The sequence below is a fragment of the Podarcis raffonei genome, chromosome 9, assembly GCF_027172205.1.
Source record: "Podarcis raffonei isolate rPodRaf1 chromosome 9, rPodRaf1.pri, whole genome shotgun sequence".
In the NCBI taxonomy this organism is placed as follows: Eukaryota; Metazoa; Chordata; class Lepidosauria; order Squamata; family Lacertidae; genus Podarcis; species Podarcis raffonei.
The window spans coordinates 35017075-35161253 of record NC_070610.1 but is presented as its reverse complement, the minus strand read 5'-3'; positions in this window follow the sequence as shown (position 1 = coordinate 35161253).

Below are 144179 nucleotides of genomic sequence, written 5' to 3'. Positions count from 1 at the left end.
TAAATTTAATATCTTGTCTCTCTCCTCCTGAGATCTCAAAGTTATCAAGCAATCTCTTGGGCTCTTTCTGTTTTGTCTCCTACCCAGTCTGAAAGCAGTTATTATCTTAAATTCCTCTTCTTTCAAATCGTCCTGCCAAAATTCCAGAAATTCTTTTGTAAGAAAGTCTATCAAATTGTCCTTTTCATTTTCTGGGATCGATCTTAATCTCAAGTTTCTACTTTTCCTCTGTAGTTCCAATAAAGACAGGGCCGCATCATGTTCTTCCAGCTTTTTACTGACTGGCACCAATTTTTCCTGTGCAGTTTCTGCAGAATTTTTTGCCTCTTCTGCAGAAATTTTGGCCTCCTCCGCAATCTTTCTAGTTATTTCGTTTTCTTGAACTAATTTATTTATTGTCTCTGTATTTAAATCCAATTTTGTTGACAACTCAGACAGCTGTTTGGAGTTTTCAGTGCTCTGCTTTGTGAGCACTTCCAAAGATTCATTTATTTTGACTAATGCCCGTGTCACTGTCACTGTATCCATAGAAAAAGTTGTAGCAGCTGCAGCTGGGTTTGTAATTGACCCCCTTCTTTTAAGTTCAACTTTACTCTTAGCTCTTGTTGTTATTCTCTCTTCTGTTGGGCCACTCATCCCAAGGTCGTTCCCACGGGAATTACTTTCAGTTGGAAAATTCCACAAGCCTGTTCCTTACAGTAAAGATAATAACAATTTCCCTGCAGCCTCTAGAGTTCCTAATGCAAAACAACAAGGGTTCCCTTCAAAGGTAACAAAAGTAACAACCAACTGTTGATTATGTCCAAGTAATAGCAAATTGTAACTTTCCAGAGTACCAGACTTGAAGCAAGTAGAGTCTTTACTTGTTATAAAAGGGCAAAACGCCAACTTTGTAGCAAGCCTCTAGTGACAGCTCTCAGTCCCGGTGGCTCACTTTCCAGGCAGCCCTCCCCAAGGGTTCAAAACGGCAGAAATTTCCCCTTCTATGCTTCCTCCATGCAGGAAAGACAAATCAAAAATCTTCCCCCCCTGCCCCTGCCTGCTAGAGGGGGAATTAAGTCCAATGTCTGAGTCCGTCAATTCTTAAAGCTGCTTCCTGTCAAATTGCCGCCTCCTATTTCGTTGCTTTGGTTACATGCAGTCCGAGGAAGGCAGACTTCCTTATTTTTTGCCTTCTCCGTTTTCAGCCAATTTCTAAATGTTTCCTTTTAAAGCTGTTGTTCCTTCTTACGGATAATCCAATTACGTTCCAAATGTCAGGAAGGAATCGACGCTCTCCGTCAAATGGCAGCACGGCTTCACTTCGCGGGCTGGGTAGCGGCTCTCAGCACCGCGCTCCCCGATGCCGCTCCGGAGCCTTTAAAAAGACTCCTTTGCAGTGAGGGGGGGCGCTTAAGGTACCCACCGAGCCTCCTTGCTCTCAGGCTTCTGCGCCTGAGATTTTAGGGGTCCCCGCTTCGCCGTAGCGGTCAGACCCGAACTCGCGAAGCAGCCTCCCAGAGCGGAGCTCAGCAGGAGGCAGCCATTAGACGCTGGCGCCGACCGGAAGTCCAATACATCTTAGACTTCCTCACCACCTGCGTTTCATATTTGCTTCTGAGTCTCTGAAGAAGAACTCCCCGGCCTTTGGCAAGACAACAGGCTACTCATACTGTGGGAATAATCTGAAAGTCCTGCCCTGTAGTGAAATTCAACATGATTAACTCTGTACCCTTTCATGCATGTAAAACACCCGTCCCCTGCATGGCTATCATCAGGCTCAAACTTGTGCAGAAATCAGCAAATAGGAAGGTACACAACTACAGTTGGCAGGGATTTCTACAGTAGTGACAACCATTTTAATGACCTCTGCAGTCATGGAAACCACTGTCAGTCAGAGCCATGTACCATCCAGGTCATGCAATTAAGGTTGGCTGAAGGATGGACAAATATCCCAGTATCTCATTTTTCGAGCCATTTATGCTCAGTTTGCCCAATTTCTGCAACAGTTTTTGTGTGTTTTTTTAAAACAGTTAATATGAAATTTCTATATATTTTTGTGTTTCTCTCAATATATACATCTTTTTCCAAGCAATTTCCCTTAATATACTGCATTTTTGTACATTATTTTCAAAAGATAGCTGGGTTTTAGATAATGCATTGTACAAACTAAGTAGGTTCTTATTAAAATGTATGCTGAATGAATTTCCTCTCTAGCCTTAGCTTGATCCAAAATGACAACGGTCATTGTACTGTTGTTTCTCTCAAAGCAAAATGAGTTGTTTTGATTTGCCAGAATTTGGCAAAGTGGCAAAATAACTGATGATTTATTGCAAACACCCCTCCCCAAGATGCTGTGTAATACAGCCTGTATTTGAAACCAAAGCCCAAGGTTTAATCCTATGCATTATTCTTTTTGTGAGGTGGAGGGTGCAAATAAGAGATTAACAGTGAATCCTACTTTCTAATCTGAACTAATCTCCGTTCAATTTGGTAGCACCTACTACCCAGTAAATGAGTTTGAAGACTCAATGCAACAAATTTAGAGTATTTCACACACAAAAAATCATAAATGTTATTGTCAGTTTTACAATTTTCTGATCAAATCATTGTTTTTTCCATGACACAGAGTCCCTTCCATCAGCTTTGTCTGGTGGCACAACTGCATCCCTATCTGGACAGGGATAGCCTAACTAATGTTTTCTGTTCTCTGGTAACTTCTAGGATCTATCACTGCTTTGCTTTATATGTAGGGCTGCCTCTGAAGATGGTTTGAAAACTTCAGCTGGTGTAGAATTTGGCAGCCAGATTGATCCCGGGGCACGATGGTTTGAGCATATTACAGCCACACTTTGGTTTTCAAACATTTTGGAAGTCGAACGGACCTCCGGAGCTGAATTTGTTCAACTTCCAAGGTACGACTATACACCAATTGTGACCCAACTGCACTGATTACCTTTAGTTTCCAGGCCCAATTCAAAGTGCTGGTTTGGACCTAAAACCCTAAAATGGTTCAGAACCGCAATACCTCAAGGACCGCTTCTCTTCATATGAACCTACCCAGACCCTGCAGTCATCATCTGAGTCCCTTTCTCATGTGCCTTTCCGGAGGCCCGGAGGGTGGCAACATGAGAAAGGGGCCTTTTCTTTAGTAGCTCCCCTTTTGTGGAATGCTCTCCCCAGGGGGTTTTGGCTGGCACCTTCATTATATTCCTATAGGCACCAGACAAAAATGTTCCTTTTCAACTGTGCATTTGGCTGATTAACATCCTATGCCCTTTTAAATGTGTTTGTGGAAGGGGGCACTATTGGTTTGTGAGGGTTTTCTCTTCTTGTTTTAATATGTATTTTGTGTTTTTATCTTGTATTTTTATGTTTTGAACCATCCGAGATCTATGGATGAAGGGCAGTATACAAATTTAATAAAAATAAATAAAATAAAACTAGGTTATTACCTGGTTTAAGAACAAGTACATCAATTAAAATGGCCCCTGACTACTGTTACTGTCTGAAATAGGAGAGGGCATAAAAGGATTATAGGCAAATAGTTATTATTTTAGTCCACAGAAAGACAGAGATTGGGGAAAGGCACTAAAATATGCAGAGATTTTCGCAGCTCTTTATTTAGTGTATATTTAGCTTTTTATAAGATAATTTTTTCAGCTCAAATTAATTTCATTACTTCCCATTTTCATGAAAAGTTGTTGTTAAACTGCACTTCTTTCTTCAATTGCTCTTCACCAAGACAATGGAAAGCAAACTTATCAAGTCTGCAATGTTCTGTAATATTAGAATATACATGTAATTGAGATTGTCATTTCATATTCCATTCCATTATATTTTCAAGTGTGCAATTAATTTTTTTTATTATGTGGTTCGATAACATATTTTTCCCCATTCTGCCTATTATATTACTCATTTCGCTCAGAACATAAATGTGTGTGTATGCGGGGGACGGGGAGGAATCTATTCCCTTCCCACAAGTTTGTGCTATGAAAGTACAAAAAGAGTTTTATTAAGGAGATCTACCCATCCACATTTTTGCCAAAACTTAAAGGGTTAGATCCATTTAGACAAGGGGCTGAGATCAAATAGAGACTTCCACTGGAGTAGGAGTGATTTAGATCCCCTCAGTTGACTAAAAGCAAAACGCTTTGTTCCTCCTTCCTCCAGGTCCTTTCCCCTAGCATGGAAGACGAAGAGCAGACTCCATTTGAGGATCTCTCCCTCATTACAGTCGATCAGGTATATGAAGACGAGCAGCAAAGGCAGTCTTCAGGGAATGTGCAGGCGACCTTGGAACGGACAGCTCACGGAAGAACCCCGACCAGACCTAAGAGGAGGCGTGTAGTGGTGATAGGGGATTCCCTACTGAGGGGAACAGAAGCAGTGATCTGTGGGCCTGACAAGATGTCTCGGGAAGTGTGCTGTCTCCCCGGGGCTAAGATCCAAGATGTAACTGAACGACTGCAAGGAATCATAAAACCCACTGACAAATACCCCTTCCTCTTGGTTCATGTGGGAACCAATGACACTGCAAGCAATAGCCTCCAGAAGATCAAAAGAGATTACGAGGCTCTGGGCAGGAAATTGAAGCAATTAAATGCACAAATTGTCATCTCATCTGTCCTCCCAGTTGAACGACGTGGCCCAGGGAGAGAGGGAAAAATAGTGGAAGTGAACAACTGGCTTCGCAAATGGTGTAAACAGGAACGGTTTGGATTCTTAGATCACGGAATGCAGTTTCTTGAAGATGGACTTCTGGCAAGCGATGGGCTGCACCTCACAACGGTTGGTAGGAATGTTTTTGCAAAAAATCTCAGAAACCTCATCAGGAGGGCTTTAAACTGACTAATGTGGGGGAGGGAGACAGTGCTCCTGAAGGTAGGAGTCTATCAATTGATGAAGATGATCATCCAAATGTCATAGACCGAATGGAGCAAACAGCACGCAGACCTAGTGGTGGGAGGAAAAAATCCTTAAATAAGAGACACGGGGGAATGATTAATGGACTTCAATGTCTGTACACTAATGCGCAAAGTATGGGAAATAAACAAGATGAGCTTGAGCTCTTGGTACAGCAAACTAAATATGACATAATAGGCATCACTGAAACCTGGTGGGATAAGTCCCACGATTGGAATGTAATAATGGAGGGATACAATCTATTTCAGAGAAACAGACCAGACAAGAAAGGAGGAGGAGTGGCGTTATATGTCAGGGATGTGTATACCTGTGAAGAGATCCAAGATTTAGAACCTCAAAGCCAAAGTGAGAGCATTTGGGTCAAAATTAAGGGAGAGAAGAATAACAGTGACCTCATTGTGGGAGTTTACTATAGATCCCCAAGCCAAACGGAGGACATAGATGATGCCTTCCTGGAACAGATGGCCAAGCATGCAAAAGGAAGGGAGATAGTAGTAATGGGGGACTTCAATTACCCGGATATTTGTTGGATGTCAAACTCAGCCAAGAGCATAAGGTCAAACAGATTCCTCACTGGCCTTGCAGACAACTTCATTGTCCAGAAAGTGGGAGAAGCTACAAGAGGAACAGCCATTTTAGATCTGGTCCTAACCAATGTTGATGACCTGGTTAGTGGGGTAGAAGTGGAAGGATCATTAGGCGCGAGTGATCATGCTCTTCTGAAGTTTACTATACAGCGGAAAGGAGCAGCCAAGCATACTAGGACTCAATTTCTCGACTTTAAGAAAGCCGACTTCATAAAACTTAGGGAAGTGCTGGGTGAGATCCCATGGACAGTAATACTAAAAGGAAAGGGAGTTCATGATGGCTGGGAGTTTGTTAAGAGGGAGATAGTAAAAGCACAACTTCAGGCAATACCAATGAACGGAAACATGGAAGGTGCCTAAAGAAGCCAGGGTGGCTATCTAAAGAACTTTTAACTGAGTTAAGATTAAAAAAGGATGTGTACAAAAAATGGAAAAGGGGGGAAACCACCAAAGAGGAATTCAAACAAATAGCCAGCACGTGTAGACACAAAGTCAGAAAAGCTAAAGCACAGAATGAACTCAGGCTTGCTAGAGAGGTTAAAAGCAACAAAAAAGGCTTTTATGGGTATGTTCGTAGCAAAAGGAAGAACAAAGAAACAGTGGGGTCACTCAGAGGAGAAGATGGTGAAATGCAAACAGGGGACACAGAAAGGGCTGAACTCCTCAATGCCTTCTTTGCCTCAGTCTTCTCCGATAAAGAAAACAATGCCCGACCTGAAGAATTTGGAGCAAATGATTCAGCAGAGGAAACACAGCCCAGAATAACTAAGGAGATAGTACAAGAATACTTGGCTAGTCTAGATGTATTCAAGTCTCCAGGGCCAGATGAACTGCATCCAAGAGTATTAAAAGAACTGGCAGATGTGATTTCAGAACCACTGGCAGTCATCTTTGAGAATTCCTGGAGAACAGGCGAAGTCCCGGCAGACTGGAGGAGGGCAAATGTTGTCCCTATTTTCAAAAAGGGGAAAAGAGAGGACCCAAATAATTACCGCCCAGTCAGTCTGACATCAATACCAGGGAAGATTCTGGAGCAGATCATTAAGCAAACAGTCTGTGAGCACCTGGAAAGGAATGCTGTGATCACCAATAGTCAGCATGGATTTCTGAAAAATAAGTCATGTCAGACTAACCTGATCTCGTTTTTTGACAGAATTACAAGCCTGGTAGATGAAGGGAACACAGTGGATGTAGCCTACCTTGATTTCAGCAAGGCATTTGACAAGGTGCCCCATGATATTCTTGTAAAGAAGCTGGTAAAATGCGGTCTTGACTATGCTACCACTCAGTGGATTTGTAACTGGCTGACTGACCGAACCCAAAGGGTGCTCATCAATGGTTCCTCTTCATCCTGGAGAAGAGTGACTAGTGGGGTGCCACAGGGTTCTGTCTTGGGCCCGGTCTTATTCAACATCTTTATCAACGACTTGGATGATGGACTCAAGGGCATCCTGATCAAATTTGCAGATGACACCAAACTGGGAGGGGTGGCTAACACCCCAGAGGACAGGAACACACTTCAAAACGACCTTGACAGATTAGAGAACTGGGCCAAAACAAACAAGATGAATTTTAACAGGGAGAAATGTAAAGTATTGCACTTGGGCAAAAAAAATGAGAGGCACAAATACAAGATGGGTGACACCTGGCTTGAGAGCACTACATGTGAAAAGGATCTAGGAGTCTTGGTTGACCACAAACTTGACATGAGCCAACAGTGTGACGCGGCAGCTAAAAAAGCCAATGCAATTCTGGGCTGCATCAATAGGAGTATAGCATCTAGATCAAGGGAAGTAATAGTGCCACTGTATTCTGCTCTGGTCAGACCTCACCTGGAGTACTGTGTCCAGTTCTGGGCACCACAGTTCAAGAAGGACATTGACAAACTGGAACGTGTCCAGAGGAGGGCAACCAAAATGGTCAAAGGCCTGGAAACGATGCCTTATGAGGAACGGCTAAGGGAGCTGGGCATGTTTAGCCTGGAGAAGAGGAGGTTAAGGGGTGATATGATAGCCATGTTCAAATATATAAAAGGATGTCACATAGAGGAGGGAGAAAGGTTGTTTTCTGCTGCTCCAGAGAAGCGGACACGGAGCAATGGATCCAAACTACAAGAAAGAAGATTCCACCTAAACATTAGGAAGAACTTCCTGACAGTAAGAGCTGTTCGACAGTGGAATTTGCTGCCAAGGAGTGTGGTGGAGTCTCCTTCTTTGGAGGTCTTTAAGCAGAGGCTTGACAACCATATGTCAGGAGTGCTCTGATGGTGTTTCCTGCTTGGCAGGGGGTTGGACTCGATGGCCCTTGTGGTCTCTTCCAACTCTATGATTCTATGATTCTATGATTCTATGATTCTAGGTGAGTTTCTCATGAGCAGGGCTATTTTTCAGCCAGAACTTGCAGGAACTCAGTTCTGGCATGTCTCAGATGAGCACCATCACCATTTTAAGAGAACAATGAAGGTTTCTCTAGAAAAATAGCAATGCTCATGAAAGAAGCTCTACACTGAGGATCTAATCCAGTGTTTCCCAACCAGGGGCCATATGGTCCCCTGGGAGCCCCCAGGATATTCAAGTGGGCCCCAGGTGAAATTCGTGTGAATGGGGGGTGGGCAATGGATAGGGCTGGGCAAGCTGGAGCTGCTTGTTGCTGCCACCAGTGTTGGGCCCGGCGGCAACCTGGGCCTGATTCTGCAAGGTGCAGGGTGCAATCCATCCCAGCATCTAGTGGATCAGGGCCTTTGGATGTTGCCGAGGGGCATAGGACCTGTTGACAACAGCAGCCCAGCTCTTCGAAGTGTGGGGTGAAATCCACCCTAGCGCCTAGTCGAGCTGCGTCGTCTGGTGCTGCTGACTTGCATCTAGTAAATAACTAAGTGTCTACTCAGAAGAAAGCTACACTGAGTTCAGTGGGTCTTACTCCCAGGTAAGGGTGTGGGGGGCTATCGTGTTTTATCTAGGCAGCCAGGGCTCCTCCAGATGACAAGATCTTTTTGCACCAGGTCTGTTGAGGACCAGTTGCTTTTTAAAATTATCCCATATATACAGAACTCCCTGTGCACCTTTTGGACTGTATCTGTAGGTTTCCTCCTCTGGAGTCAAATAAGTGTTGTTTACTTTTTATAATACATGGAAGATGGATCTCCTTTGGGAGGTTTTGGACTCTCCTTCCATGAAGGTTTCTAAGCAGAGATTGGGGGGTCATCTGTCATGCATGCTTTAGCTGAATTTCCTACATTGCAGGGGGTTGCACTAGATAGATGAGTTTCCTACATTGCAGGGGGTTGCACTAGATAGATGAGTTTCCTACATTGCAGGGGGTTGCACTACATAGATGAGTTTCCTACATTGCAGGGGGTTGCACTACATAGATGAGTTTCCTACATTGCAGGGGGTTGCACTAGATAGATGAGTTTCCTACATTGCAGGGGGTTGCACTACATAGATGAGTTTCCTACATTGCAGGGGGTTGCACTACATAGATGAGTTTCCTACATTGCAGGGGGTTGCACTACATAGATGAGTTTCCTACATTGCAGGGGGTTGCACTAGATAGATGAGTTTCCTACATTGCAGGGGGTTGCACTACATAGATGAGTTTCCTACATTGCAGGGGGTTGCACTACATAGATGAGTTTCCTACATTGCAGGGGGTTGCACTACATAGATGACCCTCGGGGTCCCTTCCAGCTCCATGATTCTATGTTTTTTCTGCTTCAACAATATTTCATTAAGTTCTTGTAATTTTATACAATTGTATTTTGTATACATTATATTTTTCTTTTAAAAAATTAATATTTTTTTTGTAATTTTGTTTGTAAATGGAGCATGTTCAATTTACCAACAAAACATTTAAATAGCTATATTTCTACCAGTAGGATGGGGAGGGGGGCATGGGCATAGCCAGGATTTTTGTTAGGGGGCATGCTTTTGTTAGTCGGGCAGAACCTCAAATATGTATTGATTTGTATTGATTTTTACTTACGGGCGGCAGCTGCCTCCCCGCCCCACCTTGACTATGCCCTTGGGGGGGGGGGGGCGAAGCACAGGAAGGAAACAAGGTCAGAAGGGGACCATGGTCTGTAAAAGGTTGGGAAACACTGATCTAACCCACCCCTTTTTCTGGACTCAAGTTCTTTCTTTTAATGAGAGAGAGAAACAGTAATGGGGGGATCTTTGTACTTAGGTCTCACTGAAACCAGTATAAGCAGTTAGTCATAAACAACTTAAGTTCACTTTACTTTTATGAGAACTAAATGTAACTACCATATGTACTCAAATCTAATGCTCACCTTTTTTGGCCAAACTAGGTTGCGAAAATTAAGGTGCACATTAGATTTGATGGCATATTTGCATTCACCAGCAAATACTTTTTTTGTTTGTTTCAAGATTCTGAAAATTGAGGTGTGCATTAGATTCGATGGCACATTAGACTCGATTAAATACGGCAATTTGGTCTGCATCCAATCAAGCTGGACAATCAATTCCCAAACTGAACCATCAGTTGTCAGTTATTTGACAATATTTGACTGTAGTCAAATGTTCCATGAAGTTTAGAATTCTCGGTGCAGAGATGGTAGTCTAACATTTTAACTGATTTATGTTGTCATCTGATAGCAAAGGTCCGATAGGCATCTGACTCCTCAGCCCAATGTGGATCTTGGGAACACATATAAGCACACTTTTTCCCATGGGCAAACAATGCCTGTCCTGGACTTTGATTGAGCCCTGATTTTGAAACTGATTTTTGTTCCTATGCAGGTTGCATTTCTTTGATTTGATTTTTAAGAGAACTCGTATCTACCTGGGATTGTCTCTGGGTTTCTGAGAGAAGAGGAAATAATTGTCCAGTCTCTTAAATATGTTACATATATGTATTATTGTAACATTGTTTCACAGGGTTTCATAATTTGTTTCAGTTCTGCATAAATCAATGCTTTGGATACTTAATCATTTGAAACCAGTTGAAACATCTGGCTGATCAAATGAACCCTTGTGGTGCCACTAAATTGTTCTTATGGCATCTTAGTAACTTACCGTACATTCATAAACTTTATTGCGCTAGCCAAAGACCAAGGCATCGTTCACAGGGGAAACAAAAGGGAAAACAGCAATAACCATAAAAACATTTTAAAAAACATTTAGCACTACCGGTGCAATAAACCACGGTCAAGTGGTCAAGAGATTATTTGTTGCATAAACTGGAACAGCTGGGAAATCTCAGGTAAAATATGCCAGTTTAAATGTCCGAAGCCCCTTTGCTGTTGACCACTGTTTTACCTAGCTCTTTTCTCCTGATCTTCTTAGCTGTCAATGCATATAATGCTACTTTATAAGTTAGTAACTTACATAATAACTTGCATGTTAAATACATATTCTCTGCTTAGATGTGAAATCTTGTCATTTATGTGACAATTGCATTATTATCTCTCCTTTCTCATAGAAGTATTTCTCTTATAGGAGATTTCCAGGAAATCAAGCACAGAGATGAAGGTGAGAGGAGATCCCTCCCTGACAACTATCAACTTTCTCTAGCATCATTTGGTGTGTTCAGTCCTGTGCCAGAAACTACTTAAAAGATAGAGCTCTATTGTGTATCTCGTCGTTTCTCACATTTTATTCTTGTTCAGAAGAAAATTACTTTTCTATCTTTATTTCTGCAAGCCCTTAGGAACATAAAAAGTAGTTCCATTGGTATAACTTTATTGCTAACTATGTTGTTGTTTTATTATCTTTTAATATTTATTATATTTAATATTCTTTTTAAAAAAATATTGTGGTGTAGTGATTATCTTGGACCCCCAAGTGAGGGAATGGTGGAGCACACAAAATATTAATTTTTTTTACATCATCATCTACCTTTCAGTAAGTAAAGAATGTCCCAGATACATATGTGGAATAAAAGTAACAGTGATTTGTTTTAATTTCCATTAATAAATGTGTCAGCTGCAAGAAAAATAATCCTTGTTTCATTCATATAAAAGGAATCAGATAATCACAGGAAACATATACCCTTGAGAGACCAAAATTAACAAATAATTATAATGGAATTAGAGTCCAGAGAGGCCACTTTGAGTGTGGGGAAAGGACTGCTTAATTCATTTGCCTTTTGAGTGACAGATGCCAGCATGGCAGCGTTCTATGAATCGTCATAAATTCAGAGCATTACAGATGTACCACCAAAGGTTATGACTGAATAATTGATGGCCTTAATGATACTGGGGAGCGATTAAGAGTTGCTCCTTTGGAATAATTTGAATAGAGATGATTAAATGCCACCTATTGCTTGGCATTTGCCGGCATTCAAAAGGACTTAAAAGAGCAAAGCTGCTTGGCAAAGGCACAGCTTCTGCTTAATAAGCACATATGAAATTACAAACAGTTGTTGTCATCACTGCCCATGTACCATCTTGCATTAGCCTAATACATTCCTAATACTGAATTGTACCATATGGCAATCCTTCAGACATATTTTAATTATGCCACTCACCCAACCATAGAATCCCAACTAAAATTCTCTCTCTCTCAATAGTTGTGGCCCGACCTGTTTAACATAACCCACTGTGGCGATCACACAGGGCCCCCAGACATTTGACGGTCTATTGACCCTGTGCCACCACTGTAATTGCTTTCTTTGCTGCCACCAACCCATTTCTCCTCACGGGTAATCACGGAGTCCAGACAGTTGTTAACATTAACAAATAATCAAGTTTATTTTACAGGCATGAACAAGCTTATGGTTACAGTTAATTTTTCTTGGCAGTTTCTTAATCTTAGTTCCTTAACTGTCCTATTCATTCCTAACAACTTCAAACTGATTATCCCGATTAACAATCTGACTCCACCTAATAACTCCTCTAACTCTCTCACCACACAACTCGACCAACCCACAGACTTATATCCTCCCTCTTCCTTCATCAACTCCCAACTCTCAACTGACTTTCACACCACTCCCCCTCTAACCCTAACTCCTCCTATCAGTTTCCACTGGCCAATCACATCACACTCATTTTAACCCTTTCCTTATGACCCACCAAGGAGGCAAACACCACACCCACTCTCCCCAGGGATGCAGTTCTCAGAGAGACTGCATCTCTCCTTCCACCTGGCAGGTCGAGAGAGGAGAATTGGGCCCCAGTCTTTGAGTGATGCATGCTTGCATTGCATTGCATAATCATTTGGCAGTATATCTGGAGAAAGCTGCACCTTTCCCTATTTGATATCTCCTGCTCTTCTTGGGAGAGGGGGGTCCTTTGTAGGTATTTTTTTAAAAAGACAAAAAATATATAAAATTGGAAAAAATAATAATCTGTACTAATGTCCAGGTTCTCTCAGACCTCCCCATGCCACCCTTTGATTTCAACATACGATTTTGCTAGCAAAATAAATATTAATTCCACACCACCAGAAAAAAAACACGAAAGCAATTTTGTTGGTTTGTTAGCTCGTTTATCTGCAGCAGAAATACTTGTCTTCCAAGCTGTTCAAAGATATCTCTAAACAGCAGCTATTTCATTACAACCATATGTAGCTCCATAAGCTCAGCTTGCTCTACTTTGCTACCTACTAAAAGTAGCTTTCTTGTTGCAGAACAGATGGCCCATAAAACACACATCAGATATGTTTACATTTAATTCTCATGGCTGAATCTTACATTACTGGGCAAGGGACGTAGGTGGAGAGGGAGAAGAGGGATCAAGATATTTTGAAATAGCTTGAAAAGCTGACAGGAAGCCAATAGGTATTGTAAACAAGACTTTTTTTATAAATATATGATGATGCCAGTTAAATATACATAGGGAGTGAGTTTCATGAGTTGGTCGCGACCGCAGAAAAGGCCTTTTCTGTAGCAACCACCAACCTAAAATCTGAATAGAGAGATCAAGATTTCAGCTTACAGACTTGTTTGTATGGAAATTCACAACAGAAAGGGCTGCCTTTATGGTGGCAGCCCTGAATTATTTGTAACATATAGTTTAACTAGTCAAACGCGACTGCCTCTTCAATGCAAGTCCTTACCCATTTAATGCATCTTAAGCGAATGCATTCATGAAGTGAGCTAGGGCTAAATTATATTCACGTTTGATGAAGCTCTAGGAGTTTTCTCCATGAAGCAATTCAAAAGGGGAACAAATAATTAATATTTTCATACATTCTTAATGTTCCCCTCACATATTATCTGCTGTACGTCCTCATTATCAATGGACCAGTACATTGTAAAATATAACGTTTAGTTGTGAGGGCTTTCTTCCTCTTAGAAACCAGTGATATATAGGACCATTTGTTTTTACTGGCTCCTCAAGTCATTGGCTAGCCTTACATATATTATTATCACTTGAATCTCTGTTGCTCATCAATTACGTCAGGCGTAATGATAAAGTCCATTGTGGGATAGATTTCCTTGATTGAAATCTCAGCCTTGCCATTCTACGTGCTCCTTTTGTATATAATCATCTAAAACAGAATCTTAATTATAGAGTTACCACAGTTCAAATATGGTAGTGTTATTGTTATCCAAAGTAATGGGTAGCTTAATTGCAATGAATATGAAAAAAGATCATACATATTAATGAAACATTTAACACTGTTTTCTCGCACAGTGGGGTTTCATTGACATAAGAATATTAAATTTGAAACAGTGTATCTGAAAAATGCAAAGGTTCTGCTACAAACCACAAATGCCTGTAATTTAAAAGAAAGACACATTAGAAATCATTAATTTATGCTGTTGAACAGTAGGATACATGGACCTGAAAAGGGAATAGGTATCATCCCTTGGAATGTAAAAGCCTCTCTCTTCCTCATTGACACAACAAACTATTTGGGGAAGAAGCAAAAGAATATTAAAAGTTTCAGCGACTTGCTAATTTATTTTTCAGTAATAATCTTTTTATGAAAACACAAAGTTTAACAATTATTTGACACCCTGGGGATGGAGAAGCAGATTTCTTTTTTTTTCATTTAATAATGCACATGAATGTGAACAGGTATTGGAATAACAGCTACAGATTTGTTTTCAGTCCAGTTCACTGATCCAGTTATTGAGCTTATTATTCAACAGTTAGTCATGAATACTCCATGACATCATAACATCTCTGCCAATCATGCTGGTAGATAGGATGGGTAGCTGTGATGTACTAGCCTCAGATGACTTACAGGGAGAATTATTATTATGATGTATATATATGATCTATTAAATTGTTTCCAGCAACTGTCTCTAACAGCAGAGACAGAGCTTAACCATCATGGTTAGTAGCCATTGATAGCCTCATCCTCCATTAATCCAAGTTGGCGGCCATTCACTGCCATCATTGTCTTTACCATCGCACAAAACTGCAGAAAGCATGTATTTGACAATGTTTTTGACAATAATTTTATTTGTAAGACAAAGGGAAGAATACAGACTGACAAAATATTTTCTTTTTATGCCAGTTGCCACTCAGCTGGCATCTTTCAAACTTCCTATCCTAATCCTGATGAGACTCAATAGAAACAAGTGTCCTTTGACTGACTGACTGACTGACTGACTGATTGATTAACTGAATGAAAATAAAGAGGAAATACAGTTTTACTGAACAATGTAAAATTGTTTATAGATAGAGGGAGGATCAAATTATGCATATTTAAATATTCAGAATAAGTGTGGTCCATGTATGAGTATATTTATATTGCCACAACAATAAGACGATGCACATGATTTTACTTAGAAAGATTATTATGCATTATAAAAAGTTCAATTACATGGAGGAAGGTTGTATACTAGTAATAATCAGTGAATTGGATTCCAGGACATTTGGCTCTTTACTAGTCTGTCCATTCATACTTAACCAAAAAATAAAAAGAAAAAACTAACTATTATATTTCATTATTATTTTTAATGTTTAAAACCAGTGAATAAACTAATTCAAATTTTGTATAGGGAAACCAGAGGATATGCCCAATCAGAGAAATTGTGGGTAGTTTTCTGGGGAACTCGCTTCCAACAAGAAGAAGGTAGACAGAGCGGCGTGAAACCTCACCCCTAACACATGGTGTAACACCTCTCTATCATGGTAGTTAGCGACATGCTTATTAAGACAGCAGCACCAACAAATATGTAAATCAGACCCCATGTCAGTTTACAATAAAGGGATTTCTGCAATGGAAGCTCAGTTTTCAGATGCTAAGCAGCAGCATTTTAAATATAAGGTCAAATGGCTTCCATTACAGCCACATATAATCTGGCAGCAACAAAGCAGCTTTTATTCTACTCTGTCTTCGAAAATAGAATCAGCTCTGCAGCTTTGTTGAGGAAGCATTGGATAATGTAATATTACAACAGAATGGAACAAGTGCTGAACAATGAGTTCTATAGAAATGGCTGCACACAAAAATTGGGAAGACAAGCAAACCAACAGGGAGATGTAAAGATTGGCAAACACTGTATGGCGATGGTTTCATTGTTTCTCAAGTAACGGAGGAGTTTGGATTAATTCTGTAGGTGATAATAGTTTTTGGTGTTTATGAACAAACCATTCCACAATTCTAACCAGTAGCAAGAATAATAATTTCAGACAGATCCCTCTCAAATTTTGAATGGGACCTGGAGACAACTAGTTAGGGAAATGTAGTACCCTGTTGCTTTTCAGAGAGTGCCATTCTACAGTCCCACAGCCATACACCACCTCAGGCCTATACACTTCCCTGGAAATACTGATTCTAAAAGAGTGAAGGACTACTTGCACACAGATCCTGGTGAAGCAGTGTAGAACATAAAATATATAAATATTTAATGTATTTCAAAATCTGAAATACATTGTTCACTGTTGCAAGTCTTAAGATTAACAATGTTTTCTAGGAGAACTGCTTCAGCACTGAGCTACCAGGCATAAAAAGAATATTGACCTCCATGACCAACACTACATACCTGAATAATAATAAAAATGAAACTATTGAGAGTTCCTTCTATCTCTAATAGACAGAAAATCCAATATTCTGTACGACAAGAATGATGATGCCTATACTCTCCACTGGGAGTCAATGGAAATTTGAAAATTGGTATAATATTCATATACAGTACCTTTGACATTGAGAGAGAAGAGGAGCAGCTAAATTTTTGACCATCTGGGAATAAGGCAGTGAAGTGAAGCAGGTCACCTTGAATTAAATCTGATATATTAGACTCTGAGCTCCTGTGGCTGAGCAGAACGACATGTAAGCCATACCTTTTACTGGCAGTCCCAGGGTTCTCTTAATGAATGGGATGCTCTAGTAAAATAGTGTTTTATTTTCACTGATATAAAATATTCAGGAAGATAATAATCTATTCAGTGATTGAACAAAGCTAAATCTGCTTAGTCTCTCATGAACGTTTTCACACATTACAAACAATGTCTCCCTTTCCCACGATTTTTAAGCATGCTTTGTGAAAATATTCACTCATTAATTCATATATTCCTCACTCTCAGTTGCCCTCAGTGACATCATTGCAGAGCCAAATATGACAGAAAATGCAATATTGTTACATGAACCCATTTGCTTCATGGTCTGTGGCTAGATGGAATCATTCAAGCTTTTGTTCCAGGTTCAAGGAAGAAATAGTCACCTAGGAAAAATAAGATGACAAAGAAGAAGCCAGAGAAAACAATGGTTTTATTAGCGTTCTTAATTCTTTTATTAAGAAAATAATCCCAAAAATAATTACAAAAGATAGCAAAGAAACTAGAAGAGAACTGTAACAACATAAACAAATAATACACATTATGAATATCTAAAAATGATACTAGCATGAAACAAAACAAAAAAATCACCCCCCAAAAAGAACTTACAGTCACCATCCAACAGTATATATAATGGGACTGACACACTATCAAATGCCTGGGAACAGGAGGAGGGCTTAAACTGGCAGCATAATTTTCTGACAATATGCACTAAATCAAAATTGCTGTTTTCAACTTGGCATGGGTGACTATTCAGTACAGTGTTACATGATAAGGGTAAGAGGAATCTACCCTCCCCATGTTACTTGTTTGTGAGAAAGAGTTGAACTTCATAAAAGACTAGAGATTGGTGAGCTCCCCAAAGCTCTCCTCAGATTGGTTCAGATTTCTTTTGTCTCAGTCTCAGTCTCAGTCAGTTTTATTTCACATAGCCAAAGGCTGCCGCAATGTACACAGAATTATTTGACAATTAAAAGAAAATATACTGAATTGGTAAAAAAAAAGACTTAAAACATTTGTATTATTAAAACATTACATACTCTAAACGAAGCTATAAAAGTACCCCAATGTACAAATAAAAACATTAAACAATAAAATTTATAAGCTAAAATCATCACATGGTCACTAATGTTAAAAACAGTATCAATTAATACAGTGTGCAATTTATACTCAGAGTTTGGTGACAAAGATAGAGCATAGCCTGAGGTAGATAGATGGGATCAAATAAATTCATCTCCTTTACAGTTAAGGGCTACCTTGGCTATATAATTTGCTCTAATTTTCCTAGCAGCAGTTGCAAAAAGTGCTACCCGCCAGGTCACATACTTATCTGTGTCTGCAAGGAGATATAACATCATGTCAAGGGGGTTCTGGTGATTTCTTTTGTGAGTGTATGTGTGAGGACCAGGAAACCTTAGTGGGAAATCCCAAGCCAATCCTAGGCTTCTGAAGAATGACACCCACCCTGGTAGTCTAGTGCTCCTAAATGTATTTTCCCTTTTCCACTCCTTAAATTAGACCGGGGGCGGGGCAAGGAGGGGAGATTTTTCAGCCTGAAGTCTGCATTCTTTCCTGCATAACCTTTGGAGGAACACATGCTGGTGGTAGTTTGGGCCAGAGACAAAAATGGGTGAAGCAATTAATATATATTATACTTACATGAGTAGGCTAGTTTGTACACAGACACAAGCGCTCCTTTCTCTACTCCAGCCAGACAAGCAAAAGTCAATACCTGAGTTCAAGGACATATCCCAACCAGGCAAAACAACAACAAGCCCAAACCCTTTAGGTCGCAGGATGAGACAGAGAGGCCTTGGAAGGTCCGAGGTTCCTTAAACTTGCCTTAAAAGATGGAAGGGTGGTAGCTATGTGAGATTGTAGGATTATATCTCCCTTTATCTCCTCCACCACAGCATCTTGCTCAGCTGGTGCAATAAGACAACAGAAAAGAGAAAGAAGAGAAATCTTCCTTCTAGCTGCATGGTTTTACTGTGCCACTATTCATCTTTGAAACGAACTGTATTGAGGCCCTGAAGGTCTGTTTTGAGAGCCTGCTCCAGGGGGCTCTGCAAGCATTTCTGTTGCAGACCATGAAAACAAAGAGAGGTTATCCTGGGATGAGACTGCAGCTCAGTGCTAGTTTGCAAAAGGTCCTGGGTCCATTCCTTAGCATCTTAAGGGAGGGCTGAGAAAGTTTCTTGTCTGGAGCTCCAGAGTGCTTCTGCCAGATCGTGTAACCAATACTGTATTAAATGGACCATTGGTCTGAATTGTTATGAGGTAGCTTCTCAGGAGCCCGTCATGTAACTTTGAGCAACGCCTACTGTGTTACTTTCTTTGGCAAGCCAATCTACAACACAGTCAAAAATATCACATAGTGCGGTCCTCTTGGACTGTTTCATTTCAGATGGGAAATTGTATGACTGAAGTTCCGTGACACTAACATACAAGCAACCCTGTACATAGTGTGGTGCTTAATTTATGTTTTACCTGCAGAAATTAATAGAGCATTACTAAGTTAAGGCCATTGAGAGCAACAGGTCTACTTTGAGTTGAACTTGAGTTGAATATTACCCACAGAAAATTACCCACATTACAATATTCTTCCTCAGTGGCTAGCTTTCTATAAAGTAAAAATATTATTAAGATGGGTGAGCATTCAGTCATGCAGATTGCACCGGAATATTAATCTCTATCTCTCAGTCTTCTTGCTCTACTAATAATTTTATTATTGAAAACTTGAATATTAAGGCAGCAATCTATACAAGTTACAAGAAAGGAGATTCCGACTAAACATTCAGAAAAAAAACTTTCTGACAGTAAGAGCTGTTTGGCAGCAGAACAGGCTCCCACGAGATGTGGTGGACTCTACTTTCTTAGAGGTTGGATGGTCATCTGTCATGGATGCTTTAGCTGAGATTCCTGCATTGTGGGGGGTTGGACTAGATGACCCTTGGATCCCTTCCAACTCTATGATTCTATACTGACTTGAGATTCTATACTGACTCAATGGGGTTACCTATGAGTAGACATGCACAGGATTACACCACATGTCTCTCATTAAATTTTAGGGAAATAGATAGATTTCAGTAGGGCAACTTTCATTCTTAAATATTTTGTTAAAATCACTGAATAGTTTCCGGTGTCATCTGCATGTTCTTATTGCTCAGTGACTCACTATCAAAGCACAGTCTGCTTTCATTTTAGAAAAACAGTTGCTTTTGATCTCACCTCTGAAAACAGAATTGATTCTCTCATTGACAAATTAATGATGTCTTGAAACTTTATTCTTACTGAACTTTACAAAAAAGTCATCCAAGAAACAACTTAAAGCCCAGGATTTCAAAAGCTACTTTAAGGCATGCCCAAGAGTTTGGTGCAATTTCTAACACACACACACACCTTGGCCTTCACATCATACCATAAACTTTTAGAAATTCCATTTAGTTTCAAAGACAGCATGCCATGTATAACTAGAAATGTGTGGGGAAAGACTCCTCCTTGCTTTGAAATCTACCTGGGTTTTGTGAGCATGCCCTGTGAATACACTCCTGACAAATACCTCCCCCAGCAACAAAACAAAACCTTAGGAAGATTGCAAGTACTTATAAGGAACGCTCAGGTGAATACTGCCAGAGAAGGCCAAATTATAGACATAGGAATTTGTATTTTACCAAGGTCTACATAGCTCAGGGCAGCCAACATGGTTCCAACTAGGTATTGATGGACTCCCATCAGCCCCAGCCAATACAGTATGATCAAAGGTTAGGAATGATGGAAGTTATATAGTCCAACAACATCTGTAGGGCATTGCATTAGCTATCTTTGATCTAGCTCATTATTGCCTATTGAATGGCAGTGGCTCTTCAGAGTTTGAGGCAGAAGTCTTCCCAGGTATATCTGGAGACTGTGACTGAACCTGGAATCTTCTGTAAAGCATGAGCTCTGCTACTGAACTACATACAGGTCTTGCATGCTAGGATGCTCACAAGCAGTCTGGCCATTCACTTGAAAATTGCACATCCTTTGAAATTTGCACTTCTCTGAATTTTGCAATGCAATTCTATGAATTTTGCAAGTAATGTGTTCAAAAATAAATTTCCTTCAGGCTACCCACAACTCTGTTTCCACCAGAGCTCTCAAAACACAGCATTCCCATTTGGGTGAGGATTAAAACTGATCTAGCTGAATGCATGAAGATTCACCCTTTAGAATTTCTGGCTCAGTTCATGAAGTTTAGACATGGAACTGATAGGGATGTCACACTATCATGCATGGGCCCTTCCTACTCCCCCCCCCCACATTCTTAGGTGACCATCCAAAACACAGAAACCCTAGATCTCAAAAGTCTTCCAAAAGTCTGCAAAGAATATGCACTGCAAATTGTTCCTTTCAATAGAGCATTCTGCAGGGAGGAGGGATCTTGGAGGGCTCAGAAAGCAACAAGACATGAAATCTGTCCAATCTGCAGCACAAAGCAATGGGAACTTTAGAGGATGTCATTCACCGTGGTTAAATTGCATCTAAAATTGGACCTTTTTGTCAATCTGTCTAAAACTTGTCAGGTCAGATGCTTTTTGGTTAGCAGTCGAACGCCTGTAAATTGTATGTCATTTGGATGGAAACTGTCAAGGTTATAAAGCAGGAGAATACAGAAAGGGTCTCCATTGAAAGCAATGGGAAGCATATAGGATTTTATCCCTTGGGAATTACGCAGATAAGACAGACCCTTTGTTCTTCTGCTTGAAACAGCACCCATTACTTTCATGCCATTTTGATGCAAAATCCAGAATTTTATAGGCAGCAGAAGGCCTGGGGTGTGTGTGTGTCCTCCACTGTAATCAGTAGGACTCAGAGGAAATAATAAACTTGAAAAAGAAAGTCAACAAAAAAAAAATAAAGAAACTATGAGCCTATAATGAAAATGAAATTCATGGGTCTGCTAGAAATAATAAAACATAAAATACCTATTTTCTTTAAAGGAAAAAAATATCTTTGTGGTGGGCAGGGAGGGTGCTTTCTATTTACATCTATTGATGCTTAAGGAAGTATTTAGATGGAGACCCCTGAACAGAAGGAATGAAGTGCACATATGTGACTGCACAAGAAATAAAGGTTGTGCATGTGTCTGAGTGTTCTCTAGTTTCCAGTTCCCTTGTTCTTTTTCACAGCGCACCTTTCTGTCACCCTGACCATCTTTTTTCTCCCCTACAACTTAAGATAGTTTTCATTTCCATGTCATCCTACTGTTCTTCCTGCAAACCCATTCTCTGTCTATCTTCCGCCAACATTTTTTTTTTTGCCCTGTTATTATTTGATTCTTACAGTAGGCCATTCCCATATCTCCTGCATATAGCCTGTTTCCACGTGATCATCCCCACATGTGTACAAGAGACACCCGGAATGTGCTCATTTTCTCTCTCTCCCACCTTTTTTATTTGTCCTGTGATTTTTTTATATTGCAAATGTTCCAGGCACCTCGAGATGACAATAATGTGGTATTACTGGGGAAGCATCTCAGAATGGTGGAATGCTCCATAGACGGTCCAGGATAAATCCACCACTAATCCACTATTATTGCAGCATAGAGTCCCCAAAACACAACAGTCTGAAGGAGCCCTGCAGCAAAGAAATGGAAGTCTTTCTCATGGGAGAAGACGAGTTTTCAGAAATTGGAGGATAGATTTTGGCACAACACTGTTGCACTTTTATAATTGCCATTAAGTTTCTTCTGCGGTCATTGGACAGTTGCTTGTATCACTGATGTAACTTGAGTACAAAAACTAAAAAGTAATATTGACTTGCATTGATAGATGAGCAACCAGCATTTCATCTGAGCCTTTAATGTTTAGTCAATAGTCTCCCATCAGCTGCACTTTTATCTTGTTTATTAATCTCCCTTTCTTTCACTTTCCTCTTATGCAAAGTGTGCCATATTTACTTCTAATGCTTTATTATCGGCCACAGGGTCAAAAGTGAGATAAACAAGCACTCCTAAGCAGTTTTCTGCATGAATGATTTTTCCCTCTTACCTTCATCTTACAATAAGCTATGGATCCCCAAGAGAGCTTTCAATAAATAGTGTATTTAGAGGCAGTACAGCTGGAAGCCACAGTTCTCAGTGCAGAATGTCAGATTATTTGCTTGTGGGTGTTTGCCCCTCCAAAAATAACCACAACTGGTGACAAATAAAACATAGTATAATTTGTACATTGTTAGACTTTCATGAACAAAGGACCGTATAGTTAAAGCTATGGTTTTCCCAGTAGTGATGTATGGAAGTGAGAGCTGGACCATAAAGAAGGCTGATCACCGAAGAATTGATGCTTTTGAATTATGGTGCTGGAGGAGACTTTTGAGAGTCCCATGGACTGCAAGAAGATCAAACGTATCCATTCTTAAGGAAATCAGCCCTGAGTGCTCACTGGAAGGACAGATCCTGAAGCTGAGGCTCCAGTACTTTGGCCACATCTTGAGAAGAGAAGACTCCCTGGAAAAGACCCTGATGTTGGGAAAGATGGAGGGCACAAGGAGAAGGGGACGACAGAGGACGAGATGGATGGATAGTGTTCTCGGAGCTACCAGCATGAGCTTGACCAAACTGCGGGAGGCAGTGGAAGACAGGAGTGCCTGGCGTGCTCTGGTCCATGGGGTCACGAAGCGTCGGACACGACTAAATGACTAAACGACAACAAGACTTTCATCATTTCCCACTGATTTACAAAGAATTTACCCACTTTGTATAAATCAAATCAAAACTATCTACTATTGCATTTCTATTCCACCTTTCTTCCAAGGAACTCAAGGCAGCCTATGTATTGGCCTCCCTCTACCCCTTATCCTCAGAACAATACTGTGAGGTAGGTTAGGGCCGAGAGTTGGTGACTACCAAAGGTTAGCAGCCAGTGATCTTCATGGTCATGGAAGGATTTGAATCCTAATCTCCCAGGTCCTAGACCGCCACTCAAACTAGTACACTACACTGCACTAGTGCCGGCTGTCTTCTGAAAAGCATTCCATTGAATGGTCTGCGGGCCAAATTAGATGTCAAGTGGGAATTCCAAATTATAATTCCACACAGCTTTCTTTCCTAAAAAGCAGCCGGGGGAGGTGCCTAGGACTCAGTTTCCCAATGCGCACACACATTCCACATGCAGAAAGAAGCCGTGTGGACTGGCAGCCCAGTCTTACCTCAACACAGGCAATGAGATAGCCTCCACCAAGCCTGTCAGTATCTACCAAACCTGACAGCAACAGAATCGCTTAGGTCTTGATGGGAACACTATGTGCTACATACAGCTTTGTCCTCCAACACCACACTATTGCTCCCTCTCCCCTGGGATCATTTGTCCTCTGCTCCTAGCCCAACTGCCTATTGGTAGGGCTGGCCCTGCCCACCCATTTGGATGGGGTCTGTGGAGCAATTGTGGAGCATCTAACTCTTTGCGTCTGCACTGACCCATTGACTTAAATCAAACCAATCTTCTTCATAAGTATGTTGGAGGCGGGGAAGAGGGTAGTGCCCTAAACTTTGTGTTTGGGATGCTAAGCTTATTCTTGTAATGCCAAACTATGGTTGAGTGTTACAGCTGAATCAGCCCACCATCTCTAACGGCTCTCATTTTGTAGAATCAATGTAGCTACTACACCACATTGATTCTGAAGGGTCCATCCCATTGATTTTGTGGGATCAATGGAGCTGTTCTACTATTGGAGTAGGTCATTTTACAAAATGTTTCTCTATATATTCCATACTAATGTGATTGTTATTTAATCCATGATGCGTGCTCCAAAAATTTTCACTGCATAATTTATATTTCTTCTAATTTTAATATCAATTTAATATCAAACTAAATGTAAAGGCTGGGGAAGCTGTACGTGACAGGCTTGTTAACACGCTACGCTTCTTTCCCATAAACGAGTGTGCTCCTTTAATAGTACCGCAAAACACAGAGAGGGATCTTCTAATTATTTACCTGCCTATTTTAAGAGAGAGCAAACAACGCTCCACTGGGCATGTCAACTTCCCATGGATTTCAAGTGATTTAAAATACTCTCTTATGTAAATTGGAACATACTGTACTATAATTCAAATGCACCTCTTCTGTAAGGTTACCCAAAAAGCTGTTAATAAAAAAAGTAATTTCACCACCACCTGGGGGTAAATCCAGAATAGTGGTCATTCATATTAAATTTATATCAACTTTATGAGATTTTTGTCATCATGACACTTTTATGGAGCTGTTAAATTTTTGCTGCCTGGGGGATATAATGTACTTGACGTGACCCCAACAAACGAAGTCACGACCAAATGAGTTATACTTATTGAATGACATTCAGAATAAAGCAAGAGCCGATGTTGTTGGCTTTGGGTAATTTACATGGGTGCAGTTCAGAAAGGTATCAGCAACTGCACTGAATAGGCTGTCATTAAAAAACACACAAAAAAACCACTTGTACTTAACTAACCTGTTGCCTTTTTCCATCTGTGATATTGCTCGTGGGGGAAGAGTCACATTCAGCACGTCTTGCAGTGACCCAAATATGCTATATTAGATGCAGTTATGAATTAGAGAGCATGATCATATTTGCCTCTTAATTTTAACAATGAGTGCCAGTGCAGATAATTCACATTTGTAACATAGTTGGAGAGTGCCATGTTACAAGTCACCTTCGAGCCCACCATTTCTTCAGATCCCTTGATACAAAACTGGGCAAGATGAAAATATGCCCCTGGAAGCACTGCTGAGTTGAAAACTATCCCATCCCATCCCTTGCAATTTCCATGTTGCTCCTGCAGTCCTACTTACTGCTTCAAGTCAAAGGCCTTTGCAAACTGTACACTGCAAATAGTTTGATACCTATCTGTGCATAACCGTTTGGGGGTTGCACCAAGGAGGCCTCCACCTTTTGTGGTTATTTTCATCTTTATAGGTACTGTGTGGGAGGGAGAGATGGCTGTGGGTGCTTTCTGGTGAGGGAAGGAAGCTGCGGAGTTGGGGAGTGTGCTGGTTTTCCCCACCTTTGGGTGTGAGTTTAAGTTGGGGAAATAAAAGCGGGAGAGAGACCGCTATTGTCTCTGCTTTATTTTGGATCTGCTACTAGTTATCATGGTCCCTACATACTAGCTGCTCAAGCTAGAGGGGATACTTTTTCAGATGTCTTGTGCTGCTTAAAATTATGAAATTCTTGGGTTTTTTAATTTGCATTTTTTTAAAAGCTGTTGTAAATCACTACTAGAATTATTTAAAATATGAAAGTGGTATATAAATTGCTTGAACTAAGTAATGAATGGCATGTTCCCTTTGGCTGAAAGTCTCTTAGTTCCATAAAAATCATAAAATGCAGATTGAAAAATGGCCTCACTACTTCTGGTTATCAACAGTACTAGTCAGTACTGTAAAAAAAAGTTAGCAGCTACCACTGCTTTTCTTAATTTTACACTCTTCCTTTCCCTTTTTTAAAAGTTGCAATAGCAAAGGGCTGCAAAGAGGCAGCCAAACACAGGTGAAAACGAAACTGCAGACTCTTGCTTCAGAAGCCAACAACCTGTTTTGTTACCCTGCAAATGAAGTTAGTTGCAGTTTGATTTATATGTAAAAAGGGGTTCATGCAAAACCTAGCATTGCTGAGACCCAACAGCGCCTGATGTGGACAAAGTATGTGCCCTAGAAGTTCAGTTTCAAATTTTCTCTAGCAGATATTTTATGCAGCAGAAAGAGTTCCCTGAAGCTATCAAGTTTGAAAACCACTTGATTAACCATTTTTCCATAATAGCATTTTTGTTCCCTTTGGCTGAAAGTCTCTTTTAGCCCTATGTAATGTTTTGTTTTGGGTTTTGTTTTGGGTTTTGTTTGCATGCACATTTGAACACATCTGAAGTTCAAATCCCTGTAACTGTTCAGTGAACTCACCGCATTTCTGATGCCTGTTTTTTTTTAAAAAAATAAAAAAGTATGCATGTTTGTTCAAGCGAGGCTTTTTAATTAATCATTTTAAACAGAGAAATACAGCTTTCATTTTAGCATTGGTTACTGTCTAAAGAGGAGAAAACTGGCACCATTTGCATATTATTTATGTGTAAAATATAACCCATACCAACTAATATAATTATTAATTAATCTGAAGCCTGTTTCTGTTTCAGATGGCAAATTAGAGGGTTATCATCTTCTCTTATGGCACTTAAATCTAAGAACAGAGATTATGGGATGCAGAAGATGGGCTCCTAATGAAACATCTCCTTTTGTTATTTCCCCTTTCTTCTCAGCCTACGATCACATCACCATTCATCAGCAAACTACTTGGACAAGATGAAAATTTTGAGACGAGTAGATAAACTTTTTCATTACATCTTTTATTACAGAGGTGGAAAAATGTTTTTCTCCCAAAATTAAAACTGTCATAGAATCATAGAATCATAGAATCATAGAATCATAGAATCATAGAGTTGGAAGAGACCACAAGGGCCATCGAGTCCAACCCCCTGCCAAGCAGGAAACACCATCAGAGCACTCCTGACATATGGTTGTCAAGCCTCTGCTTAAAGACCTCCAAAGAAGGAGACTCCACCACACTCCTTGGCAGCAAATTCCACTGTCGAACAGCTCTTACTGTCAGGAAGTTCTTCCTAATGTTTAGGTGGAATCTTCTTTCTTGTAGTTTGGATCCATTGCTCCGTGTCCGCTTCTCTGGAGCAGCAGAAAACAACCTTTCTCCCTCCTCTATGTGACATCCTTTTATATATTTGAACATGGCTATCATATCACCCCTTAACCTCCTCTTCTCCAGGCTAAACATGCCCAGCTCCCTTAGTCGTTCCTCATAAGGCATCGTTTCCAGGCCTTTGACCATTTTGGTTGCCCTCCTCTGGACACGTTCCAGTTTCTCAGTGTCCTTCTTGAACTGTGGTGCCCAGAACTGGACACAGTACTCCAGGTGAGGTCTGACCAGAGCAGAATACAGTGGCACTATTACTTCCCTTGATCTAGATGCTATACTCCTATTGATGCAGCCCAGAATTGCATTGGCTTTTTTAGCTGCCGCGTCACACTGTTGGCTCATGTCAAGTTTGTGGTCAACCAAGACTCCTAGATCCTTTTCACATGTAGTGCTCTCAAGCCAGGTGTCACCCATCTTGTATTTGTGCCTCTCATTTTTTTTGCCCAAGTGCAATACTTTACATTTCTCCCTGTTAAAATTCATCTTGTTTGTTTTGGCCCAGTTCTCTAATCTGTCAAGGTCGTTTTGAAGTGTGTTCCTGTCCTCTGGGGTGTTAGCCACCCCTCCCAGTTTGGTGTCATCTGCAAATTTGATCAGGATGCCCTTGAGTCCATCATCCAAGTCGTTGATAAAGATGTTGAATAAGACCGGGCCCAAGACAGAACCCTGTGGCACCCCACTAGTCACTCTTCTCCAGGATGAAGAGGAACCATTGATGAGCACCCTTTGGGTTCGGTCAGTCAGCCAGTTACAAATCCACTGAGTGGTAGCATAGTCAAGACCGCATTTTACCAGCTTCTTTACAAGAATATCATGGGGCACCTTGTCAAATGCCTTGCTGAAATCAAGGTAGGCTACATCCACTGCGTTCCCTTCATCTACCAGGCTTGTAATTCTGTCAAAAAACGAGATCAGGTTAGTCTGACATGACTTATTTTTCAGAAATCCATGCTGACTATTGGTGATCACAGCATTCCTTTCCAGGTGCTCACAGACTGTTTGCTTAATGATCTGCTCCAGAATCTTCCCTGGTATTGATGTCAGACTGACTGGGCGGTAATTATTTGGGTCCTCTCTTTTCCCCTTTTTGAAAATAGGGACAACATTTGCCCTCCTCCAGTCTGCCGGGACTTCGCCTGTTCTCCAGGAATTCTCAAAGATGACTGCCAGTGGTTCTGAAATCACATCTGCCAGTTCTTTTAATACTCTTGGATGCAGTTCATCTGGCCCTGGAGACTTGAATACATCTAGACTAGCCAAGTATTCTTGTACTATCTCCTTAGTTATTCTGGGCTGTGTTTCCTCTGCTGAATCATTTGCTCCAAATTCTTCAGGTCGGGCATTGTTTTCTTTATCGGAGAAGACTGAGGCAAAGAAGGCATTGAGGAGTTCAGCCCTTTCTGTGTCCCCTGTTTGCATTTCACCATCTTCTCCTCTGAGTGACCCCACTGTTTCTTTGTTCTTCCTTTTGCTACGAACATACCCATAAAAGCCTTTTTTGTTGCTTTTAACCTCTCTAGCAAGCCTGAGTTCATTCTGTGCTTTAGCTTTTCTGACTTTGTGTCTACACGTGCTGGCTATTTGTTTGAATTCCTCTTTGGTGGTTTCCCCCCTTTTCCATTTTTTGTACACATCCTTTTTTAATCTTAACTCAGTTAAAAGTTCTTTAGATAGCCACCCTGGCTTCTTTAGGCACCTTCCATGTTTCCGTCTCATTGGTATTGCCTGAAGTTGTGCTTTTACTATCTCCCTCTTAACAAACTCCCAGCCATCATGAACTCCCTTTCCTTTTAGTATTACTGTCCATGGGATCTCACCCAGCACTTCCCTAAGTTTTATGAAGTCGGCTTTCTTAAAGTCGAGAAATTGAGTCCTAGTATGCTTGGCTGCTCCTTTCCGCTGTATAGTAAACTTCAGAAGAGCATGATCACTCGCGCCTAATGATCCTTCCACTTCTACCCCACTAACCAGGTCATCCACATTGGTTAGGACCAGATCTAAAATGGCTGTTCCTCTTGTAGCTTCTCCCACTTTCTGGACAATGAAGTTGTCTGCAAGGCCAGTGAGGAATCTGTTTGACCTTATGCTCTTGGCTGAGTTTGACATCCAACAAATATCCGGGTAATTGAAGTCCCCCATTACTACTATCTCCCTTCCTTTTGCATGCTTGGCCATCTGTTCCAGGAAGGCATCATCTATGTCCTCCGTTTGGCTTGGGGATCTATAGTAAACTCCCACAATGAGGTCACTGTTATTCTTCTCTCCCTTAATTTTGACCCAAATGCTCTCACTTTGGCTTTGAGGTTCTAAATCTTGGATCTCTTCACAGGTATACACATCCCTGACATATAACGCCACTCCTCCTCCTTTCTTGTCTGGTCTGTTTCTCTGAAATAGATTGTATCCCTCCATTATTACATTCCAATCGTGGGACTTATCCCACCAGGTTTCAGTGATGCCTATTATGTCATATTTAGTTTGCTGTACCAAGAGCTCAAGCTCATCTTGTTTATTTCCCATACTTTGCGCATTAGTGTACAGACATTGAAGTCCATTATATTCCATTTGAAGTCCATTATATTCAAAAACAGTAAAACAAATTATTGAAGAGAGCCTGCTGTGAAAATTACATAAACCAAACTATTTAGCTCATTCATTCAGCTGGGTAAAAGTAGAAATGCTGGAGTTTGCTTTTGGATTCTAAGCATGCCCTTGTATCTGCTTCATTCATTTTGTGGAGGTTAAAATATGCATAATTTTGAATATTCCACATTCTGCCATTCATTTCCTTTGAGAAAGTCAACACCTCATGTATCAACTCAAAGTTGTTGTTTTTGAACCAGTGTCCAAATTATTTGATAGTTTGTCAAACATGTTTGTCTTCTATATATTAGAATTTTATTTGTCTTTAAAGTACACTGCATTTCTGGTTTCCAAAATGATATGCGATACAGATGCTACAAGGGATAAATCTTTTCCTCTTCAATTCTTTCCCATGCCTCTCAGTCATTCCCACAGTCATTCCCACAGTCAGCATCTACTAGCCGCTCTATGTTGCACACCAATGGAACCATTGGTGCACCAGGACTGTCAGGTAGCAGCCCGTCACTCCTATTTACCACTTCCGTCTTGAGAGAAGGCTATTCCCCTTGAAACTTCTCCTTCACATTCATATCTTGCAGCCATTCATCCTGCTTTTGTCACCTAAGCTGGCCACGTGACAAAGAGGACAGACCATGCTGCATCTTCAATAGTTTAATAGTGACTGTCATGGGCTGGCCTCTGCCCTCAGATGGGTCTCCAAGTCTTGGTCATTCTACTGAAAGTAAGCCTTCCTGAGATCAACGTCTCATATTTCAACCCAGGTGCTTAAAGCGGATAGTCGAAAAGAGCAACAGACTTCTCTGACACTCCATTTGGTTCTGCAATCCTTTTCCTACCCGAAAGGCAAGACTGCTGGGAAACAGGAAAAGTCCGGCTCACATTTGCAGCCTCTAGAATAGGGCTGAGGAATCTGTGGCCTTCCGAACTTCAACTCCCAGGAGCCCCAGTCAGCATAGCTGATGAAAATTATAGGCCAACATCTGGAAGGATCCAGATTCTTCTCCATGCTCTACAAAAAAAGAAACAAAAGGAAAAAGTTAAAAATGGCCACACATTGATTTCTTCCCACAGAATATATATAAGAAAATATTTTATCTCAAAAAGCAAACAAAAAACCACAGCAGGAAAAGAAATAAAAAATGCTGTTTTCACACTTTTTCAACAAGCAGGCCTTTGTGTAATGAGCATGCACTGCTTTGAAAATTATTTCCCTAAGTGTGTCTGTGGTTTCTGTTAGCCTAACACAAGTAAAAGATTAAACACTGCGACTCCAAGACAATAACTAGGTAGGTGGGTTGAACCCTTTATAAAAATCCCAAGTAGGCCTCCTTCTTTAAATTCCACCTCAGTTGCGTGAAAGAATAAATTTCAGTAGGTGCATCTTATCTGATGTGATGAAGAAGAGCTGTCTCTGGCTTCTCTCTGAAGAGCCAGGGGCTGCAGTGGTTCTATGAGTACCTAAGGGTATTGTTGCCTCAAGCCTTAACTACTGCAATACGCTTGACAGAATAGGAGGGCACAGGAAGGTGTCTCATACTGAACTGAACCATTGGTTCAAACTAGCTCAGTATTGTCTATGCCGACTGGCCGTAGCTCTCCAGGGTTTCAGACAGAGGTTCTTTTCCAGCCCTGCCTGGAAATGCCAGTGATTAAACATGGGGCCTTCTACATGCAAAGCAGATGCTCTGCTACTGACCTATGGCTCTTCACCTAGAAGAAGTTCTGTGGAAGCAAGAACAGGCAGTGCCATTGATCGATCATGTACAGGAGAGGCAGGCCAAGACTGAGGGAGAACAAGGTCTTCTTAGGCCTAGGAAGACCCTCATTATTTAGGAATGAAGGGGATATTCCAGCTCCCAGAGATGCAGTGTGGCTGGCAGTTGTGTGAAGCGAAGATTATAAAACACAATAATGAAAAACAAGCTTTGCATCATCTGTGTTAACGTCCTGGTTTAATATCAGCTGCCAACAAAATAATGAACGAACTATTGTGGTAGATTTTGCAGTTGCTAAGCAAGGGAATGTCTTAATCACTTTTATATGGAGCAATACAAGTTAGCACAGGAAACATGAGGAGGGGACTTTATCCTTTGAATATTACCAAATCAATAAAATAGCTAATAAAGATTAATGGAAAAGAAAAAGACCATATTCTGCTTTACTGTATAAACATCCCACAGAGCATACAGATCAAGTCTAGGAGAACTTTAAAACTTCATCTTCTGATTTAGATTTGATGCCATCAAATAAACAGTTTGGGTAATTTGGGCCGCAAACCAAGCATTGCAAGCAGCACAGTAGTTGCTTGACTTGCAGTTCTCCAGTGCAATATACTAGACTGAGCTCATAATTTTTATCAAGTTTTTCCCCCTCTTGCAAGTTTAATACTCTGAATTTATACACAGGTGCTTCAACTTCAGAGTCAGTGGCAGTTCCTTTATCTTTCTGTGGTGGGGGAGAGGAGCGTACTATGAAGCTACTAACATTATGCAAAATTTCAGAGGGCGAAGTTTCCTGTGTACAAGCCATGGGACAGAGAGAACTGGGTAACAAAGTGCAGGTGTCACTGAAATATACAGGCATGGGCATCTTCAGTTATTAGCAGGGATGGGGAAAATCTGTCAATTTCAGTTTCTCACTTTCTCACAATTCTCTACATTTTTGCATCAGTCTGTGATTATTATTTTTAAATTCCTCATCAGCATTTTAGTGCAAATTTCTCCTACTATACACAAGTTTGTATGTAGCTTTGTTTAATGTGATTTTTGCAAAGCAGTTGCCTCTCGTAGAATGCATTTGAAATGTTGTTTTCATGAATCCGCGCTTTCTTATGCACACTTTACCCTAGTATATGCATCTTTGTACACATTACTTGGCTGCAGTGCATTGCAAACTTTGGGAAAGTGTACATTTCAAAGGATGGGTGTATTTCAGTCTACGTATTGTTTCAGAAAGTGCAAATTAAGGTGGTTCACCTTTAAACATGACCATCATTTCATACTGATTATTGCATAAAAGTGTACAGCCATACCATGATGACTGTTCTATTATTTATTTATTCAATTTATATCCTACCCTTCCTCATAAGATAGAAGTTCAGTATGGGGATTCTCCTCTGAAATCTCTGTTGAATAAAGATGGATATGGGTTTATAGAAGAGGCCCTTTTTTAAAGGGTTATATCCAGAACAAACAGCTAAGGCAGAGGCACTAAGTGAGAATGCGCAGAATCAAAAGGTAGCAAACACTTGCACTCACAGTATGGAGCAGGGCCAGAGTGAGAAAGGAAGAATCACACTAAGACAGAAGAAAGGGTTAAAAATGGCCACAATATTATTGGTTACGGTGGCAACGCCAAAGCCTTGGCCAGGACCTAAATTTATAGCCCAGGATTGGACCAGAGCGCAGAGCACAGATCAATCAGCTGACTGGTCTGGCACTCATGGCAGGTGACAGCAATATATTTCTTAGCTCTCCCCTAGAAGGCAAACATCCATAGCTTACAGAAAATTCATTTGCTCTCATTGCAGATCTTGTTAAATAATAAAGTTGTTTTTCTTTTTTTCTTTTTTTCCTAGTATCTCATTTTTTCCCAGGGTGAGGGGCCAAAGGTATTTACTACTACCACTTAATCATGTATTTTAATTTTACATAAAGATATTATACATTTTTCCTAATTATAATTATGGTAATTTCAGGATTGGGGGAGAAATATGTTTTTTGTCCTTATTTGGAAACATTGAAAACAAATGTAGACATTTCTGTGTTTCTCCAGAGTGGCTAATGCAGTATATAAATAACATAAATTTTATATTAGTTTATCACTATTTAATGTATTCTATAAAGTATTAATATATTTGAAATGCAAATGTAATATATTTCTATGTTGTCTTTTTACAAGCTTCGGATGGGGTTTTCTTCTTCATGTTACTGTTCCAGACATCAGAGTAATAAAATTGCTGTGCCCTTATCTGATAAGCCCAGAATGGAAACTTAGAAACAAATAGCTCAAAGCAAAATAAAAAGGATTTGCAGAATTAGCGTCTTGGGAAATGGGTAGGGAAGTTTATTTTCCTTGTTAGATTTATAACGTATGTTTGATTTTAAACCATCATTAATGAACATATTCTCATCATACTCCTAAACTTGTTTTTCCTGATCAGCACCCCAGTAACTGTTAAAACAAAGCTTGGCTTTGAAATGCATGCAGGAATTTTGTCTTTTACTGTCCAAGTTGTCCTGTTCAGTGTCTTTCTCATGAGTTCTACACAGGCAAAAGTGTCAAGTGCAGAACTTTTATGAATTGCTTTTCTGCCCTTCAAACATTAACCTGGAGGTTTTGAGCTCCTTTCAGATTTTCTGCTGCAAAAAGCTATTTGTCATGTTTCAATAAATACTTAAGGAACAGCAGATGCCATCTCTGACACTAAACAATGAATGTTTCCTTCTGAAAGCAAGTAGGTTCTATCTGTTATTTTTATACTTTGTGGGAAAGTCACAGATTTTGGTGTTGCAACTCGCATTAAATAAATTGGAATTTAGGGATTTATCCCACAGTGTTAGTGTAATTGGCCGGCTCCCTCGGCCAATAAAGTGAGATGAGCGCCACAACCCCAGAGTCAGCCACGACTGGACCTAATGGTCAGGGGCCCCTTTACCTTTATTAGTGTAAGGACAAAGGTGGCACTGTGGTCTAAACCACTGAGCCTCTTGGGCTTGCCGATCAGAAGGTCGGCAGTTTGATTCCATGTGACGGGGTGAGCTCCCATTGCTCTGTCCCAGCTCCTGCCAACCTAGCAGTTTGAAAGCACGTCAAAGTGCAAGTAGATAAATAGGTACCACTGTGGCAGGAAGGTAAACAGCATTTCCATGCGCTCTGACTTCTGTCACGGTGTTCTGTTGTGCCAGAAGTAGTTTAGTCATGCTGGCCACATGACCCGGAAAGCTGTCTGTGGACAAACGCCGCCTCTCTTGGCCTGGAAGCAAAATGAGTGCCACACCCCATAGTCACCTTTGACTGGACTTAACCATCCAGGGGTCCTTTACCTTTATCTTACCTTTATTAGTGTAAATGATTATTTGACTTTAATCAAATGGGAAAGACATGGGCAAAATAAGACTAAGATCAGGGCATTTGCAAGAGAGGATTATAGCAGGGGTGGGGAACCTCAGGCCCAGGGGGCAAATGTGAACCTCCAAACCTCTATATCTGGCTTTCCAGACTCTCCTCATGGCATACCCCATCCACAGCCACCACCCCTTTTCAAAGGCCATGGCCCTCACCCACTCTCCTTCCTAACTTCCTTAGTGTGTCTACATGAGTGGAATGTATCCCTGAACTGTGATAAGGCCACTTGCTTAACTTGGTGGAAGATTGAGAGAGGCCTGTGAGTGTGTGTAGAAAGAAGCCTACTATACAAAGTTTATACTCATTCCTTTTTCCTCTGGCTTTTTCCTCTGGCTCCAGTCACCCATGGCATGTTGTCGCCAGGAGGGACCTCAGATGAGCAATCCAAGTGTCATGGACTAGTTGGACGCAAAGGAATGGTAGAAAGAACCAGCTGGGCAACCACCAAGGGAAGAAGGCTCAGAGACCAGGGAGTGGTGGTGGGACAATGACGAGTGGCCAGAGGGAGAAAAGGGAGAAGATTGGGAAGAGGGGGTGTTAGAAGCTGAAGGGGTAGTGGGGCTTAGTGAGTTGGGGGAGTCTGAGACAGAGAGAAGTCCAAAATCAGAGGCAGAAGCTGTAGCAGCAGGGTGGGAGGAGGAAAGCTAAGAGGCAGATATTAGTCAGGCAGGGGAAGAGCCATGGGTGCTTCCCAGAACCTCCCAGAACCAGAAGAGGCATGAAGCAAGGGGAGCAAAGACAGGCATACAGGTGCAGTCTCCGATTGCTTGAAAACAACCCTGGAAAGGAGGAAACAGAGAAGATGTGTGGAGGCGGGGACCTTTATTTTTGGCAACTGATCCATATGGCAAGAACTACCAGTTATGAGTTCCTGTGCTCATAATGCCTGATACTCCGTCAAGTCTGTGCTGACCCTGTTCTTGCTAATAAAGAGTTCGCTCCAATGAGCCACTGCTCCAAGGCTTCCCTTCCTTTCTCCGTCATCACCTGTGTCTCTGGAAGACTCCCTTGGAAGGCGGTGGACTGTTCTTAATTGGAGGTTGGATGGCCATCTGTCACGGATATTTAAGTTGAGATTCTTGCATTGTAGGGGGTTGGACTAGATGACGCTCAAGATGCTTTTTGATCCTACAATTCTATGATTCTGTAATATGCAGTGGAGCAAAGTAGCACAGTGAAAAGGCAACAGAGAGGATTCCATCCATGCTATAAGGTGCCTAAGTAGGTGTCTTTGGGTCCACTTTGGAGTCCTGCATTGGGCCAAATAAGAGAGAGAGAGAGAGAGAGAGAGAGGGAGAGAGGGAGAGAGAGAGGGAGAGAGAGAGAGGGAGAGAGAGAGGGATCCTTTTGTTTGGTCTTTTATCTAAGTCAACATGATTGTTCAATACTTTTCTTTGAATTCTTTCCGGTTTGTCCAGATCATCTTAAAATGTATTGACCACTGCAACACTCAGGCTGGAGCCACATCATTACTGTGAAGTAGCAGTAGTAAGTCATATGAAAGTAATATTACTTTCTTGCTATTTTTTGCTACATTGACTATTTTATAACCATTCAAGCCAGGATATAAAAACTGAGAGGCACTTGTCCCATGGTCTTAAGCTTTCCAAATCGTGGGAGAAATTGCAGCGTTTTGGCCAGCTTTTAATATTTCTTTTTCATTTCTTAGATGAAAGAAGATAGGGTGGTAGAGCAATTTCATCAGGTGTTCATCGCTTTCAGGCACTCATTATAGGTTGTTTAAGAAATTGTGCTATTAGTGATTACATGGAAACCCAGGGTCAGAAATCTCCTATCATATAGTGCTTAGCAGCCTTCACATGGATTACTGTAACTGAGTAAAGACTCAGAGTTCTTACATGGAAATCAGATTGGTATCCATACACATTTATTTGAGGCTGAAATTAGTCATACCATTTTATAGTAATTTCTACCTGGTGTTTAATTCCTGTTGAGAATATAAGCCCAAGTATACATTAGAAAAATGTTATTTTGCCTTTGAGCAGAAGTGGAGGCAATTTTAATCAGAACACCTAGAACTGTGACAGAACTCCCCTTTATAATTATTGCTAGCTATTACACATATTTAATTCTGGGTTAATTATTGACCCTTCTCTTTCAAAATCAGCTTTTCCTGGTGGCTGTTTCTGGGAACAAGGCCCCATACTGGCTAATTTGCCATTAACCTCATATAATCTATTATTTATTATTAAGGTTAAATATCCCACCCTTCAATCAAATTATCAACATGGTTTATAATATAATATTTTAAAACACAATAAAATAGCATGAACAGAAACGTTAGCTAAAAGCAGAAAATAAGAGCATCACTATATAATACAAGGCAGAATAAAACAGACCACCAAAAGTTAAAAAGCATAGGAAAATAAAACTTCGCACCAGAAAGACATCAAATATATCTCTGAAGAGAACCACCATTGAAAATGGCTTCTGCTGAAGGTTTTAGAAGATTATTTTGGGTTGAAACCAACGCTGCACACTTCCCCTTCCTCAACTCCAGAGGGTCCCCAAACACTCTAAAGCAGGTTTTGAAGGTGTATGGGAGTCTGTAGGAGACAGACGAGGAGGAGAAAGTTTCCTTACACCAGAAATCTGTTGCATGAGCAGAATGGCAGCACTGAACAGAACCCTAGATAACTGACTGTACACAAACACAACAAAACTTCATTTACTACTGCTTAATATTATTTGCTTACTAAAACAATCCTGCAGCCAAATTTTCCCACTACAATCTCAAAATCCAATGAAATTTAGACAAGGCCATTTGGGCCAAAGTGTAGTAAAATCCCAACTACTGTTTGGCTTAAATCATTTTGTTTTCTCTCAGCCTTACTTATCTAATTTGGAATGGTCTGCTGCCTGCTTCACACCTATTTGTAGGATTATAATAATTGTGCAATAAATTAAAGTTAATTGCCTTGTTACAGCCACCTTGAATACCTTGTTTGGTAGAAAGATGAGGGAGTTTTTTATTTTATAAAAATGAAAATTAATAAAATAAAATAAAATAAAATGAATATACAACATGGTGGAGAACCTTTTATTTAAGCACAAATATCTTTGGCAATCAGGGCAAAGTGGTAGAACCAATTAAGTAATTTATGCTAATATTACAGATAACTGGAAGCTTTTGCCAGACTCTGGAGCTCATGGGACCAGTCTAAATGGTATCTTCTAACAAAAAATGTCCCAAAGTTTGGCCTCCATGCCAGATGATTGGAAAGCAGCCAACATAACACCAAGGAGATCCAGGAAATTACAGACAGATAGCTTAGCATCTGTTCTGGGTAAATTGGTTGGAAGTACTATTAACAATAAAATTATCAAGCATAGAGAGCAAGTTTTCCTGAAGAGGAATCAATATGGGTTCAGCAAGCTTACTGCCTCCAGGACCCTGACCAAAGACAATATTCCTAACTGCAATTTCCTGGGAGTAAGCCCAATGTAATTCAGTGGAACTTACTTCTGATTAAACCTGAATAGAATTGCCACCTTAGGGGGAGAGTAAGTAGAAACTGAAGTTGCGTGTGAAGACCCCCCAAACCACCCCCAAATGAAGACACAATAGACACAGATTTTAGTTTAAGGTTTTTGGCATTAAATTTTGGTCACAACTTTATTGATTACAACATGTGAGTGGTTGCTTAGGCATCGGTTCCAGACTACCTGAACCTGCACAGTGGCAGGAACAGGACTGACACTGGGCACCACCATATGTCTGTAAGGGAAAGCATCCTGGGGGAGTGAGAAGCTGGCTTCAATCTCACAGCTCACCCCAGATGCTCCCAGGGGCTCTGGCATGGCCCTAGCCCCTTGACAGGGTTCGGACAAAAGCAAGGTGAGCCCCTGGATTCCTTTAATGGAATTCTCTAGCAGCAGCAATGGAGGGGCAGGCACAGCCAACCACTTCCCCTCCACAAAACATTGAACCAATGCCTAACCTCCAACCTTACAAAGTTGTGACAATTTGCTACACGGTAGGTAAAAACCAAGTGGAACCAGCCAATCAGCCAAATGGCAAAATTCCTACCGGGCCCCTGCTCCAAAACAGACGACCCCTAGACAGGCATATCAAGGCCATAAGAGCAACCCTAAATTTAGGGAGATGACGGTGGGTGATCTGCTGCATGTCGCAAAAAAGTGAAACTCTCCAGTGATGTGCAGCAGCTTAAGTAGCCCCTCAGCAGCCAATAGCCAACTCAATGGACCAAATTTCTGCCCCAGCAACAGAGGGGCAACCAATGGGGTGTTGTGGCCATCCAAATGGTCCCACCCCACAAGAGGGAGGCAGTTTCTGGTGATCTCAATGCAACACTCCATGATGGAGGACCCGACTAATGCAAGAATATGTTTGTGGACCAGTGCTTTTAAAATGTGTCCATCAATGATCTGGAGTTACGGGTGAGCACAACATAGCCAAGGCTGCTGGTGACACTACTTTTTTCAAGGTGGTAAGAATAAAGAGATTTTTTGAAGAGCTCTACCAGATTTGATGAATTGGTGGGGTGGAAAGGAAAAGGAAAAGGCAAATGCAGGTCAGTTAGGTAAATATAAAGTGAGGCATGCAGGGACAAAAAAATTCGTAAAACTTCACATATGATGGGGGGTATGAGATGGCAATGACTGGCCAGGAAGGAGATTTTAGGGATTGTGCTGGCAAGCTGAGTGGAAAAAAAGTAGCAGCTGCAAAAAAGGCAAATCCCATGCTAGGAAAAGAAAGAAGCACAGCTGTTGGAAAAGCCCTAGTTTTGTCGTAGAAACAGATTAATGCATCCACAGATATCATGCTCTAAGCTGCATGGAAAATATACTTAGATGAATGGATTGAAAAGGTCATTACTGGAAGGAAAATAATATTAGTATTGGTGATGTGAGATTAAACTAAAGAGGAAAAATCATGTACAATCGCTAGTTCCTGCTTCTGACAGTAAACACGAGCCTGCAGGCTTATAGGATTGTAAAAGGCAACGTGGAGCAGCTGCCTTGATTTGAATAGCCTGAAGAACACAGGAGAGCAATCAAAACACACCCCAGCAAAGAGCAATCATTTTGGTACTTTAGGTGACTTGGAATCCAATAACAAGTTAGACCCTGAAGACTGTGAGACGGGATGCTGCGACATGGAATGGTTAACTGCTTTAGAGGAAAGGCATTTAGAAAAGAAAAGGACTGAAAATGTACACAGCAGCCAGAGACAGCTGCAGGAGGTAGTTTCTACAAGAAATGCTGCAGAAATTCAAGCTCAGTGTTGCCAGTTATTTTCTGTTCCAGAGGTTTTAGCAGCAGCCCAGCATTGTGATGCCAAGAGAAAAGGACCCCCGTACATCTATTATTTTTGTAGACGTTGTGTGCTGTTTTGGTCAACACAGTTTGAAGTTGTGGATCTATTGAAGCTCCCTTTCAGAGGAAGCTTCCTTTAAAATAGGACGCATTTTCAGCTGAATTATGCCACTAAAATGATGAGCTCTTTGCCAGGTTAACATGAAATGTGATCCCAGGTATAATTTGGATGGCAGAAAAGGAAGCTGGTGAAGCTCACCTGGTAGAGTGGGGCCACCACAATAGCTTCCCAGCACCAATATTGCTTAACAGGAAGGGGTGGAGGAAGGTTGCAGTGAGGTTAGGGCTGCATGGATCAGGCATAGGCAAACTCAGCCCTCCAGATGTTTTGGGACTACAACTCCCATCATCCCTGACTACTGGTCCTGTTAGCTAGGGATGATAGGAGTTGTAGTCCCAAAACATCTGGAGGGCCGAGTTTGCCTATGCCTGGCATGGATGCATCAATGGAGCCAATCCAGTGCTTCCATTGGTGCATAAATGCATTGCTGACCTTGCCCTTTTCCTTCAACCTCCCAGCAAGCAGAAGCAACTCAGCTCCTGGGATTCTATTTCTGCAGCTCCACCCCACCAGGGAAGTTGTTCTTGGGGGTTTTTTTTACCCCTGTCTTCTATTAAAGATTCAAGAGCCCAGTCCTCTTGTCATCATCTGATATCATTTGGATGAAAAAGAGTGTTGAGGGGCTCACCAGGTGGTCTCCGAAAGTAAGCGACCACCTGGAGTTGTAAATATCCTTGGATTGGAGCACTCCTAATAGTCAATTCCTGCATTGTATATAGAAAAAAGATAGGCATAATTATTCATGATACGCATAGCCTACATGGCTGGAGAAACGATGCATTTCATGCTAGACCATTGCAGGCATCATTTCTCATGCTTCTCTGTTAGCATTAGAACAACAGTCTTCCTGCTAATTTTAGACGAAGTGTCAGCAAAAAACAAAATGAAAAATTCAAACTATTTTCCCCCAAGAAAACAAGCAAAACACCTCCAGCTCTTCCCAAAAGTACAAGCTACTGCTTCATTAATTCCAACATGCATATGCTATGAGCAAATGCCTTGAGCACTACATTGGCTTCCAATAGCAAGTAATGCAAATATATTAGTTATTATACATCATTATCTTTTCATAAGTCAGTCCAACTACCCTGGTGTTTTGAAGCGTGCTAAAGCTGTTACAATTCAATTCTGGAAACTTCAGGTGCCCATCAGTTTTGTGCTTGACAAACAGTCAGCTTTCCTGTCCATATAAGGAACAGATTCCTGTGAGTTGTTTTCTCACGGGCAAATAAATCAGTCATATTCAAGCTGAGCTGCAATTTCTCAAACTCCACCCCTTCAAAGGTGAGAATTTTGTAGAATTTGTTCCAAATATTCTCCACCATTTTTTGTGATGTCGTTCATCCTCCTCCACCTTCTCTCTCTCTCTCCTCTACCCTCTCTCTCTCCAACTCACCATGCATGAAAAAAATAGTGATCAGGCTGCCAACACAATTGCTGCTGTCATTTGCAGCAACTGGAGGAGGGAAAAGCTATATTGGGGGCTGGGAAGAAAAGAGCTGTGCAACTGGCACTGCTAATGTTGAGCCCCACACCTGAGGAAGCATTGAAAAAAAATTCTTATTTCTGGAGAAATTCTGAATCAGCCTCACCACCATACAACGCCACTGAGAAGTCAGAATGGATCTCATCACTTTTTTCAATGATCACTGGAAGTGCTGAAGGTATGGCAGAGTATTTTTCGCTACTGGCAAGAATATTGACATAAATCACACCCCTTTTAGCTATGGTGGTAGACACAATGGCTGCAGCCCTAACCTCATTTACCATTGAATTCTGTAGGACTTACTTCTCAATAGACATGGTTGGCATTGCACTAGATATTATGGGTTGTTCTAATAATGACATAAAGATAAAACCTGAGCAGAAGCATTATGGTTATATTTTCCAGTATAGCTTGGCAAATTCTGGTGAGAAATTAGTGATCACTAGCTTTACCTTTTCCCTTTACTATTTTGCTACTGGCTATCTATCTATCTATCTATCTATCTATCTATCTATCTATCTATCATCTATCTAATCTATCTATGACCTTAATAGCAATGTATGAAAAACCAAACAATGAACAAAATGGAAACAGAGGCCTTCTCCACCTGACAGCTAGCGCCCTTCTGTAAAATCAATATGAAGTCCCATTTATTTAACTTATTTTCTTAGAAAATATGTAGGCTCTGAAAACCATTATTGCCCAAAGTTTATTAGACCATGATTTATTGATTTTAAGAGGTTACTATAGATCTGAACCATGCTGATAACAAAATAGCACCAAGGTCAGCACAATACGGTAGAGGCAAATAAATCTTGATATTCACTTATATAATCTGATACAGTACATGAAGTAGGAACTGTATATAAATGCAATTTTTTTTAATCTCCCCCCCCCCTGCCTGCCCCAATCTCTTCACATTTTGTCTCTTATTGTGTTGCTTAAATCTATAGCTATTCCATTTTCAAAGCCACTGGAAATAACCATGGAGTCTTCAAGCTATAGCTATGAGAAGAGGCAACTAGATTCTAGACTGATGAATACTTAAAGCACTATTTATTTGTATCATGAATTAACTCAGGAATCTTTAAGCAAGCAAGGAAAGTATGCCTAAATCAACCAATGCAAAGTAATTTCTAATCACTTGATGATTTCAAATGCCTTTCGTAGTGGGATATTAGTATTTGCAGTAAAGAAAAGTTCTCATATATCTATTCATTGAGTGTACATGGTTAGGATCGCTCTGTACATGTCTGTTTCTTCTTTTCATCCTGAAAATCACCTTCTCCTCCTCTTTTCCTTTCTCTTCTCACCACAACCAGCGTATTGTAGTGGTTAGACTGTCAGACTAGGACCTGGGTGACCAGCATGGAAATCCTACCTGGCTATGATGCTCACTGGGTGGCCATGGACCAGTCACTGCCTCCCAGTCTAACTGCTTCACAGGGTTGTTGAGGAGCAAAGAAAGAACCATGCACACCTTGAGCTCCTTGGAGAAATACATGAAATATACAGGGAGTTCATCAATCAAACATCACCAACTTGTTTCCAACTCTACTTGACTTCCTCCTCACATTGTATGATGCTCTTTTCATTCATTCCACATAACACAGGGTGACATTCTTCAGCTACGTTTCACTCAGAATAAACCACTGACATTAATGGACCTAGCTTAGTCATGTTCATTTATTTCAGTGGGTTGAATACCACGCATACCTTACTTGAATACAAGCCATAATATTTCCTCTTGCCCCCACCCTCTCTCTCTCCCACCCCACCCCCTTACAACTCACCTGGCTCCTCATTATTTACTTAAATTTGTACTTCTCTCTTTACCACACAAGGCAGGTGTTAGTCAATATACAAAAAGTGAATATTTGTCTTTGAATGGCTTAATCCAGATTTCCAAATAAAATTAAAACAAACATTAGGGAAGGGGATTCAGCTGCCTAGCCCCTTCTTGCAGCATTGTTTGGGTTGCAGGAGTTTGCTCTTATTGCCTTCTCTATTTTCAGCCCACTACTAAAGAGCTGCGCTTAGAAGAGACTTAACAGTCCTCTACATGTAACAAAAGGGGGAGGGGAGAGACCCAATTTCAGCATCCTGCTTCCTTATCGCACTCCCTTTCAGTATGTACTATGAAAGCTCAGGAGAGCCGAAGCCACCAGACCCCCACTTAAATATGGTTTGCAACAGCATGCAAAATAGCCCACCTCTTGGGGTGACAAATGCTTTGTGTGGCCAGGTTGCTTAAAGCTGAGAGTCAGTGGGAAAGCAACATTGAAATGGCTCCTACATGCCCTATAATCATCAGTGTGTTCGTTGGACCAGAAACCCTGTACCAGCTTACAATTGCAACTGTTCTGGATCTATTTGTTCCCTAAACAGGAAAGGCATTTTCTTACATTGCAAAGCCCTTTTAAATGATCCACTCGGACGTAGTTATTGCTCCAGTGGAAAATATTCACTGACAGAGCAATTGTGTGAATGTCTACTCAGAAGTAACTTATGTTGAATTCAATAGGACTTATTCCCCAGTAAGTGTGTATGTGATTGCAGTCTGAATCAGGTTAAACTAATTTGCTGAATTTGGCTTGAATTTTTAAATTTTTAAAATTTATTTTAGGAAATTTAATACATTGATGTTGATGCTTAGACTGTATCAGACACTTTATATCAGACTTTAACTGGTAGCCTATAATTCTCATCACTCTGAGTTTTAAATCTATTTTTATCAACCTGAAGATCTCATCTGTCAATATTTGATTAGAGGTCCTTGCTGCCTGGAACAGCTTTTCTCAGTTTGATAGATAATCTCCAAGCTCCAAGATCATCGATTGAAGCTTCATCCCAGAAAAAAAGGGGGGAGATCATTTTTGATTAGACTTCAACCCATGACTTCTCCTGCCTTGAGCCTCAGTGGAAAGACTGTATCTTCCCCCCTTATCACTGCAAAGACAGACTACCCCTGTATTGATTTAGACAGAGCAGTTCAAATGCATTCCACCTTGACTATTTTTTCATACCATTTCATCTAAGGTTAAAGAAAACTATCCTGAGCGTTTTCTTTTTCATCCTCAGCTTTATTTTATATACAATTGGGGGTAGATGCCACATAAATCAGGGTGAAAACATAGCACCAAAAATTCCTTAATAGGAAATCAAAGAAAAACACTCTCATCTGAACCCTGTAGGTCCTCATCATAGGCATAGAAACGTGTGTGTATGTGTGCAGAGCTGCCCCTAAAGTAGGAACTTTCTAATTTATTTTAATGGAGGAAAACATTTTTGATGTTCCATTTGCAATTTCCCACTTCTTTGTTTACCTACCCTGGGAAGCAGTAAACTTCCTTTTCCTTCTGGTACATCCTCTTCACTTATGCCAGTCTCTTCAGCATATTCTTGGCTTTTCCCCCGGCTCTTTGAAGATGGAACTGGCAGTACTCAGTGGGAGAAAGAGGAGGTTCTGTTCCCAGTTCTGATTTCTTCTTCTGGCCTTCAGAAACACTGACCATGTTCAGACTAGGGATGCTTGAGAAATTTAGTGGAATAACCTTCCAACTTGATCCATACTTCCAGGTTTGGTGCATGGATAACAATATATTCTTCTATGGAATCCACACTCCAAAGAGGAGGTCCAAGGGCTGCCTTTAAAACATTTTTGAAACACAGAATAGCCACTTGGGTCTACAACTGCCATTGGAAGCAATGGAGTATGATGATGTGCTCAAGGACGTTGTGCAGGAAATATGTGGCTTCTCCAGAGGGAAGGGGAAGTTTGCTACTTAGATTCTCCCCGATGGCAATTCCAACAACACAGGCAAATGAGGAAGTGGGAGACTCCAAATGTGACATTGCAAAAGTCTATTTAAATAATAATAAAAGTGCCAAGGCAGATCACCTCTTAGACATGTATGTTTTTAATATATATATATATGTTTAATATAGTTTTTTAAAGTTGCACATTAATGTGCAAATGGGATAGAATGGATTTGAAAATAAGGAAGCAAAATAGGCACAAATTTAGATGAATCTATTCATTCCTAGTTCATACAAAAGGCTATCGCTCCAATGAATGAATATTCATTGGGAGAGAGCCCATGCACTCCCTACACACCTCCCCCCTCCCTACTTTCTTATAAATGCAAAAATTCCAGGGTTTATTAATTTACAGTGTGCTGTTACATACAAATCTGGAAACTCTAGTTCAGTCTCTGACCTCAAGTGGAAAGGCAAACTGCAATTTGATCCTGGTTTGCAAGCCAGAATTACAGGGGGTTTTGGGGCTTGGACATAACAGAAAATAGTGGTTTAACCTATTGTGCTAAGGTATGTTAGAGAAAAGAAAGGAGCAGAGTGAACGTGCTTCTTGATCTGATAAACCACATATTATCATTACCTCTGGGGCATAATGTTTTCCTAACTGAGCAGCAGTTTGGTGCTAGCAAGGCTAGGAAAGGCTCTGGTGTGACCACTGAGTGTTGGGTAGATATACATCTTAGCATACCCAGAATACAAAAGGCTTTCATGCAAGCAGCTGAATCTCCCCCTTGGTCATAATGTAGCAGCTCACTGTGTAGCCACATGAGAATTGTACTGGATTAATGTGGTGATGGAAAAGTAAGATCGTACGTATCACTGATTGTTCTTAGGGAAATGCCTCCTGTTACTTCCAGTTAATCCCCCCCCCAAAAAAGGGGGGAACGAGTTTCTTTTAAAAAATCAAAGTAAGAGTAATCAGCACAATTATCCATTCACAAGACAAAACAAAGCGAAAGTGAGAACGTCTGTATTACATAGAACGATAGGTCTGGCTGCAGTAGGTCTGATACATGGAATGATTTAAGTCAATAGGCACAGATAACATCCCCAATTCATAATCAATTAACCTGATTAATCCAGTGCCTCTTTGGACTGTTTTAAGTCCACTCCTAGTAGTAAAAGGATCATCAATATTCTGTTAAGGTATTTAGATAATTCATAACTATTCCTTTCCTTAAGAAACAAAGAATCATTAATGCTGCTGAGACATTATTCCTATATGCAGAGGTTATGGTCCAGACAGCCTAAGGCAGGCTTCTTCAACCACGGCCCTCCAGATGTTTTGAGACTACAATTCCCATCATCCCTGACCACTGGTCCTGCTAGCTAGGGATCATGGGAGTTGCAGGCTAAAAACATCTGGAGGGCCGAGGCTGAGGAAGCCTGGCCTAAGGGCTCCCACTTCCTATGAAAAAGGGAGGACTCCATGTCTTTCTTTGCTCCTAATCAATTGAAAATGAAATCTTGTTATAAACTGTTTGTTTTTTTGCAAAAGCTGCAGGCAATTTATAGTTTATAGACTCTACAAGGCACATATTGACAATTTTTACTAAGGAGTTGAAGGTCTATTTTTTTATCTTAACTTGATTTATAACATTTGCAACTGACAGTTCTGCCAAAGAGTTCTATGCAACACTGTCTATATGTGTTGTATTTCACTCTGTGAGGTTGGCTAGACTAGGTGACTTGCCTAAGGCAGCCCACTGAGTTTTATAGATAAAGAATTTGAATGAGGTTCTTTTAAAAAAAATAAAATAAAATAAAATAAAATAAAATAAAATAAAATAAAATAAAATAAAATAAAATAAAATAAAATAAAATAATTAAATTAAACAAACAAACAACTTTCACATGGAATGCCCTGGTAAGAGCAGGACTAGAGAAATTAGTTTCAACAAAATACAGTGGATGCAAGAGAACTGGTTTTAATCCTGTGTATCTTGCTGTTGATTCAATGCCCTTGAGAAGCCAATAAAAGTAGCCTATTCACCACACTTCATGAGTAGGTCTGGCTCTTCATGCCAAAAAAGCAAGGAAAAGCAGCAGCAATCAAATATGAGTGAAGAGGTTGTAAGGTTAAGCAAATATTCCAGATATATGGAAGACAGAGGGCCTGAGAACACAATAAGACACTTCTGATTACATTTTCTGAAAAGCAGTCTAAGGTTAAGCAATAAATCAGTTTGAGGAGAGACTTTAAAAGTACGCCATACTATTGCAAATCAATGCAAATACAATCAATTAATTACCTACAGGAAATAAAATATTTTAAACAGCAATGTGAACCTTTTGCATATTTAACCTTTAAACACCCATAATTATTTCACTGATGGAGAATGGGGATTTTGTATTTAGAATAATTAACATACCAGTGTCTTGAAAAATGACTGTTCGGCTGGTCATTAAACATCCATTTTGTGGCATCAGTAGCAAGCCATACCTTAAGGCATATTTCTGTTTTCTCTGCTTAATTGACTGTACATAATGCTGTATTAATAATCCATTTTAACATTACTTTGCATGAATTAGACTTTTAACATTTAAAATAGGTCACAATATAACTATGGAAGAAAATGTTTGATATTATTACGAGAGGGCACAAGAAATCAAAAAATGTACCACGGAAGAGAAATTATGCACACACTTAGCTCTAGTGGGACTAAGAGATCACTACTCCATACGAGTATTGCATTTTTTTGCTTCAAAGAGTCCAAGATCCACACTGCGACATCTTCCTAACCCAGTAAGAACAAAAACCACCCTTGTTTCACTTGACTTAGATCAGCAACTCAGTATTGCTAATAGTTTCATTATAAAGCGACTTGTTTGTTTGTTTCTCCTATGGTCCTCTGTGACCATCAATCAGTTCTTTAAATGAGTTCACCTAAGACGGCTGGAGCAATTATTCCAGGCAAAGGCCTCAGCAGTGACTGATCACCACCTAGGTTCATATGGACCCCATCTGGCAAATGACAAGCCCTTATTTTATTTATTTGTAACTTAGATTAGTTCAGTCAAGGTCTCTTTGTATGGCTCTGGATCAGAATATATGCCCCTCAAGCAAACATGTGCTCTTTCTGACATTTTTATTACACAGAGTTCAAGAAGACAACTGGCACCATTTAGCGGCTGGCGTTCTGCCAACCAGCCCCTGAGAAGCCATCAGCATTCCCCACATCTTCCCGTCCTGACAGCCGCAAATAGTAAGAAGAATAAAAAGAGTATTTCGTTTTGTTTGCCGGTTTTCCTTTACTGAGACCCCCTCTAGTGACTTTAGATTTTGAATGAGGAAGAGAGACCTATGTGGAGCTGGGTGATATAATAGCTAAATACTACTCTCAAAAGTGGTGGCATCAAGATGCTGCACTAGGAATGACCTTGGGACACTCATGTAGGAATGAGGCAGTCCAGGAATTTACTTTGCAATTTCTTTTAAATGCCTCACAAACATTCATAAGCATTTTAGTGTGCATTTATCCTAATAATCACAAATTTGTAGGCAATTTTCCCTAATAATAATGCATTTTGTATGTTATACTAACTAACAGATGCACTTTTATGCGCACTTCTGCCCAATATATGCTGTTTTTAAAACAACTGCTGGCTGGGCATGAGGGAAGTTCTGGAGCATAACACATGGAGGCTGCGCTAAGCGATAAAAGCCTGGATTCTGATTTTGATATCTTTTTTTACTACTACTGCAACAACAACCACAACAAATTCTGTGTATGGCTTCATTTTCCATTACTACTCACAGCTAGGAATACTTGCAGAGTTCATTCTTTGTAATTTTCTATGTGAACTGTCCAAACATGCATCTACCAGCCTTGGCTTCTATGACAGAAGAAAGCTAGGGTATAAATGGAAGGCAATAGAAAATAATGTGCAAATAAAAAAAGTTATTCTTCAGACTTTGTCCTACTGAACTTTGCAGTGCAGTTTTTGATTCAAAATGCATGTAAGAATGTATTTTTTTGGGGGTGTAAATTAGCATACTTTAAAAGAAAATACAGTTAGAAAATAGGTTTTAAAATATGTTCAAAATATGTATTTAAGTGTGCATTTTTAATAAAACAATACAGATTAATGCATAAATATTTTAGACTAGATTTATGAAATCACAGACCAATCATAGCACATAGCACATGTTTTCTATCAGACATGGCTTTTTGCTGTATATTGAAGCAGTGAATTAGCAATATATGCCATTACATATGATAATCTATGTATGGATTGCACATTGTTTTTCACCAGAGAGGTAGGCACTTTGTAACATGGAAAGTAGCCCTTAGATGTACACAGATTATTAAGCCTAATAGGGTTTTTCCAAGGGACGCGGGTGGTGCCGTGGTCTAAACCACTGAGCCTCTTGGGCTTGCCGATCAGAAGGTCGGTGATTTGAATCCCTGTGACAGGGTGAGCTCCCATTGCTCTGTCCCAGCTCCTGCTAACCTAGCAGTTCAAAAGCATACTAGTGTAAGTAGATAAATAGGTACCACTGCAGCGGGAAGGTAAACGGCGTTTCTGTGCACTGCTCTGGTTTCGGTGTTCTGTTGCACCAGAAGCGGCTTAGTCATGCTGGCCACATGACCCAGAAAAACTGTCTGCGGACAAATGCCTGCTCCCTTGGCCTGTAAAGCTAGATGAGTGCGCAACCCCAGAGTCATCCACAACTGGACCTAACAGTCAGGGGTCCTTTACCTTTAGGGTTTCTCCAAATACTGTAATAAAAATGACATTTAAACACACACACACACACACACACACACACACACTTCTGGACTGAATAATTACTGTTACAAACTAAAAGACCATCGATCAGTACATGAGTCCAGTTGTATTTGTCCATCAGATGCAAGTACTTTGTTCAATTTGTCCATGACATTAACTCCTATACCCTTGTGTACTGCTGAAAAGGCATAAGCGGATTCCTGCTTTTCCATTTCTGAACACTTTCTAAACATGCTACCAACAGGGGTGGAGGAAGGAGGTGTGGTGGGTGTGGGTCACCCCAGGTGTCACCACTGAAGGGGGTGACAAAATGCCAGGCAGCACTCACCACAGGGCCTGCAGCGTGCCCAAGCCATGCGTCTCTCCGCCGCTGGCTACCAACAAAGCAAAACAGTCAAATCCTTACAATACAATTCACTAATGAGACCACCTAAAATTCCAAGTAAGGGTAACTTAGGGTTTGGGTTTAGTTTGTTAGTTTTTTTTCCGGATTTGAGAAGCAATGCCCTTTGACCAAGAAAAGACTGGAATAAATTGTTTGTAAAGAAGGCTCAATTTTAGCTGTCACTAACAGTCCAGGTATCATTTTTAAAAGGGTGTATGGAAGGCTATCCTGTCTCTAGCTTCTGACTTTATAAATGGCAAACTGCCTTTTCATGTCTGGATGCTTGATTTATAAAGATTTACGGCACTGTATTAAATGCTAACTAGGATGTTCAGCTTGTTCATTTGTCATCCAGTCAATTTCTGGTACACGTGTTAATGTGTCCTCTACTTCAATATGTAGATATATACCAAAATGCTCCTAGTAAAAAAATCTTTTTCAGTAAATCTGCTGTTCAGCATCTTGATGATGAATTATTTTGATCTTTATTGGGAAAGTCAGAGTAGTGTATAGATTCAGCGCCAAAAAATCAAACCCTCTTCTACAGGTTTAACCAGTGATTCAGTGACAGTGATGCTGTTTATGATTCTATATAACTTTCATATATACATTTTTTATGAATGATCATCATTTTCACCCCTCTGAGAAAACAATATATGTAGCAAGGTCTATATATACAAAAAATATAAACATTAAGAACAATTTATATAGTTATTTATTTATTTATTTATTTATTCGTTCATTTATTTGCTATATTTGTATAAGCTGCCCAATAATATACGTTTTCTGGGATGGTTCAAAAAATAAAATGCAATACAAGAGGAAATAAAGACAGTCTGAGCCACAGTGAGATACAGCCATTTTAACACCACAGATATACAGTTAATTACGCATTGAGTATTCAGAGTTCAGATTCGAAGATCACTTCACTTGAGCAGGCAGAAACATCTAAAGGAAAAGTTTGGAATGGAACAGAATGCCAAGGAATGCGGTGCAAACTTAATGATCAAGGAGCAAAGCTTGTGGAGCATTAGCAGTCAGAATCTGCCTTTGGTGAAACCAGGGAATAGATGCCACTCAGTCATGTGAACTGAATATCTATGATCAAATCTGCCCTTCAAAAAATCAGAACCTAAGGGGAGTTTTGAATGACTTCTTCAGCTGATTTTTTCCTCTCTTTTTTGCTGTACAAAACTTGCCCTTGTCAGATAGGGCAAATGAACACAAATTAAAGCGATGGATGATATTTCGTAGCTGGTATAGAAAGTGAGCAAGGTTACACCAATGGAATGAGAATGGAATAAAAAAGGATTTTTTTATTGTACCCTCTGCTCCACCATGTTGAAAAGCAAACACAGCTACGTTTGTATATCTGTGGTCATCTGATTTTTATTTATTTATGCATGCATGCATGCATGCCTACATACATACATACATTAAATATATCATATATATTATATGGAATCAGACAACTCATTGGTCGAACCTAGTCATCTTTTCTCTGACAGCACGTTTCTCTGCTCTTGTGCAGAGATCTTTCCCAGCTGTGCTGTGCTGGAGCTTATTAAACTGGTCTTATTTTGCATACTGCACTGATATCTAATTCATGGATGATAGTTGATAAACAAACAAATAAATAAGTAAATGCAGACCAAGCTAAGGGGAAATCAAGAAAGTTCTGTATGAAAAGTATGAGCTCTGGGTTGTATCCAGTGCCAGATTTACGTATAAGCTAAACAAGCTACAGCTTGGGGCCCACTCTCTTGCCCCCCCCCCCAAAAAAAAAATTAAAGAAAAAAACCCCTGGATGTACATTTCCAAAATATACTAAAAAGAATATACAAAGAGCTCAGGCCACAAGTTTCAATATAAGGAATAATTCCTACTCGAGAGTTGAAAAGAAAAACGTGTATATTCCGCTAAGAATAACAGTTTGAAGCTAATAGTAAATTTAAACACAACGTGTAAGTACGATAGTTTTAAGGTAAAACGTTTAAGTACAGAAATAATGTAGTTTCAAATATGCAGTGATATAGTATAAAGGTACATAAAATACCAGTACACAACAATTATTTTGTACAAGTCTCAATGGCAGTCAAAAGGAGTCCATATTATATAGAATCAGAATAAAGAATAAAGAATCAAATAGGGCCGAAAAGGAGTATCCGGAGTGTGAATCAGATGTACGACTCAGTAGTGGTGACCAGGACAGGGCCCTGTTTCGGAGTAAATGCCTTCTTCAGCTACTAGAAGACATTAATAAAATAGAAACTGTTATTCAAACTGTTATTCTTAGCAGAATATACACGTTTTTCTTTTCAACTCTCGAGTAGGAATTATTCCTTATATTGAAACTTGTGGCCTGAGCTCTTGGTATATTCTTTTTAGTGTATTTCCAACAAGAACTCCAATTTCTTTAACATTTCCAAAATATAACATAAAAACCAAATAAAATAAAACCTACATACAGCAACAGTATTTTGTGTTGTGTAGGCTCTTATCAGTTAATGGGCCCCGCCTGCTAGTCTACTCCCTAAAAAAATCACTGGTTTGCTCATTTCTATATCAATTACTTTGATAAAATACATATTTTGTTATGTGCAAATGGCTTTAGATACTTATTAGGTCCATAAATTACCATATAGCATATATTCAACACAAAAAAGTGACAATTTGTTGTTGACAAAGGACAGGTGGACATATAAAGGGGCCCATTACCTTCAAACCTAAATCTGGTGCTGGTTGTATCCAACGAAATTCAGCTTGTGCAATAGAACTTCCCCATCCTCCTCTACCTCCGTATATCCTTAGATCTGTTCTGTTGACCTCCCAACTTTCTGGAGCAGATTTTTTTGGGGGAGGGGCAGTTCTGCTGTGCAAATGGAAGTCCTTGTGTGCATAGAACACCTTTGTTGGGTCATGCAACCCTCTGTTGCGTGTCGAGGTCCCCAAGCCACCCCCCAAATAACTCACAACACACACTTAATTTTTGTTTAAGGTTTTTGGCATAATTTTGGCCACAACTTTATTTAAATACAAAACCATGAGTGGTTGTTTAGGCATTGGTTAAGACTATCTGTCCCCCCGCCTGGGGACAGAACTGACTTCCGGGCACCACCGAAAGACAGTGTGGGGGAAGGCAAGTCGGGGAGAAATGGAGCTGAGTCACAGACCCTCAATTCTCATCCACATGCTCCCCGAAGGCTTGCCGGCCCTAGTCCCATTCCAGGGATTGGACGAAAATATGGCAAGCCCCAGGATTCCTTTAACGGAATTCCCTTTCCGCAGCAACCGTGGAGGGGCAGGCCCAGCCTATCCTAACCCCTCCTCCACCAATTTATAACCAATGCCTAACCGCAACCTTACAAGTTGTGACGATTTGCTACGCAGTAGGCAAAAACCAAATGGCCCAGCCAATCAGCCAGATGGACAAAATTCCTACCAAGCCCCTGCCCCAACGGCAGACGACCCCATGACAGGCATAGCAAGGTCAATGCAACAACCCCTTACTCAAGGGCGGGTGGGCAGGTGATCCATTGCACGCAGCAAAGAGAAAGCTCCAGGCTGCGTGCAGAGTATTTAAACATTTTACCCCTCCCACCAAAATTGCAACATAACTTTTACCCCAGCAACCCAGTGAACCAATCACTGCCCCAGGCCATCTTTAGAGACCCTGCCTGGTAACAGAGGGGTGGCTCGGCAGACCCCACCGCAACACGTGCTCTCCATGAAGGAGAACACACTTTGCTGATCATAAGCCCTTCCCTGGTCTACATACAAGAGACTATTGGATGTGTTGCCATCAGTGCATCTGGAGATGTTTATTCCACTGCTCCACATTTGCTCATTTCCCGACCTCATGTTGATGAAGGACAATGACTGGCTCTGACTGCTACAAAAATGGCTACATGCAAATCTGGAGCTATAGCATGGCTACATACCGTATCTCCTGCCCTGCTGTTCCAGTGGGGGTTTTGTCCATATTTTAAAAATCTGGAATTTAAAGAATAGGTTTAATGTTTAATGTATTTTGCTTATAAATTTTGAACAGATTCCCTTTGCACTCATGGAAGGGCTTTTAATCTTCTTTTGAGCCAACTGATGCCTCTGCTAATTTAATGTGAACAAGTGATTTGATTTTTGTTGTTGTTGTTGCAACCTCCATCATCCCTCAAAAATCATGTCCAGAAAGCTGGATGTTTTCCAGAACAGTGGGTGGTGATCTGGGGACCTGCAGGGAGAAGGACAAATCGGGGGGGGGACGTATCCCCAGCCCTTCCATTAGTAGAGATGCCCACTGTATCAAAAGCCCTTCCCAAAGGAACATAAGAAGAATCTGCCAGATTCTGCTCTCACAGTGACCAGCTAGATGTTCCAAAGCGAGACCCACAAGCAGGATCCAAGCATATGATCACTCTCCCGCAACTAGTATTTAGCATTACTCCCTCTAACCAAATAGGTAGATCCATAGCTGTCAACTTTTCCCTTTTCTTGAGAGGAATCCTATTCGGAATAAGGGAATTTCCCTTAAAAAAAGGGAACAGGTGACAGCTATGGGTCGATCATAGCCATCATGGCTGGTAGCCATCATTAGTGTCGTCTTCCATGAATTACACCTTTTGAAAGATACCAATATACATTTTTAAAGAGATAGTGAATGCATGGTTAAATAAGGAAATTTGGTAGCAGCAGTGGGCAAAACAGCCTTGTCTTGATCTGTATCATCACCATAAACTGCTGGCCCAGAGGCTTGCACTAATTTAAAGGCTTCTTGCTTTACAATTACAAGATTTCAGGATAAGCATATAAACTTAAAAAAGAATATTACCATTAAGAAGCTTAATCTCCAAAGTTATTTAAAGACTAAACCTCAAACTCTCAAAATCCACTCAAGTCTGAGGAAATTAGTGAATATTGCTAACAGCTGGATTTGTTCTTAAAGAGCTAGATAGAAACAATCAAGGAGGACATTAAAAATACATACTTAGGAATACTTAGGAAGACTAGTTAAAGATGAGCTGTGATTTGGAAAAAAAAATGAAGTGAGATTCTGCCTGCAGTCTGCACTGGGAATGACATGTAGCTCATTAATTAAAAATATGTCTGACTTATTGTATCTAATAATTTGCTGTGTTTCCTTGAATTCTTTTGCCAATTGAAATGTGAGCACACTTCTCCCAACTCTAATTATCCGCTGCAATCTAACTGTAAAGGCGGCACATGTTGTGCACTTTTATCTTACAGCCAAGAAATGCCTCCAAGGAATGTGCCATTAGATGCCAATCAAGAAACAGAGCACTGAAAAAAGCTTTCCATCCAAACACAATCCACTCTTACAGATGATGCATTGTTTGCATTAGGCAACTGCACATGGCTGAGTGCACCACCACCTGGAAGGTCATAAAACTGTAGAATGACTCTACCATGATAGCGCATGTGTACAACCTATGATGCATGCATTAAAGGTAAAGGGGCCCCTGACCATTAGGTCCAGTCGTGGCCGACTCTGGGGTTGCGGTGCTCATCTTGCTTTATTGGCCAAGGGAGCCGGCATACAGCTTCCGGGTCATGTGGCCAGCATGACTAAGCCGCTTCTGGCGAACCAGAGCAGTGCACGGAAACACTGTTTACCTTCCCGCTGGAGCGGTACCTATTTATCTACTTGCACTTTGATGTGCTTTTGAACTGCTAGGTTGGCAGGAGCAGGGACCGAGCAACGGGAGCTCACCCCGTCGTGGGGATTTGAACTGCCGACCTTCTGATCGGCAAGTCCTAGGCTCTGTGGTTTAACCCACAGTGCCACCCGTGTCCCTTCGATGCATGCATTAGGAAAAGTTAAATCATGCAGATCTAGTCAATGGGGTAGAAATCAATATGTGGAAGGAGACTTGAGATCATAGCAGCAGGCTCGTCTTCTGATGTCAATGCATAGATCTGTCTGGTGCACCCAGAGCTTCCATGTGCACAAACTGTACTCATGTGGGCTCTGTGTTTTTCAGAGTCACCAATCACACACAGAGAGCTGCCATGCATCCAGGTTGTATATGTATAGTCTGTGCACACAGATCTGATCAATACTTGCTCCCTCGATATTTTCTCAACACAGTAATTCTCCCATTTAGAACTTCCTAATAGGGCTTCTTTTCCTAATGATCTATTCTGAGACTCATGAGGGCCAAACTATATATATATAAAACAGATCTATTGTATCTGTTGTAAAAGGGAGGTGAGGGTCATTTTAACAGCAAAATTGGTGTATGGGTGTTGAGTGCAGAATCCTTTCCATCAGCTTACCTCTCTACAGGCTGCCTACCAGGTGCTTTTCTCATCAACTGATGTTCTGTGCTGGAAGCATGCTTGATTGAGACAAAAGCATTGGGGGAGAGGGGCTACTGGGACATAAGAAGTAGTCATGGAGAAAGGTCTTAATTCCTTACCCATGTGGCCCATCTGCTGTTGAAACAGATCACCACCACCCACTTCCTATGTGACTGGGTTAGGTCCATATTTGAACACATGGGTTTAAATACCCCTGTTACCATCACTGGTCCCCAAAGTGCTCTCCAATGCCCTCATGGCTCCTGCAGCCAATCGTAAGCTGTGGAAGCCCTGTTGGACGTTTGGCTTCCAAAAGAACGTTCGAAAACTGGAACACTCACTTCTGGTTTTCGATCGTTCGGGAGCCGGAACATTCGACTCCCAAGGCGATCAGGAGCCAAGGTACAACTGTAGAAGGAAACATAAATGGGAGACAGCTAGATTTGTCCCTTGGCCCAGTCAAGATGAAGGGAAATAAGGGCCACAATTTAGCTTGGGCATTTCCCTTGCAGCAGTTTGTACTTCAGTAAGGAAGCCCTCCTCACCTTTTGACATTCGTAGGCCTATGACCATTAAACTAATTTGGATCCTTTGCAGCAGTGCCTGTGGCAGGAGCTAATATCTTCTCCTGCGGGTTCAATATAATGCTAATCAAGTTCTGACCAGAATATTTCTTTGATTATTAACTCAGATGCTGATATTCATAGGAAGTTAACAAATCAGCAGCAAGAACAGCAAGAAGCTACAAACCTTAATGTGGGATGTGTTTCTTTCTATTCATTACTTTATTTACAGCTTGGCTGTTTATTTAATCAATTTGTTTGGAGGAACCAGAAGAAAATTGCTCTATACTGAAATTACATGGCATTTCACAACACAGTGGAGAAAGTGTGGGTGGAGTTTTAATTTCTTTTGTCAACAGGGAAAAAATAATGATCTTCCTAGTTAGTGTTATTAAATAAAATATTGGTTAAACAGAACCTTTATAAATAGAGCTTCTATATACCTGCATGACTTTCAGACTGCTTATCTTCCACACTGACAATGATACTTTTCCCTGTGAAGAGGGTGTGATTAGCTTAGTCACCAGATAATAAATTGATCACAATGGAGAATCATTACCACCAGCAGCATTATTTTACTGGCCTTTGGCATGAATTGTAACTTCCAAAGTCGAAACTCTTCCTAAGTATCTTCCTGGAATGCTCCCACTGTTAGTGACATTAAGCCAACTGCATGGTCCTTTTTCATGGAACCAGTCCTTGCAGAATGTCACCTGAGTGGTCAAGGAAGCAAATGATCAGCCCTCTCCTGCATCACTGGTTTGCTTGTATAATCAGGGCCTTCTTTACCCAGGGGTGCAAGGGGTGCAGGGCACCTGGTACCGAATTCTGGGGGGCACCAGGTACCCACTGCTGAAGCCACCTAAGCTCTTAACTATCTACCTGTTATGAAATAATAAATAATTTTGATCAAGCTAGAAAAACAAAATACATATATACCTAGGTATTACCAAAATGTATACCTACTGTTTCACTAAAGGATTTTCGACTTTGTGCGCTCATTTAACTAAGACGCGCTGCGCCAGCAGCGGCACTTGTCATTCACAATGGTGCCGTGCACGCGAAATTAACTCTTACATCAAAATATTATGTAACGTATTGTATTGAGCTGCTATGTGGCAGCAGGGTCAGTGTCACCTTTGACACGACTGATGTTTCTCCTAAGTAGGTGCCTAAACAATACGTATAAGTGTTGCATACTTACCGTAAATTCTGGCATATAAGACGACTTTTTAACTCTGAAAAAGAGGTTAAAAAGTCGGGGGGTCGTCTTATATGCCGGGTATCTGCCCCCCGCTGCTGCTGCGGCGGCTCCGAAGCCACCGCAGCAGTGGCGGGCTCCACTCCGCACCGGGAGAGAGCCGCCTAGCGGGGAGCCTGCCCACTGCTGCTTCGGAAGCAGCAGCAGGGGCGGCGGGCTCCGCTCCATGCCAGGCGGCTTTCTCCCGGCGTGGAGCTGCCCAGTGTATTAGGCAACTAGGCTTATAAGACGAACCCCCAAATTGCAGCTGCCAATTTGGGGGGTCGTCTAATATGCCCAGTCGCCTAATACTCCGGAATCTACGGTAAGTATAAGTGTATTGTAAATAAATGAGCAAATAAAAAAGTTTGTTTCTTTTTCCTCCCTTCTTTCGTAAACAAGAGATAAGGCGTAAGCATGGTGTCTGACATAAGCATAATAAAAGTTAATTTGGGGGCTAAACTACATTTGGGGCACTGGGTGGATCTTTGCACCCCGGCAGCGCATATGCTAAAGATAGCGCTGTGTATAATATCCCAGTGGCATGACAGCTGTTTCAGGAAACGTGGTTCCTACACAACTAGGATAATGTCTGAAAAGCCCCAGTAATTTGCCATGATGATTATAATAAACTTCCTGCGTTTTCAGTAGGTGTTTATTTCTGGGCAAGCTTGAGGCCTGGTGCTTACTGATTTTGAAAATAACAGCTGTTACACAGGCAACATATATTATAAATGTTCTGCAACCTACAAACAGTGTACATCTAGCCTATTGGATTACTATGTTTCTGGAGACTTAAACTTTGTGACCCAGGAAACCTATTTTTGCCTTTCACTTTAATAAAGTGATGTCTGTAGCAGGAAATCGTTTGCTCACCATACATGCCATACATTTACTCCTTTTGCTCTTTTGCATGCACGGGAATAGTTTCTTAGGGGTATGAAAGAGAAGAAAAGAGAGCTCTGTTAAACTAATGGGGGATACTCTCAACATCTTTCAGGGGGTCATGGACCAGACCATTCCCTTATAATCTATATAGCATTTTATGTATGTGCTCAATGCACATTTGCTCAAATTCTAAAGTGTTACTTTATTCACATAAAAGAAGTGGGGGGGGCAAATACCTACCAACTCTCTTCTCCATCTCTGATCTCCTGTGTCAACTTGCAACACCACCTCCAAGGGTACCTCAATCCAGGAGCAGATTTTCAGGGGGCAAACGGTGACGCAGAGGAAAAATGAAGGTGGGGCAAGCTTTGCTCATGGAAATAAATTTAAGATTCTTCTAATTCTCTCTGTAGTTGTAATGTGTTGTTTTAAGCTGCTTTTAATGCTGTATTGCAAGCTGCTGTAACCTCCCTTGGGGCCTTCAGGTGGAGAGGTAGCCTAATAAATCTATCCATCATCACCATCATCCTTAACTATATCATGTGTTATTTCTACTTTTCATGGATGGAGGACTGAGACTGAGAAGTAGAAAAAGAAGAGTTTGGATTTGATATCCCACTTTATCACTACCCTAAGGAGTCTCAAAGAAGCTAACATTCTCCTTTCCCTTCCTCCCCCACAACAAACACTCTGTGAGGTGAGTGGGGCTGAGAGACTTCAGAGAAGTGTGACTAGCCCAAGGTCACCCAGCAGCTGCATGTGGAGGAGCAGAGACGCGAACCCGGTTCACCAGATTACGAGTCTACTGCTCTTAACCACTACACCACACAGTGGCAGGCTGCAGAGGTGATGGAGGTAGTGGGGTAGTGAGTAAGGTAACACTTTCCGGTAAATTCAAGCTAAGCTACAGCTTGAATTGTGGGCTTCTGGCTACATCAGCCATTCTCGTGTCCACTGTGCATTGCCCCAAGTGCAGGTTCACCTTCTTTCAAGCCAAAAGAGGAAAGCAAATTCTTCATCACAAAGGGGGCCAGCCTGCCCATGAGGCACAGTGAGGAAGTCACCTCAGGTAGCAGATCTAGCCTTCGAGTATTGCGCCGCTTGCCACATTCTGCGCTTGTTGGCTCCCACTGCTTTTGCTGCCTGCCCCTCTCCAGACTCCTTTTATCCCCCTGCTGCCTTCAGTGTGCTGGTGTCAGGCACTGGCAGAACGTGGATGAGTGTGCATTGGGAGAGGAGGGCAGTGATTGTGGGGAACTGTACTGGGTAGGAGACAGGAGTTGGAGGCAAGAGAAACTTCACAGCTAGAGGGTGGAGCATGGGATGGGTCAGAAGAGGAGAAGGAAGACGCAGGTCCGGCATGTGAAGGGCTGGATGCTTTCCCACCCTCTCCTGCACCACTGTCTCCCAGAACCAGGAGGAGATTGAAGAGGGAAGAGTAAAGGCAGCTTCTATGCAGGCACACAGCCTGTTGGGAGAAGGTACATAAACTGGTGTCAGGGGAATGGCCCTCTATTGCTGCAACAGCTGCACAGAATGCAGACATGGTAATAGCTGCCTAGATGCTAGACTGGCGTGCAGGAGTATTTGGAGCCATAGAAACAACTGTGCCAGCTTTGGCCATGAATTAACTATCTGCCGTCTGCATTCCTTTGGCTAAGGAGCACCGTTAACAGTTGATTTCCCCAAGTTGCCCCATGCTACTTCAGATGGTGGCTGTGGAGGAAGAAGTGGCAGGGGCTGCAGAGGAGGCAGTGGTTGCAGCAGGGGCAGTGGCTGTGGAGAAACAGGAGGCAGTGGCAGGCTGCAGAGGTGATGGAGGGAGTGGGGAAGCTCCAGAGGAGACTGCGGTGGGAGGTGGCATTTTCTGTTTTGCCTCAGGCTCCACTATTAGGTTTGTCAAAACCAAGCATCTAGTCTGAGAGCTTCTAACGCTCAGTGCTACAAGGAAATCTCTGTTCACATTTACCCTTTCCCCCCATGCTTATTTATAATCTGTTTAAAAAGCAAGAACATTCCAGGGTGAATCATGCCTTAGTGGACAACAGACAGTGTTATCTATTAAAATGTCAATCAACATGGCTGCACTCCCCTAAAATTATAGGTTTGCTCTGAATAAGACAGTGATTCATAGTCCTGAACTGCAACAGAGCACAATCCTTATCCTAAGCCAGTGAAGGAGGAAAATGTTTGGTAATAAGAGGGGCTGTGAGCCTATTCAGATCTAATAGACTTTGTCATGTATACAGCCAAATACCCTTCTTTCAACATAGAAACAGAATCGTAAGATCACAAAATGAAAAGGATGCAGAGGGGGAGAGGCTGCTGAGCCACAGAATTTCTCAGCCAGTATCCAATTGTTGCACAAAACACAAAAGAAGCCATATTGGTATGTTTAGTGTTAGTTTCTTCTAGCAATTATCTTTCAATCACCTTCTCTGTCTATTACATTGAAAAGAAAATCTGAACAAAGCTAAAGAAAGGAAATTGTATAGGTAACTATTGCTAACTTTTCCAAAAATATCTAATTTAAAATTGTCTGTTCCTTCTTCAGGAACCCTCTGGGTGTCTGCCGTTTCTTATTTTATTTATAAAAGTAGCTATGTACCACTGTCTGTATCTATATATAATTAAAACATGTAGACATTTAAAATCAGACACCATGAACAAACAATAATGGAAATATCTAAAGATATCTGTCCAAAACCTCAAAATGCTGCCAAGACTAAAATACCTGGCAACCAAAGAACCCAAGCCTGAGGAAAGAAGGGTTACTGAGCTCCATCTCTGACTTCTAAATCCCACCCAATCTTCTCCCTGTAAGACTTCTAAAAACAAAAACAAAAATCTGTAAATCAGGGATGTGGAATCCGTGGGCCTTCAGATGTTATTTGACTCCAGCTTCCAGGCACTGTAGGGACCAGGTGGCACTGTGGGTTAAACCACAGAGCCTAGGACTTGCCGATCAGAAGGTCGGTGATTCGAATCCCCGCAACGGGGTGAGCTCCCATTGTTCGGTCCCAGCTCCTGCCAACCTAGCAGTTCGAAAGCACATCAAAGTGCAAGAAGATAAATAGGTACCGCTCCGGTGGGAAGGTAAACGGCATTTCCGTGTGCTGCTCTGGTTTGCCAGAAGCGGCTCAGTTATGCTGGCCACATGACCCGGAAGCTGTACACCGGCTCCCTCGGCCAATAAAGCGAGATGAATGCCGCAACCCCAGAGTCGGTCAAGACTGGACCTAATGGTCAGGGGTCCCTTTACCTTACCCAACCCCCATAAGCTCTGGTCAGCAGGGTCAATAATGATGATGGGAGTTGGAATCTGTTGGACTTTACACTGAAAGAGGTGGGGCAGTTACTGCTGCCCAGTGGATGGGAACATTTTGTGTATGCATATGGCTCCCTCATACTAAATATAAGTGGATAGTTAGATGGTGCAGTAAGAGAGGAGAATCAAAGATATGGCTTGTATCCAAAGTCTCTTGTTCCATTAGTGCAAGAATTTAGCCTTGTGTAATGCAGCTTGCCTTTCTCTGCACCCTGTCAAATTTGTTCTGGGGTTCTCTCAACTCTCCAGAGTACAACTGGGGAGGGTGTGTGGCACATGCAGATGGATGTGCAGAGGGCAAGTTCTGCTACACACCATAAATCCTTGCGCTAATGGAATGAGGGCACCGGATATTGCCTGAGAAGACATACTCCTTTTTGTACTAAGAATGTGAATTTATACTACAGGTGCAAAGCTGTACCCTAACTGGAGCCCCCGTGAGCCATTTTCTCTTATCATTACCTCCTAGGTCAGAAGCTTATGGCTCTCCAGATGTTATTGAACTCTCAGTTCCATCAGCCCCAGCCAGCATGACCAATAATGGAAGCTGTAGCCCAACAACATCTGGAAGAACACAGGTTTCCTATCCCTGATTTCCACAATGGTTACAAATGATCAATATCTCATTGGACCCATGTTAGGAAGGTAGAGCTGCACACCAAACCATCTGAGGCAGCACTAAGAGGTCATGAGTAACTCCCATCAATGACATGTGAGACAGTGTTAGAAACATATTCACATAAAATAACAATGAAAAGGATGGTACACCTCAAAAGGTACTATAACGTAGTTATTCTCTCAATTTGTAATGAAACAATTGTAATGCAATTTTTAAAAAGAAGAGGAAAAAGCAGAAGGCTCCTATTTTCCATATTGTAAAATTACTTCATTTAAGCTGGTGGTTAATAAATCTATACAGCACTCTTGTAAATCATATATTCTAATTTGCTCCTATAAGCACATTTCTGAGAGCTGTTATTATTTACAGTAACTTTGAATTATAGCTTTGGGTTTCTTTTTTCCTCACATTCACAATCTAGACTCTACAAAGCATTCATATTGCAGCGCTCTTTTAGTACTGAAGAAGCTTCTGGCATGAATTCAATGTTGAAAATGCATAAATCTTACTAAATGTATTACATATTCTGAATTAGATAAAAACACAGAAAAATGCAATTATCTACATCGATTGTCCATTTGCTTACAGTTTTAAACGTCTATTACATAATTTATTGCTGCAGGAAACAGCACCCTGATGTCTATCCCATCATTTTGGGAGCGAGCAGGGGGAATTCTTCCACATTCTGCCTTTGAGCTAACTAAATGTTGGCTCAGGTTTCTGCATCAAACTCAGGGCTAAGCATAATGTATGAAGAGCAGAGGGTGTGGGACTCATTTCCTTGGCAGAACAAACTACAGGACAGCGTCCCTTCAAGCCTGACCTAGTTGGAAGGTCTTACCTCAAATGTAATTATATGGCTAATGTTCGTGTACAACAGTGAGCATAAAAGCCTGAATGTGGTACTTAAATGGTCTGTTTTTAAAGTTAATTGTGGAAAATAAAAGAGAATCACTTTATTATTATTTTTTCACTCTGGGCTGCTTGCTCATAAGTCTCCCATACTGTTAGAAGGGGCAAGAAGAAGCAGAAATTAAAAACTTGAAAAAGTTCAGGTGCCAGGTCCAGATCCTGAGAAGGTTCTTGCCACAGCTCAGACCACATGGTTCCTACTGGCCACTCTTGAGTTTCTATACCAATAATTTAGGAACTTTCACCACTTTAACTAAGCCAGGTTTTACAGCCTATGCAACTTTTTCTGAATGCTGCATGGGAAAGAACATGAATCTGAACTTTGGAGAGCTTGTAAGTAAATCAATTTTAAATTACCACACATGTTGTCTTTTCCATGTTGGGGAAGAGGGAAACTTTGGAAGGAACTCACAAGGGCATATTTTAAAGGTCTAACTGCCTATATTTCCAAACTTTGTGTTTTTAAATCTCTGCTGGAGTTCTCTTGACCCAAGCCTGGATCTTGGCATCCAGGAATCCTCTATTCATACGTTCCCTACATGGCAACAACTCTTTGGAGTTTCATCACCCTCAGAGGTTCAAGAAGTGGAAGCCAATCAATCAATCAACCTTTATTACAGTCCAGAGACCCAGCAAATCATTACAAAGCAGCACACAATTCATACAGCCTACCTCCAAGTTAAACAAGAAGTGGAAGCCAAAAATAGGGCATTCTCTGTGGTAGCCTCTAAGTTGTGGGATTTCCTCCCCACAGGGGTGCCCAGAGGTACCACTCTTAAGTAGGTTCCACAATTGTTTGCTCTTTACCCTGGCTTCTGACATCTGAGACAGATATATTTTAGGACCCACTCTATTCTTTTAACTGGAATTAGTTTTAAACTGTTTTAATACTGTATTTTTAAATTGCTGCGACCTTGGGCCTTCTGGTGCAGGGCAGGTAGGAAATCAAATAAACAACAATATTAAATAATAATGATATCCACTATTAGTTATACGCAGAGAGTTCTGGATTAGGATTAAGCTACCGTAAACCATAAATCAATGTGGGATAATACCTTTGTATTAAATACTTCACTTCTATAAGCTCTAATAATGGAGAAAGATATGATTACTAGTGACACATATGAATTATTTGTTGGACTTTTCAAACAGGGGGGGGGGAATAGTCACAAAAGTGAAGGGAACCTTAATGGGCTTTCTGGTGACAAGAATATATATTTATAATGGGCCGGAAAAAGGTTTAATGCTAGAGAAGATGATTGGAGTCAGGTGTTGCTAAGAAATGCTTTATTATTTTATGCATGCATTATGACAACCACCAGAGATAACAAATGTTCAACGTTAAACTGGAACCATTTAAGACTTTTATTTGCACACACTGCCAGGGGAATCCTAACTCTACTCTCTGCTGGAGGTATATGGCACACAGGTGGTATGTGGTGTTTTTTTTTAAGAATAATAGAAAGAGAAAAGAACAGCAGGAACATTCAATTAAAATTCAGGGGGGGGCCTCCTTCATCAGCTGAAGGATCCTTAATTGTTATGGGACTCCCTGGAAAGAGGGCGGACTGTATACTATTAAGCTTTTATCAATCACTCAGGGGAAATATTTGTTGTGTCGTTTCTTCAGAACGGACCGAGTAGCTACAAACAAAAAAATCCAATTACAATGAAGTGAAAAATGAAGCTGGGTGGGCTTTTTGTTTTGTATCTCCTGGCGCCAATGCAACCCACAAGGAAAACTGCTAGGAAGTAGTGAAAAGTTATTTGTGGGCTGCAAAGGGACTCTCACCCATCCTTGCTCAAGTGGGGCAACAAATGAAGAATTTTATAGGGCACAGATTCATCTCCCCGCCCCCTCCCCAGAAGTATATAATATAATAAGGATGAAATAAAATTATATTCTAGGGATAGACCTATTTTTGGTTTTAATGGCAGAAATAATAATACATTTCATGGAGTTCCCATCTAGATAGTTTTTCTGTTTTGTTTTACAATCATGCATTCTATAAATATAAGAAATCAATCAATAAAACTAGGTCGCAGACTGTGGTGCATATATATTGGTAATGGACCGGATGAGAGTCAATGAACTGAAGCTCAATCCAGAAAAGACTTGGACAATGTTAGTGAATGGTTCCCTAGCTTGGATGAATGGGAGGTTGCCTGTTCTTGATGGGGTTACTCTTCCTCTGAAGGAGTGGGCATGCAGCTTGGGGTTCCTCTGGATCCATTGCTGTTGCTTGAGGCTCAGGTGGCCTTGATGGCGTAGTGCCATCACCTTTAGCTTCACCCCTATCTGGACAGGGATAGCCTAAGTTCTGTCATCTATGCTCTGGTAACCTTTAGGTTAGATTACTGCAACACATTACATATGGAGCCGCCTCCATATGTATAAGACAGTTCGGAAACTTCAGCTGGTGCAGAATTCAGCAGCCAGGTTGTTCACCAGGGCAAGACAGTTTGAGCATATTAAACCAATCCTGGGCTGACTGCACTGAGGGCCAATTAGTTTCCAGGCCCAATTCAAAGTGCTGGCTTTGACCTATAAAGCCTTAAATGGCTTAGGACTGCAATACCTCAAGCAATTCCTCCCCCCAAAAGAACTGACCCAGACCCTGCAATCATCATCTGAGGCCGTTCTTTGTGTGTCTCCTCCATGAGAGTTCTAGAGGGCGGCAACATGGGAATGGGCCTTTTCTGCAGTGGCTCTCCATTTGTGGAATGCTCTCCCCAGAGAAACTTGCCTGTCTCCTTTGTTACATATATTTAAGTGGCAGGTGAAAACATTCCTCTTGTCCCAAGTCTTTGACTAATTATACAATCTATCGCCTTTTAAATTGTGGAGGGAGGGGTACTGTTTTTGTTTGCTACTGCAGCACGTGTTTTTGTGTTTTATATTTTAAACCACCCTCTGATTCTTGGATGAAGGGCAGTATGGAAATATAGGAAATAATAAATGATTGATAGATGATAGATAGATAGATAGATGATAGATAGATGATAGATAGATAGATAGATAGATAGATGATAGATATAGATAGATGTAGATGTACACACATACACCATAGCTGTCAACGTTTCCCTTTTTTAAAGGGAAATTCCCTTATTCTGAATAGGATTCATCGCAAAAAAAGGGAAAAGCTGACAGCTATGACATACACTGACAACAATCCCACTGGACAGAAATAGTCTAGCCACAGTTATCCATGGCTTTGTAGAGTCTAGATTGGATTATTGCAAGGTGTTTTACATGGAAGCGCCATTAAAGACACTTCAGAAACTACAGCTAAACTCCTTCTAACCCAGAACTATTGACACTGGCTGGAAGTGAGTATTCAAAGGATTCAGACTGAAGTCTTCCTAAGTCGTACCTAGTGATACTCATTGGTACGAAGTGCCATCACTTCTTTTGGCAGCCATTTTGTGCTAGCACCTGTTGCACTTTTATATAAGAACCAGCACATAACCTTTTACCCTCCAAATAAGTGCTGGCTACATCTCTTTCTTTAAATACAATTTCATTTTTGGAGATTTCAGCAGAAGTGTAGTCTTTCTTACCCCTTCTATCTGGAATAGAAAACTGGTAATAAATGAACCAGTGGATGGATGATGGTATTCCAACTGAACTATTTAAAATTTTAAAAGATGATGCTGTTAAGGTGCTACACTCAATATGCCAGCAAGTTTGGAAAACTCAGCAGTGGCCAGAAGATTGGAGAAGATCCGTCTACATCCCAATCCCAAAGAAGGGCAGTGCCAAAGAATGCTCCAACTACCGCACAATTGCACTCATTTCACACGCTAGCAAGGTTATGCTTAAAATTCTACAAGGAAGGCTCAAGCAGTATGTGGATCGAGAACTCCCAGAAGTGCAAGCTGGATTTAGAAGAGGCAGAGGAACCAGAGACCAAATTGCAAACACGCGCTGGATTATGGAGAAAGCTAGAGAGTTCCAGAAAGACATCTACTTCTGCTTCATTGACTATGCAAAAGCCTTTGACTGTGTCGACCACAGCAAACTATGGCAAGTTCTTAAAGAAATGGGAGTGCCTGATCACCTCATCTGTCTCCTGAGAAATCTCTATGTGGGACAAGAAGCTACAGTTAGAACTGGATATGGAAGAACTGATTGGTTCAAAATTGGAAAAGGAGTACGACAAGGCTGTATATTGTCTCCCTGCTTATTTAACTTATATGCAGAATTCATCGTGCGAAATGCTGGGCTGGATGAATCCCTAGCCGGAATTAAGATTGCCGGAAGAAATATCAACAACCTCAGATATGCAGATGACACAACCTTGATGGCAGAAAGTAAGGAGGAATTAAAGAACCTTTTATTGAGGGTGAAAGAGGAGAGTGCAAATTATGGTCTGAGGCTCAACATCAAAAAAACGAAGATCATGGCCACTGGTCCCATCACCTCGTGGCAAATAGAAGGGGAAGAAATGGAGGCAGTGAGAGATTTTACTTTCTTGGGCTCCATGATCACTGCAGATGGTGACAGCAACCACGAAATTAAAAGACGCCTTCTTCTTGGGAGAAAAGCAATGACAAACCTAGACAGCATCTTAAAAAGTAGAGACATCACCTTGCCAACAAAGGTCCGTATAGTAAAAGCTATGGTTTTCCCAGTAGTGATGGATGGAAGTGAGAGCTGGACCATAAAGAAGGCTGATCGCCGAAGAATTGATGCTTTTGAATTATGGTCTGGAGGAGACTCTTGAGAGTCCCATGGACTGCAAGAAGATCAAACGCATCCATTCTTAAGGAAATCAGCCCTGAGTGCTCACTGGAAGGACAGATCGTGAAGCTGAGGCTCCAATACTTTGGCCACCTCATGAGAAGAGAAGACTCCCTGGAAAAGACCCTGATGTTGGGAAAGATGGAGGGCACAAGGAGAAGGGGACGACAGAGGATGAGATGGTTGGACAGTGTTCTCGAAGCTACAAACATGAGTCTGACCAAACTGCAGGAGGCAGGGGAAGACAGGCGTGCCTGGCGTGCTCTGGTCCATGGGGTCACGAAGAGTCGGACACAACTAAATGACTAAACAACAACAACAATTAATGAACAAAGACTGAAATTTGAAACATTTCAGATTACAGATATCAGAGTTGACAGCATTAGTGAAATATGCTGTCTGGCTCCAACCTACACCTAATCATAAAGCAATTCATTAAATGAATGTAAACAAAACAAGTTCTTTATAACTCAAAGTAATCAATGCACTAAATAGAGCATTGCATTTAATGAGCATACACCCACAGGAATGCTTAAGTTCAGAACCAATTTAGGAAGCTTCCAAAGGAAAATTAAACTAAATTGGGGTCATTCTACAAAGAAGGATGTAAACACTAAATAAGAGATATTTCTGAGTGTGCTCAATCAAACAGGTAAAAATGAAAGCTAACTGAACCCCAGGGATGACTATGTAGCATTCAGACTTACAGGTTAACTCATAGCCAGTCTCTTCCCAGTTTAGCTCAATGTGTGAAGCAATTGGGCCAAATCACTTGACTTATGTGGAAATGAAATAAAAGAATAGCATCCAACAAAACGTTGCTGTAATTTTGTGCAACCAGTACATAAGGTTTGGTTGTGTGATGATGTCATGAAGTCAAGTCGGAGTGTGGGCAGTACCTTTACACCTCACTCTGAATGGACAAACAATTGATTTCTGTTTCACAAACACACCTCATCACAGAAACAGTACATATTGCAGGGGATGAAATTTTCCACAAACACCCCAAGTTATGCTTGAGCCTTAGGAGCACCTCATGCTAAAGATGCAGACATCTGAACCAACATTGTTACTCATTCAAAATGATGAAGAATACATACTGTATGCATTTCCCCCCTTCAAATTTAGTAGTATAAACACTGTTCTCAGGAAAGAGCATCAGCACTAGTTTTACCTAAATAAACATGGCTCTTCAATAAGATAATAAGCAATAGTTTGACCTGAAAAATGAAGGATTACATTCATCTGAATTAGCAAGAGGAGCTTGTGCAAAACATAGTTGATGTTGACAAGTGAACCATGGAGTCTGTCTTTTATTGAGTTTTGTTCAGTTCAATAATGTATGAAAATGACAGCAGGAAATGTATTATACTTATACATATGGATGGAATAGTCATGCATGAACATCCTGGACATGAAAAACTACTTAATCATTGACTCAGACAATGCTATCTTACATTGTTCTCAAAATAGTTTTAAACACCAACAGTCAATGTGACCGTCGCACTGGGATCCAGTTCCAGAGGTATCCTTTAAAAGCATCATGAATATGCATTCCAGTACCTCCTGCCACTGGACTAATTATCAATGATTGTCAAAGATCATGTAGCGTGACCACAGCGCTTGGTAATCAATTCAGAAACCTATTACGCATAACAACTTGTGGCAGGGTAGGAGGGAGAGCAAAGAACTATATTGCTCAATGTTTATTGTTACAAGAAAATGTAATTTCATTTAGTCATAATGGGTGCCATTGGGTAGCAATTATATTTTTGCAACTATAATCATAGCAAATGTATTTATAAAAACCACCCTTTCTTTCTATGTGATTCTTTTTTTAAAAAAATGGGTACATTGGATTTCACTTTTATGGGCTCTGTTATATCACCCTTTTAAATAAATGGCTTCAGATGACCAGTGTACCTGAACGTATTTGTCCCTGAACAATACGTTTGGATCTTTAATGAAAAGCCACAGTGCCCCAGAGCAAAAACCGAGCTGTCTCTAATGGGGAAATTACCAAGATAACAAAGCAAACTTTAGAGCAATTGGATATGACTTGGGAAGAAGGGCAGAGTGAAAATTGTTAGAAATACATGTGGTTTCGTACAGAAATTGATAGTTTAATGACAAGAGTCAAGAATCAGTTTGGATTCTTTAGTTGGTTAAAGAAGGAGGTAAAAAAATGGGGTAAGATAGAACAGCATATGTGATGCTGTCATGAACCCAACACTGGGACCACACAGGGCATGGAGAAAGATTCAGAAGAAGGGAAGCTTCATGGTGCCATCCCAAAGTAGGACCTTTTTGAATGTTCCTTTGACTCCTCCAAGCAGGAAGATGTAGACTTCCCTTCAACTTCAGGCTCAGAGGACAAGCTGTCAGTCAACTCCTTAGCTTCACAGAAGCTTAAGAATACCAAGTCAAGTCTCTTTTGAGTACAGCCAGCAATTTCCAGAGGGCAGATCCTATGGCAGAAAATGTATTGTCTGCTTTTTAAGGCCTTAGATTTCTCCAGCTCCCTGCTGTCTGTGGAAGTTCTTGCAAACTGTTAAGACTTTTTGAATGACTGTAATACCAATGCAGCCAGTTTCTCCTGACTGCTGAAAGTAGTGCAACCGACAACCTGTTCCCTTGATCTCTATTCATCTTGGCTTCCTATAACTAGCTAGGAATGGCTGGGTGGGTTCAGGGAGTGAGCAATGACTTAGTGGAGGATGGGAGGTAGCACCCACCTTGAAGGAACTTATTTGAAAGGGCCTCCCTGGACCCAGAAGTGTTAACTATCCCCCAGTGGGAAATACCTTCTTTGGGGGCAAGGTGCTTAAGAGGATGGTGGCTCAGTTTCAAGCAAGTCTGGAGGAAACTGGTGATCTGGATCCAGGCCCAGTCATGGCACTGAAACCACATCAATTGCCATGGTACTGCTGCATCCAACACTGTCACTGGTGGCATCAGGTGGCATCAGTGGTTTGGAGTGCCAATTTCCAGCTCCACTGAGTTCACCAGCTGTAGCCCCATTTGTACAAATTCACTCTACATGCAGCTCCCCTTGAAGAACATTTGGAATCTTAAACTGCTCCAAAATCCAACAGCCAGATTACTGGCTGGGGTTCTGTTTAGAACTCTCATAACTCCAGTATTTTTTAATTAATAAAAACAACTGTGCTGCATTTCCAGGCCCAATTTAAGACACTCACACGAGTATTTAAAGCAACATAGGCCCCTGTGTAGGTCTCTGAAATACTACATCCTTTCCTACAAACCTCCTTGGCTTCTAAGATCAGCAGAGGGTAGTTCCATTGTCCTCAGAAGTAGGAATGTGGCAGCCTGGGAAAAGGCATTGTTTGTGGAGGTCTCTAAGCTCTGGAATTCCCTACACAGAGAGGTGTGTCGCCTTGCAACTTCATTGTTTAGTTTTTATCATATGCTATTTTTTTGTAACTACTCTGGGACAAGAAGAAGTAGAAGAAGCTCCACCAAGACCACATTTTCTAAGGTTTTTTTCTTCTTTCCCTAATTAAACATTAGCTCCACCTTCAAACTAATGCAGTACTGGATATAAAAGGGGGCTAGGTTAATAATAATAATAATAATAATAATAATAATAATAATAATAATAATACCCTGCCCATCTGGCTGGGTTTCCCCAGCCACTCTAGGCGGCTTCCAACAGAATATTAAAAATACGATAAAACATCAACCATTAAAAACTTCCCTAATTAGGTCTGCCTTCAGATGTCTTCTAAAAGTCAGATAATTGTTTATTTCCTTAGCATATGATGGGAGGGTGTTTCACAAGGTGGGTGCCACTACTGAGAAGGCCCTCTGCCTGGTTGGCTCATGGCAGGTCAGCCTGACTGAGAGTCAAAGGGAACAGGCCTGTGCACAGTTTGTCCAAGGCCCAGGGCAGGAATGTTGTTAGAATAAAGTTATAAACAACAACTTCTTCTTCTTCTTCTTCTTCTTCTTCTTCTTCTTCTTCTTCTTCTTCTTCTTCTTCTTCTTCCTCCTCCTCTCTGTTGCTAAATCCCATGTTGTTGTTGTTGTTTAGTCGTTTAGTCGTGTCCGACTCTTCGTGACCCCATGGACCAGAGCACGCCAGGCACCTCTGTCCTCCACTACCTCCCGCAGTTTGGTCAAACTCATGCTGGTAACCTCGAAAACACTATCCAACCATCTCATCCTCTGTCGCCCCCTTCTCCTTGTGCCCTCCATCTTTCCCAGCATCAGTGTCTTCTCCAGGGAGTCTTCTCTTCTCATGAGGTGGCCAAAGTACTGGAGCCTCAGCTTCACGATCTGTCCTTCCAGTGAGCACTCAGGGCTGATTTCCTTAAGAATGGATGTGTTTGATCTTCTTGCAGTCCATGGGACTCTCAAGAGTCTTCTCCAGCACCATAATTCAAAAGCATCAATTCTTCGGCAATCAGCCTTCTTTATGGTCCAGCTCTCACTTCCATACATCACTACTGGGAAAACCATGGCTTTAACTATACGGACCTTTGTTGGCAAGGTGATGTCTCTACTTCTCAAGATGCTGTCTAGGCCTGTCATTGCCCTTCTCCCAAGAAGCAGGCGTCTTTTAATTTCATGGCTGCTGTCACCATCTGCAGTGATCATGGAGCCCAAGAAAGTAAAATCTCTCACTGCCTCCATTTCTTCCCCTTCTATTTGCCAGGAGGTGATGGGACCAGTGGCCATGATCTTCGTTTTTTTGATGCTGAGCTTCAGACCATATTTTGCGCTCTCCTCTTTCACCCTCATTAAAAGGTTCTTTAATTCCTCCTCACTTTCTGCCATCAAGGTTGTGTCATCTGCATATCTGAGGTTGTTGATATTTCTTCCGGCAATCTTAATTCCAGTTTGGGATTCATCCAGCCCAGCCTTTCGCATGATGTATTCTGCATATAAATTAAATAAGCAGGAAGACAAAATACAGCCTTGTCGTACTCCTTTTCCAATTTTGAACCAATCAGTTGTTCCATATCCAGTTCTAACTGTAGCTTCTTGTCCCACATAGAGATTTCTCAGGAGACAGATGAGGTGATCAGGCACTCCCATTTCTTTAAGAACTTGCCATAGTTTGCTGTGGTCGACACAGTCAAAGGCTTTTGCATAGTCAATGAAGCAGAAGTAGATGTCTTTCTGGAACTCTCTAGCTTTCTCCATAATCCAGCGCATGTTTGCAATTTGGTCTCTGGTTCCTCTGCCTCTTCTAAATCCAGCTTGCACTTCTGGGAGTTCTCGATCCACATACTGCTTGAGCCTTCCTTGTAGAATTTTAAGCATAACCTTGCTAGCGTGTGAAATGAGTGCAATTGTGCGGTAGTTGGAGCATTCTTTGCCACTGCCCTTCTTTGGGATTGGGATGTAGACTGATCTTCTCCAATCTTCTGGCCACTGCTGAGTTTTCCAAATTTGCTGGCATATTGAGTGTAGCACCTTAACAGCATCATCTTTTAAAAATTTTAATAGTTCAGCTGGAATACCATCACTTCCACTGGCCTTGTTATTTGCAGTGCTTTCTAAGGCCCATTTGACTTCACTTTCCAGGATGTCTGGCTCAAGGTCAGCAACCACACTACCTGGGGTGTACGAGACATCCATATCTTTCTGGTATAATTCCTCTGTGTATTCTTGCCACCTCTTCTTGATGTCTTCTGCTTCTGTTAGGTCCTTACCACTTTTGTCCTTTATTATGGTAATCTTTGTACAAAATGTTCCTTTCATATCTCCAATTTTCTTGAACAGATCTCTGGTTCTTCCCATTCTGTTGTTTTCCTCTATTTGTTTGCATTGCTCGTTTAAGAAGGCCTTCTTGTCTCTCCTTGCTATTCTTTGGAAATCTGCATTCAATTTCCTGTATCTTTCACTATCTCCCTCGCATTTTGCTTGCCTTCTCTCCTCCGCTATTTGTAAGGCCTTGTTGGACAGCCACTTTGCTTTCTTGCATTTCCTTTTCATTGGGATGGTTTTCGTTGCTGCCTCCTGTACAATGTTACGAGCCTCCATCCCCTTCATGGATCACTGCCTTGCCGTGGCGAAGGGGCTTGAAGAACTCAGAGAAGCTATGAACTATGCCGAGCAGGGCACACAAGATGAACAGGTCATAGTGGAGAGTTTTGACCAAACGTGATCCACCTGGAGGAGGAACCGGCAAGCCACTCCAGTATCCTTGCCAAGAAAACTCCATGGACAAAGACAACAGGCATATAAAAGTTATGACGCTGGAAGATGAGCCCCTCAGGTCGGAAGGCGTCCAACATGCTACTGGGGAAGAGCGGAGGGCAAGTACAAGTAGATCCAGAGCTGATGAAGCGGCTGGGCCAAAGCCGAAAGGACGCTCAGTTGCGGATATGCCTGGAAGCGAAAAGAAAGTCCAATGCTGTTAAGAAAAATATTGCATAGGAACCTGGAATGTAAGAACCATGAACCTGGGTAAGTTGGAGGTGGTCAAAAATGAGATGGGAAGAATAAATATTGACATCCTGGGCATCAGTGAACTAAAATGGACGGGAATGGGCGAATTCAGTTCGGATGACCATCACATCTACTACTGTGGGCAAGAAACCCGTAAAAGAAATGGAGTGGCCCTCATAGTCAACAAAAGAGTGGCGAAAGCTGTACTGGGATGCAATCTCAAAAATGATAGAATGATCTCGATACGAATCCAAGGCAGACCTTTTAACATCACAGTAATCCAAGTTTATGCACCAACTACTGGCGCTGAAGAAACTGAAATTGACCAATTCTATGAAGACTTACAACACCTTATAGAAGCGACACCAAAGAAGGATGTTCTTCTCATTATAGGGGATTGGAATGCTAAAGTAGGGAGGCAAGAGATAAAAGGAACAACTGGCAAGTTTGGCCTTGGAGATCAAAACGAAGCAGGGCAAAGGCTAATAGAGTTCTGTCAAGAGAACAAGCTGGTCATCACAAACACGCTTTTCCAACAACACAAGAGACGACTCTACACATGGACATCACCAGATGGGCAGCATCGAAATCAGATTGATTATATTCTCTGCAGCCAAAGATGGAGAAGCTCTATACAGTCAGCAAAAACAAGACCTGGAGCTGACTGTGGCTCAGATCATCAGCTTCTTATAGCAAAATTCAAGCTTAAACTGAAGAAAGTAGGAAAAACCACTGGGCTGGTAAGATACAATCTAAGTCAAATCCCTTATGAATACACAGTGGAAGTGACGAACAGGTTTAAGGATTTAGATTTGGTGGACAGAGTGCCTGAAGCTAGATCCCATAGTTTCTGCCAAATGACTCCTGCCAGTGCTTTGCCTTAGTAACTGAGCAGGCTGCCCATGCCAGTTCTGATGTTTCCTTGCCTGGTTCACATTAATTTCTTGGGTTCTACAGCTGGGATTTTAACAAACTCTCAGAAGAATGGCAATTGTGGGGAACGGTAGAAGGAAAATAGTATCCATTTATTATATGTTGGTTGATTAAAACTCACTGTCTTCTCTCTGAAACCTTGAAGGAAGAGCACTTTGGGTATAGCTGTCACAATATCTGCCAAGCTACAGTGATATTACATGCTATAGGGGATAGTCATTTTTAAATTTCCACAACAAATTATACAACTGTGTGAGATGAATTCCCTCCTCTCTCCATCCCTGGATGCTGCCAAATCATCCTTGCCAGTGACAATTTACTCAGTCTGCTCCTTTGAAGAACAAACTTTTGGCTTTGAAAGGATCCAAATAGTCCTCTCCCTAAATCCTACATGTTATGTTAGATATGTGGTTTTGAGAGAGTGGAGCACAGAGTAAATAAAATCCAAACCTATTGACATCTGACTTATAAACATTTCCTCATTTGCCTGGGAGAAACTCTACTCCCAACAACACCAGACTGGTGGGTGAGATTCAAGAAAGGAGAGGGGGTCAATTGCAACCTCCCCCAGCCTCTCTGCCGGACTCTTGGGACTCTCCACAGACCAAAGACCCTCCAAAGTCTCACCCTCACCAGCCCTGCTTTACACCCTCCCCCAAGTGATTTTGCCAAACTAGAATTTGTCCTTGAATGCTGATAATGCTTTTTGCTTACTGAATGGAGGATAGAGATGGATGTGTGAGTGCAACAAAAGTCCATCATCTAAATTTGGGAAATTTGCACCTAACAATGTGAAACAACAACAGCAAACCATGTAAGAGAGGAAGGAATATAGGACTAGTTCCCCATACAATTTCTCATGAGAACATGTAGAAAAGATAACAGACTTGCAACCTGGCAGGGACCATGCATGGAAAGGCCAGTGATATTGACAGGTGTCCACCTAGGGCCTATGGCTGCCACTGGCATGATTTCTATAACTGCAGCAGCCCTTTTTCAAGTTACCATAATCATGCAAATCTTGGCAGTCACACATTCTCAAAATTATTGTTGGGTTTTGCTCCCCAGGTCACCACATGGATACACCATTCTGCTCTGTAGCTGGAGCAAGCACGTGATCGTATGTGATTAGGGATGAAATGCCAGATTCTGCTACCGTGATGGCTCTCCCAATCTCCTGACAAGTCACAGGCATAACTGAGGTCCAGGAATCAGTTGACGCAGCAATTGTTCAACAGTATCCTGCACTGCTGTGATGCATACAGAGCCGTCTTTACCCCATGGTGTGAGTGGCGCACGGAGCCAGGGCGCCAAGTTCTAGAGGGCACCAGAGAGTCTGAGGAGAGTCTGGGCAGTGGTGGAGGAAGGGGGGAGTGGCAAAGCATCTGCAAGCACCGGATCCCCCCGGCGGGCGGGTGGCTGCGCCAATGGGCAGGCGGGCACGCCAATTGGCAGCCCTGGCGGGCGGGCAGATCACACAGCCACACAAATTGGCACCCCCGACGAGACTTCCCTCCTGGCAAAGCGGCTCCCCTGTCACCCTCTTGTCTTTCTCTTTGGTGTTGTGTGTGTGTGTCTCTGTCGCCCTTTCCTTTGCCGGCTGCAGTAAGCCACCAAGAGGCAGAAAACTTGAGCGCTTATGCCTCCCAGTCCCTCACCAGGCTTGGCTAAAAGAAGAGGCAGCTTCAGCTGCCAAACAATGTCACAAGCAGATCTGTGTTGGGAGGCACACTTTGCCAAAATATTGAGGCCAAAATATTGGAGCCTCAGCTTCACGATCTGTCCTTCCAGTGAGCACTCAGGGCTGATTTCCTTCAGAATGGAGAGGTTTGATCTTCTTGCAGTCCATGGGATTCTCAAGAGTCTCCTCCAGCACCATAATTCAAAAGCATCAATTCTTCTGTTAGCTAGCATTTATATGGAGATCAGCTCTCCTCTCTCTCTCCTCTCTCTCTCTCTCTCCTCTCTCTCTCTCTCTCTCTCTCTCTCTCTCTCTCTCTTCTCTCTTTCTCTCCCCACCCCCCTCCATCTCCCTCCCTTCCCCGCACCTTGGATCATCATGATGCAAACCCAAGATATGCATTTGTATTATTTAATATTCTTTGTTATTGGGAACACACTTCTTGGGGGGGGGATCAAGTTTTGTAAGGACAGGTAACAGAAGGCACCCCACCTATCAAGTCTTTGCTGGAGAGAAAATGTGTCTGAAGATCTGCATATGACCTTCTCCACCTGCCCCCCTTCTTCTTTTTCTTCTTCCCAGGAGGGGTGAGGGGTTAAAATGAGAAGGAGCTGGATTTGATCACTGGCAGTTTATTCATCTTTAAATCCTACCTACGATAACATGGATCAGCCATATAGACAGATCCGCAGCCAAGCTCTCCTGGGCAGCCCTGTTGTCACTGCGGAGCACTCCTTCAGCTCACTGGGTCTCGCCTGGTGAATGGGGCTTGTGCTAGAGGGTGGTTTGGCAGGGCACATACCAAACTTTCTGTGGGGTGGCCGCCCCTGGAGCCCTTTCCAGTGACTGCCACAGAGAAGCCCGTTTATCTATTTCTTGGAGTATTTTAATCATAGGATCACAGAACTGGACGGTTGGAAGGGCCCCTGAGAGTCCTCTAGACCAACCCCCTCCAGGGCAGGAATCACAGCACAAGCATCTCTCACAAAACAAGTTTGCTCCATCTTCCCTGTGAACAGCCCTTCAGATACAACAGAATAACAGAACCATTCACAGAGTTGGAAGGGAACCACCAGGGTCATCTAGTCCAACCCCCAATGCAGGAATATTTGAAACCACAACCCTGAGATTAAGAGCTCTACTGACTGAGGTTTGTTTATGTTCTCTGTTTTCTTTTCCCAAGCAGAGATAATGTGCAAGCGTGGTGTCAGCTCCCTAAAAAAAGGTCAACAACTCTGGGGAACCTTCCCTAAAAAAGGTTGACAACGTTGGGCCCCCCCCCCTTAAAAAGGTCGACAACTCTGGGAAAGGGGGGTGCCGGAGGGATCTTTGCACCACGGTGCCGGATATGCTTAAGATGGCCCTGGATGCATAAGAACACTTCAACATCTCCCAGTGCAAAGGAACCATAAATCTGTAATGTTCTGATTCTCAGTGCTGGTATGGGTGATCATTGCATGAATTTGTGATAACTTTCAGAGATACCTGTATCTGGGACTCATTGGTATTCACTGGTACTGAAGAAGCTTTTGTCAGTGCCACACAGCAGATTGGTGGGCTGTATAGGGACAAAATCTACAGTAAGTTGCTGGTGTCCTGGTCTACTGGAGGCCTCCACTAATGGAAGAGGCAAGGCGACAGTTCCCCCTTCCCCTGCAGCTCTCTCAAATCTGAAATCCTCTCCATTCGATGACTGTTTAATGACTAAACAAAAAATCTACAAAAGCAACAAATGATATGTAAAAGTAAAAACTAGGAAGATTTAGGGAATCCAGATTGCCTGAGTTAAATATATCAAAAACAAATCTCATTAATTCCATCTGTATTTCATATCTATAGATCATACTGAGATACATGCTACTCAAGGAAGAGAAACGTAAGTTGGGTGGAATGGACTTCTCAACCTACTTTAGACATGAATTAATCTAGGAAAGAAAAATTATTTGTCAGAATGCTGTAAAAATAAACAGAGACAAAAACTTTTACTAGTTTTGGGCTGCAATCCTAAACACACTAAATAGGGAGTAAACCCTACTGAAAACAACGGACATCCATATTTGACCAAATCCACAGGATTGTACTGCGGAAAATATTCATTTACCTTTGCTCATTTGTTTAGGCTTTGGGGGTTCTTTTCCTTGTAATTTTTTAATGCAAAGAGGATAAGTTATTAACATTTGAAAATAATCCTCTGCAATCTCTATCATAATATATCCATATTGACATTTTAACAGCTTCCTCCTGTGATAAATCCTTATGACCATCTGCCGAGGATCATTGTCAGCTATAAAACACAGCAATATACATTTTCAAATGACTATATTAATCTTCCTATGATAGACTGGCCCAATGTCTCAGCTCTTATATCTTCCCATGAAATTGTTCTTTATCTAACTTCAGCTCTCTTCTGACTAATACATCAAGAAATAAATAAAAACAACACTGGCAGCCATTTCCTGCAAACATGGGCATCCAAAGAGGTTCATGATTGGCTTCCAGATGCCATTTAACTACAGTGATTTAATTCACTGGGCCTGTCAGGCAGGTGATCCTCCACACCCACCCATCGCTGACTGCAAAGAAACTTCTAACGTGGATAATTCATAAAAAACAGCCCTATAAATATATTCTGCAGCCTTATATCACAATCCTAATTAGCTTCATGTGCTCTTGATAGCTGTGCAGCTTCTTTGTTCTGTATGTTGTCCTCTCTCTGTCCTTTCTCTGTTCCCTTCTGTTTATGGGCTGTGGTCAGACATATGGTGCCGCTGGATCACATCAGTGCATAGAAATGTTGCGGGGAGCCATTGCATTATCATTTAATCATTTTTAATTGGCTACTGTTCCATCCCAAGGACCTCAGAGAGACATAAGTTCAACCTATTTCATTCTGACTTAAAAACTCATGAGGTCACCATACCTCATCATGACCCATTAGGTGATTGTGAGGTTAAAATTGAATAAGGACATACAGCACACCTTAAGGCATGGATAGGAGTACATGGTCCTCCAGATGTTGTTAGTGTTGGATTATACCCCCCCCATCATCCTTGACATTGGCTATGCCAACTGGGAATGAGAGGAGCTTGATAGATTCATCAATAGCTGGGGGTCCAGAGATGTCCCATCCCTGTCTTGAAGCAAAGGTTGGGTACAAAGGCGATAGATGGTGATTCATGGCCATCCCTGTGCTTACCCTGAATAAATTATTCCAAGTATGTACATGCCAACAACTTATGTGTGTTACTGTATGTGCATACATATACTGCAAGAGCTTGTAACTGCCTCTACTACTGCTGTCTCTTTTCCACCAAACTTACCCAGTGCATTAGAGGCAGCAAAGGCAGTGACACCTGCTCCTCAGCAAAGCATCTTTTCCTGCAGCATCCTCAGTGACAACATAATGCCGTTCACATAGCTATCCACTGGGAGGTCTGAGTCTTGTGTCCCAGGCTCCATCCTTGGTAAGAAAGGACACCTCACTGAGGAGCTGGAGCACCAACCATTGCCTTCACCACACTACCTCCCCACTTCTCATGCCTCAGGCGAGCCTGGTAGACCCTTGAGGAGGCAGGGAAAGGTAGGCATTGGCAACAAGAGCTCAGTCAATGTTTGAGGTGTGGATCAAGCAAGCCCCACTCACTTTGAGAAGAGTCTCTATTTGATGTGCCATGATGAATACATCTATGTTATGCTCAGGCATTTTTTCAGCCGGAACTCAGTTCTGGCACCTCTCAGGTGGGCTCCATTGCCATTATAAAAGAACAAGGGAGGCATTTGTGGTGAGTTCTGGGACCTCTTTTTCTAGAAAAATAGCACTGGTTACGCTTGTGTGCCACCCTTCCTCCAAGAAGCTCAAGGAGATATATAGTGGTACCTAGGTTTACGAACTTAATCCATTCCGGAAGTCCATTCTTAAACCAAAGCGTTCTTAAACTAAGGTGTGCTTTCCCATAGCAGCGGGCGACTCAATTTACAAATGGAACACACTCAACAGGAAGCGAAACATGTTCTGCTTCCAAGGCGAAGTTCACAAACCAAAACACCTACTTCCGGGTTTGCAGCGTTCTTAATCCAAGTTGTTCATAAACTTAGCTGTTCTTAAACCACGGTAGATGGTTCCCGTCTCCCTAATTAATCTGCACAAAAACCTTGTGGGGTAAATTAGGCTGAGAGACAGGTCACACAGTGAGCTTCATGTCCAACTGGGCATTTGAACTCTACTCTGTCAGGGCCACTTCTCTTACCACTACACCACACTGGCTCTACACCACAGATTAATGCCTCCATGCGGAATAACCCTAGCAGAACTTGCATCGGATAGTGTATATGAGGAGGCAAAAGCATGCTTCAAAAATATTTACCACTCCAAGGCAGATGAGGCAAACAGAATGGCTCAGAAGAACATTTTCTGTAGGGGAACATTTGGGGGAAGAGTGTTCCCCCTCCTTTCTCTCTCTCTGCACATATCTTTTGCCAGATGCTGATAAACAAGAAAGCACAGACATAGCTCCTGGGATCTCTGTGAAAATGTAGCTTTCATTTCAGTATAAGCTGTAAATATTTCATGAAGGACATATAAGTTAATAGAACTACTCCAGATTGAGACCTATGCAACTTAGATCCGCATCTGGCCTATTACTCTTATTATCAGCGGTGGTAGCAAATGTGCGCGTTGGTGTGTGCGTATCTGAGGGCAAGAACTATGCCTGAATGGGAGTACAACTGTTCAGAATGTTGTAAGCCCAAGGCTTGAAATAAAGACAGAGTAAAACAACAGCGAAGCAGTCCTCTGAGCCATATAAACTGGCAAATGGAAAGAAAGAGCAACATTCTCATCTTCTTTTTTCCTGACAGCACATGAATTATACACCGTACCACCAAGTCACACCTCTGGTGACGCCTTTCCCATGGACAGTTTTTAGCAGTGTCTCGGCTACACTCCAGTTTTGCTTACAGCTCTGTTTCTTTTCTTCTTTCTTCCAGTTTCTAGCACAATCAGCACTTTGTATGTATTCAAGCTCCACCCTTACGAAATGTTTCTTTAGTTTTCAAATCATTTTCAAGCAGGCTTTTGTTAACCACTGTAGACAGCGACGTTTCAACAACCTGTCGTTCGCACTTACATTTCGGAAATCTAATTACCTGAGTAAAATCAAGGTTAATGTTCACGGGACTGCCTTCCGTATGCCATTTAGTGACAGTGATTGTTTAATTCACTGGGTCTGTCAGACAAAGGATTGATTAGTTGCTCAGTCAGTTTTTCTGGACTATGGGAAAGAAACGTCCATTTTCAGCACACTAAGGATGCAATTCTCTTAGGGATAGGGAAGAAATTCAATTCAGCTCACATTTAAAGGTGAACCTAAGCAATTCCTATTTTCCAAAGTCGTCATTTCAAATCTGTGCTTCTCTGAAGTTTGTAGTGCAGTTCTCCAGCTAAGTAATGCATACAAAAATGCAAATACTAGGTAATTACTAGGTAAGTACTAGGTAAATACTAGGTAAGTAATGCATAAAAGGTAAAGGTAAAGGTACCCCTGCCCGTACAGGCCAGTCTTGCCAGACTCTAGGGTTGTGCGCTCATCTCACGCAGACACTTCCGGGTCACGTGGCCAGCGTGACAAGCTGCATCTGGCGAGCCAGCGCAGCACACGGAACGCCGTTTACCTTCCCGCTGGTAAGCGGTCCCATTTATCTACTTGCACTTTTTGGGGTGCTTTCGAACTGCTAGGTTGGCAGGCGCTGGGACCGAGCGACAGGAGCGCACCCCGCTGCGGGGATTTGAACCGCCGACCATGCAATCGGCAAGTCCTAGGCGCTGAGGTTTTACCCACAGCGCCACCCGCGTCCCTCTTAAGTAATGCATACAAAAGTGCAAATACTATTTTACTATGCAAAAATAAAAGCAGCTGTGACTGAAAATAATATACAAAAGTCCATTATATTAGGGGAATTTGCTTTGCAAAAATGTGTATATTAGGCAATGTTGTGTACAAAAATGTGTATGTTAGGATAAATTTGCACTAGAAAGCTGAAGAATTATAAGGACTTTTTAAAAAATCATACGTTGATGTGGAAATGTGGAAAACTGGACTGAAGACTGGAAAAATGAGAAACTAAAATTGATAAATTCAGCCACCCCTAAATCCTATAATTGCTTACCTGGGAGTCCACTTGTACTCGGTTTGCCTAACTTATGAGTGGTCATCACTCACAGGCCTGTTAACATAAGAACCTGTTGTTAGTATAAAAAAGGTACGACACAGAAATTATTATTGGGCTCATATATGTCACACCACATGATGATGATGTATTACATTTATTAGTCACCTTTTTAATTTTTTTTTTACAAACAGCAACCCAAAGCGACATATAAAATAATGCAAACATTAAAACTGAATATAAAAACCAGAATGAAATAAAAGCTTTAAAATGTATCCATGGCATATACAAAAAGGTATGTGTAATACAACCCAATCCACTTCAAAAAGGTAAGGATACGAGTCTACACAGTACCCTCCAATGAAGCCCCCCCAAATCTGGGTAAAAAGAAAAGAGCAGATGAAGATGGTGCCAGGTGTGCCTCCCTGATGACAGCAATCTGCAAGTGGGGAGCCACCACTGTAAAGGACAATTCTCACATTGCCACCATCTGTACCTCCATCTGAAGGGGTGCATAGTAAAGGGGCTCTGTTGACGAATGCAGGATCTGGGTTGGCTCATGACGGGGGCGGGGGTTTGATGTTCAAGAGGTGGCAGTCCATCCTGTTTCGCCACCAGAAGTGAAATGAGATGGTACCACCTGCCTAGCTTGCTGTCCCCACCAAAGCCTTGCTTACTGGTGGTATGTGGCTGCAACTTCCAGGTTCTAGTTCAATCTAATGAGAGCCTGGGGAGATCTCATGGAAGCCTCAGTGAGATCTCACTGAAACTTGGAAGCCATCAGAGCCGCTGATGGGAAACAGGTAGGGGCATCTATGGATGCGCCCCTTGAGTTTTGGCCACCTGGGGCACCTGCCTCAGACTGGCTGAATGTATACAATACACACATGCATTCATATTTACATACACACATGAAGTCTACATGGAGAGACCATACTTAAGACTTCAGACTTGCTATCAGCTCAGCCTGTTTGTTGGGCTCGTGTGTGAAATATCCTCCAAGAGATTGCAATAAAGCCCTGCCTAGCATTACAAGTCAAAAAATTTAGAGAGGCTGGTTTCTTAGCCTGCTATGCTTTAGAAATCAAACCTTGTGGGGACCCTAAATAAAACATGGATTTGTCTAATAAATGAGTGATGTGGAAGTCACCACAAATGTGTGATAGGTCTTGCTTGCAACCTTTATTTATTTACGAGCATATTTAAAGATTGCCCTTTTTTTTGCATAGCCCGTTCAAGGTGTCTTAGACATCACAAAGGACATAATTGCAAGAAGAAGAAAAACCTACATAATTTAAATGGCAGCCAGTTAAGAATAAAGCAGTAGTTATAGATCCAGTAGTTTAAAGAAGTTATATGTTGTAAAATTGCTCTCTAATTTAAGCTTTTATATTGAATTCTCTATAGTACTATTGCTTGCAGGTTTTATTTTTATTTTTGACCTGATGTAGGAAAGAAGAGAATCTGTTATTTTTTAAAAAAGAAAAGGAATTGGAAAACATTTGCAAATGAGAATATCATGTCTTTCTGGCTTGTGGCACAATCTGTCCCTGATAAATTGTTTCTAATCTTGTTGATATTCAAATATGGAGGATTGTAGCTAATGGCACTTCCATAACCATTGGGCACAACAACCCCACAGAGAAGGGAGAGGAAACATCTCAGATGTGATGGAATAAAAGTAGTTCCATTTTAGTCTGTCAACAGCCTCTTCTCAAAGGAACAAAAAGAGTTTCCCATCTAGGAGAAAACCACCACCAGGCACAGAATGAGAAAGTGAAATATCGATCTTTTAAAATATCCCTACCTGTGTGGTCCTGAAGTCACATCATAGCAATTCTGATAAGAGGAGAGAGGGATGTCTTAAAAGTCATGAGGTTGAGCATTTTTCTCCATATACGAGACATTATTGAAATATGAGGTGTACAATTTGCAAGGGAATAACAATTTTAACGGTATTACATGTTTAACACCCCAGCTGAATATAATGTAACTTTAGTACCTCATTTCTCCTGAGGCATCAACACCATTCATCATTGCTATTGCCATGTGGCATATCTGAACTATCATGATAGGGATTTTATGGGGAAATGAAAGTATTCAATACAATCTCTCTTCCCTAATGCTCTGAGGTCAGTGACAATGTTGCTAGCAGCGGTGAGCATGCATTTTTAACACACACTTGAGAAACATCTATTTGGCATATTTTATCATTTTTCTGGGTTAAAGCCTAGCCAAGCAGTTCTTTATTGGTGCTGACCTGGCATGGGGGCATTCTCAGTAATAGTTTTCCTGACGGGTGCAAAAGTTTTTCGAGCACATCATTGATTGATAATACCATAAGACCAGTTGAGTGGCTTTGTTTTGCAAGGGTGTCAATGTGTCTCCAGGAATATTGACATATTCTCCACCTCCTTCCAACAAGGAGAAGGACAATCCCAATTCAGCCTACGTTGCTTCCAAAGTGCCTATCGCTGGATGGGTTGAGAGATGAGCGAACTCTCGAGATGTGATGCTCTCTAGCAGTTACAATTCTGCCTTGCTCTTCAGGGAACATATGCATGTGTACATGCATAATACACATGAAGCAAAGGGAGGCTGTCAGGGTACTTGAAAGAACTCAAGACCACATGATAGTCAAGTATTGGATTCGTGTTAAGGTCTCGAGAGTTCAACGTGCATTTGATGTTTCTCCTGATCTCTTTAGTTCTCACCTTGCCAGTTTACTTTTTAAACTCACATCATTATGTCCCCCTTTTTTAGCTCAGTGATATATCAGATGAAATACGCTGGTACTTATCAAAGCTTATAAATGATCCAGGATAAATAAGTTAAGGTAAGGTTACACAGTTGGTCCTAATACAGTATTAGTCCTCAGCCCTGAAAAGAGATACTTAGGAGTGTTCGGATCACTTCATATACATTATTTCAATCATTACAACCCTGTAAGGTGAATATTATTATCTCCATATTGCACTATGGAAATGGAGGCTGAGAATGCATGACTGTGGAGAGGTTTGATCCAAGGACTTCCTGGCTCACACTCCAAGGCCCCTTTCAGATATTCAATGGGTTGGAAGTAAAGCAGCAAGCTTGGAAAGGAATTCTACAACTAAAGTGCTTAGAAGATTACCACAGACATTGAGAGAGTTCATGCAAGAAGAGGCGTTCTCTTAAACATTTTGTATCAAGCATCTTTACATCTGTGAAGATGGATGGTTCTGAGGGATCTGGGAATGCTCAGAAATCAACAGGGTCATGAAGAGCCTAAAAAGACTACTCTTTATGGAGAGTGTTGCATTGCTTAATGCACTGTAGTTACATGCAAACTAAATTCTCAGAATAATAGACTTGAAGAGGCTGCACACTAATGAAAATAAAACAACAGTAAGCAGTGGACTCTTTTAATTCTGCTGGTTAACATCTTGGCACGAAGACAATTAAATAAGCCCGGCAACAATTATCAGCAGCCTTTGTGCCTAGTTCTATACATGCTCCAGCTACATGAAATTAAATCAAACAAATATGACAGGACATTAACTTTTATCTGACCTCATCCTGTGGCATACCCTACCATTTGTTATCAATGATGTTGCAGGCAATGTCTCATGGTGGGGTTGCATACAGCTTTTGTATCAGCAAGTGTATCTGTCGGGATAAATTAAACGGACCCAAATAATCATCAGCATGCATATGCAGGAAAATATTTATTGTCCCTTGAGATTCAGTTCTTTCAATAAGGCGGGCATAGGGATGTAGTACAAACGTAGGACCATCACCACTGTATGTATACACACAGACTGCCCTCCTTGCTAATTGTTATTCTCATATTCCAGAAATATGCCTAGGTCTTTATCAAGCTACTTAGTTAGCTTTCACTAAATCCTTTAGGCTGAAACCCTCTACATATTTACATGTGAGTAAGCTCCAGTGACACCATGGGACTTGATGGCTGTGTAGATATGTAACAGTAGTGTAGTGGCAAATTCAGAAGAGTCTCCACGGGACTCAAAACTGCATCCACTCACAGCCACGCAACTTCAAAGATTATACAATAACTTTATAATTACACAATACTAGCAATTAGGGGTGCATTGCAATGATCAATGCAGATCTCCATGTGTTGCCTTTCAGCTAGATATACTATTTCTGTGCATGGGCAAATGATCTTTCAGAGTAACTTAAGCCATCTTGGCTATGAGTCCTGGAATAGCTGCTCCCTGTCTTGCTGGCCACATGGCCTAGGAGAGCTGGGCCCCAACTGACTCCAGCTACAAAAGCTGAGGTTGCTGAACCCCACAATCTTGGGGTATTGCTTGTTGGTGCTTTTGTTGCTGTTATTGATTTTAATCTTTTGTATCTTTATTTTTAGTTCTTTGTATGATTTGTGTGGACATTCTTTAATTTGGTTGTGTACTTTTTGATGTGTTTATGACTACTGTTTATAATTAGTTATGTTTGTAATTATGTAAATCGTTTTCATGTTGTAAGCCACCTTGAGCATGGTTTTAGCTATAGAAGGTGGCATTCAAATAAAATGATGATGATGATGTTTTCCAAATTCCTTTGTATTTAACAGTGCATTCTCTTGAAACTAAAACACTTGGTGTTCTCAGTATGTATTCCTAAATGCTTTGCTTTGGTGCATACAGAACAATTCCTTCTTGGTATTCTTCCACATACCTTCTCCAGAGTGACCCTAGGAGCCCATTCACAGTGACCGACTCACCTCATTTCACTCTAATTGGCTCCAATGAGCACAAAGAGTGACAAGACTTCTCAATGGATAAAAAGCTCCCCTTTTGTTCTTTCAGAGTGGCTCTAGTACACTGGGACCCTGCTGCTGAAATAGTAACAGATCTTCAATCTCTCCACCCCTCACTGACTCCAGACCACTACACCTCTAGATATGCATTGGGCTGTTAGTAGTGCATTCAAAAGACTGGCTGAATCTACAGATAGAATTCGGCATAGTTATCCTCAATGGTGATTTACATAATAGGATTTCCCATTATAAAATCTGTTGCTTCTATCTTAAGAGGCACTCAGGCTGACCAAATGGAAAAGGAACATGAGGATAGCAGTGGCAGCAGTCAGTGGGAGCAATGGGTAGCTTCATGCATGGAAAAAGGTATATTGTCATGCACATTAATAACACACAAATGAAGCATGCAAGGCATTGGTCAAGGGTCAATGTGATAATGTTCATGCAACAGTTCCTCTAAGTAGACATACATGCATACAACATTCTATGCTGGAAGAGACCTCTTTGAAATAACTTGACTCCAGAAAAGTGTGTGAAGACTGTCAACATGAAAATGAGATGGACAAGTTTGCCCCATAATAATAACAGATAGTAAACTTTGGTTTTTTCATCTCTCCTCCTTTTGAATTTCCTTCATTTTTGTGTGCACATTTTCAAAGTTTAACTTGAAAAAAATATATTAAAGGACAGGACAATCAAAGACAGAAAAGTAAATGACAAATGGGATGTAATGCAGTATAGGTTCACACAAGGTAGAGCTGCAAGATTAATCAGATAACTTTGAAGATAACAGGTTTTTCAGCCAAGAGAATTGAAGGTGGCCCAATGTATTGGGATTTCAGCAAAGCAGATGCATATGCGTCATATGGGGGGAAAGTCAATAAAAAAAAATCATGACATTCATGAAAATTAGGAAAAAGACAGGATTATGTTGAAAGGAAACCTTCATGTTAAAGACAAGAATGTCATGAGACCTATGTTGTTTGATGTTCTTTTAGTGATCTGAGATATTAAAGTAGAGAGTCAGGAAATGTAGGAAAGGAGGAAGGACTGTTAAATATTATAAAGGAATTCAATTTCAAGCAGAATATAAAGATAAATAACAAGATATTTTAAAAGTTATGAAAGACACACAGATAAATAATTGGTCTTAAAATCCAGAACTCAGCTTGGTGAGCACAAAGGAACACTAACACTAAAGCATCACAACACAAACACAGTGGTAAAGTATTAAGGTAAGAGGTGAAGGAAGCACCTGCGTGAGTTCAGCTGCAGGATAGGGAGGCTAAGTTCAGTAAAGTCCCTTGTCCACTACAGCAAGCTTACAAACCAAGTCTGTAACTTTCAAAATGAAAATGTGAATGTTTTTAAAATACAAAACCTTTAGAGACAAAGCTAGCATGTTTACAGTGCACACACACATTGGTACTTCTTAAGAGGAAAAGTGACATATAAACATTTAAATAAATAAGTAAAAACAGCCCCCCTGAATGCTTCAGACACTCCTCATAGGATTCATTTTAGTTTCCACTTTCTGTGCCTTTCACAGCTCCTTTCCCCTTCATATCATTTCCCAAGATGCAGTGACCAGATCGGTACACATTCTCAGTGCAACCGCATTATAGATTTATATAGTGTCATAAATTATACTGGACCATTTTAAATTTTAACTCCTTTTTCTAGTTATCCCTAAATGGAATTTGCCCTTTCCATTATTGCTGCTCACCACATTGATGTGGTCATTCAGCTATTTACCATGAATCAAAGACTTTTCCTTCGTTTCTAACTATCTGTACTGCAGGCCAAGGACCCCCACAGGACATATTCTTAGTTCTCTCTTATTTAACCATGATGAGTAACCATAGGACAACCATCAGTAACCATAGGAACTTGCCAGTATGGGCTCCTCTGAGAGGAAGGGTGGGACATAAATTGAATAAATAATATATAGTAGTGTACAGCTTGAAGTTAAGGAGAAGAGGCCTTAATCCAGATTTTGGATTCAGACAACATGCTAACCCAAACCTTGGCTTAGCTGCCGAACTAACTAAGGACTAGGGAGGTGCAAGGATGGTGCAAGGTTCTCTCCAGAAGCCAGCACACTCACATAATTCTGGTAAGCCACAGATAATTCTGGTAAGCTTGCCTTACTGTGAGGTGCATACAAGGTCAAAGAATGGAGTTTCTTTTTGTTGTACCTGTGCAAAGGAGTTGTGGCTCAGTTCTCATCATTTCTGCAATCCTGCTGAGATTTGGGCGATTCTGAAATGCTCCTCTCCTTTCTTTCATAAGCACAACCCATCGTTCACTTCCAGCTGGCTACATTCTGGCTGTCCCTTGTCGAGTCGTTGAGTCTGAATAATATTATCCCAAACAATTAAACACGGAAAGGCTTAATTGTAGCAGAAACCCATACAAGTTTACAGTAATGGAGAGGTAACACCAGCAATCCTATGGGACCTTTTAAACTGTTCTGAGAACCAAAATAATTGCCTGCACTTCAAAGAGGAAAAAAGGATTGAACATAAATGGTTAGCTTAATAGAAAGCAATACTGCACATTTTAAAATGCAACTAAAGAAAAATTCAAGTATATCCCTAAAGCAGTCATTTATTTATTTACAGGATTTAATGCGACCAATCAAAACATTCAAGGCTGTAACCCTAAACACATTTTCTAAGGAGTAAGCCCCACTGACCATACTGGGAGTTACTTTTGTGCAAAGATGTATAGGATTGCACCCTAAGGTAGAGTACAGAAAGCCATCTAATACATTAGCATTCCCAGAGATAAGAATAAAATGTCACAATAAAATCAGCATACAACAGATATAAACATAAAGACCACAGACTCAATAATATAACCACAGACTACCGTACACATTGTTCAACAAACATATTTTTACCTTCATAATGTAGTCAGATATGGCAGTGCAATCCTAGAAGTAAGCTGTGGAAGGTCACCTCCACACTGGAAAATAAGGAATCTAGTGCATACAAAAATTTTAGGTTTGTGAAATTAAGGCGGCTTGAAGTGTTCTGTCACCCTACAGCAGGTATGGGAAAACTCTGGCCCTCCAGATGTTACTGAACTGCAACTCCCATCTTCTCTGAATATTGGCCTTGTTTGCTTGGGCTGATGGGAACGGTAGTTCAGCCACGTCTGGAAAGCCAAAAATGTTCCACACCTGCCCTAGAGCAACAAATGCACTTTTTAAAAAATGACTTTTTGCAGCTAGGATAGTGACAGGGAAATATTCTGAAAAGTGTGGGCTGAACAAACAATTAATGGAAACATCTATAAACATCCCACAAGAAAATCAGGATAAATGCATATTGTTGTATGACCTCCTCACTAAAAAATTAGAATAAATGCTCAAGAAAGATTGGACATAATCTAACCTCTGCATAAGCTTTGTGGAAGCAAATCAGGATGAATGTTCAATATGTAGGTTGCCTGGAGCAGTCGGAAGAACGTGGTTGGTTTAAAGGCTGGTTTCTCCTTTGAGACGCACTCTTCACGTTTCTGAAGCTTGTAAATCTAATACACCTATCAATCAAGACTCTCCTTATGTTCTCCATGCACCATTTCTTTTGAACAACCAGGCTAACGATAGCTGAGACCAATATAGCCTGTGCAGTCTTTATAGTTAGGTTTGTGGTGCACTGTTGTGAGGAGAGGTGAGATATATTTAGTTTCTGTTGGGAATCACACTCACTAGGGAACAGTGATGAGCTGCAGTTCTAGTTCATAGCCTCAGGTGGACATTACTAAAGAACTGTCTGTTCTTCTGTGAACTCTTTACACCAGGGCTTCCTAAAGTTGGGTCTCCAGCTGTTGTTGGACTACAACTCCCATCATCCTTAGCTAGCAGGACCAGTGGTCAGGGATGGTGGGAACTGAAGTCCCAGAACAGCTGGCGATCCAAGTTTGGGAAACCCTGCTTCACACCCCTTAAGAACTAACTGGCACTTGCTTTCTGCCTTCTCATTGCAGCAGATTAAAAGCATGGTAGCAGTGAGAACCAGGGCCTTTATGGCAGTGGTTCCTACAATGTAAATAAAAACAAAAATCAGTGTGCTTGCTGGGATTAAGAGGGAGGCACAACAGAAATAGAGATGCTCAAATTTAATAATGGTTCCATGCTTTGTATTGCATTCTGAATTCCAAGAAAGCAGTTTATAATTTAGATAGAAATATGTACAGTAATAAGTGCATATATAAAAGTATGCTTTAGAACTGACCTGCACATGTTTTCATTGAGTTGTCCATTTATCCTGAACTTCCTCCCCTTGCCTGCTGCAGTGAAAGACGATGTGCTAATTGCATAATCAACACCTCTCACTCCTAATCAGGCCTTCCCTTTATGCCTTTTCCACACTTCCCACCCAAAGAAGGGGCATAGATGTGTCTGGAATAGATCAATTTACAGCACACCGGAGATGTTTACAAGCATATTGACAGTATGAAACAAAAGCGTATATTCAAAAGACCTCAACAAGAGAAAGAGCCATTATTACCAGCTATTGAGGGAGGAAGATTTCAGTATTCATCCCCTTTTCCCAACTCAAGAAAAGAAGAAGTTGATAAACAAACAGCAATCGGAAGTGCATAATTATTGTCAAGCAGAGCAAATTAACAGGCAGAATTGATCAAAACAGACAATTATGTGTATTTAAATAAAAATAAAAGGCATCATTTCTCCCCTCCCCCAGGAGTACATTTCTGTTTTGGAGTTTGCAGCTTACTGTATTTTGTGTCTCAAATTAATGCATACATCTCATAATCAATCTAGTAGCTAAGGAGTTGAAATATAGTGTATTGAGGAGCAGAGTGTGGGCGAGAGCTGATCAGCTGTTCCTATGGAAATAGAACTGTCCAATTTTCAGTTCTTTCTGCAGCGTCTCATTTGTTATTTCACATATTACGCCCCTCTTCCTTGAAAGCTGCTAAATCAAGCAAGAGGGACCTGCACATCACAGAGATATAGAACAGCTACGTGGCACCAAAATAGATATTTCACCCAGAGAATGTTTCCATATACTCCAACAGTCTGTCACAAGTGTAATGCATTATCAATCAGGCGTGGCGTGGCCCGTATCACAATGTGAGATGAAACGAAAAGTGTCGTAGTCCCACACCAAGACTTGCTGGCTGGGGTTGCGTGGTGGCAGCAGCTTCAGCAACATCTTATGAGAGTTCCATGTGATCTTACCAGAAGCCACCACCAGAAGCTTTGCTTCTCTGGGAGTGATGGCAGGGGTAGGTGGGACATCGGAAGAGGCTCTGCCCCATGGGATTCCACTGCCCAATGCAGCTGCGTCAGTCCGCCTCATGGGCAGGCCGGCCCTGTTACCAATATAGGCAGACATTCATCAAGGAGGTCTTGATGGCTTTCCCGGATCCACACAAGGGTAAGCCTCTTTGTTGGAAGTCTTGAAGCTTACCAAATGGTTACACACACACACAGGTAATAGGAGATGTTCAGCCAATTCTTAGGAAGAATCAGGCTGTGACATGGCACAGCTTATTATATGTGAACACGCTTTTGCATTTCTTGTTTTATGGTTCCTACAATTAATAATGGCATAAAATGTTGCCCTTTCTATGAATACAGAAACCTCCCTTTATAAAAGTCATTCCTTTAAAATGGATTGGGATTTATTCTAGGGAGTTTTTACGTGTATGTCTTGGTGGTGATTTCATACCATAAGACTGCATTAGAGTAACACTGATAGAAGTGGAACATGAGTGATTTTTGCACGACTGAGCCGAGAAATTAACCAAGGAAAAGCAAGCACTTGTTGCACAGCAAAGCAGCAGCCAATTAACAGCACAACCCTATGAAAGTCTACTTGGAAGTAAGCCCCATTGACTTACTCCTAGTTAAATGTGTAAGAAAGAATGCCTTACTCGCTTCTACTTGTGACTGGCATTCTCTTGCGTGATTCCCCTCTTTCTAAATGGTGCACAGTTAAGACAAATTTACAATAAAGCACAACCACAAAACAGAACAAAACCTAACTATGTATTCAAATAAATGGTGTGTGCTAATTATATCATATGGCAATTAATTAAAGAGTCCTGAATATTTCTAATTTCAGAGTCATTTGTTTCACCGAGTCTTCAGACGATGCCGAGCTGCTCCTGGCATCTAGTGCTTAGGCAATTTATTCAGGCTTTCAATATAGTCTGAAAATGTCGAAGTTAATGAAAGTTCTTGAATAAGTTCCAAACAGCCAGCATATATAAACAGCAGAATAGCAAAAACAACCCTGCATACATTTGCATCTTTGAGTCACAGCATTCATGCATATAAATAGTCCAGAAGCAAATGGACAATACAGATTCCAAATAATCTGAATAACAATATTTAGGATTTTAACAGGCTGTCAGGCATAACACAGCAATGCTTTGCAGATGAATTTACTTGATGATGATATCTTCATCATCGTCATCATTTTTTTTACCTAGGTGGCCATTGTTATCCCTTTATATATTCTGAATCTTTCTTTATTCTCTGATTGAGTCATAATATTCAATCAGAGCCAGGGAAAATTTAATCTGTGGAAGATGTGGCTGATAATACAAATTAATACAAGTCATGCTAATGATCCGAGGAACATTTTGCCTTAACAGTAATATATTCAAAAGACGAAAATGAAACAATGGAAAGAGACACCCTTCACCTCTCTTACTTACACCAAGTCTCTCTCACCCACCCCCACCCACCCATTTATTTATACTGGAAATAATCCACAGACTTGCATGGCTGCTAGCCAAATTCACAGCGAGCAAGTGGCTAACATGGGGATTTTCTTCACCCAAAGGTGATGTCTGCTGCTATTAAAATCCTTTAAACTTGCAAAATACATTTCATTTAAAACGGTCATTTAGTTCAAGGTGTTTATGTTTACTGTTCTGTTGCACTTGACTTTTATATAGCCTGCATAAACTCATCCACCCAAAAACCTGTCCCTTAAGGAAGGTGTTTATTGTTACATTTCCATGGGGCCAGGTTTGTGGGGGCTCAGGGCAAAGTGTCCTCAGGTGCCCCCCCATTGGTCGGTCAAGTGGGTCTTGATAAGTTTACCAGGATTTAATAGCAGTTCTGTAAGCACCACTGGCTGGCTGGGTCTAGCCATGCGGTCACTTTTCTGCAATGTCCCATAGTGACCCTAGTGCTATTTCCTGTCTTCGGCCAGAAAAAAATTTGGGGTACTGGGCTAAGCATGGATGAATCTGTCAATTTCAGTTTATCTCTCCAGTTTTTATAGTTCTGAGATCAGTTCTCCACATTTTTGTATCAATTTGCATTTTTTTAAAAAGTCATTCTTAAAAATTGTCAATTTGTTAGTATTTTTATGCACATTACTCCTAAAATGAACTTTTTGCAAAGCAATTTCACCTGCTATAACACGTTATTTTTACTAATAGTCTGTGCATTTTTTGTACAATTTACTTGGCTAGAGGACTGCATTGCAAAACCCAGAGAAGAATAAATGCCATAGAATGGCTGCATTTTGGTTCACAAATGGTTTTGGAAAGTGCTGATTCAGTAGATTTGTCCTGAACACAAACTACAGTAAACTGCTTAATTTCCCAATCCCTAGACAGGGCAGGCATCCTCTGCTGGGACTCTGACAGTTTCCCATGTAGCTGCCTGAAACAGCTCTTGACCCAAGCACAGATGGGGTCAATGAACAGTGATGTTGTCAAGGCAAGACTTCAGGGCAATCAACAGATTGAGCAGGAGACCCCCAACCACAGCAGGGCTTACCACATTTGGAATTAAGGGAATTAAAGCACAGTAAAGGTAAAGGTAAAGGTACCCCTGCCTGTACGGGCCAGTCTTGACAGACTCTGGGGTTGTGCGCCCATCTCACTTAAGAGGCCAGGGGCCAGCGCTGTCCGGAGACACTTCCGGGTCATGTGGCCAGCGTGACAAAGCTGCATCTGGTGAGCCAGCGCAGCACACGGAAACGCCGTTTACCTTCCCGCCAGTAAGCGGTCCCTATTTATCTACTTGCGCCTGGGGGTGCTTTCGAACTGCTATGTTGGCAGGCGCTGGGACCGAGCAACGGGAGCGCACCCCGCCGCGGGGATTCGAACCGCCGACCTTTCGATCGGCAAGCCCTAGGCGCTGAGGCTTTTACCCACAGCGCCACCCGCGTCCCTTAAAGCACAGTACAGAGCCTCAAATTACCAAACTGTACCACTGCAAGTGATCACAGCAGTTTGAACTGTGCATTATACTGCCTGGGTGCACACCATCAGTATACATGGGAAACAGGCGATGTGGCATTGAACCATGCCCAGTGCCACATGCAATGTCATTGCATGCTCATATACAATCAAGTTTGCTAGGGGTGCATGTTTACAAAGCCTAAGAGAAGATTGACAGGCACTTGTCCACTCAGAAATAGACCCTATCAAATTAAGTGGGACTTACCTCCTTGGGAAATGTATATAGGACTGCAGCCTTAATGGTTATGTTGACTACGATAATATAGTATCTGAATTTGGTTTGACTTAAGATGAGGAGCATGGCAGTATATGCAAAGGGGTGAGTATGTATTTTCTTGTGATCCTAATTCTAGGAACTAGCCAGAGGCAGTTCTGCACCCAAAGCATGACATTACAGTATTATGCAGTTCCACACTTTACCTCGTGTTAAAAATATATTTTGGTCTCCTTTTCCCCATTGCTCAAAATCCCACAAATGTTATTTTAATATTAAAATATGCCACAATGAAACATGCTGTTTTGTCTTCTGCTTTTCTTTCTCATTTCTTTTATTATTCAAAATCCCTTCAGAATAGTTTGTATGTGGAAGGAAGCCTCACATAACAACAAAAATAACTTAAGCCCCTTTATCCTTTTTAAATGTATAGTTGCCATAACAACTTGAATCTTCTCTCTAATCTTGTAATTTCATTATAAAATGCTAGGTGCCATTAAAAAAAAATAGCACTACATTCACACACAAATATATTTCCCAGCAATGGATTTGGGAGACTGTACAGAAAAGCAAATCATGTGTAATTTTTCATTTAAGGCAGGCCTAGAATCAGCAGGAATCACAAACTGTCAAGGACACATTCCAGTAAGGCAAAAACACTCAAGAAGGATGCAAAATAGAGCCAATAGGGTATGTGGCTGGGGATGGCATGTGGACTGGACAGTGTCCCAAAAGCTGGATGGAGCGGCCACATTTGGGCTCCATCCTTGCATTAGAGCACCATTTCAAAATCTGATATGCATACCTCGGGTGTACAGGGCAGATGGATATATGGCTCTTTCTTAAGCTCTGATTCTTCTCCAATACACTACTACCAGGGTATTTTTTTAAATTAAAAACACACACATTAAAAGTCATTCTTAGCACTAATATGTCAATTGTCAGAATGTGCAGTAGCAGGAGTAGCACCATAGATAGAAAATGTCTTGGAATGCTTTTATATAACCATATTCAAAGAACAGAATGCTGCAGATGGGTTCAAAACCAGCATTGTGTTAATTCATTTGCAGTTTGCATCTTTCTTGCCTTTCCATGCTTTCTCAAGAATAATTGTGTGATTTTGATCTACTTTCTTCCCCATTCTGAAAGATGTGATATGGAGATAAAGGATTACTTTATCTCTTTTTAATCAAAATCTGCACTCGTAGCTGTCAAGGTCATCATTACCAATTATCCACATACTACTTTCTTTCTGCCCCCCTCCCCTTGTAAAACAAATATTGAAAACGTCCAACTAATTATTTCCTTGGAAGTATTACAGAGGTTCTGCTGACAAGCACATTTCAAAAGACGTGCATTTATAGTAATGAAAGCCCAGCTTGTCGGCAGTTCAATTAATTTCCTTTAACCAATTAAAAGTCCTGGGAGAGCTGCTGAAGTAATCATTAAGAGAAGGGATTCTGAGCTGGGGAATACCTGGACCAAATCCCACTTCAGGCATGAATTCACTAGGCAGGCTTAGGGAAGCTCAACAATAACCTCTGTCAACCTGCAATTTTTCTGCTGCCCCGTGAGTAACCACACCTTCAGGACTATATTACTTAAATCGAGGAAACTTTGCAGGGGAAAAGTTTAATCTCCTTGAAAATCACAGCCCTGATCTGAATGGAGCCAGGCAGCTCCAGTTCCACAACAGCGGCCCTCCCAAAACTTTGGTTCTCAAGAGAGAGCAAGAAGTCAGAGGTCAGCTTTTTAAAATTTTGGCTAGAGTTGACCCTGCCCATAGGCTCATAGGGCAGGTCAGAGAGAGTTAAAGTGGCAAATGCCACCCAAACAAAGATTGTGAACATCTACACCACCCAAAATCACTTTGCCCTAGGACTTATTCCCCAAGGTGGAGGGTGGGAAAGCTGCAATCTTCATTTCCTCTTTCCCTCCTCCCATATTCGATTCTTCAGATTGTTGGAACAGTTCTAGATAACCTGTCACTCAGCAAAGGGAAGGATAGTGGCTCAGTGGCAGAGCGGTAGGTATGCAAAAGTTCCCACATTGATCTGCAATAAATAGGGATGGTAAAGTTTGAATCTGAAACCCTGGAGAGTCAGTGCTAGTCAGTGTAGGCAATACATGGACCAGTGCTCTGTCTCAGCATCCTCCTGGAGAAAGGGCTGTAGTTTAGTGGTAGACCTCATGCTTTGCAGACAGAAGGTCCAATCCCCAGCATCTCCCATGTAGGGCTGCAAAAGATTCCTGATGGAAACCTTGACAGGATAGGCATTACTGAGTTAGAGAGACCATAAGTCTGACTCAGAATACGGCGGATTTATTGAGAAGGGAGTTTCAAAGCTGGCATGTGGCTAAGTCATTTCACTACGTAAATTTCTTTGATGCATGGGAGATATGATTATTTACAAAGAATTACTCATTAGAAACAACGTATCATACATAGGATAGCAATATGTTTGCGGACTTGGAGCAAATTGGTAACAGAAAACAAGAAACTGATTATGATTGAAGCCCAAAAATGGGATCCTCTTCAAGGAGGGTCCTGCTTGCGCACAGGACCTTGGGACCCCACTAACATCCAGAGGCTGGGCGTAGCCTGGGTCTCTCTGGGATGGCCCCAGGATCACACCAGTCCCAACAGCCAGTTGGGCAGCCTGGCATGAGCGTAGGGGGTATAAAAATGGCAGCATGACATGTCAGAGGCACCTCCTTTGTGCTGCCGAACTCCCGCCCACCCTCCCTCTTTTGGTGTCTGTGCTTTGGCCTTGCTTGGGACTTTGGTTGGTTGCCTATCTTGTGGCAGGGGCCTGGTAGGAATTTTTTCCACTTGGCAGATTGGCACGGGCCATTTGGTATTCCGTTAAAGGAATCTGGGGGTCCTGGATCTCGTCCAAAGTCCGCTTGAGGGGCTAGGGCCATGCCAGGACCATGGGAACATCGGGGTGAGCTTTAGTCGATTTGCATCGATGGAGTTCCCTTATTTGGTTTCCCCATTTAGACTCCCTGCTGAGAGGGCAGGAGTCAGTTATAGTTTGTCAATGCCTAAGCTAATACCGCTCACATTGTGTAATTAATAAAGTTGTGGTCTAAATTATTTGCCCATTAACCTTAAAGTAAAATATGTTTCTGTGTGAATTTATTTGGGGGGGGCGGGTCCTGGGGTCCTTGAAGCACAAGCGATAGTTACGGACAATAAGAGTTTCTCTGTTGCTGTATTCCATTGTTATATACATAGTATATTCCATAGCCATACAGTTTTTGCATTCACTGATGTGACTATAAACAATGGTGACAATGAATAGCAGTTTGAGGTACTTCTCAAATGTAAACATTGCATGGGATCATACCTTTCTTCTCCGGTAATTAACTTGCAAAATGCCTATCTCTCCATGTGAATGCATCGTAGTAAAGGTTGAAGTGTCAGTTAAATCCTGTCACTTTTTGTTTATGTTGCAAACTTTCTAACACCAATTAAGGAACCATCTGGGTCTCATTTTTTCACTTTACCATGCCGATCATACCACTTTACCACTTTACCTTATGGCGATCATAAATAACTCAATTATTAACATGTTTGCATGATTAACTATGGACTGTGTGCATTTAAGTGCAAAGAAAATATTTGGTGGGGGCCGTAAGGATGTTTGAGATAATTATAAAATTATAAAAAAAATTCCCCAAATCATTCCAATGTCATATGGAAAATTTAGAAACTAAAATAAACACATGAAAACTTTATTGAAGTGTTGCCATCACAGAATCCATAGTTTCAAGACAACTAATATATATTCTATATAGACAACTGTAATATATTCTGATGCTACCAGCTCTGCATATGTGATTATTTTTTAACTGAAAATCAGACTTTGGTGCTGCTGTCAGGAGTAAAAGAGCAGAGAGAAAGAAGATACATGGCCTTCACCTTCCTGTCATATGTACCCTCAAGATCTGCTACTTTCCCACTTTTGGGAGGCGAGCGGTGGGGGGGGGACTGCTTTATTGCTACATGGAGGAAGAGAAATTTGATTAACTTCACATTTAAAAGTGAACCACTCTAATTCACACTTTTCAAAACATATATATTGCTGAGCATTTTAGGATGTTTTTACTCTTGCTTTTAAACATAACATACAAATAACAAAAAAAAATGCATTAGGGGATAGGTCTTTGCAAAAAAATATACAGTGGTACCTCAGGTTACATACGCTTCAGGTTACATATGCTTCAGGTTACAGACTCTGCTAAGCCAGAAGTATTACCTTGGGTTAAGAACTTTGCTTCAGGATGAGAACAGAAATCGTGTGGTGGCGGCGTGGTGGCTGCAGGAGGCCCCGTTAGCTAAAGTGGTACCTCAGGTTAAGAACAGTTTCAGGTTAAGAACAGACCTCCAGAACGAATTAAGTTCTTAACCCGAGGTACCACGGTATATGTATATTTGGCAAAATTGCTCACAAAAAAACTACATATTCTGGGAAATTTGCACCAAAATGTTGATGAGAACTTTAAAAAAGAAAAGCAAGCTGAAGTGGAAATGTGGAGAAATGAGCCTAAGGTATGAAAAATGAGAGATGGAGATAACCAAAACCTGACAAATTTATTCATCCCTATTTAGCAGTTATGAGTCATTCCCTTATTTCAATGGCCAAGGTGGGAGATTCTAACAAGGCTTGACCCCCTGTTTTTAATCATTAAATGCATAATGTAATAATTTGTTCTGTGACTCATGTGACTCATTATTACCAGCGTTATCACCCAAATGAACAATTGATCTTTCTGTGTAACTGTATGATTAATCACCAAAATAACAGGCAATACATTGCTGGCTCTTAATATCTTCCCCCTCTAACGTTGTCTCCTACACACACACACACACACACACTCTTACATACATTTGAGACTCATACAGTGTGACCTTCCTCTCACTAAAGGACAAATTATTGGTAAGTGAATAGATCATATTTAACACCAATGATTTGTTACAAATAAAGTACTGTAATACGCAATAAGATATAGCATCCATCAGTTTTAAGAACATTGCTGCAATCTAATCAGAACCATTGCCCCTCTTGCTGCCACACTTCTGCTGAAAGTGAGAATAATTACCCAAAACTGACCAAACTAGGAGGGAGGGACACCCACAATGGTGCATAACATCAGCACATCTATTTTCCCATGGAGGCAAATATTTTGAATGATACTTGGGTGTCATTGCTCAAAACTGTAATCCTAAACACACTTACAAGGGAATACACTGCTTGATCTCACTGGATTGTAATTAAAAAGAAGAAGTTATAATTCATTTGAAAAATGAAATGTTAATTTAAGAATTAAAATAAAATTTTACATCCATTCTGGCATTGTCTGATGGCTCAAGCTCTTTATGGATGTTCAAAGAACATGTGAAGGATGCCCCACATCTATGTCCACCATGCATCCTGGCCCTGCTAGCTCCACATTTGATCTTCCCATGTTGAATGGGAAGGTCTGAATAGGGATTCTTCATAGAGTTTCTGCTGCGGACTGCAGGGAAGAGTCTAAGCACATTCCATCACATTCCACATATGCAACGAATACCCCTTCAAACATTCTCTCATGAAGGTCTAAGAATGCCATTGGTGGGTATGGGGAAGTTGGGGGGCAGGGCTAGCAAGCACTGCCTCCCTCGTCCTGCTTTCACAAAACCCCTCAAATAAGTCTTAAAAGAATCAAATAGACCAGGCATGTCCAACTCCTAAGAGATTGCAATCTAATCTTTGGGTGGGGGCTCAATCAGGATCTCACGGACGACTGGTAGATCGCGATCGACTGGTTGGACATGCCTGAAATAGACATTCTTAAGCCACTTCCACATGCACCTTATTCCAATTTCCACATATTGCCAAATAGAGGCATTAATGGGCACTAACTACTTTAAATGTAGTTTGGCAGCAACCTGTGATTTCTACCCAATAAAACAGTTTTAGTCCTATAGCCCTGTACATGTCTATTCAGAAGGAAGCCCCACTCAGTATAATTAGGCTTCCACAAGTAAGTACCGGCAGCTATCAGAGTGGCTCGCTGCTTTTGGATTCCAGCCTAAGGCTGCAATCCTATGCAACACTTTGTCACTCTACTCTTGCTTGCAACATTAACATCCTGCCTTTCAAGGAGCTGAAGTGATCATACGTGGCTCCTCTCATGTATCTCTGTTTTAACTCCACAACAACCTTGTGGGGAAGGTTAGGCTGGCAGATAGTGATTGGCCCAAGGTCACCTAGTGAGCTCTGTGGCTGAGATGGAATTTGGCCTCCCCATGTCACCACATCCTGCCTCCACATACAGTTTGCTGTGATTCCAGTACTGCAGTAACATAGCTCAGCAGCTCAAGACACAGCAGTTCTCAATATATCCATTCAAATAAGTGTGTCTCATAGTAAACCTCTAACTGCATCCAGGATTGGCAGACAAAGGTATGAAATCTTCTGGAACTCACGGCACACAGTTCATGAAGGTTTCCCAAAACACTGTCGCCATATACACAGAGGCTGCTTTTCTAATCTTTTAAATACAGTAAAGATAAAAGATAAAAGAGTATGAATATAAGACATTTTAAAAAAAATATCAGGGCTTGTATTTTCTCTGGCAAAAGAGGACCACTGGGAGTCCCTTCAAGTATAACTGCGGCTTATGTGGGATGTATCATGGAAAAACTGTAAATCAACCTAAGCTGGTATTTCACTCACATGCTGTATAAACTGCTTTATCCTAAGACTGCAGCACAAACCCCATTTGATTTGATTACTAATATTAGTCCACCCTTCATCCAAAGGTCCTAGAATGTGTGTGTTCCCAAAGTTGACAATATACACAAAAATGACCTGCATCCACACCATCAATAAATGGTTTAGCAGTAAAATTCACAGTAAATCAGCAACAAAATCAGAAAACAGCAGCAGCAATGAAGCATAAGCACCCTCAATACCCACTGCACCTTTCACTTTTACAAAGAGGTATATTATCACCTGCTGATGAAAACAGAACCAGGTTGCATCATGAAACACCTCAGAGAGGATGTCATTTCGCAGGTACGAAGCCACCACATCGAAAATTAGGTGAGGGAGCCACCGAAACGGCTCCTTTTAATACATAGGCAAGATGGCATGGAAGGATGTTTCTTTCAGATATCTTTCAAATAATAAAATCCTTCTAATGAATAAATATTCTAATGGTACTATGGAGCCTAGTGGCTGTACTCCCAGGATAAAATTAAGCTGGGGACAGGTTGATCTTCCTTGCTGAATTCATGCTTGGTTAGAAGTGCTGGAACTTACCCAGCAGTCTTCTGGCCAGAGGCAAAAAAGTCCCAAGGCAGAATTCTTCCATACACTCAGAAAGTTAGAACTACTACTAATAACTATTAAACAGTACCTAACATTTTTAACACTGGGACGCGGGTGGCGCTGTGGGTAAAACCTCAGCTCCTAGGACTTGCCGATCGCATGGTCGGTGGTTCGAATCCCCGCGGCGGGGTGCGCTCCCGTTGCTCGGTCCCAGCGCCTGCCAACCTAGCAGTTCGAAAGCACCCCCGGGTGCAAGTAGATAAATAGGGACCGCTTACTAGCGGGAAGGTAAACGGCGTTTCCGTGTGCGGCTCTGCCTCGCCAGCGTAGCTTCATCACGCTGGCCACGTGACCCGGAAGTGTCTGCGGACAGCGCTGGCTCCCGGCCTATAGAGTGAGATGAGCGCACAACCCTAGAGTCTGTCAAGACTGGCCCGTACGGGCAGGGGTACCTTTACCTTTTTTATGTTTTTAGAAGTTTCTGAGCAATGGTATGTAGAAGCCGCAGGTGCAGTCTACGGTTATAGGTACTACTAAGGTCACATTTAAATCTAACACTGCAAGTCTAACCATGTCTACTTAGAAGTACATCCAAGTAAAATCAGTGATGCTTATTTGCAAGTACAGTAAATAGTCTTAAGTTTGCAGCCTAAGTTTCCAAACATTTCACCTTTGGTTTTCATGCTGCTGCTAAACCTAAACCAGCAATGGAACTCCAGGTGTCCTCAAATGAAACAAGTTATCTGAAAGGCTCTCTGCAGCCAACAGATCACTCACAACTACATAAATTTTGCAAACAGGATCAAATCCTTGTACCCAGCAACAATGAAAAGGGGATATTTGCAGGCTCCAGTCCAGGCTGCTGTAAATAATCTACATGCAATCTAGGGCAGTGTTCACATCAGTGCATATTATTGATCAAGCCATATCATTATGCTCAGTCGTGTCATTATGTTGAGCATTGTTAACATTTATTTTCATTTAATAATGCAGAGGTTTACGCAGCAGAATAGAGCATACCTTGTTAAACAGCAAAGATGGATAAAGCATGAGAGAGATAATACATTCAATTTATAGGGAAGATGCATGGCTCTGCAATCCTAAATCTCACTAAGCTGAGATAATTGCCTGTATCACCAGGGAGTTCTAGAATACATTGTGTGATATGGTCCAAATCATTTAAAGTCTTTGAACCACAGGCACATCTGCTTACCTGAGCTTTGTTTTGGATGGTTTTGTTTATTTACAGCACAGTGTTTGACTTTTCTTCCCGCATCTTAGATCAAAAGGCACAGAAAAGAAGGAAGTGATTATGATATCCAGGGAATAGGAGATGGGAGCAGGCAAGGGAGTCTAAAGAGAAACTGGAGCTTTAACGATTGGCACTTAAAAAGTAATGGAGCCTGTAATGTCTCACATGACAATAAGCTCTGGCTAAAGCACCAGATTCATAGTAATATGTAGCTGTTTGTGACCAGGAGATGGTAATAAATTATAAAATTATTACTGAGGATAATATACAAAGCTGCACACTTCTTATTTAATCACAGCATATTTCAAAGCAGGCTGGATTCAAAGGGTAGCAAGGTGAGATATTTGCCCCAAACCAACCAATATTGGCAAACAGTATCACCAATCTTGTACAAATGGTGTCACAAGTTAGTCTCACTTTTCATGAAGCAACCAAAAGGCTTATGTATAGCGTGCAAAAATTCATAGTTTGCAAACTCAATCCTCCCCCTGCCCGTTTTCTGTTTGATCTGGCACTAATGCTAAGGAACACAACAAAATTATGAACTGGAAAGTGCATGTGTTGAATATAGCTGTGGAATATTTAATTTGACATAACCCCCCACCCCAAATCGTAGTAGTAGTAGTAGTAGTAGTAGTAGTAGTATTCATTCATTCATTCATTTTATCCCGCCCATCCAGCTGGGTTTCCCCAACCACTCTGGGTGGCTCCCAACAGATTAAAAACAGAATAAAACATCAAACATTAAAAACTTATGTAAACAGGGCTGCCTTCAGATGTCTTCTAAAATAGCACTTTAAATGATCATCTACAGCAGGAATAGGCAAACTTGGCCCTCCAGATGTTTTGGGACTACAACTCCCATCATCCTTAGCTAAGAGGAGCAGTGGTCAGGGATGATGGGAATTGTAGTCCCAAAACATCTGGAGAGCCGAGTTTGCCTATGCCTGATCTACAGCCAAAGAAGGAAGCTGCCTCAACTTCCACGGTATTAGTATTAAGGGGGGGGGGCTAAAATTAATGAAAATTGTTGTTGTTTAGTTGAAGAGTCGTGTCCGACTCTTTGTGACCCCATGGACCAGAGCACGCCAGGCACTCCTGTCTTCCACTGCCTCCTAATGAAAATTACTTAATGAAAATTATTTCTGATGAATTATTTAAAAGTTTCTGATGCTTAAATAGTTATAAACTGAAAATGCTATGTTGTTGCTTGTAAAGGTATGATGGGTTTGGAAAGGCCCTGCCTCAAAATGAATTTTCAGCACACACCTTAGGCATTGTTTCTTCACAAAAGGAAGAAGGAATGGCTCTCCTGGCCACCATTATAATCTTTCCATTATTTGATTTGTCTGCATGGATAGAACTCTTTGTTGTTTGTCAGTCCCCACCAATCAGTGGGGGTGGGGAGTGGGGATTTGAATCTGCCAAGATTTAATGGACTATTTACAGTGCTTCATCAGTGGACCTCTAGAAGATTTAAGCTGCAATCTTGAAGACACTTGGAATCCTTTAAAGATCTGGACTGCATTGCTAAACACATTTACCAGTGAATAAGCCCCGTTAAACACTGCAGTAGAATCGTGCTGCAAAAGTATTCTGTTGCAGTTTGGTGGTCTTTTCTTGTACAAAACACGTTTTGTTATTACCTGAAGAACATTTGATATTTAATCTTCTATATACCCTGCAATATTTACTCCTACGTGGTGTCAAAGTTGATTTACCTTGATGCTTAGGAAAATGCTTGAATATGACTTGCTAAAATTGACCTTTTGCTACACAATGTGACATTTAGACTTCAATATTATGATAAAACAGCCCGCTGTTTCAAAGGTATTACTCACCCTGACCTTTCTTGCACTAGAATGTTGTCCCCAACCTGGGTAAACAGCAGTGGGCACTAGACCTTACCTATATCATGGACCACGAGCAAGAGAATTTCCCAGTGTAACTACATTTATAAAGAACAGGCAGGTATCAGGTACTATTAGTTCACAGAGTTATTGGAGGCTATAGTATTCTAGAGAGTGAATTCTCCACCTGAACATTTTTGAGTTCTGAATTATTTCATCTTGATTGTGGAATGGCCTGTCAAATGCATTTTGCTGCCTGAGTCAGAACAGCATATAGTGCCCCCTCCGCTATGTTAATTCTGCCTGATGATAAGGTCCAGGAATGTAGTGGTAAATGTTTAAGGGCAGGGGTTCATCATGACAGTTCCCAAAAACATGTTTCCAGGAGAGAGACCAAAAATGGAGGCAGTTGTGTCAATTCCCCACATCCCACACACATCTAACAACAGTAGTTGATAGCATAATATCCAATTTATTAGGCTCATATATAGTTTCCTGAGTGTAAGCTTCATTGAACATAGTGTTGCTTACTTCTGGCTGCTTAGATTCAGCTTTCAAAGTACATTGAGCTTGATCTTTAGCTACGTGGAATGAAACCTTTAGCTCTTAATTTGGAAACACTAACAAATCTTGCAAAGCAGTTTTATCATTTAAGCTGCAAGTATAAAGTATAAGTAGGAACTCTGGCAAACAAAATACTGTATTAAGAACCATTCAGCCTCAGCTTTATTATTTTACCCATTCTCTGACTTTCTCTATACTAATTTGTCACAAACTTGAGAGCCTCATTATCACCTCACTCCTTCCCAGGGCAAGGAGAGTTCATCAGTTCCCCTGCACTCTATCAGATGATTCTTTTGCTCCTGTTCTGGACAAAGTCCAAGACCTGCAGCCCCCTGTGTCCCCCATCCGCAACACAACAGGTGATAGAGCCAACCTACATAGCCCTCAGACCCATTTCTTCACTTTTATTGTAAAAACAAACAAACGAAAAACCCTTCAAAGCAGTCTGATTTCCAGACTTCATGGAGTTTGCCACAACTCTAATTTCCCTCCTGTCATTTTCATCAGTTTCTTTTCTGCAGGCATTTGAATAAGTGCACCTGAACAACCATTTACATGAATTTATGGAACACTGCACAAAAGGGAATCACGGCAGAATTATCTGGCGGTATGTGGTGTTTTCATCAATGATCACTTGTGGCCACTGGTAAGGTGGTGCAGCTGTGTGGGACGATAAGGCCAAATGGAAAGAAATGAAAACCACTGCAGATTGCATCTGTGCCAGTTCCAGAATTCCTGTTAAAAATTGGACGTGTCGAACTGGAAGAATTCTGGATCAAGCACTGGCTGGCCAAGCAAACACACAGAACCAGGAAATTGCCCAAACTCAGCAGTATTCCTCATCTATCAGAGTAAAACCCCATTCAAAAAATACATAAATTAGGGGATACTGTGCCTTTCTAGATCAGGAGTGAGCTTGCATTTCCTTAAAGGTGTAGGGTCAGAGGCAAGACAGGGCTGGGCCAAAGAATGTGCAGTATTGGCTACATCCCAGTCAACAAAACTCATCATATCCGATACCCATACCCATCTTTGCATCCTTCAACCAAGGAAACCAGGGACATTATCAGAGTTAAGGACATATTCCAGTCAGGTGAAAGCATTTGAGGGGAGGGGCAGCTGCTCTGAGGAAGCCTGTTGCCTAGGAAGAGTCCCAAGGGGGCAAACAGAGATGCCTGGTATGTAGGATTCTGTCCCTGGGCCCCCTTCTAGAGGATTGTTTTAATTTTAATTTTTCTGCTGCTGGGAAACAGGTTTCTACTGCCCCTGAGTATTTTAATTTCAATTTTCACACTGCAGGAAAACAGATTGGGAACCAGTGTAGGTCAGCAGAAATTACGTTTGTTGTGCCAGTTTGTTCTGGCTTTAGTGCCAAAGTTGCATACAAAACAATAAAGTTTGCCAACTCAAATGACTTCTGTCTGGAGATGACTGCTTAGCTCACTGCTTTCCTCATACCCCCACTCCACACACCCCCACCCAACCCCTCCCAATCGGAGAAGATAGCTTAATTGCTCTATAAACTTTTAAGGACTTAAAACGAAGAAAAATCTGCAATAAAATTAAATGAGATTTCAAAAGAAAAACGCTAAACACTTGTGTCAGTTGATTACTCCATTTTTGTTTTTGTTGGAGTGGAAAATGGGGTCAAGATCATTAAAACTGTGCTGGCCGAAATAAAAGTGGAGGCAGCAATTTGCCAAGTTTTACAGATGTACGAATGAAGCAGAAACTAAATAAGGAAATCAGAATTTTGTACTTTATTGGCTCAAGGAGACCACTGAAACTTTCCAGTGTGGTGGGATAGTGTCAGAGATCAGTATTACTGGGCAACAACCCATGCAGAAGAGCTGGCTTCCAGAGTCCCCTGGCCCTGCTGTGCCTACTTCCTAGCTGTTGGTCTTAACCAACTAGCAATGCAACCCAGGCTTCTTACTTGATAAAATGTAGTCCAAGAACTATTCTCTGGTCTGAGAAAGCGATCCATATGAGCAAGCTGCTCCTGCAACACCACACGCTGGTAGCTTCTTCTCCTGCCAAGAGATGACTCACTTCAACAAAGACTCCTCCATCTCCTTCCAGCATCAGTGGCACATGCACCTCTGAAAGAAAAACAGATTCCTTCAAATACAACATTTAATGCACATTAAACTCACATCTTTAACATTCCTCTCAAACAGCTACAGTTCCCAGAGTGGTTTAGCAGTCAATCCCTCTTCATAGGGAACTCTGGGAATCATAGCTCTGAGAGGAAGAGTGGTCTCCTAACAACTCTCAGCACCCTTAACAAACTATAGCTCCCAGAATTTTTGGGATGAAGCCATGACTGTTTGGCATGGTATCCTACAACATTTGGAGGGCCACAGGTCCCAACCCCTGGCCTGGAGCTAATAATACTAAGTAGTCAGGCTATGATAGGGTTCAGACACTTACAGTACAATCTTACACATGTCTACTGAGAAGTAAGTTCCATGGACTTTCCCACCCAGCTTAGTGGATATAGCACTGCAGCCTTAAAGGTGAAAGAAAATAATTCTTCATTATGTTGGGTGACAGTAGGACAATAAGCAGTTTTTCTACTGCAGTACGGGCTCGATATTAAGAAATTGTCTCTCACAGTCTAGGAGCAGTTCAGTTCCAAATTCTTCATATTTTATGTTTACTTAAAGAAGCCGTAGTGATTTGGAAGTGAGTTGCAATATATGAAGAATTGTTCTGTGCAGGGGGAAAGCTATCATTTCATTTTAATTTTTATATTTTACATTCTGAAATGCTGAACTCATTTATTTTCACTGGTGATAGTCCAAGATGGGCTTTTAAAGAAAAACACAGGGGGAATTTTGCTGATTACCCTAACACTTTAGTGCATTTTCATTCTCAGTTTCACATTCTCTGCACAGGCTGAGGAGGTGCAATTTTTTACAGCAAAAGAGCTAATTGTAAGTGGTACTTAAATAAAATGCTGCCACTGGAGAAAAACCTTTCAAAGTTTCAACATTGTGCAGATTAAGATAATACCCATCTCCAGAGTCATCTACATGTGCAGCTTTGTTAAGCGCTGCCATTATGGGGTTCAGTTGCTGGTTTTATTTTAAAGATTCCCACCCATTTGGGGTTAATTTTTATTGTATTTTATTGTATTACATTCTGAATCACTAGTCTACACATTGTCCCATCAAATGCGAGGGACAGTTCCTATGTTCTGATATATCAAAGCCCCTATTTAGGGGGATACCTTTTTAAAAAATTGTACTGAAAGTGGCTAGAGTCCATTCTCCTGCTTCCTCCTCCAGAAGTTATGCTTTCCATATCCCTGACTATCTTCATTTCGTCATCTGGACATATTCCAATTTGTCTGTCACCTTCTTAAAGAACTAGACATCGTACTCCAGTTGAGTTCAGACTACTTCACCGTAAACTGGAAACTACTTCTGCTCAGAATAAAATGGAACTACTGCTTCACATGACTTGGAGACAATGTTCCTATTATTGTAGCTTAAAATTGCATTAGCCTTTCTTGCAGCTGCACCACAGGGATGACTCAAGGCTGTTCATCTTGTGACTGACTGCAGCCCTGGGGCTCTTTTCATATGTACTGCTACCAAGCCAAGAATTTCCCTTTCCTACAACTGTGTGTTCTATTTTTTGTTTCCCCACCCCCACCCCATGCAGAAGTTTGCATTTTTAGTTTCCAATTTTTTGCTTTCCAATTTCATTTTAATCATATCAGACCAGTTTTCCATTCTATCATGACACTTAGTGTTAGCTATTTCTCCCAGCTGTGTGTAGTCGGACACTTAAAAATAACTAAAAAATAAATAACTAAAACTACAGAGTCCTGGACTAGGCCCCATTGGGTTAAATGGAGCTTTTCCCAGATAAGTGTTTATAGGATTATACTCTTATCATTATTCTTGGGGCACATGGACTGTTTCCCAAATTTTAGTAGTACTGAGTCAATTTTAACAGTAAAGGCCACATTTTTTTGACCTACCACAATTCCTTCATCCGCTATTCTTTCTTACCTGTGTAAGGTGCAAGCTAAATGGTACTGACTTATCCATAACCACTCATTATCCACTGCCTTTTCAAACTGAAGCCTTTACATTAAGCACAAGCCCTTTAAAGTCACAAATAAAGTGTAAGTGATCTAAATTAGAATAAATGCAGTCAAAATGGAGCTACCTTGAACTGCATGTTCTCGAGGGCGATTAATTCAACAGCCCACTATATTTCAACTAAGGAGTTGCTCAATTGGTTGACTGCCCATTGAATTAATCAACATTAAACCACTACTAGAGATTCTGAAAGTGCCCCCTCTGCATTCCTTTAACGTAATATATACACACATTTCTCAACAATATATCTATACCAGCCCTAACGTAAACTCTTGGGGTGATAATGATCAGGAGTTAATCAGAGTTCCGATCTATTCTTCATTTCAAGGGAACAATCACTACCCTAAAATGACTTTTTGATTGTGATTTAATGCCTTCTGATGAAGAACGTAGTCAGAATTCAAGTGAAACTGACCTTTAACCAACTGTAAGTACAGACATATCTATGACCCAGTTTCCATGATCTAGTGTGACCAAGAGATGAAACCCAGGAATTATTTTTGGAAAGCTGGACTGGAGGCTATCTAGAAACTGGATCCCAGTCACTTTCTCCCCTTTAGACTTTCTATAGCTGGGCAGAGCTATAAGAATACAGCTTCATATCTACTGAAATTAATGAACATGAGTAAATCAGGTCCATTACTTTCAATAGGTCTACTCTGAGTAAAACTTTGCAACTCAATTTGTATCTGCTTTCCCATATTTTTGAAGGCAGCCCTGTTTAGGTAAGTTTTTAATGTTTGATGTTTTATTGCTTTATTAATAATAATAATAATAATATTCTGTTGGGAGCCATCCAGAGTGGCTGGGGAAACCCAGCCAAATGGGCAGGGTAATAATAATAATAACTGGTGATGCACTGCTGCAGTCCCTCACCCAGTTTAAAGGATGGGGAGGGCCTTCCTGGCTTACACCACCCCATTCCGGGAGAAAACACAACTACTGATTGGCTCTGAATTTGCTGAGACATGATGCACACAGCTGGGTAAGGAGGCATCAGAGATCCCTCCCGCCATTGGTGTGCAGGGTGTACAACCCCTCCCCACCAAACGCACACTTAAGAAAGGGAGTGAGTACTTAAGAGAAAGCTGATATTTTTGTCCTCCAGTTTTGGCAAAGTGAAACCCATTATAAAAGTTTGTGTGTGTGTTGTCTTCCAGATATCAGTAGTGACCTTCAACAAAATATTTAGGAAAATATGCAGAAGTGGATATCCTGTGGGCTGCATAATGGAGTGAAAAGTAAGGATGGCGCTACAGGAGTTCATCAATATTCAACAAAGTAAGGAGATAAAGCAACTGTGAGCAAATGCTCTATCAGGACAATGTTCAGAATTCTGTCGGATGAAGAACAGAGAGCACAAAGATGCAATTATTTTCTTGAAAGGCTGCAGTCTCTATTGCATGGTCATATTTGACTGCAGTATATTTTTTAAGCATATCATTTCTAATTCAGGTATTCATAAGAATATTTTCTTTCTTTCTTTCCTTCATCAACTGTATACTACTAGAAAATAACCCCAACATAATGTGCTACTAGGAAAGAGACCAGGAACGGGGGGGGGGGGGGGGAGGAATTGCAAATGCTCCATATTGCCACTAAATATTTACATGATCTGAAGTTATTTTTGCATCTCATTGCAAGGATATTCCAAATCTGAACACAGTTCACATGCAATCCCAAAGGAGAGGTCATCTGAAAAACAATATTTTATAAAGGTTAGCTGCATTACTATGTATCCTAACTAAATAGCCTTGTTGAAGTGGTCTGTATTGCAGGAACAGGGAACCCATGCAACTTCCATCAACACCAGCCCATATGGCCAATGGTCAGGGATGATGGGAGTTATGATCCAACATCTGACTGCCTGAGCCCTTGAATCCCAGCCCATTCACTCAGATAGCACCCCTCTAGATTATCTCAGTGAATGGGCTAGGATACAAGGGCTCAGGCAGTCAGATGCTGGACCACAACTCCTGTCATCCCTGACCATTGGCCATGTGGGCTGGTGTTGATAGAGTTCAATGGCTGGTTGTCCCCTGTGTTGCATAGCCCCAAGTGGTTGTATCCACACATAAGGCACTTTGTGTAGCCGGTCCTATGCTATGGAACACTACGGATGGACATGTTTGTAAACAAATAAACAATTGGGGGAGCGAGATCAAAATTTGATGCCCTCCTAGCTCTCTTGCTGACTTTCCAAGGCCAGGTAAGTGAGGTGGTGAGCTTTGGGAAGGAGGCTGTGACAGGGTCCTAAAACTCTTCCACCTCCTTCCTAAAGGTGGGAAAGCGCTATCTAGGCTTTAGGAAAGAGGAAGGAGGACACACTGGGACCATGTCAGAGCCTTCATGCCTCCTTCTCAAAGCCTGGCTTTGGGAAGGCAATGCAAGGGTTGCGGGCAAGGGTTGCACTTGTTACTGATGGCCACAATAAAGGCATTATGGTCCACAACCAGCCCTCAGGCCATGTGTTGAACTGCCCTGCACTAAAAAAACAAAAACATGTCAACATAAAACTGATATAATGTCAACATAGAACTGATATCAAGTAGTATAAAACTTATATCAAATAGTATAAAATCCATATCAAAAGACAGGACTTCTGATAAAAGGGTTGGGACTTTTGGCAAAGAGGCAGGGCATTTGTCTCTCTTAGTTAGAAAAATAAAGGGACTACTATTTGGCAATCGCGTTCAAAGAGACTCTCCCCCAGGTAAGTAGGAGAATACAGATTGTATTACTGCTTAGAGAGGGACTGAATAATGTCTAGGGGGGACCAGTAGCTAAATCTGAATAGGTTGCGCAGTGATGATTCCTTCCAGGAGATGTAGCTGCTTGCTTTGTTTTGTAATGATAGTCAGTTTATTTCATTTTTTGCTTGCATATTTCACAAGATTGTAGACATAGCATGCCTAGTCTGTGAAGTTGAAAGGCTTCATTGTGAAAGATTAATGTGGTTATCAACACATTTGAAGGTGGGAAGATTGCGGAAACTTCATTAAAAGGAAACACCACAGTGTCCTATCAGCTGAGGATCCAGCATGAGCACAAGTCACACCAAGGAATGATGTTCAGAAGAGAAAGACTTCTCAAGATCAGCCCATGTTAGTGCTTGAACATCACTGTAGTTGTTCTATAATCTACATCAAAGAAAGGAGATTTCTCTGCTCCTGCTATTTTAATGCTACTGCATAATGAGACACAATCAAGAGCATAAAACTACATGGCGAGGATCCAAACATACTAATAAAGTACGCTGTTTTGAAGGCTCAATGAGCTTCACCGAATGCATAATTCTCGTGTCTGTTGAATTCATGCCCTTAGGCACTGTCTTTTTCTGGCGATTGCATCTTGTTAGCAAAAAGCAGACCCCCAGCAGCAAGAAAAAGCTCAGGCACTGCTGCCTAACTGCCCATGAATTGCAGTTTCCTTAGAATTCTGCCTAACAAGATACATGATTACTAATTTGATTTGTAGAAGAGTAAAACTCTGGCAAATTAAAAGCAGCAAACACTCCCAGCTGATTTACGGCAAAGCAGAACAAATTAATTGTTTGTTTTAATGTATGATGTTCAGCTCATCTAACATAGAATATTGCCACAAGCATCTTTCACATTAGTCTCTCAAAGCGTGCCTTGTTATAAGTTCTGGAGGCGTAGTGGGGTAAGCTTGCATAATTTTTATTACTGAAGACCAAGGTTCAAGTAGTAACTGCTATAGAACCTGCAGATACTGTATAAGAAATCCAGATACTTTGAAATCCATAGAAAGAATCTCATTCTTCAGACAGCTTTGATCAATTTACCCCACTTCAGCTTCAAATATACATTTACCCAGATTTCTTCTATTTAAATTCAGGTTTTGGAATGCACAGCGTTTGAAACCCTGTAGCATCTGAGTATCATTTAATTTTAAACATGGCCTGAGATCCTTCCAAATCATTACTGGAGTTCTCCAACCACCTGGCACTGTTTCAGAATTTATAATAGGCACTCTCACCCTGACCAGAAATTTATAATTGTGGCAACCTTTCACAGACACTCACTGCAATCAGGGCCATGTCCATGACCCCCCATTCCCAACGTCTACCTGTTCATGTGAGCAGAGTCGGTGATTTCCACCCACCCAAATGTTCAGCAGGCAGGAGGTCAGTGCTGACAGAATGATACTTGTGTACCTCTGTCAGTGGTATGAGGCCAGCTTAGGTGGCAAAGCTAAGTGGAGGTGCACCTCTGCACAATCCAACCACAGCAGTGCAAGAGGGGTTTGGATTGCTCTCCCAGTTGGTAACTGGGCAAACAGAGCTTGGCTTCCTTGGTATGGGAAAGCACTCTCTGAACCTAAAGCTGGAAGTACAGTAGTACCTCGGTTTTCGAATGTAATCTGTTCCAGAAGACTGTTCGAGTTCCAAAACGTTAAAAAATGGAAGCCTCAGTACGGAAGCCTCAAAACGGAAAACTCAATACGGAAGCCACGTTTCATGTTCAACTTCTGAGGTGCGTTCGAAAACCAAAGCATTTACTTCCGGGTTTACGACGTTCAAAAACCGAAATGTTCATCAATGGAGACATTCGAAAACCAAGGTACCACTGTACTCCAAAAGAGAACTTTAGGGCAAACTGTGGGACAATTTCAGGGACAATAGGTGGCAAAGATTATTCACTCAATTTTGTCTTACTTTGATACCTGTGTTGCATGGTGTGTGCAGTAGCAACAGTAGCATCCCTCTAAGTGTCTGTTAGCTAGTGATTGCCATTTTTTTCTCTCCCAGAAGTTCCCCTGCAAAGCTCTGTGTCAATGCAGAGAGGTGGCTTTGGATTGGTGGGGTAAATGGTAGCTACTAATGACAGCCACATTGCTGCTGCTCTCCCTGAGGTAAATTCTGCCTCTCACTTTCATTTACAAGCCATGAAAAAAGGCACCCAAAGTCTGCTCCCCATATTGACTGTCTGAGTATGAGGCAGCCATTTTGGTTCAGACCTTGACTTCTGTCAGAATATTTGTATCTGAGGAATACAAAGTCCAACCTTTTTGCAGCAGTCTAAACGATGCCTTCCAGGTCTTTGGGTGGTTTCAACTGGGTCTGTGGCATTTGTTCATTCAATGGCTTTTTGACAGGCAGTGGAGAATAAGTGGCTTAAACAGCCTTTTATTGCCTAACCATATTTTATCTTAGGGAGCCTTTTATCCTACAACTTGCTAACAACAATTAAGTTTCCTGTATGTAAGCACATAGTTTCCACTAACAGAGGTTTAAGTCTAGGAGGAATCATTTTTATGAAATACTGAATATATATGAATTGTTACTTAGGATATGTTGTTGTCTGGACTAGGATCTAGCCACTTTTCTAGCCTTGGCTAGCAGCTAAAATAACCAAACAATAAAATATAAGCCATCTTCTTAACCAAACACTAAATAATTATATTGCTACCCATCTTAGTTGTGTTTAAGGGAATAATGCTAAATAATTAACAATGTTATTGCAGTGGTTTTCCTGCTGACACAATTTGGATGCATTTTAAATCCCCACTATCAATAATATAAGCAACACTGCACAAAGAATATGAAAAAGTGCACTGAGGAGGTAAAAGGGGCCTGGAGAAAATTAGAAAATTTGAGTTTTCCTGGTTTGAATGTAAAACTGGGATTTAGATTTCGGTTTTTCCAACTGCCCTGCAATGAGGCCTCACACAAGCAACTTCTCTCTTAGGAAACTGTCAAGGAGTCCCTTACTGAGTTGGAGAATTGTGTTCATTTCACATTCTTAAGAGAAACAGCCTAATTTGCATTTTTTAAGACTAATACATGGATTTTGATGCAATTACCTTTTGGATTTTGCAGTCAATTTCAATTTTTTGCAATACAAGTTTCAGGGTTTGTTTGTTTTTTTAACTATACCAGACTGTGTTACAAACTGCATATTTTAGAATATTAGTGTGCACTCACCCCTAGAATCACCCCTTGGTGAAGGAACATATTCAGTGACAGAGCAGCTGCTTTGTACCCAGAAGATTCCATTGCAATCCTTGGCATCCCTTCCTGAAACTTTGGACAGACACAGTCAATCTGTGAAGACAATACTGAGCCAGATGGACCAATGATCTGTGCCAGTGTAAGGCAAGTTTTTTGGGTTCCTATAGCTACTCTGCAACAGAGCAGAGCTTCTATCCCTGTCATATAGGATAGCAAATTGAGATGTTAAACTGTTGTGGATGAAACGGATTGGCCATGGGCTCCATTCTGAAGCTTCATTGCACATCATTGCAATTGGTATTGTTAATCTCAGTATTACTACTATAACATACCAGTAGTTGTCCTTGAAGCCTACAACATGCTGGGTTTTGATACGGAAAGAGCAGGCTCGGTTCCTTCCTCAGCCATGAAGCTCGCGGACTTAACCTGGCCTATCTTTCAGGAGGTTCTTCTTGGGAATGTTACTTCAATGGTTCCCTGAGCTCCGCAGAGGAAGAATAGTGGGCTCTCCATTGCTAGAGACCTTTAAGCAGAGGCTGGATAGCCATTTGTCAGGGATAATGTGCTTGCATTATATTTTACCTTCTGCACTGAGAAGGGGGTTAGACTAGATGATGACAAAGATCCCTTCCAACTCCCTAGTTCTACGATAATTTACCTGCCACTGTTTCCATCTAAAATTTGATTTAACTTTTAGAAATGGAAGCAACTTGCTGGATTATCACAGGCTGCTTTGAGTTCTTTAAAAAACCAAAAGCAAGACAAATCAAACAACTCACCACCCTTATTTTTTTTACTTTCAGTCTAAAAATTGAGAGAATTGAAAGCTTCTCATTTCAAGAGCAAATGTATTAAAGAAATATAAGCTGGCTTTGTAAAGTGGTGCACTCTGTCCTTTATACAATTTTACTTGCTGCTACACATCAGCAGACATTTTTTAATCCTAGAATTCATGCAAAAAGCTAATGTAAATGGCTCTCTGCCAGCACAAGAGGAAAGTTCTTAAGGTGCAATATTAATGGAAATGACTTCTGTTAGGAGCGGTCTAAAGTTTCCTCTAAAGCCACAGGTCTTTGCCAGCTTTTTACTTGAGGTGCTCCCCTGGGTTCATTAATGAAGCAGAAAACAGAAATGTAGATTGTCAGGGTAACCCTAAATACATTTACGAGAGAGTAAGCCCTACTGATTACAGTGGAATTTTCTGTGAGTAAAAATGCATACAGTTGCACTGTTAAGAGCTAAAGTATTCCTGTAAATATGAAAGTAAAATGGAAAACTGTCTCCCTCAGATAACCTAAGTGAATTAGGGACCTTTCTTTCTTCATTTCAAATTAACATATGAAATGAAAGGACCATCATTTTTTCTGTTTAGCACAAGAAATATTCTGGGTTGTAGCTTTAGTTATATATTAGACCATTTAATATTAGAAAAAATATACAATAAAAAGCATGAAATTACTAAAGGAATCATAAAAGCATAAAGAAGAAAACACAACCTGACGAAAATAAAAATCTATGTGCATCATTCAGGAACTGGAGTTCTAACATACAGTATTGGTGCTGCCTGTTTCATTGGGATTTAGTGCAGAAATGAAGGGGTTATTGAGATTGAGATGCAATAGAATTTGTATCCTTGGCACATTATATTGTCCTTACTCCAATATATTTAATAGGAAATGAGACAGGAATGTTTGTTCCAGGTTGGTAACTGGTCTTTTGCTTATACGTAAGTGACCTTCTAGGGATGTGGGTGGCGCTGTGGGTTAAACCACAGAGCCTAGGGCTTGCCAATCAGAAGGTCGACGGTTTGAATCCCCACAACGGGGTGAGCTCCCGTTGCTCAGTCCCAGCCTAGCAGTTTGAAAGCACGTCAAAGTGCAAGTAAATAGGTACCGCTCCGGTAGGAAGGTAAACAGCATTTCCATGCGCTGCTCTGGTTTCGCCAGAAGCGGCTTAGTCATGCTGGTCACATGACCTGGAAGGTGTCTGCGGACGAACGCCGACTCCCTCAGCCTATAGAGCAAGATGAGCGCCACAACCCCAGTCGTCTGCGACTGGACCTAACAGTCAAGGGTCCCTTTAACTTTTAAGTGACCTTCTATTATGCATGTAGGGCATTATAACTTCACTTGATATTCAGGTGATGCATATTTTAAGATTAGAATAGAAAAAAATGAAAATAGTTAAAATCATGACTGAGGAAGGGGTTTTAACTCCGGTCTGGTGGATCAATGCACTTCAAGTACAGATGATAAAATAATTAGGTGTGACCATATCAATTGACATTTTAACCATTTATGAAATGTACATCCATTCCATCAAACTGTGTACTTCAGAGGAGAATCCAGTTACATGCACATTTCAAAATGGAGGTAGCGCTTTTATGTATTTTGTAGTTGGATACCTGCTACCCAATAATAGTGTAGGGATGAGGGGGAAATTTGATTGACGTCACATTTTAACGCAAACCTACCTAATTTGTATTTTCTGAAATAATATACAAACCAAAACTCAAAGGCCCTTCAAGATTCACTCCCCTCCAAATTTTGTGATGCAGTTCTTCTACCAAAAATCTTTATTAAAATACATCTGTTGGGGGAAGTGTGCATAAAAATGCATTTTGTATGCATTAAAACAAAATACTTTAAAATACTTCAGAGTTTAGTCAACATGCAACCACTTCCACACATTTTAGCACATGTCTTCACACTGTCTTCACACAGTGGAGGTGTGTTTTCCAGAAACTGAAGTTATATTTAGGAGGATAGCAAACTTACCAAGTATGCTGTGCTAATTTTATGTACTGTATAAATTTCTCCAAAGGTTTTATCACTAGCCAAAAGAAGCTGAAGCAGAATATTTGACTACTGGGTGGATTGGATCAAGAAACCACAATGAAGAGATCCAAGATTTAGAACCTCAAAGCCAAAGTGAGAGCATTTGGGTCAAAATTAAGGGAGAGAAGAATAACAGTGACCTCATAGATCGGAGGGTATAGATGATGCCTTCCTGGAACAGATGGCCAAGCATGCAAAAGGAAGGGAGATAGTAGTAATGGGGGACTTCAATTACCCGGATATTTGTTGGATGTCAAACTCAGCCAAGAGCATAAGGTCAAACAGATTCCTCACTGGCCTTGCAGACAACTTCATTGTCCAGAAAGTGGGAGAAGCAACAAGAGGAACAGCCATTTTAGATCTGGTCCTAACCAATGTTGATGACCTGGTTAGTGGGGTAGAAGTGGAAGGATCATTAGGCACGAGTGATCATGCTCTTCTGAAGTTTACTATACAGCGGGAAGGAGCAGCCAAGCATACTAGGACTCAATTTCTCGACTTTAAGAAAGCCGACTTCATAAAACTTAGGGAAGTGCTGGGTGAGATCCCATGGACAGTAATACTAAAAGGAAAGGGAGTTCATGATGGCTGGGAGTTTGCTAAGAGGGAGATAGTAAAAGCACAACTTCAGGCAATACCAATGAGACGGAAACATGGAAGGTGCCTAAAGAAGCCATGGTGGCTATCTAAAGAACTTTTAACTGAGTTAAGATTAAAAAAGGATGTGTACAAAAAATGGAAAAGGGGGAAAACCACCAAAGAGGAATTCAAACAAATAGCCAGCACGTGTAGACACAAAGTCAGAAAAGCTAAAGCACAGAATGAACTCAGGCTTGCTAGAGAGGTTAAAAGCAACAAAAAAGGCTTTTATGGGTATGTTCGTAGCAAAAGGAAGAACAAAGAAACAGTGGGGTCACTCAGAGGAGAAGATGGTGAAATGCAAACAGGGGACACAGAAAGGGCTGAACTCCTCAATGCCTTCTTTGCCTCAGTCTTCTCCGATAAAGAAAACAATGCCCGACCTGAAGAATTTGGAGCAAAGGATTCAGCAGAGGAAACACAGCCCAGAATAACTAAGGAGATAGTACAAGAATACTTGGCTAGTCTAGATGTATTCAAGTCTCCAGGGCCAGATGAACTGCATCCAAGAGTATTAAAAGAACTGGCAGATGTGATCTCAGAACCACTGGCAGTCATCTTTGAGAATTCCTGGAGAACAGGCGAAGTCCCGGCAGACTGGAGGAGGGCAAATGTTGTCCCTATTTTCAAAAAGGGGAAAAGAGAGGACCCAAATAATTACCGCCCAGTCAGTCTGACATCAATACCAGGGAAGATTCTGGAGCAGATCATTAAGCAAACAGTCTGTGAGCACCTAGAAAGGAATGCTGTGATCACCAATAGTCAGCATGGATTTCTGAAAAATAAGTCATGTCAGACTAACCTGATCTCGTTTTTTGACAGAATTACAAGCCTGGTAGATGAAGGGAACGCAGTGGATGTAGCCTACCTTGATTTCAGCAAGGCATTTGACAAGGTGCCCCATGATATTCTTGTAAAGAAGCTGGTAAAATGCGGTCTTGACTATGCTACCACTCAGTGGATTTGTAACTGGCTGACTGACTGAACCCAAAGGGTGCTCATCAATGGTTCCTCTTCATCCTGGAGAAGAGTGACTAGTGGGGTGCCACAGGGTTCTGTCTTGGGCCCGGTCTTATTCAACATCTTTATCAACGACTTGGATGATGGACTCAAGGGCATCCTGATCAAATTTGCAGATGACACCAAACTGGGAGGGGTGGCTAACAACCCAGAGGACAGGATCACACTTCAAAACGACCTTGACAGATTAGAGAACTGGGCCAAAACAAACAAGATGAATTTTAACAGGGAGAAATGTAAAGTATTGCACTTGGGCAAAAAAAATGAGAGGCACAAATACAAGATGGGTGACACCTGGCTTGAGAGCAGTACATGTGAAAAGGATCTAGGAGTCTTGGTTGACCACAAACTTGACATGAGCCAACAGTGTGACGCAGCAGCTAAAAAAGCCAATGCAATTCTGGGCTGCATCAATAGGAGTATAGCATCTAGATCAAGGGAAGTAATAGTGCCACTGTATTCTGCTCTGGTCAGACCTCACCTGGAATACTGTGTCCAGTTCTGGGCACCACAGTTCAAGAAGGACACTGACAAACTGGAACATGTCCAGAGGAGGGCAATCAAAATGGTCAAAGGCCTGGAAACGATGCCTTATGAGGAACGGCTAAGGGAGCTGGGCATGTTTAGCCTGGAGAAGAGGAGGTTAAGGGGTGATATGATAGCCATGTTCAAATATATAAAAGGATGTCACATAGAGGAGGGAGAAAGGTTGTTTTCTGCTGCTCCAGAGAAGCGGACACAGAGCAATGGTTCCAAACTACAAGAAAGAAGATTCCACCTAAACATTAGGAAGAACTTCCTGACAGTAAGAGCTGTTCGACAGTGGAATTTGCTGCCAAGGAGTGTGGTGGAGTCTCCTTCTTTGGAGGTCTTTAAGCAGAGGCTTGACAACCATATGTCAGGAGTGCTCTGATGGTGTTTCCTGCTTGGCAGGGGGTTGGACTCGATGGCCCTTGTGGTCTCTTCCAACTCTATGATTTTATGATTCTATGATTTATCCTACAATCCTATGCAATTACCTATGATTAAGCTTCATGGACATAGTGTGACTGACTTTTGAGCAAATATACATGGGAATGCACTGTTAGCATGAATTACATGTTATAGTTGAACAAATTCAAAGCTCTAAAATTTACTAAGTTTAGCATGCAGAAAGAACCGTTCAGATAAATATGTGTGTTTTAGGGATAGTCAACCTTGATATTGGGTTTGACTAGTATTGGATCCATTCCAGTTGACCAATTTGGCTTGTATTGCATTTTGTTGCTAATTCATTTTATGAACAATGCATTGCGAGAGGGAGAGAGAACATTTTCCATAGAGTGGGTGGAATTGGCTCCACAACAACATGTGACCCCCACATCTGCATCTTACTCTAATTATATAGAAGCAGAATGTCAAAACACATACTTACAGCTGTGTAACATAGTGAAGAGCAGGTAGGTAAACATGAGCATCAAATGCAAATTGTCAAATCCATTCAGTTCAATGGGTTCCCCCATCTCACTTAGAAAAAGCTGTGCACGTCTAATGCAGTATCTGCGGTGCATACAAAATGGGAAACTGCATCTTGCTACAAACACATTATTTGTTTTACATCAGACAAGTTCTCAACATGAGGTCTCAGAAATTACTATGCTAGATTGTAGAAAGATAAGAGAAGGAAATATACACAGACAGACAGAATGGAGCATGACTAATGATGTGGAAATATTACTGAAACCCTCAGTATGATGGAACTGAAGTAGTTATGTTGACCTATGGGAAAATAATCTGGAAATTATTCCTAAATAGGCAATACTAAGAGATTATGGAGGGGGGGGACAGAGTTTAAAGCCCTCATTTAGAACAGCATGGAAATTTAGATTTTCTTCTTTTGAATATCTGCTTAAATGATTTTCTTCTTGTCACGGGAGGCAATGTTAGAGAAATGTACTGATTCTCAGCAGAATTAAAAAAAATTCCATTTGCAACCATAGTACAGAACCCTTTTTCCTGATAGCCAAATTCCTTCCTGGGTAGTTTTTCAGGGACTGCATGTCAGCAATAGGTTGACCAGAAGCAAAAAAGTAGGTAGTTACAGAGGTAAAAGTGGCCAGAACAATTGATTGACTATTACCTTTATATAGGGCTGCCATACATTACTGGGTTACTGGGATTTCAAAGGCAGAATTGATGTCAGGAGGAATTTCTGAAGGACAGTGCTTTGTCCTGGATCTTAGGCAAGTCAATCGAACAATCATGTTTTTGGGGTGCTTTTGTAAAAAAGAAAAAAAGAAGGGGAAAAAAGAAAGCTGAACAACTTTTGGGTTTTCCTAAAAAAAATTTTTTTAAAGACCCCAATTTTGGGGTTTTCCTAAAAATGCTCAACAAGTTTCAGGATCTCCTGATTTTTACTTTTTGAAATATGACAACCCTACATTTGTACAGCAGGTTTAGTCATTGACTGTTGATGAACGTGGAAATCAAAGAAGTCTGAGTTTATAGTTTCCATAACCTCTAGTTTCGAGTCAAACATTATTTGATAAACTATTTTTTTGTCATTTTTTTGTTATGTCACATGGAAGGTACAAGTCCCTCTGGGTTAGATACCCCTAAGGCTTCTGTGAGTCTTCATGGAATAGACGATCTGTAGCCATAAAGGGATCACTAAGAACTGTAACAGTTCATCTTTTTCAGGAGGAATTTATTCTGAGTTGGCATCCTGGACAAAGGAATATGAAAAGCCCAGTCACTACAGGGCCCACTCCGGAGCAGTTTGATTCCTTGACCATAGAAAGTCCAGTTGAATGGGATATCTAGTCATCTGTGAAGTGGATGGCTAATAAATGCCTGTCTTTTCTTTCTATCCATGGGTTCCCCCATCTGATCCTCTTCTCCTTCCAGTGACACAGCAGCTCTGAGGGTATCCTGAGTGAAATTCTGAGTTGTCCTCTACTCAGAAACAGCTGTCATTCTTCTGTCTAGGCAAGGAAGAGACATCATCACAGTTCAAAGGCACATTCCAGCCAGACAAAAACACTCAAAGAAGGCATGGAGTAAGAATAGTGAAGACTGTAGCCTGGGGAGGGGTCCGGAAGACGTAGTGTGGCCTGAAGAGATTCCCAAGGGCTTGGAAGAGAAGCCTGAAAGTTTTCCACCCTAGGCTAGTGGTTCCTTATCCATATTTCAATGGAAGTGAGCCTTATTTATTTATTACATTTTTATCCCATCTTTCCTCCAGGAAACATTCTTTCCCTCCACATTTTATCCTCACCACAATCTTGTCAGGCTGAGAGACAGTGATTGGCCCAAGGTCAATTTTAGGATGTGTGAAAAAATTCTGAGAAATTTTGCTTGTCTTCTCAAATTTCTTCCCTCGTTTCCTCAGAAAGAACCCCCCAAATTCAGATTTTGCTTTAGAAGGTTTTTTCTTTGCTATTCAAGAGAAGCTACATGTGAGTGTTTTCCACTGAAAATAGTTCCAGTTATAGAAATGGGTTGAATATCACCAACCAAAAAGCAAGAAAATTTGACTCGTCTCCGAACTGTCTGAACGTACCAAATTCAGTCATGACTGACAGAAGAAGAGAAGTTTTACTGGGAAAAGAAAACTCCTGTGAAACTTTTCTGTCCTAAAAGAAAATGAAATCTTTATTCGCTGGTGTAGGTTAAGGGAGAAAAGGAACTGAAAGAAACCAGGAACTATTGCTTGAAGGACTTTCTAAAAAACCTCCAGGGAAAACTTTAGCAAAGTCTTGAAAGGAAGCAAAGGCTCAAACTCTCCCCACAACATGTACTCCCCAAACACATGATATTTAAGAGGACAGCAAAGAGACCACAGATTCATAAAATATTAAGTAAAATATCTCCTTTTGAGATGGAACAGAAAAAATTGAGATGCATAGAAAGTATAAGGAAGGCATAAAAGAAAACTGAAGTTCAGGGACTCTGAGAACATTGAATAAATAAAACCCTCTGAGGGAACTGAACCCAAAAGCGCAGGTAGTATTTGAGCCATTGCATATACCTCAGAATGAGAACCAAGAATCAAAATGGTTCTAGAAGTCTTGAAAGGCCAAACTAGACACTGTGAAAGAAGTGAAGTGTTCCTAAGCCTTGATTTCTCTCACAATACTAATACAGGGCTAAATGAGTCAATTGCAGAGAATGGGCAGGCGGTGGAAAGACCTTAACCCTTCTCCTTCTTATCAGGTTTCCCCAGTGAATGCAGCATCTGGAAATTAATTTTTATTCCCAAGGAGGATCCAAAATCAGATATGAGCTTAGCTGTTGGATGGGGAACCTGTAGTCCTTGAAAAGACCACTGGTCACCTGTGCTGGGTCAGACTGGAATTGGAATTCAACAACATCTGGATTGGTGTTGGCTAGATTGAAGAAAATCAGCTCGGGGACATTTGCAACTATGAAACTGAACACAGTAAAATTAGGGTCACTTCCACTTATGTTTCCCTGTAAATGCCACACACATGCATGTGCCATTTTCATTATCTTTGCAAATGGGAACCATACCTTTGTTAGCATCATGCCTTGGAGAACGGCTACGACTCACTGGGAGACATGATGACTTGCATGTAGAAGGTACTAGGCTCAATCTCTGGTATCTTCAGGGAGGGCTGGGAGAGAACATGGGGTGTTATCCAGCCACCCATTGGAGTTGACCCACTGAAAGTAATGCACCTAACTTAGTCATGTCCATGAATTTCAATGGATCTGCTGTGAGTAAAACATGGTTGAATACCATTCCTTGTTTGATATTCTGGAGAACTGCTGTCCGTCAATACTGATGTAGATCGATCAATGGCCTAATTATAAGGCAGCTTCCTATGTCTGTCTTGCCCCAAATCCACCACTAACATTATGAGAGAATCAATGCACAAATATTAAGATTGTTTTGCTGACAGACTCTGAGCCAAGACTCTCTAGATAGTGGCTTAACCAACCATTTAATGTCTTGGTGGGTTTCTCCCCTCGCTTTGTTGATTTACTACGTTGATTTCTCAGTAGAGTTCACTGCTGAAGTCTCAATTTTCTGGACTAATCATATAGTTTAGGAGCTTCACAGTTACTGGAAGTGATTTAGGCTCCAATCCTATACACCTAGCCTTCCATATGTTTTGAACAACAGTTCATATCATCTTCTACCATTGACCATGCTGGCTGGGGCTGATGGGATTTGAATAGAAAATGTCTGGAGGGCACCAGGTTGAGGGAGGCTGCTATGCACATTGACCTGGGTGCAGCCTGCCCTGAACTCATGAATCCTGGGATTCTAACAGTGTGCATTGTTAGAAAAACAGGCTACACACATAAAAGCAGTCATTTAAGGCCAACCAAGTTTTCTCCATTGGGTTGTTCTCGTGGGAATAAAAATATATGCCATAAGTTGACCTTCTTCCCCTCTGTTCACTATATTTGCAGCCCTGATTGACTGTTAAGCATTTCAGCATATTTTTCTAGCACAATGACATTGCCACATAGGCTAAATAAAGAGGTTGTAGCAGGTGAACTAAGCTAATTGAGAATGAGGTTAATATCTTTTTAGAAAGCATTGCCTTTGCTCTGACATACCTTTTTGGCTCTCGGTGACATCTGACTGGCTATGTGGAAAATAATCACTCTTACTAGGAAGCAGGCAATTTGAAGGGAGAGAAATGATTTTGAAGTTGCAGTCAATTAGGGTCTCACAATGGGCTGCTGCTGTCACAACCTAAAGGGCACTTTCATTTTCTGCCTTGGCTGATGGCACCTGGTGCCCAAACATGCACCTTCGTTCTGCAACACTCCTTATATCATTCTATTCCATTTGGAGCAGTTTTATTTTATTTTATTTTAAGCTGACCTTTGACCCTAGGAAGACATAGGCATTGCGAATTAGTAGTTTCAATGCCCAGGAGACTGGCTAGTTGCATTCCCTCTGCAAGAGCAGGTTCTGAGTTTGGGGGTGCTCCTGGACCCATCTTTGTTGCTGGAGGTTCAGGTAGTCTCAGTGATTTTTACCGGCTATGGCTGGTGCACCAGCTATCCCATTACTTAGATAGTCTGGCTATGGTGATTAATGCTCTGGTAACCACACTACTTGATTATTGCAATGTGCTCTACCTGGGGCTACCCTTGGGTCTGTCTGAAGCCTCTAGTTAGTGAAGAATACTGCAGTCAACAGGGGCAGACAAATAATTTCTATACTCAATAGCTTGCACTGCCTGCCCATATGCTACCAGGCCAGGTTCATGGTTCTTGTATTGCTCTACAAGGCTGTTAAGAACTTGGATCCTGGATAGCTCAGATACCACCCACTTCCTTCTATCCCTGTCAAATCACTGAGGATTTTGGAGGAATCACTGTTCGTGCTCCTTCTCATTGGCTCACATGCCTAGCTCATATCTACCAAAAGCCATGCATTCAATTATGTGGCTCCAATTTTATGACCTCTTCGAGTTGAGGTGAGACACAGGCCCCCATCCTTTTCAACTTATGGGACATAAGGAAAGCTTTACCAAATAAAAAAAATAAAAAATTCAGCAGGTTTTTAAATTGAATTCTGATGTTATGGTTTTAACTCATTTTTAGTCTTATTGTGTCTCCTATATACCACTTAAGAGACAACTGTAATTACAGATTGTCAAATGAATCAGTAAACATCTGCAATTGTTTTAGTTGTTTTTATAATTGTATATTCTATTGTTGTAATCCATCCTGGCATCCAATGGTGAAGGTAAGAAATCTTATAAATAAATAAATAAATAAATAAATAAATAAATAAATAAACAAACAAACAAACAAACAAACAAACAAATAAATAAATTCCTTGCAAATATATAAAGTACCCTGGGCATTTTCACTGTAGGAAGAATTTTGGGGGGGGGGTTAATCACTTTGGTTCATTAAAATAAATGGAGTTTTAAAATGCTTTAGTAATTACATACAATGGCTTCCAGTTGGTTGTCATTCTAATTTCTGCTTAAGCTATTATTTTATTTACCCTGATTATCACATTCCCTGGCTGTAATTTCATAAACCTTCTTTAAACAACAATGGAGTTCCTTTCAATTGCATGTTTTCACAGGAACACAAAGCTCAATAATAATGTGTTATTGTCATCAGTCAACAGAAGTCCATCAGCAGGGACGGCAATTGTAAAAGCCTGAATGAACTAAAACTGTTTTGCATCTCTCTTAATAAAGATCCACACTTTTTTTTTTTAATTTCTAAAACATCATTCAAGAATAAGGATAGCAACAACTCAGAGGAAAATGTGAAATACTCTTCCAGTGTTCTCCCCCCAGACTCAGGTGCGAATAATATAGCCAGGTGAAAAAGAGGATAGAATGCCTACACATTTAATAGTTTATTTATTTGTTTGTGCATTAAATTTATATCCTGTCCTTCATTCCAAAGGAGCCATGGGTGGCAAACAACGTGATCAAAAAAGAAACAAACATACATATTTAGAACAATCCTAATACAGATGCAAACTGGTTGTGTAAAAGAAGGAATAGTTTTTCAAGAGAAGAGTTTGGATTTGGATTTGATATCCTGCCTTTCACTCCCTTTAAGGAGTCTCAAAGCGGCTAACATTCTCCTTTCCCTTCCTCCCCCACAACAAACACTCTCTGAGGTGAGTGGGGCTGAGAGACTTCAAAGAAGTGTGACTGGCCCAAGGTCACCTAGCAGCTGCATGTGGAGGAGCGGAGACGCGAACCCGGTTCCCCAGATTACGAGACTACCACTCTTAACCACTACACCACACTGGTGTATGCAAGTGAATGCAAAGGGGTATAACATGCTTGACAAACTATACCTCCTGAGATTCAGGCTTCTACACAACTATGGAAGGTGCAGGAATCTTGCCACCACTCCCAACCTGGTCACACTATGTAGGAATAACATACTTAGGACAGAAATATATGTTAGCACATATGGATCTCAGTTCAGAATGAAGGGATGTTGAACGTAGGGATGGGTGAAACTGTCAGTTTTGGCTTTTCTCAGTTTTCCAGTCCTCATGAAAATTAATCAGTGAATTTCTCTGAATACACACATTTGTATGCCATTTTGTCTAAGTTAAACATTCGCACAAAGCGTTTTCTTATAAAATAATGTGTTGTTGTTTTTTACTTTTGCTAATATACACTCTCTTCCTCTCTCATAACACTAAAACTCATGGACTTCCAGTGAAGCTGAATTTTGGAAGATACAGGACAGGGGGGGGGGAGTACTTCTGTAGAACTCATTCCCACAGGAGGTGGTGATGACCGCTAACCTAGGTGGTTCTAAAAGAAGACTGGACAAATTCATGGAGGAGAGGGCTATTGAAGGCTACTAGCCATGGTGGCTATACTCTGCCTCCACAGCTGGAGACAGTAACGCTTCTGAATACCAGTAGCTGGAAACCATAGGAGCGCAAAGTGCTATTGTGCTCAAATACTGTTTGCACGTTTCCCATAGGTGTCTGGTTGTCAGCTATGAAAACAGGATGCTGGACTATATGGACCCTAGGCCTGATCCAGCAGGCCCTTCTTATGTTCTTAATATATGCATTTTAACACACAATTCACCCTAAATATAGGGAACTTTGTGCACATTACTGGGCTGGAGAACTGCATTGCAAAATTTGGAGAAGTGCAAATTTTGTAAAATGGCTGTACTTTGGTTGATGTAGGTAAGTTTGCATTTAAATGCAAAGTGAATTGACCATTTGCCCTCCTTTCCTAGCTGAATGTGAATCATAAGCAGGGGCGTAGGGTACCTGGCTGGAGAGGGGCAAGGCTGCCTCTCCAATGTTTTGCCAGGCTTGACCCAGGAGAGGAGCAGTGGCAGGGCACCACATGCACAGCCCAGCTGAGGAAAGAGGTGGCAACAGTGCTGTCACTCTCCACTTCACAGAGCCCTGGTCATGCCCCTTCCCCAAAATGTGCCTGGGGTTGCAGCCTCCTCAGCCTCCCCTCTCCCCACTACACCACTTGGCTATAATGGAATAGATTGACTTTGAGCCAAATCATTCAAATAGTACTTGATCAAGGATGCAAGATAGTAGGACCCATTGCATTTCAAAGACCCCTTAGTATCTCTAGTTAAAGAATCTCCAGGAAGAGCTAGACATCCTCTTGGACAATGCACAGGACCAAACTATTCTTTGTTGAGATGACAGGGTGGTAGTGGACCACTGAGAAGAAAGGAAAGAAAGAGCCACTCAACTCACCCCAGGCCCATTGGTTTTCCTTTGTTAATTTTGCCCAAGCCAGATTTCTTTGAGCTAGGATTACTGGATAAAACCAAATAATTAAAAACAGCCTAAAAGAACAGTGGCAAGAGAGAATCAGCAGGCAGGAAAATGGATTGTGTAATGTCTAGTTCCACCCTCAGGCTAGCAGTGTCGGGAAAGACCTCAATCTGAGATTTTAAGACAGCTGATGTCAGTGAGAGCAGACTTGTACTGAGCTAGATGGAGAGAAGCCTATCTCAGTCAACAGAAGCATCAGAGCGCGCGTGTGTGTGTGTGTGTGTGTGTGTATCACAAATTTTGGAATCTTGAATTATACGTTGAAGCTTGAAGGCTTAGTGAGAGTGAAAGGATAATGGGTCTTCTTTCTATTCCCATGATGAGCCCAAAGGAGAGAATATGATGGCACATTTAACCAGCTGGGACAATAAATTGAGCTTCTGAACTTCTCTATGATCTTTAAGCAAGCAACCCTATACCCAAGAAGCTGGCATAAAGCAAGCTACTAAGTTTAATCAGCATAAAGTTGCACCAGATCTGAACACCATTTATCAGTGGGACTGCTGCTTCTGTGTCTAAGTCTGGAAGAGGGGAAACAAGTCTTCAAAATAATGTTTTATGCTGGATTTCCAGGTCACATGACTGAGCTGTATAGGCTTAGTATCCAGCCTAAGTACCCCATCTCTTGTCCTACTCCTGGGCCCCACAGCGCCCCTCCAGCCTCAACCACGCCAAGATGAGCAAGTTATGCCAGCATATATTTGCCTGAGCCAGGGTTGGGGACTAGCCACTGAGGACACCTGTGCCTGCAGTGACACAGCTGGATCTAGGAGCACCCCTAGACTTCAGGAAGTATGCAACCCCATCCAGGGCAGGCAACTGACCAAATTCCTGGACCCAGGAGCAACTCACCAACAGCACGTCTGCCTTGCCAGGATTCAAATTCAGTTTGTTAACCCTCATCCAGCCCACTTCTGCACCCAGGTACTGGCCCAAGGCCTGCCCAGGCACTCTCCATTCAGATGTTGCAGTTGCAATATATAGATAAAACTGGTGTTGATATATAACTTTAACTGGGATACATGTGAAAATCTCACATTTATATATTTGCCAATTTATAAACTGCTTCAGAACCAAAAGTTACTAAAATGATGTACAATAAAACAAAAAAAGGTAAAATGCAAAACATTAGAAACTCAGTAAACTGAAAGCAATTAAACCATTTCTACAACTGTACAATTGTCAGATACTGATCCCCAACGCAGAGCATGTTTGTTTGTTTTCATTTTAAACTGTTTGATGTAAAAAAAAAAAAAAAAAGCAAGAACATTTATAAAATTAAACCAATACAATAAAATATATGAACAAAGTTCAGTGGAGGCAGTACTATGGATAAGTTTTTACCAACCAGTGGAACACTTTTATAGTAACTTCTCAAAACTCTGAGGGGAGGTTGTTCCACGATGTGGGGGCCACCACAGAAAAGCTCTTCCTGTAGGTTGTCATGGGATGTGTTTTGAGGGATGCAGCACAGTTAGAAGAGCCTCCAGTTATGACGGCAGTGAACGGGCTGGCCTATGTGAAAGAAGAAATTCTCAGATAGGTTAGTTCCAAGAGCTTTGTAACTCAACAACAAAACCTTAAAGCTGGCTCTGAAGGAAATAGGCAGCCAGTGCAATCCCTTTAGCACAGGTGCAACAAGTGCTTGCTCCATTAAGCATCCTAGCTGCTCCGTTTTACACAAGCTGCAGCTTCCAGACCGACCACAAGGGCAGCCCTACATAGAACATCATGCAATACAGAGGTAAAGGTAAAGCCCTCCCTGGCCTGCTTGCTTCAATGAAGGCATCAGTTCCAGATGGAAATAACTAGTCATTGGGAATCTTGATTTAACAGGTGCTCTTTTATGCATGAGGAGAAACATGGCATGCCAGCTTTCTATCAGGAAACAATTTTTGAAAATAACTATCCCATTTTTTTTTTAAAAAAATGAAATACATGGGTCGCCACGAAAATGATTTGGCAATCAATATTGCCTCTTTGCTAGCTTTACAGAGGTAAACTTTTAAATAAAAAAAAATAGCTAGCTTTATTTTCAAGAGCCCCTTTTTTTAAAAAAAGTCTTACATATTTGTATAATTTCCTTTACGTATCCATTTAAAAATAAAACAACAACTTTAAGGAATGCAAGACATGATCAATATTAATCTAAAAGTGATACTCTATATCTTTTTAAAAGCTGATCAATTATAATTATTGTAGTATTATTTCAGCTTCAAAAAGAAAATAAGGCGGGGGGTGTTACTTTTAGGCATCCTTACATAATGGATCCAGTAATTTATCTGTATATTTCCTAACAGAATAATTGCATATTATCAGAATATTGTTTGGTGGGTTTGGTTGGGGGTTTATTTGAGAAACAAACATAAAGAGATACCTTTGGCTCCACCATGGAGCTGGCTTGTGTAATTGCAGCTGAAATTCTCATCAAATAGCATTAATCTTATTTACAGCAACTGATGTGTTTTGAACTAAAAATGTTCCTTCCACCCCACCCACCTCAAAAAACCTATTTGTATCACAGAGAAAACTGTGATACACAGCCATTCAGTATTTTTAAAGCACACAAAAGTTATATGCACAAACAAACTGGAAACTGTGCTTCTATAATCAAAGGCATGGGTAGGCAAACTAAGCCCCCGGGGCCAGATCTGGCCCAATTGCCTTCCAAATCCAGCCCGCGGGTGGTCCGGGAATCAGCGTGTTTTTACATAAGTAAAATGTGTCCTTTTATTTAAAATGCATCTCTGGGTTATTTGTGGGGACTGCCTGGTGTTTTTACATGAGTAGAATGTGTGCTTTTATTTAAAATGCACCTCTGGTTATTTGTGGGGCATAGGAATTCATTCATTTCCCCCAAAAAAATATAGTCCGGCCCCCCACAAGGTCTGAGGGACATTGGACCGGCCCCCTGCTGAAAAAGTTTGCTGACCCCTGATCAAAGGGCTATAAATGTCATTTGAAAATGAGTATGTTTCTGATGTCTTAATTTGAAGACCACAATCGGATGAAGAACAAACAAACATACATACCTACATACAGGTACTTGAGAATTTAAGTGAAGTTGTGGTCTGAAGAGCAGACTTCTTACTCCTATTTGTCCAAAGAACACCTCTAATTTTTAGATAACACCCCCTGCCCCCGTTTGAGCACACTGTGGACTTATCATGATGGAGAGATTGATTGTACTTTCCACAATGTAACTTAATTCATTCAAATAATTTTTACCAGCATCTTTTCAGAAAGCAGCTTTCAGCATCTATAATCATTTGTCACAAGCATTTATCCACAGTGCGTTTCACACTTGGCATCTCTTGGCATCTGTTTTCCAACAAGACAGACGAAGCTTCAGATGAGACATCTTCAACACTATCCCCAAACACATGCCGCCCTCACATGTCATCATAATTTATTATTTAGTGGCAAAATGCCTATCATCATTACACGTTTGTGTGGAGGGAGGGCTTGTATATTGCAAAGGCCTCTGGAGGTACAGTGGATATTCATGCCCTTCAAGAATCCTTGGGCTACCTGCAGGATTACGGGCAGAAAAGACCACCTAGTTTTACAGGTGGAGTGGAAACTTTACACCAAGCACCTAAGTGTGTCCCATGAGTGAATAGCTACCACTTACCTGCTTATACTTCAGGCAAAGTAAAGGGATGTGCTTAAGGTCACAACTGGGTGTGGGACAAATTTGTTCTCATCCTTCAGTAACAGGAGGGGTATAAATAACCATAATAATAATGGTCGTCATCATAATAACAAACATTATCATTATACCTGCAACTATTGAGAATCCAGCCTGCTTCTATCGCACTCTGCATTCTGTTTCCTGGTCACCCAGGAGCAGGCGGTAAAGACAGGGATCTCTCTTGGCCATAAAGGTAAAATTAAAGGGACCCCTGACCATTAGGTCCAGTCATGGCCAACTCTGGGGTTGCGGTGCTCATCTCGCTTTATTGGCCGAGGGAGCCGGCGTACAGCTTCCGGGTCATGTGGCCAGCATGACTAAGCCACTTCTGGCGAACTGGAGCAGCTCACGGAAATGCTGTTTACCTTCCCGCCGGAGCGGTACCTATTTATCTACTTGCACTTTGACGTGCTTTCGGACTGCTTGGTTGGCAGGAGCAGGGACCGAACAACGGGAGCTCACCCTATCACAGGGATTTGAACCACCGACCTTCTGATCGGCAAGCCCTAGGCTCTGTGGTTTAACCCACAGCACCACCCACGTCCCTCTCTTGGCAATATTTGGAGGTTAAACCTGGGACCTTCTGCTTGAAAAGCATGTGCTCTACCATGGACTTATGGCTCCTTTGTATGAATTCTTGCCTGCAAGAAATTGTTTATTTAGTTAAAAATTTAGTTAAAACATTCAACCACAGAAGTAATATTTTTAAGGGGGGGGAATCCACTCTTTCCCTAAAAGCCAGCATTTATTTTAATTTTTTTGCCTTTTCTACTGCTGTTCCTGACAGCTAGGTCCAGCTTTGTTCACCTCTGAAGGAGCTACTGTTTCAAGCATCTTGTTTTCCATTTATTCACTGGAATGCCTTCCACGTATTTTCATCTAATTGGTTCCACAACCTACACAGCAACCCAAGATCTCTGAAAACATACATAGTAACAAACACAAGCACCCACAGTGCTGCAATCTGGACGCAAAGCTCACAGTTCCTTGACTTCTTTGCAGTAAGTAACACAACACCTAACATATACCAGGTGCTATTATTGTACAATAATTAAAAGTAATAACAAGACCCTGCCTGTGGGCTTTTAATACAATTAAGGACATGAAGCATCACAGGGAAGGTAGAGGTTAAGTATCTAAACACTGGGTACGACGGAGAAATTCAGAAAGAGACTTCCGGAGGCGGCGCGAAACCGTGATGGCGGACCTCTTCGAGCTCTGAAGAGGGGCACCGCAGAAAAGGGTTGTTCGCGACGGCGCAGCGGCAACCCATCAAGACAAACCACGGGCAGAGTGAGTCCGTGGCCGTGGGACCCGGCGGGCACCTGGAGCGACCCCGAAATCACAAAAGGAACCCCGTAAGGGGCTCCGGAGTGAAGGAGGGGGAGCGGTGCTGTGGGTTCATCGCTCTTTCTGCGGAGGCGAAGCCGCGCGGCTGTCACGGATGAGCGCTGACCTTTCTTCCAAGAAGCATCGGGCTGAAACATCAAACCCGTGAGTAAGGACCTAAGATCCTACAAATTAATTCGGAAAATTCGGCTAAAAACGGGAGACGAGAAAGAGGAAGTCCGTCTTCCGGCACTGCTTTCAAGATCAAAGCAGACGGACTAAAGAGCGGAAAGCGCTGTGAACAGGGAAGCTTTAAAGCTTTAAATTGGGACTTTCGTGCACATCTGAATTTTTCTTTTAAAGAATAAATACAGCATAAATTTGACCTGGAGCGGTCCCCCAAGGGGCAAGGGAAGACTCTAACCCCAAATTCCCGGGTGGCCGGGTAAAGTTGTTTAAACTGCGGAACTGTTGCAAGCTTCCTGATACTTTTGTAACTGGAGAGTGTAATTTTGAGCTCTGCTAGCTGAAGTGGATATAACTGTAGGCACCTTGCTGGAACTTTGTTACATGTTTAAAAGTGCTCTGCAGGACTTTTTTCTTAGCGTGCTGGAACTAATTTGCTTTTAAAATTGTTTTTAAAGTTGGAACAAAGAGACTTTAATCGTGGAAAAGTTACCTTCTTCTTACTAAAATTTTGGTGGCACTCCCCCTAGAGGACATTGGGAATATAGAGGCCTGGGAAAAGTTTCTCTGTTTACCTTCTCTCAATAGACTGTTTTCAATTTTGGGCTTGCCTTTCCCATGGGATTACAACATTTGACCTTGAACATTGACTGATGAGTGGCACGGGAAAGACAAGAGCAGCCAAAGCTAAGGAAGCTAAGGAGAAAGAGAAAGTAAAAAAGCAAGCACAGCTTTTGCAAACAACTTTAACTCAGGGACGTAGACTATCAGTTCCAGCTGTGCTTGCGACACAAAAAGTAGAAACCGAAAAGCCTGAAAAATCTGAAGAGGAAGATATGGCAGCAGGAGGAGCTGAGGCAGTACTGAAACAAGTTTTGGAACAATTGTCAGCAATTAATCAAAAAATTGATAATCAATCAACAAAAATTGACCAAGCAACATCCTCGATCCAGAAATTGACAGATCAGGTTTCCCAACATACCCAAGCAATTGAAAAATTGCAAGGAGTAACAGAAGAGAATCGTAAACTGGCAGGGGAAGCCGTTCAAATTGCAACATCAGCTAAAAAAGAAGTCGAGGAAGTTAAAGCAGAAGTCAAGCCTCTCCATAAACAGATAGGGGACCAACAAACCTATCTTTCGTTGGTGGAATTGAAAAATCGCGAGACCAACCTCAGACTAAGGGGAGTCCCAGAAATTGAACAAGAAGACCTAATAGGACTTTTGACAACAGAGTTTACAAAGTTCTGGGACTTAAAAGAAGAAAGTGACTTCAAAATTGTATCGGCTTTTCGGTTGGGAAGATTAGTAAGAAAAGATAGATCCAGAGACTGCCTAATAGCTTTGAGATCAAGGGAGGAGAGAGATAAAATATTAGGCCTACACTTCAAAAACTCAATTGTGATACAAGAGAAAAGGGTGGAAATTTACCGAGACATTCCTAAACAGTTATTGGATTTGAGAGCCACCTATTCAGAATTGGCTAAGTTGCTGAGACTCAACACAATTCCTTACAGGTGGGAGTTCCCACAAGGGCTATCATTTACTTACAAACAGAAGAAGGTTAAAATAAGATCACCAGAGGACCTACAAAAGTTCCAGCACGATCACGGAGAAGATCTCCAAAAAGAAGCAGCAGCTAATTGGCCTATACCCAACCCAGGTGGAGCAATACCTGCACCTTCGGAACCAGAGGAGAAAGAAGACACACCGCTCTAGGTGTAGCAGAATAGTTCAGGATGTCTCTGCGGCTACTCAGTTGGAATATAAATGGCGGAAATTCCCCGGAGAAAAGAAGGAGGTTATTTCACATATTGAAGAAAGAACAATTGGACATTATTTGCCTACAAGAAACCCATGTGACTAGGCTCCACAGGAAGGTTTTGGTTAACAAAAGATTAGGCCAAGAATTTATTTCGTCTGACAAAGTAAAGAAAAGAGGAGTGGTGATTTATGCCAAGGAGAGCCTGACACCTAAATTTCTATTTAAGGATGAACAAGGAAGAATTTTGGCAATTGAAATTCAAACCCAAGGAGTAAAAATATTGATTTTAGGAATTTATGCTCCAAATGACGGGAAATCGGAATTTTTCAAGAAGCTGCATGAGACGTTGCTGGATTATCTGGATTATGCTAACATCATAATGATGGGAGATATGAATGGAGTGGTGTCTACACACATGGATAAGTCTTACAACCAAAACTTAACATTAGACGGCAGACTGCCCAAAACTTTTTTCGAATTGACTGACAATCTGGATTTGATCGACATATGGAGGACAAAGAATCCCTTAGGTAAAGAAGGAACTTTTTTCTCTGAGGCCCACCTGTCTTGGTCAAGGATCGACCAAATCTGGACCTCCAGGGGGCTGGCACCCAAGATTAAAAGGGTGGAAATCTGCCCAAAAACATGCTCCGACCATAATGCCTTGAAAATAGAACTTAGATTAACTCAACCTGGTTCCTTCAGATGGAGAATGAATGACACACTACTAAGAGATCAAGAGATTGTGAAAAAGGCCCAAAAAACATTAAAGGACTATTTTGAGATAAATCTGAATACTACAGTTGAAAAAAGAACGATCTGGGACGCAAGCAAAGCTGTTATGAGAGGGTTTCTGATACAACAGAATACAATCAAGAAAAAACTCTGGAATGGAAAGAAGGACAAAATATTGGAGAAAATATACCAAGGAGAGAAAAAACTGAGAACCAAACCAAAGTCCAAGGAGGTGCTGAGAGAAATTAAATTCCACCAAGCAGAATATTCAAAATTGATCAATCAGGAGATTGAATGGAAAATAAAACAGATGAAGCAAAGATCCTTTGAATCAGCAAATAAATGTGGAAAGCTATTAGCTTGGCAGCTGAAAAAAAGACAAAAGCTAAATACGATAACAAACCTAGAGATTGATGGAAGGATGGTACAGAAACCAGAAGAAATTAGGAAGTGCTTCCACAGATATTTCAAAGAACTGTATGCACAGGGGCCCCAGAAAGAATCAGAGATAGATCAATTTTTAAAGACAAATGGACTATCAAAAATAACTCAAGATAAAAGATCAATCTTGAACTCTACAATAACCTCACAGGAAATTGAAGGTGCCATTCAGAATATGCAACTAGGCAAATCTCCAGGCCCGGATGGACTTACCTCCAAATATTATAAGGTTCTGAAGGACTATTTGATACAACCTTTGTTGGAGGTATGTAACCAGATCATGGATGGGAAGAGGGCACCAGAAACGTGGAAAGAAGCCTTCATCACATTGATACCTAAGTCAGAATCTGAAAAGACTCAGCTTAACTAATAGTGAACAATGTGGTGACGGAGGAATTTAAAATTGAAAAAGGGACACGACAAGGGTGCCCTCTATCCCCTCTGTTATTTATTTCAGTCCTGGAGGTGCTATTGAATATGATCAGAGAGGACCGGTTGGTACAAGGGATAGAGGTCGGAGTGAAACAATATAAACTGAAAGCTTTTGCAGATGACCTAGTTTTGACACTGCAGGAGCCAGAATCCAGTACAAAAAGAGTTCTCGAACTTATATCGGAATTTGGTCGGGTGGCGGGATTTAGGTTGAATAAACAAAAAACTAAGGTTCTGACCAAAAATTTAACAAACACAGAAACAGAGGGGTTTCAGAGAGAAACAGAACTGAATGTGGTTAAAAAAGTGAAATACCTTGGGATTTATTTGTCCTCCAAGAATTTGAATTTATTTAAGGATAATTATGAGAAATGTTGGTTGGAAGTTAAAAAGGATTTAGAAATTTGGTCAAGATTGAAACTTTCCTTGTTGGGAAGAATCGCAGCGATAAAAATGAATGTGTTGCCGAAAATGTTATTTTTGTTTCAAACCTTACAGATCGTGGACAGAGTGGACTGCTTTGGAAAATGGCAGAAGGATATATCTAGATTTATCTGGCAGGGCAAAAAGCCCCGAATAAAGTTTAAAATATTAACAGATTCAAAAGAAAGAGGGGGGTTTGCCCTGCCGGACCTGAGGTTGTATTATGAAGCTGCAGCCTTCTGCTGGCTGAAAGATTGGTTCTTGTTGGAAAACACTGATGTCCTAGATCTGGAAGGTTTTAATAATGCTTTTGGATGGCACGCATACCTATGGTACGACAAGGTTAAAGTACATAAATTGTTTAAAAGTCACATTGTCAGAAAAGCAATTTTTGCAGTCTGGATGAAATATAAAGACTTACTAGAGAGTAAAACTCCGAGGTGGCTATCACCAGTGGAGGCCAAGGCCCGAAAAAGACCCAATATGGAGGCCTATTGGCCGAAATATTGGGAACTGACTGAAAAAATTGGAGACAATTGGAAGTTGCAGAGCCAGGACAAACTAAAAAATAAGGTGCGAGATTGGTTACATTATGCTCAAATTCAAGAGGTTTTCAAAATGGATAAAAAAGTTGGTTTCCAGGTGGAAAAGTCGAAACTAGAGACAGAATTGTTAGAACCAAAGACAAAGCTGTTATCTAGAATGTATAACTTGCTGCTTATGTGGAACTTACAGGATGAGACAGTTAAATCTGCTATGATTAAATGGGCACAGGATGTTGGACACAACATTATGTTTGAAGACTGGGAAAGGTTATGGAACACCGGAATGAAATTCACGGCAAGTACGGCCTTGAAGGAAAACATTATGAAAATGATATACCGGTGGTACATGACCCCAGTCAAGTTAGCTAAGATACACCACCTGTCTGACAATAAATGTTGGAAGTGTAAGGAAGCAGAGGGGACTTTCTTTCACCTCTGGTGGACATGCCCAAGGGTTAAGGCTTTCTGGGAAATGATTTATAATGAGTTGAAAAAGATATTTAGGTATACCTTTCCCAAGAAACCAGAGGCCTTCCTGTTGGGCATGGTAGACCAGAAAGTGTCAAAGAAGGACAGAACTTTGTTTATGTATGCTAGTACAGCAGCAAGAATACTTATCGCAAAGAACTGGAAGACACAAGATTTACCCACGCTGGAGGAATGGCAGACGCAGTTGATGGACTACATGGAGATAGCTGAACTGACCGGCAGAATCCGAGATTTGGATGTAGAAACAACTGAGGCGGACTGGAAAAAGTTTAAAGACTACTTGCAAAAGTATTATAAACTGTATGAATCTTAAGATTGTGCATGATTTCGAAATGATACGCTTTAGCAATTATGATTAAGTAAATAGTAAACTAAGTGATAAAAGAGAAAAGGAGATAATATGAATTGAACATGTTACGTTTATTTTAAAGGTATAAAAACTGTGACACAATATATTGAATTTAGATACATAACATGTAAAAGTTACAATAAGGTATGACATAAGGTAACAAATTGCTGACATTGTTAATATAAAGAACGCAGAATCGGAAGGGGTGGGGAAGTCCAAATTGGGATTTTTGTTAAAAAAAAAAAAAATGGTTTCTTGTAAATTCCTTATTTGCTTGCAATGTATAAAAGTTGGAAAGAAACGTAATAAAAAATATTATAAAAAAAAAAAAGAGAAATTCAGAAAGAGAAAGCGAAAAGGCTGAAAGGGAGAACATCTCATTCCAGCAGGTAACTAGGCATCAGTCTGTCCAGCCATTAGTGTCTGTAAAGCTTTTAGCGAGGTCAAACTGTTCGTTGGTTTTTTCATTCTTCCATCATTTATCCTTTGACCCCCCCCCCACTCCACAAAGGCAACACTTTTGAATTTTAGTGAAATTGTTACAGGGAGGAGAGGTTATTCCTGAACAGTGATAAATCTGAAAATGGTACAGTATTACCATCTGCTGCCCTTCAGATGATTTCCTTCATTTATGCTTACAGGGTGTTTCTTCACAATAGCGAAACCACAGACAGGGAAATGGAATAATACACACTGATTTCTTTTAAAAGTAAGAGAGTGAGCAGCCAACTGAAGCACTGCAGACATCCTCCCTGGCTTCCAACGTTTACAAGAAAACCCGGCCAAGGACATCATGGGGGTTTTCAGGAAGGGAAGGCAGCTGGGAAGACTGCAGAATGCAGATCACCCAATGACAGATTATTTGTCAAATGTAAGAAAAGACACTTTCCAAACAACTCAAAAGTAGG